The sequence below is a fragment of the Protopterus annectens genome, chromosome 3.part0, assembly GCF_019279795.1.
Source record: "Protopterus annectens isolate FY-2018-M chromosome 3.part0, PAN1.0, whole genome shotgun sequence".
Classification (NCBI taxonomy): domain Eukaryota; kingdom Metazoa; phylum Chordata; order Ceratodontiformes; family Protopteridae; genus Protopterus; species Protopterus annectens.
In genome coordinates, this window is record NC_056731.1 from 261476460 (window position 1) to 261620638 (window position 144179).

The window sequence follows — 144179 nt, forward strand, 5'->3', positions numbered from 1 at the left end:
ACTGAGGAAATTCCCAGAAAGAGACTGTGCAAGTGGAGGCACTTGGACTCCCAACAGGAGTCCTTGACATCTGACACCGACTTGGATGAGCTAGAAGGGTCTCCTTGATCCCCCATTGAGGACATCTCCTTTGCGGAGATACTTGAGATCCTTAGGCAGAGGGGTGATTGGCAGTCCAAAAGCCCTACTGAGGGTGAGTCGGTTCTTCTGAAGGCTTTTGGGTCTCAACCTTCCACCTCCTGGGTGTCTCCACCCTATGATGAGCTTATGCAATTGGTCTCTCGTAGGGGATGGGAGTCGCCGGAGTCCATGGAGCCTGTCTCTCAGAGGCCTAGTAAATTTATTTCTGCCCCATGGATAAACCCTTTCTGTCTAAAGGAGTTCCTGTTGATGCCATGGTGGTGGCGGCAGCCACCAAGAAGGAATTGTCTGAAACTTCCGCGTCTATCCATCCTCTTAACAGAGAGGATCATGGATAAATATGGGAAATGCATGTTCAGTTCAGCGACTTTAACTCTTCGATCACTGAACTATCTGACCCATTTCACCAGACTGCAAAGAGATCTTAAGGAGCTGGGAGATTCTCTTCAGGGTACTGTAGCTGCAGGTGTCTCTGACAAAGTTTCTTCCCAGCTTGCTACCCTTAATTCCATTGTGAACTTGTCCATGCATCTCATATCACATGCAGCTGATGGTTCGAGTAGGGCTGCAGGTAGGGATTGCTCTTCGCAAGCATGCCTGGATGTGCCTTCGTTCCTTTGTGGAGCCTTTCAAGTCTTCAGTCATAAACAACCTGGTTTGATGGCTTATCCTTGTTTGGGCCAAAGGTAAAGGAAACATTGACCAGGTGTGAACAGGAGGGAAAGACTCTGTCTGCCGTCGGAGTCCATTTTTCCACCCCTACTCAGCCTTATCCCATAGGTGGGGGGGGGTTCCAGAAAGCCCAAAGAGCCTTTCAGGACACATGTGGAGAACCCCCCTCCAGGGGCAGAGGAGGGGGTAATAATGGAAGACGCTGCCCTTGCAGCAGAGGGGGTCCGCAACACCAGGGTAACAGAGATCACTTCTCTGGCCAACCCTATCAGTGCTCCTGAGAGGAGGCCCAACTGTCCTGCTCTGGAGGCGGTCGGGGGTCGCTTATCTTTGTACCCAGAAGCCTGGCTAGATATTACAAATGACAGATGGGTACAAAGCATCATTTCCAGAGGGTATTTCATTACCGTTCACTGTTCCACCCCTTCCCATCAAGAAAATCCTGGACATTCCACCCAGTTACAGGGAACAAGCAACCACAGAGGTCCGCAAGCTGCTAGAAAAAAAAGTCATCCAGCCAGTCCCAGCAGACCAAACAGGATTTGGAACTTACTCAAGATTCTTTTTGGTTCCAAAGAAAACAGTGGACTGGAGACCCATTTTGGACCTCAGCAGACTAATCCAATTTGTGAAAAAAGAGAAGTTTCAGATGGTCACGCTTCAGTCCATACTGCCCTTTTTAGGGAAGGATAATTGGATGTGCTCGATCAAACTCAAGGATGCGTACTACCACATAAAAATGGCCAGACCATCCAGAGATGATCTGCGTCGGCTGGGATCCAGTCACTACCAGTTTTGAGCCCTGCCCTTTGGTCTCACTACAGCCCCCAGAGTGTTTACCAAATGTATGGCAGTGGTCACAGCTCACCTGTGATGTCTAGGATTCCTGGTGTTTCCATACCTAGACAATTGGCTCTTTATCTCCACCACCAGGCATCAACTGATTCAGGCAACAGAATCCACTCTGACACTCTGTGACCACTTAGGCATTACGGTGAACTTCGGAAAGTCTGCCTTGTCGCCATCGCGGCATATAATCTTTATAGGGGCAGAGTTAGACACTTCAACCACCACTCTACGTCTTCCAGTCGAAAGGGTATCAATTCTTCACCAACACATCACTTCATTGGTGTCAAAGAACAGAGCTCCAGCTGCAGAGGTCTTGAAAGTACTAGGTTTGATGGCGGCAGCAATTTTAGCCATTCCATTGGCAATGATGCATATGCGGATTCTTCAATGGCTGCTGTTCACTCAATGGACTTACCAGGAATTGCCAATGAACCATATGATTCTGATTACAAACTCTTGCAAGAGGGATCTTCAGTGGTGGTTGATGTCTCTACATATCACAATAGGATGCCCCTTTGTACTCCCCCCTCCAGTAGCCACTGTGACCACTGATGCTTCCCTGATTGGGTGGGGGGGCATTTTCAGGGAAAAGACTGCCCAAGGCACATGCACTGATCAAGAGTCACATTTGCATATCAATGTTCTAGAGATGAGAGCGGTACTTCTGGTGTTGCATTGCTTTCAGGATTCTCTTCCTCTAGGGACAATTGCCATACAGACAGACAACATGTCAGTGGTCTGGTATTTGAACAAACAGGGTGGGACCAAGTCTTACCCCCTTTGCTGAGAAGCCCTCAGAGTTTGGCAGTGGGCTGTGTCATCCCAGCACTTTCTGTTGGCAATGTACATCCCGGGGAGATCCAACATGATAGCGGACAAGCTGAGCAGGGCAATTTTGTTGCCACATGAGTGGTCCCTCAAACAAGAGATTATGGACAGGATTTTCCACAAATAGGGCCAGCCTTGCGGGGATCTTTTTGCCAGCCACATCAGCACCAAATGCAGATGCTACTTTGCTCTGATACCACCTCTGGGCGAACCCCCGAGGAATGCACTCGTACATGATTGGCCCCCGGGTCTCCTCTATGTATTTTCCCCAATTCCGCTGATACCCAGATTTTTACAGAAAGCAAAGTTGCTGGGAAGGACTGTCATTCTTATAGCCCCTCACTGGCCTAGGCAGATTTGGTTTCCATTTCTTTACCATCATCTCTTGGAGGATCCATGGATCCTGGACCCAGTTCCAGACTTTCTGACACACTCATCAAGGGACCTCCACCCTTCCTTGCAGTCACTGAAGCTAACCGCTTGGCTGCTCCAGTTCCCCTTATAGCCAGGCTTCATAATCTTTCATATGGCACAAGTCAAATTTTGTTGGCCTCCCATAAACCTTCCACCAGAAAATTGTATCATAGTAAGTGGAAGAGATTTTCCATTTGGGCTTCTAACAGGAACCTTGATCCTTACCAAGCTCCATTGTCATCCATACTAGAATTCTTGACTAAAATTTTTCAGGAAGGAGAGGCAGCTGCTACCATTAGGGTCCAGTTAGCAGCTATATCTAATTTTCATCTAGGTATTGATGAACTAAATATTATGCAACACCAGTTATTCAAGGCCTTCCTCAAATGTACCTTTCACATGAGACCTCCAGTGAAGACTCCTTATTCTCCCTGGAGCTTGAATTTCATGTTATCCCATATTATTCTTCCTCCCTTTGAACCAGCATCATCTAGTGAGCTCAAGTTTCTATCATGGAAAACTATTTTTCTAGTGGCCATTACTTCTGCCCACAGAGTGTCAGAGCTTCAGGCATTATCTATCAAGCCCCCCTATATGATTTTTCATCTGGACAGAGTATCCCTTAGGACTAACCCTTCATTTTTGCCTAAAGTATGCTCTGAGACAAACAGCAATCAAGTTATTGAGTTGCCCGTTTTTTTCCCCAACCATACCAACAAATTAGAATACATGCTGCACAAACTTGATGTTCACAGACAGGTTAGATATTATCTGAACAGAACAAAAGACATCAGAAAGTCAGACCAGCTTTTTGTTTCATTCTCTGAAGCCAGAAAATGTAGACCAGTGGCTAAAACAACCCATTCTAAGTGGCTTTCAGATTGTATCACTTACACTTACTCATCTGCTAATAGGTCTTTGTTGCATAAAGTGAAGGCGCATTCAACCAGAGCAGTCTCTACTTCTTCGGCCTTTCAAGCCACGTTACCCCTTGAGAATATCTGTGCTGCAGCCACTTGGTCTAAGCTTCACACTTTTACCACTCATTACAAAGGACAGGGCTTCCTTTGGTTCTACGGTCCTGAAAAATGTACTCCCATGAGCCACCCAGGATTTAGGGTGCTAGGGACACTACCCATCAGTGAAGAATGAACGGCGAGATTGAACAACTTCACATAAAGAAGTTATGTACTCACCATAACATTCCATGTGATTTGTTCTATCTCACCTTCATTCTCATGTCCTTCCCTCCTTCCCCCACCTGGCTGACAGTTGACCGGGAGACTGACTTCATCCTGGTTAGTCAATGTTTCTTCCTGCCTGGGGAGATTAGTCCTCTTACTAGGATATGGTACATGCAGCAAACAAGTTCTGAGGTAATTCCAGCAGTGCATCATGGGATAAGGGGCTTGGTCTTGAACTACTGGTAATCTTTGAGCTTTGCTAAACGGCCATGGTGGATCCAAGGATCAGCTCCGAACCCATCAGTGAAGAATGAAGGTGAGATAGAACAACTCACATGGAACGTTATGGTGAGTACATAACTTCTTTTTTTAAGCACTCAGGGTCCTCCCTTGACTCAGACAGTATGACAGTATGATGATTTTCCTCCTATCCTGCATAGATAGCAAATGCATACACAAATTAACATTCCCTTTCAATTGCTTCTGACCTGTACAAAATACTTCATTATTTCCCCTTAAATCTACTGTATTGACTGTTTCATAAAGGACTGACACACCATCAACATAAAGGGTATAGTTGCAGCTCTCTAATTGATCAACTCATTTCTTAAAATGTTCCCTTTTAGTAAAAGAATGTGGGCCTTTTGATTTACAAAACCTTTTGAAATGATTCCACTTACTGCACTTCTAGCATTGCTGTCCAAAAGCTAAACATTTTTCCTTTTTAGATTCATGACTTCCAGTACAATTACGAAATAATGAAACTAGGTTGGGGCCCATACTTTGAGTTTGCTGACTCACTTTTATGAATCACTGAGACTGTGCAAACTCTGGAATTTGCTGGAAGGTTCTGGGGTTTACCAATTAGTGCTGCTGACTACAGTTGGTGCCATGTGTTTGGGACTGCTTCTTTTAACCAAGTGCTGCATACTATCACCATGAGCTTTATCACTGTGCCTTCTAGAGCTATTTTCATTTGTAAGCATGTTTCTATGCTTTTCTGTGAGCTCGTATATCTGACAAATCTCAATGGCCTTATTCAAAGTTAAATCACTGTCATGAAGCAAAATCTTTCTCACAGCATCATCTTTAATATCACAACAAGTCTGTCCTTTATCAATTCATCCCTTAAATCACCAAATCTGCATGTTTTAGCCTTATTTCTCAGGTCAATTATATATGCTGCAATAGTTTCGCCAGGCTTTTGATCCCTTGTATAAAATAAGTGTCTTTCCATTGTAACATTTGTCTGGAGGTTACACATTTCTCTAAATTTATGTTTTAAGCACTCACGGTCCTCCCTTGACTCAGACAGTACATCAATATGATGGTTTTCCTCCTATCCTGCATAGATAGCAGATGCATACACAAATTAATGTTACCTTTCAATGGCTTCTGACCCAGCTAAATTAAAAAGAATAAATGCCTTTGTACAGTCATCTTTATCAGAAAATGTAGCCTGTATGAAAATGTACTCTTGCTCAAACACTCTCCAGTTCTCAGCAATATTACTGTCAAACACAAGTGCACTGGGTTTTCGAAATCAGTCTACCATGTGCACAAAGTATGTACGAACACACTGAAAATGTGACGCTTGTAATTATGTATGAACAAACTGTTCTGTGAGCTTGTAACAACATTTAAATGCACAGTAAACTCTTTGAAATACTGTACTTTGCAAAATATGCTCTATAATGGCAGTATCTTGTGAAATATTTATTTATTTATTTATTTATTTATTTATTTGTTTATTTATTTTAAATTTGTTGTGGAGTGAGTGCCCGACTAGAGCGTGTCCATTTTTTCGCGGAGAGGGGGGAGAAAAAACTCCAAATAAAAAAACAGTAGACGGTAGTTATACATAGTACATAGTGATTAACAATTTAACATAGAAATTACTATATACATATATACAAAGAGAGAACATCAGTACAGAACTAATCTTTTTATCTGTGAAGTATAACAGGCATTACAAATGTAACAACAATGAAGTTCCTGCTGTTCCTATAATATAATAAATGAGCATCTTACGGAGCTATCTCTCATCAAGTATCAAGTAGGTAGTTAGTGGAGGTGAAAGAAAGGTAGGGGTTGGATGGGGTGATGGATATTACAAGGGAGGGCATAGCATGTTTTAAGCATTGCTTTTAATAAAGTTTGAAGTTGGTGCATGATGGGTACGAAGTGCAGTACGGTGGTGAGGTGGGTCATAATTTGGCTATGGTGCCATAGAATAGTGCTAGAGAATAGTGCTTCTATAGCAGAGTGTTAGTGATCTTTTGTTTTTGTTTGTTGCTGGTCTGGGTGAAGTAGTCTGGTGGTGAGGCGCGATAGGGGGATGGGATGGAGGGGATGGTTTATTAGTTTGTGGTTTACTAGTGAGTGTTTTGATGTGAGAGAGTGGACCAGGGAAGGAGCCAGAGGTTCAGCAAGCCAGCAGAGTGAGACAAGTGAGACAGGTGGGTGTAATGCCTTAGCGAACATTTTGGCCATTTTGTTGCAATTTTGTTCTGTTAGCTTGTCTTAGTGCTTTACTTAGAGGCATAAACTTGAGTGATATAATAGAGGAGAGAATAAGGTGGTGAGGTTGCTTTAAGGTGGGAATGCTTGATTGAGAAATTGTTTATTTTTGTTTAATTTATTTCTTTTTTTATGGACTTTTTTTTTTTTTGGATTTTTAGAATGTCAAATTTTTGTGAATTTCAAATTTTAGTTTAATTTGGTGTGTTCATGTGTTTATTTGTGGTGTTTTTGTGGTGATGTTTGTAGTGAGTTGCTTGTTTGAGTATGTTGTTTGGTGTGTTTTTGAGATTGTTTTTTTGGTTTTGGGTGGGTTGGTAGTGGGTTTGGTGGGTTGAGTATTAATTGGGGCAAAGGATAAAGTGTCAGTAGGAGAGGTTTTGGCTTTTGTCATGGACTGGGCTGGGGAGGGATGAGCATGTGAGATGGATGAGCGTGTTCTGGTATTGGTGTAAGGATGCCATGTTTGGGGGCAGAGGATGAATTATTGGAAACTCCTGGGGAGACAGGAGGTGGGGAGATAGTGGTGGGGATCCCTATGGACCCTGATGGAGAGAGAGTTGTTGGATAGAGCATTTAAATTGTGCAGAGTTGGTGACTGAGGGTATGTGAGGAGACAGAGATGAGTTGTTTGAAGATTGAGAGACTGTGTGGGACCCGGTGTGTGGGACCAGTTGTTTGTGTTTGACCATGTCAAAAGGATAGTGTTTGAGGAGAGATAGCCATTGTTTTTATGTGATAGGTTTTGTGGATAGAAGTTGTAGTAGTGGAAAAGGCAGTGGTGGTGCTATGGTTTGGTGGTGCAGATGCTGAGTACTGGTACTGGAAAGGAAGTAGTGTGTAGTGTGAGACACAGTGGTATGCATCTCTCTAGTAGAGGGTCCTGGTGTGGGAGAGAGGGGGTGGGGTTGGTTAGTTCTGCAATTATATAAGAGACTTCTTCTTTGTGGATCATCAGACTGTGAGGGTAGAGGCCAGCTCTGACAGAGATCGGTAGCAGAGATGAATCACTGCTGATTAGGCCTGCTGCTAATTTGGTGAGTTTTTAGGTTATGTAGGTTTTTGTGGGAGAGGGTTGTCTGCTGCTAATTTGGTGGGTTTAGTTTTTTTACAAGTTTTTTTGGTACAGGAGAGGTAGGTGAGGTGTTGGGAGTGTGGGGTGGATGAGGTGAAGTGTGTGTTGAAGAGTTGTGTGTTTTGTGTGTGGTTAGTAATGATTTAGTGGGTGTGTGTTGAATGAGGAGAATGAGGTTTCTGAGGAAAGAGAGGTAGGAGGGGGTACTGGAGGGGTGGAGGATGGTGATGGAGGGAGGAGGGGACTGGAGGTTGTTTGTTTGTGAGGAGTTTTTAGTGAGTTGGAAGGATTGTGTAGTGGACTGGTAGTATTGGATATTGTCCCATTTTGGTATTTTTTAGGACTTTTTTCTAGCTTTCTGGATTCTATTTTTGGCTGCCAGGTTTTGCAGGGTTTTTCCCTTTTCTGTTCTTTTTCTCCTATTTTTCTGTTTTTTTGGTTTCTGAGGTGTATTACTCTGTGTCTTATGGAAAAGTTGGGGAGAGGGTGTTAGAAAATCTTGTGGGGGCATGGAGTAAGATGATTTCGTGGAAGGTAGTGATTTAAGATAGAGCTGTTCAGTTAGATGCCAGTTACCATGAGTGATGCCAGAGGCATGTTTTGAATGATTTTTGAATGGTTTACGATAGATTTATTTTTTTTGGCTATTTCGGTTGGTTTTGGTTTGATTTGACTGGAGGTTCTCCTGATAAGCAGCCTGTTATATATGACTGGGGCTGACTGGAAGGATAGATCTGACTAGTGACCTGGGGGGTGCTTGGGTGTGCTTTTATTAGTGTTTATCTTGTCCTTTGTTGGTTTGGTGTCTGAGTTGTTATGACTTGGACTTGTGTGGTGAAGGGGGTTGCCAGGTGAGATTGTGGATAGTGCAGATGATATTTTTGATGGGGATTTGGGATGTTTTATGGGATCATATGTGGTGGGGGAGTTTTTCTATGAGAGGTGGTGGTGGAGCAGGTGGGTAGGTATATTTTTTGTGTTTGATGGTTTTGTTTTATTAGGTTTGAATTGTATGTTTATGGTATTGGTTATTTCTGGTTTGTATTTTATTTATTGTGAGTTTTCTGATTGATGTCAGCCGTAAGATGTAGTATGGCTTGATATGTAGGGGTTTTTTGTTCACTTTTTTTGTATTGTTTAGTAAGGTGTAGATTTGTTGCTCATTGTATGGGGTCACAGCTCTAAGGTTTATGTGAGGACAATTTAGATTTTGTGGAACTTTGGCTATATGAGAGTTCAGGGTTTGTGGGTGTTGGACTTTCTTTGGCTATGATATACTTTATTGGGGAAGCTTAGTAGAAGGAAAGGATTGGCTTTTTCTATTGGCTGTAATATGGGAGAAGTTGTGATTTCTAGTGTGATTTCTAGAGGATTGTAACATTACTGTAATTCTACACAAACATGCGAACACTTAATACTCTTCTGAAAACTCAGATATCTTTGATTATTGTGAAAAATATGGGTTCACTAAGCACGTATTGAAAAAATGCAGTCATTCCCTTTTATTATATTCATTAATACAAGTTGGACTTTATTTCAAACATTTTCCGTAGTAATTTGAATATCTTTATCAATATCAGGCATATCGGTTTATGAGAATATCATTTAGAGCATTCTATATGCCTCATTTCTTATTTTGCAAATAAGAAATAGTGCTGAGCAAGTTTTAACATCTGATTAATTTCTGACCTGTTTTGTGAACTATGCGTACAGTAGGGACGATTCACTGCTCTATATTCCACCAGTTTCAACCAAGTGCCTCTTGAACTCAAACTGAAGAATTTGGATTCCATCCTGGCTTCAAGTCATTTTAGACATGCCACTTCTGACATCATGTCGCTGTTCTTCTGTAACATAGATGACAAGCAGGCGGGGTATATCAACTAGACTCTTTAATATATAGAAACACATCAGGATGGATAGCAGCATCAAAATACAAACAAATTAGCTAACAGACAGACCTTACATATATACATGCTTACATCTCAACAGCTTACTACAACATGGCAGTCAGGCTCGCACATGCTCAGTATTTATACATGTGTGCAAGCCCTCAGATAGCTTCTTAAGGATACAAACACACACACAGAACTACACAAAACTCTCCAATTCTTCACATACCTCCCCTCTAATCACTTCTCTTTTCTCCGCACTAACCCTAATTATCACTCTCCTGCTATTCCCAACACCCTCCACTCTAACCATGTTCTGCAATTTACATATTCTCAATAAATTAACCTACCTCTCCACCCTACATCTTACACCATATATTCTGTTTTCCATAACTTTGCACAACTCTGATTTCTCCCATTACTATACCAACTGCTCTTCTCTGCAGAAATCCACTTCTTCTCTTTCTTCAGTCTATCTATATTATAATTTCATAAACTGGCTATAAAATAGCCACATTATTCAATATCCAGACTCTGATATTTCACAGTTTCATGTTACAACATAATCTTATTTGCTTTTCATTTTTACTTTCTTATCTACCTAATTACTACTCTCCATATAAATAAAGCCCCTCCTCTCTCTCTCTCTCTCTCTCTCTCTCTCTCTCTCTCCCATATTACCCACTAATTCATGGATTAATATCAATACTACTTATTATTCTGATAGACTTTATACATATTTTTAAGTCATAATAAATAAAAAAAACTAAAAACAACATCCTGGAATATTGAGTGATGATTTTATTAATAAGAAACTAAATAAATAAACAAACAAACACATTAAGTGCTTTCACCTACATTGATTAACATATTTCTTCAAACTCTAAGTTACACATTACTTGTGCTTCATTAAATAGTAAAAGTAAATATGACATCATCAAAGGCCAACAAATTAAAAGAACAAATTTCAGTGTAAGCTGGGCTGTACTGAAAAGCTTGCTCCTTAATTTTTGTTTATTCAGTACACATTTGTTCATTTAAACCAGATATTTTTGTAGGATTTTATCTCACCCGCCTCTCATATTCTTTATTGTCTGGCAGGTTCTTAGCATCACCACCCTGATGTCAGATTCCACAGCATCTAACACATAATAAGATGTTTAAAACTAGTACATTGTTATTCTTTTTCTTCTTGTAGATTTGTGAACTGAGTCCTACCTACATAAATGCTTGGCAGGTTAGAACACACACCACAAACGCATTACAGTACTGTCACTGTAATACAACTTTTGTGGTGCATGTTACTGAGTTTTAGTTTTTATGTGTTAAATGTTCCTGAATTTGACCCAATTATAATATGGACTACTAATAATTTAAACTATCTTTAAAATTAATTTCTCAGCTCTTCGTATACTCTTTAATTAAATTTGCTGATTCATAAATTCATAACCTCTTTCCCAAATGGGAACACCATTGTCCAACCTTAGTAAAAGTAAAATGGTTCCCCAAAAAGGCTACTACTCAGCACATTTCTTGCCAGGTTATTTAACCGAGATTGCCTCCCAGCCTGTTTTGACTGGATTACTACTAGAAGCTCAGTGTACAATCTCTAGTCATTCAGCCCTGAAAATCACCATTCTTTTTCTCATAACAGGCTTTGTTGTAGATTTCATGCTTTCTCAAAGTTTGGGAAGCGTTATCCTCCATGCTAAAAGATACTCAGTCCATTCAGAATTTCCAGTTAAAAGAGTATCTTTTTAACTCTGATGTTTGTACCTGCTTCTTTTACTCTGCAGTGTCCTAACCCTTCACTTAGACCCCTCAATCTACTCTTTCTTTGGACTTTTATTCCAATGATTAATCACCCTTATTTCTTACTCCCTTTCTTTTATTATCTTATTTGCACCATTTAACTCCCTCTTTTTTCTTGTCTCCTTCACCTGCTCCCCCCACTACTTTTCTTATTGTATATTGTATACTATTTAAAGTTTCACTGCAATGTGGCAGTGTGGGTATTGTTTGTTGCCTACCTGTTATTTACAATGTGCAGTATTGTATTTGTATAACTGCGTTATTGGTTTGTACCCCAATCTGGCCTGCAAATGGTCCAGGTGGATCAGTGCTCTATCCCAGGTAACCATTTAAATAATTATTAAATAAGTAAATAATATTAAGATCCAACAAATTCCAGTGAATCAGTTTGATTGTCACACTGAATAAAACTCAGGTTTGACAGTTGCTTAATAATGAGCTTCACAAAATGTCACTCATCTCTACTACAGTTCTATTCTCTACCAGCAATCAAGTAAAGACAACAAGAACATGGACAGGAAGGTCCCTCTGAGGCCTAGTGCTTCTTCCTCTAGGTAACTGTACACATCATCTAATTTGGAAGATATATTTTCCAGGAAGGATAGTTGAAATACGCACTGGGTTCTTGCTGCTCTCCTTATTCCTCCCTGCTATCATGTGACAGACTGGAAACATTTGTGGGTTAAGGTATGGCACCAGGAAAAAAAAAGATACAGAAAACTTAGTAAAAAAGAAAGCTATGCTCCAGGTGTCTATGTTAGCAGAGCAGCCACGTGTTGCCATATACTCAACAAAATTATAAGATGGTCCATTTCACTTAGATTACCCTGCTCTCAGTTTAAATGCATCTCACCTACAAAGACGTATGTGACTATGACAGCTACAATCATTATGATTTTTCTAAATGGAACTATTACTTAAAATGAGTGCTAGGAATACCTACTAGGGTGAAGGAGCAAATGAAAGCACTGCACACTTTCAATGAGTTACAGTTTCCACAGAACTTACTTCTGCAGCTAAGAGACTACATGGAATCCATGCCCCTGTACATTAGTGTATACCTCATCCTAGTACTAAAACATATCATTAGAGAGATTATCACAGTGAACAGAACAAGCAAGGGATGATATTAAGGGGGGGTGTTCTTATAACTGTTCAGAGAGTCCAGATGGGACACCATACTTCTCAAGACCAGTAGTAACAATTTCTTTTATCAACTCCTGACGAATGGCTGGGCAGCCCGTTGATGGTTAAAAGCTTTCTCTCCAGATGAGACATGATAATCAAATAATCTAACTTACCTCAGTGCTGAAAGTCATTATCATCAGAAGTATGTTTAGTAAAATAACAAATTTCCTAGGCATACATACCAAACTCCATGTAAAAATAAAGTAAAATAGACACTTCCTGGTACACTTTTCGGCAACATTTTGTAGAACGGCAGGGAATGAATTGTCTTCCTAACAATAATTTGATTATTTATATATTTTGAAGATGGTTACTGCATTACCGTTTGGAACTGCTTCCAGACTTTGTTTCAATATACAAGCAGAAAGGACATCAGATCATTTTTTTCTAACATGTACCTTTTTTTCCTTATGACACTAATGAGCACATGGTGGTAAGCTTCTTTTTACACTGTACTGTTATTCATACACCTTTCATAATCATTCAAAAGGATATGTATACAACAATACAAATGCGTATACAGTCACTGACTTTATATATATATATATATATATATATATATATATATATATATATATATATATATATGTATATAGGTCTACTTCACGTAACCGAACACTCAAATGTTCGAAATTCATATGGCCGAGACCATATGATAGAACATTTGAATGTTCAAAAATGTGAACTAGACCCATAAAAATAAAAAAACACACATTAAACTGTGTATAGCAGGGGAGCTTCGCCCCCTGCACCCCCCACACACCCCCTACTTAAATATACCAATTCCAAGATTGCACTACAATGAGAATAATGCACTGTATGCGATTTCTAGTTCAGAATGTCAGTATTTCAAAACTTTGAACATATGGTCTGCGATCATATGGGTTTTAAAGTTTTAAATTTCGGCATTCTGAAGGGGACCCATATATATATATATATATATATATATATATATATATATATATATATATGTGTGTGTGTGTGTGTGTGTATATATAGACACACACACACACACACACACACACACACACACACACACACACACACACACACACACACACACACACACACACACACACACAGCCATACCTGTTTATATGAATGGGGAAAGGCACTTTACTCAGATGTCCATCTGATAAAAGTATATATCTGGAGCTTCTTAGTTGCTATCCTTTCTGACTGAGCTGAAAGACATAAAGACAGTACTATTATTGCCTTGAGTAATTTTCCAAGGTTTACATTTCTGCCTTTTCTTTTGGAATTCTTAGGCTTATAAAGGGCACTTTTTGTACAATAAAAAGTAGAAATGAAAAAAGCACTTCATTATGTATGTGTTTTTTCTGCCAAGGTTCAAGCATTGCCCTTCTTTATAAGTGAAGATGGGAACCTAAGGGCAATAGTATCATATAATGCAATACAGTACCAATCTAACCAAAGTACAAAAAACATGGCTGTGCAAGTTGACAGATTTATACAATACAGCTGTTAAAATAAGAAAGTAAAAAACAAGGTCTTGTATTTGGTACCTACCTGAATGAGCCTTTAGGAGGTGATGTGTGAGAGAACACCTGCGATGGCTGCCGTAGTTGCAAAGGTGACACTTGTAGGCCTTTTCATCACTATGTGTCTTCATATGACGTTTTAGGTTGTACTTCTGGGTGAAACATCTACCACACTGATAACACTGGAAGAGCCATTCTAAAAGAAACAAAAAATATATAGACATATATATGAAGATAAATTAAAGTGTGCACCGTGGAGTGAGCTGCATTTAAACTTGTTTCTTAGTAACTTCCACTAGCTACAGATCTGCTATAGCATGTGTCTTTCATGCTGAACCTGCCTGCTCCTGCATGTTTCATCTAAATAAAAACAAATCCTCCAATCTCATTTAAAAATAATCCCCAGGATTTAATAAAATTCATGTAGGCACAGTGTAGAGCCTACAACGAAAGTATCTGTGTACACAGCCATGGTTACCCCTTGGCAGCATGCTATGCACATTAATGATGGTGCGCTGCCAAGGGGGAGCTGAGGAACATGGATATTGAATCAGTATAGGGAGAGGTATAGCCATTACCCATGGCTGAAGATGAGTGTGAGGCTCCCTGTATGCTCCCGCCACTCCTGTAATGTTGTGAAGTGTGCCTACTGTATAATAAGTCTTTTGCATGATGTGTTATTTTTTTTTTTAAATATTTGTATTTATTTTTTTTTTTTTTTTACTGCATGTTTGAGCAGTGCTCACATGAAGATGGCTGACACCTGGTAGACATCTAAAAATAGAAAGATGAAATTAATTATCATAATTAAATATATAAACTTTTTTTATTGATGTTTGCATGGCACAGGTCACAGCAGAGCTGAGAGGAGCTCATACGTACATGGCAAACACCTGCTAGGCATCTAAAAATGGAAACCGTATGTAATTTATTATTTATTTATAGGTATGTTTATGCATGTTTGTGCGGTGCAGAGTGGTGCTCAGCAAAGTAAACAGGTAGCCTAGTAGTATTTATGAAGGTATACTAGTTTATATAACATCCAACTAGCTATATGGGTAGAGTTACACTCTTATATGTAGTAGATCCTGAGTTTGAGTCCTAACAGGCAGAATATGTCTGTAAATTAATGTACTATTTTTCATTAATTTTATTACAGTATTGTGAATTTTGACTTTGCTGCACTCAGCTAAGCACTGCTCAAGCATGTTAAGCAGTGCATAAACATGCTAATGGCTACCAATGTTTGTGCGGTGCTAAGCCTCTCTAAAACCATGGTTCTATGAGTTTTCGCACTGCTTGGTTTTGCTTAGCTGGATTGTGCACTGCTAAGTGATGTGGTGCTTTCTTGAATGTTGCTCAATGACGTGCAAGGGGGGAGTAGCCAATATTAAACCCAATAGGTGGGAATTCTGCAACAGTCATTGTAGTTCATTCAACTGTTGGTATGGCTGGCGGTGTTGGTGAAAGTGTGCACTTTCGGGCACAGCGGTGGGGCATTTAGGAGTCCAGGGTCATGGTTGGGCTCCTTATTAAAAACAATGACCCCAGCTGATGCAGGGCAGATTCCAAGGCTCAGAGTGCAAGGTGGAAGCCTGGGACCATTTGGCAGGGAACTTACCAGTGTTACTGGTATCTCTGCACAGGTGAGCAGTGTTGACACCATTTTGATGACCTGAAAATGAGGAAGATGGAAACCATGGACACCTGGGTCCAGGAAGCTTGAGCTGGGAATGCTCCACAAGTATGTAAGTATGTCTTCTTCTGTATAACCAATATGCAAGGTGAAGGTCTGCAAAACAGCTATGCATAATGGTGTGCTTCTCTCCAAACAACTGCAGCTGAGAGGGATTGTAATATCAAGTCCCATGCCGGGCACCTGGCCAAGTTGCATCGCGAGTGTAGTAAGTATGGATTTAGTATGCCAACTGTAGTGAAATCAGCAAGAAAGAGTAAAGCATTTACTGCAATAAAGTATACACAAGAAACCCTGCACTGCAATAAATAAGCATGTAAAACTGTAGTGCAATAAATGGGTAATTAGAGCAGTAGAGCTGTAGTGCAATAAATGAACAATAAGAACTGTATTTCCATAACTCATTAGCAATACCAATAACAGTAAGCAAAATGTTGTTCAGCAGGTTGTGTTTTATCAAAACCATTGCAGTAGAGCAGTATGAATTGATTGCCTAAGGTAAGGTTGCTGTAGTCAAGTGTGACACTGTAATAGCTGTAGCCAGGGAATCTAATGGTCATCAAACTGTATTATGCAATCCATAGCAGTGTCCAAGGCTGTATCCAGGCAAATATCATCACATAATGCTCTCTCTTCCTCAGACAGTAGGTAATAAAGGTATATGGGTAAGGTAGCCCAGTCCATGGGCAGATACTGTATGTGGATTTCATAGATATTGCAAATCAGTAACAATAAAATATGTTCACTAGCATTGTTTATTTTTAAATGCAGCTTTTTTCATATATGCAGTATGGTTGTATTCCATGCATGTGTGTTCTACTGTCACTGCAGTCTACTGTAACACTGTAATAGTACTAGAATGCCAGAGAAAATGTCCTATAACTTGTATTGCTCAATTCATAGTATAGTTCCAGGTGATCTCAGAAAAGTATCAGTCATTCAACAGTTAGCAGTGACTCAGTAGCTCAGTCTGTTAAATGCTTTATATGCAGTACATTTTGCCACGCACAGTTCTGGGTTCGAATCCAGTGGTATATAGCACTAAATTTATAGCATTAGTCATGTAATGCTCACATTTTCTCTCTCACCAGGAACACAACAAATATATGGGTGAGGTGGCCCATATTATGATCAGGGGTCTATATTACAATGTCAAATTTGTAGAAGTTTGAATGTTGTAATATCGAGCCCTAAAGTCCGAAATCCAAAAATAGCGAAGCCACGGCACATCAATTTTTTTTCCCAGAGAAAAAAATTGGCTGCCTGTTTTTGGGCCTTTGCTATTTCCTCCACTGTGGTGCGATCTCAGAGTTTGTATATTTAAGTAGGGGAGTGGGGGGGCACAGCCCCTCCATGTTGGGGAGTGTGGGGGCGAAACCCCCACTTTAGCTTAAGTTTAAGGTTTATTTTATTTTATTTTTTTTTGTCATGGAACAGCGATTTTTTTTTCCCTGGGAAAAAAAAATTGCTGTTCTGTGTTTTCATTATTATTGGGTTTCGGAGTTTAGGGTTCAATATTATAATGTTCGAACTTATGTTAGTTCGACATTGTGATATACACCCTATGAGCAGCTAATGTGTTTAGATGTCACAGAATGTTAACATCAATACCATGAATGTGTTCATCAGCATTGTTGAGTCATAAATATAGATGTGTATCCCTCCTATATCTGTACTAGGTTGCTGCAGTCAATTATTACATTATTTACAGATGACCCTGCAGTCACATCTATTGGGTTCTACTCCCATGCCTGCCAACTAAGGCATGACAGCTGTCTAGTTTATGTACAGTACACAAACATGCTTCTCAAGTGTCCCGATTTCTCTTAATGTAATTAAAACTGCCTAAGCTGTATGTCACATGATTACCAGATAAATTAATATCTGGAATGCAATGTATTGCCAAATCCATTTACAGAACACCTGGGTAGTTATGTAAGTCCACATTATGTGAAACTGTTCTGTATAGTGGTCTACCTGCATTTCTTACTGCTTGGCCCATACTGATCCATGCTAACAGCTTGAGAGGGATGTATGTGCTACATCAGTTATAGGAGAATTGTAGTCACTGTACTCAGACTTGACACTACACACCTGCAGAGTATATATTTCAGTGTATTGAGGAATATAGGCTGCAATGTCAGTAATGGAATTGTTCTGTCTCTCCCTATCCCTTATCTTCATTTATTTATTACTGTTATTTATTATTATGATTTAATATTAACATAATTTGTTACACTAACTATATTTTGGAAAAATCTGTTTCATTATTGATATGTTTTATTATGATTTAATAATAACATATTTTGGTTTAACTATATATCGGAAAATGTGGTTGATTATTGTTGTTTTATTATGATGCAATATTAACATATTTGTTAAACTAAGTGTTTTGTTGGCCCTATGATTTACTTTTTACAGGCATGGTGTTACCATTCTGTTATGTTACTTAATATTGGTTGCACATGTTATACATTAATATGTATCTGGACGAATACATATGATATTCGTTAATACTAACATTGGTTTGGTTATTACTAACCGCAACATATTGCTATACCTCATATCCCACAGCACATCAAGGTAGGACAGTTCCGGCTGATCCCCCTACCTTGCCTCAACCAGCTTTGGCACTGGGTCCCAGCACATCTGAGACCCAAACAGGTGGTGCCCCATCTGCTGCCCCTGCACTACTTGTGGCGTCAAGTAGTACAGGCCCAGGGGATGGGGCCTGGCCCCCCTCTGGGAGCAGTGTTGGAGGGGGTGTTGTCACCCATGCAGAGCTGCTGGTCCTTGTGTGCAGGATAGTCACAGTGGCTATGACCGCCACCTACTCTGGATTAAGGGCATGTTGGCCATCCTGGTGGGGCAGCCTCACCCTGGTGCCCAGCCTTCAGCACAGCCACTCTCTGGGCAGTGATGGAGAAGTGCAAACAGTCCCATGGGTGGGGATGTGAGTCACACTGCTGCTGTCTGGAGGCATCTGGGACTCGGATTCCACAACACCCTCCCTATCCAAGGTGTTCACTCCCCACATGTGTCACACACTGCCCCTGTCTGCTGTCTTGTCTGTTTGTAAATGCATCCTTACCTACCCAACGTACCTCCCCCACACGTACTTATGTCCTTTCCCAACATTCGATTCTCAGCCATACATAGCTTTCCATTTCACACATGTGTCCACTGTACACACATAATTAGGACCAATGGGCTTGACAATGCAGTTATGTTGTCCTCACCCCTCTCTCTGGGGTTTGAGAATTCAAATTCATCTACAAATTCTGTCAAAGTGCACAGTTGTTGCTGTACATGAAATGGATAGCTGTAGTTCTTTCCTACATCCTCCCTGCACTTCCCTCCTTGCCTTTCACTATGTTTTTCCCTTTGCTTGCCCCCATTTCACCATTTTCCTATCTCTCCTTTTCTCTTTTCTTTATATTTTTTTAGCATGGAGCTGCATGACGTGCCACATTGCGCAGCTTTGCTAAGCTCAACTAAATAGAGCTATAATGACTGTTTGTGTTTCTAACATTGTAAGACATATGTACAAAATAAGCACCTCTGCCATGTTTCATACTCAAGCCCATCACACCTGCAGCACACTGCATTAATTGGCCATCCCACGCAACTCTTAATTAAAACAGGTGGTTTTAAACAAAACATAATAATTGCCAAACAGAGTCATTAGGCATGTTTCAGTGGAGCTGTGTGCCACCCCACACCGTGCTGCACCATGCAAACTGGAATAAAACATAATGGAAAGATGGGAGTGTACCTTGGACTCTGGTGCAATAATGCACCACTAGACAGCCAAAGACATGATAATGAATGTAACTGAGGCCTGCGATAGCAGGTACATGTGCCATTTTATCATCAATCTGTAGAAACTCACCTGCCTAGGCATTCATGACAAAATGCATATTCAACTGGGATTCTGGGGCAGAAATACATCCATATAAAGCAATGCACACACTGATGGATGTAGTAAATGTATGTCACAGCCTGTATGTGTGCACATATATCTCACAAATACACCCACTGTAGCAATGACTCAGTAACTCAGTCTGTTAAATGCCTTGCATACAGTATATTTTGCCATACACAGTCCTGGGTTCAAATCCAGTGTTGTGTTGCATTTCAATTACATTATTGTGAAAACAGCAATTAATGAATGACTCATGCACTCATTATCCACACAAAGCATTGCTAAGTAAATAACTGCTTGTCACTGCTGGACATCACAGGCCTGCAGATAGGGACACACATCACATATCCGTATAGCATTACTATATGTCACCTAGTACTCTGTTATTGACACTGTTGCCTAACATACGTACCTTAAACACATGCCATAATTAGAATGTAAAGGGTACTCTCACCCTGGCTCTGCCTCTACAACAGCTGATACAGATACACCTACAGCTTGTTGTCCTCCATAGTGGTCACACTCACTGCCTATGTCTATTAACTGCAGCAGCAGCTGCAACCTATGGTGCACACAGCTCTATGTAAAGGTTTCTGCTACAGACCTACCCTCTGTGGTGATGCAGTCTCCTCACCCCAGTAATGTCCATCTCATCAGCTAGGAAAGGGGCCCTGCTCTACATGAAGGCCTTATATATTGCACAGTGGTTGCATGTCATTGGCTAATGATACTGCAACTCAGCTGTTTTGGCTGCAATTAGCATATCATAGGCACAGATTAATTTTGAGGCAATAACATGCTAATGAGCAGCATGTTGAAATGCAAGCAGTTGGCTATGGGCAAACATTCTGTATGACACTTCCCTCAGACAGAGCACACTTTTGTGACACAGTAGTAGTAGCAGTAGTAATAGTAGTAGTAGTAGTAGTAGTAGTAGTAGTAATAGTAGCACATTTCACAGAGAAGTACTGCACTCCACAAGGTATGTAACTGATTTTTTGTGTATAACAGGATGCAGATGGGAGGATTGAAGTATGGGAATAGGGAGTATAGCAGTAAGCCTGTCTTTGACCTGTGGTAATGACATGTCATTGATACCCTGCTCTCTTACATATACAGGGGACGTACAATATATCAGGTTTGCATTCTATTTTATCATTGTGGCACACTGGTGTTGTTGGACATCCCAATATAGTGGTTTTAATAGCACACTGCTATTTGTCTGGCACTAGTCTTATGACAAATTATTGGGTGGATGGCCTTAAGGAACACACCACAGTGGACTTAAGTGTGGTGTTTATGATCATACAGCAGAATTTCTCATGGCACACAGGGAATTACCTCAATAATGATATTATCTTGGTTGTATCCACACACATAGTATGTTGTCACACTGTGGGTTATGACATGTGTAAGCAGGCAGTGGACAGTGCTGGCCATTTTGTTCTTGCTGTATCTGTAATACAGTGTGCATTCATGTATTTGATCCTGTAATGTGTTTCCCTTTTGGTGTGTTTCAGGACTAATGTATCACAGAAGGCACACCCCCTTCTCAGATGCAGAGAATAGACTTATACTTCAAGGACTATGGCAGCATCATCACATCTTCTCATCCAGAGTGAAGCATAACAGGGAACAGTGGATTGCATTATTGACAAACCTTGTCCAGGATGTGAATGAGACTGGCCACCAGGACAGGACATATGAGCAGGTTCGACACCACGCTAAGGATATGGTGAATGCTGCATGACGAAGGGCAGCTGCTGTAGCCAGGGATTGTGCCATTACTGGTAGAGGGCCTGCAATGGAACAACCACTCATGGCCACAGAGGAATTCCTGGAGAACCTAGGGACATACAACAGCTCCCAGGCATCCATCACACCAAAAATCATGGAGTTGGATGCCACAGTGTCCACAGCAGGAGGAGCGTGCAGGTAAGCTCACTGTGATCACCATTGTAATACTGTAGCAGTCATTCTGTCAGGCTGTACATACCTTTATGTGGGTGTCAGGTCTATGTGCTGTGGGGGTGTTTTGCTCAGTTGTACACATACCCAGAATGTCAGCAATACATCAAGTAACACAGTAGCTACTGTACATGTGAGATATATGCAGGTATTACCTTGTTCTGCTGCAACATGCGGTGGCACTGAAATTACCTCACCCTCACCTTTTTACACGTCCGTCAGGAGTTGTCCAAGGCCAAGGTTCTGCTTCTGGTAAGCTTGATACTGTTTTGTTATGGAACATACATATGCTATTAAGAGTGAGGGGTAGGATAATACCCTATGTACAGGTAATGCTGTGTATAACCAGAGTAAAATGTGTGTATGTTCCAGTCTGGAACAGTTACCTAGGTGTCCTAGAGTGGATAATCATAGGAGTGTATATGAATGAGCAGAAACACATTTGCAGTTACATTTCAGAGTAAATATGCCTCCTGGTGTACATGAGGCAGTTAATCTGACATGCCTTGTACATACTAAAAGGTCGATGTTACATACCTTTGGCAATGAAACTTGTATTTGTATCTATTTCTTAAGATAGGTGTACTGGGCTTTATCTGCTGTGTTATCAGGTATAGTGTCATTCTGCATACCTAAAAAGTACATTATACTGGCCAAGTGTCACGTGATTTACCTGATGTGCTTGTTATAAAGGCCTTGAGTGAAATGTGTATGTTGTTGTGAGGAAGTCTGTTGTGCATGAAAGTGGAGATGAGATGATGTGAGAGTGGTAATGCAGTTGTGGATCCTCATTATTATTATGACTCTTTGTGGATTTTCCATACATAATAGTGCAGGTACTGATGTACTGCTTTTATCTTGGTTTCCACAGGTGACCAGGGGGGGGGTTGGGGTCTCTCCCCCACACCACCTGATGTCAGTATCTCTTCAGACTCTGATGATGATGGTGGTCAGAGTGAGGGGTTGCTGGGGGCTGAATCTGTCCTAGAGGTTGACATCCCTCTTCTGCCCCCATTGTCACTGCACATAGTCAGTATGCCCACACATACCCAGTCCCCACAGGCCTCATATATGGGACAGTCAGAGGGTGAAGACATTGAACAGGCCAGTGTGGCAACCATGCCATCAGTGAGTGTAGATACTGGCCATAGCCAAAGAGCTGATGAGGTCCCACACAGGCAGATTGACAGAGCTGCTCATAGGAGGACTACTGTCCATCCACCACCTGTTGCTGGTGTCACATCATGGGCCACTCAGCGCATGTTTCAGGCTGTCATGTAGACACAGGCATGTTCTGAATGAAACACCAGATGTATGCTTAGGGTTATGGATGCAGCACAGTCTGAAATCCGTGACTGCCTCCACCACACAGGGGACACCCTGGAGTGGTTCACTATTGCAGCGGACAGATAATAGGCTGAGACAGTGTCTGTCTTGAGCCACACATTGTACTGGAATGGGTGGTTGGACTTTAGTGTCGGACCCGTGGATGTAGGTCAGCAACACCATCTGCTGAGAGTCCACATGGCCATGCACAGTTACTCTCCCGTAATGGCAATACATCCAGCGCTACTGAGGGGAGTGTGCTGTTCATACCATGATCTGGCAGGCCATGTGCACGTGATTCTGAGTGGTCCCATGGGGGACATGGTCCCAGCAGACAGCAGTCACCGTCAGGTACTAGCACCACATCTGACCTTGAGCTTGGTGGTGCCAGTGCAACTCATGGCTGAGCCAGTTCCCATGTTCAGGGCCGGAGACAGTGAACTGTCAACTCTACCATGTAAGGTACATAGCTATCCAACAAAAACACATGTAGGGCTAGCACTGGCTTGACTGTGTACACGTACACACTCACACACCACTGTTACATGCAGGTCACCTACAAACACACACAGCACCTCACCATACCCCATCTAACCTACTCCCCTTTCTGACTCACACACATGCTATCAACCTTTTGGGCCAGCCCAGGCCTCCAGCACCCCCACACATCACCCTGTGCAAATGATGATACCTGTGACACATCCCTGTCATCCTTCCCATCAATGCAGGGGAATAAAGCGATGTGTCTGATGCACAGAGTGACTATATTACTTGACATGTACTTGTGTAATGCGGTTTTGATTTGCATACCATTTGTAGTGGTCACCAACATATACTGTATGCTGGCATGTGTCATGCGTGCTCAACATACTTTTGTGGACCTTATGTTATATGATGTTGTACTAATGGTATGGTTACATAATGACAGAAATGTCACATACCTGTGTATGTTTCTGTTGAAGGAGTCTGAGGGGATAACCTGTGGACACATGGTGGCAGTGAAGTGGCACTACATGGCAAGGCAGAACAGCAGAAATATTAGTTCAGCAAGGTACAGCAGTATATGTGTATGGCTTCATAGGTTCACATCTGTATGACAGTCTACCAAGGACAATGGTGCTGGTCAGCGTACTCATGCATTCATAATTTGTGATAAGGCCTGCTACAGGGCAAGGTGTGACCTTGCTGGTGTGCATATGCTGCCTGTCTGTAGAGAGCATAGTAGATGGATAACTCACTGTAAGGACATTCACCTACTATGGGATATTAGTACTACATGCTTGTTTGAGCTATTTGTCTAGCAAACATAAACACACCCTTGAAACAGATCCTGCCCAATGGTACACAGAGCACCTCAGTGCACCTCAGCAAATGCTATCTGTTTGATTGGCTGGGTGGCCATCATCTCAACACATACCATTTGCCTGATTCCCTTTTGGACTGGGCAATATGTGCAGGTCCTGTTCCGAAGGGTATATAGATGTCTCTGATTGTAAGGGCTGTATTGCCATTATGCTACTTAAGTTCACATGTCCTATGGCTCCATAACATGATGTATACTGCTGTAACAGCCTCACATACAAACATGGCCACATTCAGGTTAGCACCACTTCTACTCACTGCAGACAAGACACACCAAGGCACACACATACTGCAAGTTGGCTGTATGTAGATTATAACACTTACCTATGTACTGGTACACAGTATAGATCACAGTACCTGATGTACACAGCACAACTCATGTCTGCTAGTACTATCAGTTAAGAACATATAATGCTTGCTGATATAAGCCAGCCTTGTTGTGGTTTGTCATTTGGGAGGGAAACATCACCCGCTACAAAAAAAATGATGCAAAAGCCTACCTATGTCGAATTTATGTAGGTTACTATATATATGGGATACATACCAATCAACTGTACAGATTTTCACAGAATGCCCAGATTTTTGCCTCATATTTTTGGTGTGTTCCTCCAAAAATCTGTACTTTTCTGGCAAATAGCTGAGGATTGAAGTCATTAAATAATGACAAACATTTGAGTTTAAGACTCCACATCTTTCAGAAAATTCGTGCTAATGCAAAACCTATTATTCTATCAACTTTCTAAGTTTGTAAGAGCAATATTTAAAATCTGTCCCCCCATCATTTTAGGCTTTGTCCAGATTTTTTGCTCTAAGATGTTGACAGGTATGATGCCGTATGGATATACATATGCACCATGTTGGGTAAAGTGGAATTAGAACCCCTACACATCTAGGTATTACACACTATGAATCATAGCATTTATCGCATGCACCACAGCTTAAGTCATGCTGCTACACTGTCAGCTGGCAGTCTTAAGGTGACTGACATCAGCAGGCCTCGCAGAATAGGGTAGTGTGAAAGCCAGCAGCAAAGTACAGGCCCAAAAAGTGCATAAGCATTGCAGGTGGATAGCCCATGAGGGCATGTCCATTGTTTTGCAGGGGTATACACACATGCACGCATGCACACACACACACACACACACACACACACACACACACACACACACACACACACACACACACACACACACACCAAGTGGGCTGCAGTGAGATTAGACCCTGTACCTTTCTAGGCTTATACATCACAGTACTTATTGCATGCACCACAGGTTAAGTCTGCTGTATAGGTGATTGCAGGCGCAGTACTTGTGCATTACACAAACTAGGCTTATGTTGAACAGCATCTGTGGCCTGCAGAGTGATATTGCTTTGTACTATTATCTGCATCTAGTATCCTAGCAGTGAGATAACTGATGTTATCCTAGCTATGCATGTACAGTTACCACTATGGCCATAAAGGCTACTTGCAGTTAGATAGGCAACACTGTGGGCATGGACACTGTGCTCTGTCCATACATGCATTGACACCATTATATATTACACCACTTGTTCACCTGTGTCTGTGTACGTGATGACATCCAGCAGGCATAGGGGTCTGTAGGTAAGTGGATTATGTGCTGTTGTACTCTTAGTTAGGGTCCTTTCAGCAACATTATGGCTGTGTGATAGTGCAGTTTATTCATCATTATTAGGGTATGTCAGACAATGCAGACAGGCGGAAATTGGGCTACTGTTGGCCGAAGGAGAAGAGGTGGGCGAAGGCGTGCCCGAAGGCAGGAAGATAGGAGGAAGGTTAGGAGTGTAGCAGTGAGGGTAGGAACTTTGAATGTTGGCAGTATGACTGGTATAGGAAGAGAGCTAGCTGATATGATGGAGAGAAGGAAGGTTGATATATTGTGTGTGCAAGAGACCAGATGGAAGGGAAGTAAGGCCAGGTGTTTAGGAAACGGGTTCAAATTGTTTTATCATGGTGTGGATGGCAGGAGAAATGGGGTAGGGGTTATACTAAAGGAACAATATGCCAAGAGTGTTTTAGACGTGAAGAGAGTGTCTGACCGAGTGATGTTTATGAAGCTCGAAATTGATGGTGTAATGATGAATGTTGTTAGTGCATATGCTCCTCAAGTTGGGTGTGCGATGGAAGAAGAGAAATTTTGGAGTGAGTTGGATGAAGTTGTGGTGAGTGTACACAAGGGTGAGAGACTAGTGATTGGAGCGGACTTTAATGGGCATGTTGGTGAAGTGAACAGAGGGTATGAGGAAGTGATGGGTAGGTATGGTGTTAAGGAGAGGAATGCAGAAGGTCAGATGATTGTGGATTTTGCGAAAAGGATGGACATGGCTGTGGTGAATACGTATTTTAAGAAGAGGGTGGAGCATAGGGTGACGTACAAGAGTGGAGGAAGATGCTCACAAGTTGATTATATACTATGTAGGAGGGCCAGTCTTAAGGAGATTGGAGACTGTAAAGTGGTGGCAGGGGAAAGTGTAGTTAAGCAGCATAGATTGGTGGTATGTAGCATGACGTTGGTGATCAAGAAGAGGAGGAGGAATGTGAAAGCTGTGCCAAGGATTAAATGGTGGAAGTTAAAAAAGGGTGATTGTGAAGTGGAGTTTAGGGAAGAGTTAAGACAGGCACTGGGAGGCAGTGGAGAGTTACCGAATAGCTGGGTAACTACAGCAGAACTAGTAAGGGTGACTGCTAGAAAGGTGCTTGGTGTGACATCTGGACAGAGGAAGGAGGACAAGGAGACCTGGTGGTGGAATGCGGAAGTACAGGAGAGTATACAGAGGAAGAGGCTGGCAGAAGAAGTGGGATTGTCAAAGAGATGAAGAAAGTAGACATGAGTATAAGGAGATAGGCGCATGGCAAAGAGAGAGGTGGCGAAAGCTAAGGATAGGGCATATGGAGAGTTGTACGCGAGATTGGACACTAAAGAGGGAGAAAAGGACCTGTACCGATTAGCTAGACAGAGGGACAGAGCTGGGAAAGATGTGCAGCATGTAAGGGTGATAAAGGATAGTGAGGGAAAGGTACTCACAAGAGAGGAGAGTGTGTTGAGTAGATGGAAAGAGTATTTTAAGAGGCTGATGAATGAAGAGAATGAGAGAGAGAAGGTTGGATGATGTGGGGATAGTGAATCAGGAAGTGAAACAGATTAGCAAGGAGGAAGTAAGGGCAGCTATGAAGAGGATGAAGAATGGAAAGGCTGTTGGCCCAGATGACATACCAATGGAAGCATGGAGGTGCTTAGGAGAAATGGCAGTGGAATTTCTAACTAGATTGTTTAATGAAATTTTGGAAAGTCAGAGGATGCCTGAGGAGTGGAGAAAAAGTGTTTTGGTACCTATCTTTAAGAATAAGGGTGATGTGCAGAGCTGCAGTAACTACAGAGGGATAAAACTGATTAGTCACAGCTTGAAGTTATGGGAAAGAGTAGTGGAAGCAAGGTTAAGAAGGGAGGTGATGATTAGTGATCAGCAGTATGGTTTCATGCCAGGAAAGAGCACTACAGATGCAATGTTTGCTCTGAGACTGTTGATGGAGAAATACAGAGAAGGTCAGAAGGAGTTGCATTGTGTCTTTGTAGACTTGGAGAAAGCATATGACAGGGTGCCTAGAGAAGAGTTGTGGTATTGTATGAGGAAGTCGGAGTGGCAGAGAAGTGCGTAAGAGTGGTACAGGATATGTACGAGGGTAGTGTGACAGTGGTGAGGACTGCAGTGGGAGTGACAGATCCGTTTAAGGTGGAGGTGGGATTACATCAAGGATCAGCTCTGAGTCCTTTCTTATTTGCAGTGGTGATGGACAGGTTGACAGATGAGATCAGACAGGAGGCCCGTGGACTATGATGTTTGCAGATGACATTGTGATCTGTAGTGAGAGTAGGAATCAGGTTGAGGAGACTCTGGAGAGGTGGAGATATGCTCTAGAGAGCAGAGGAATGAGGGTCAGCAGGGCTAAGACAGAATATATGTGTGTAAATGAGAGGGAGGGTAGAGGAATGGTGAGGATGCAGGGAGTAGAGTTGGTAAAGGTGGACGAGTTTAAGTACTTGGGATCAACAGTTCAGAGTAATGGTGAATGTGGAAGAGAGGTGAAGAAGAGTATAGGCAGGGTGGAATGGGTGGAGAAGAGCGTCAGGAGTGATTTGTGACAGACGGGTATCCGTAAGAGTGAAAGGGAAGGTCTACAAGAGTGTAGTGAGACCAGCTATGTTATATGGGTTGGAGACAGTGGCATTGACAAAAGGCAGGAGTCAGAGCTGGATGTGGCAGAGTTAAAGATGTTAAGATTTGCAATCGGTGTGACTAGGATGGATAGGATTAGGAATCGGTATATTAGAGGGTCAGCTCATGTTGGACAGTTTGGAGACAAAGCAAGAGAGACAGATTGTTGGTTGGGACATGTGCTGAGGAGGGATAATGGGTATATTGGGAAAAAGATGCTAAGGATGGAGCTGCCAGGTAAGAGGAATAGAGGAAGGCCTAAGATAAGGTTTATGGACGTGGTGAGAGAGGACATGCAGGCGGTTGGTGTGACAGAGCAAGATGCAGAGGATAGGAAGAAATGGAAAGAGATGATCCGCTGTGGCGACCCCTAACGGGAAAAGCCGAAAGAGAATGATGATGAGACAATGCAGACATCCACACAATATTTCTGTATATAACAAGGATGTTTATATAAATGTAGCTGTGTGTGTGTATGATATGTATATGCATTCTGTACATATATGGGGGGAGTCTATGTATCATTTTCATATATATAGCTATATATATCTATTTGACACTACATAGTGATAGATATAACTATGCATGCGAGAGAGAGATACTGACAGAAGAATATGTATACGTATATGTCTGTATGTACAGACATTTATATATAATAGGTCATGTCAATGAAGGACCAACAAAGTTGCGCTCAATTTTATTAAGTGTACTTGCATATCCAGTGGGACTGTCAGTACTTATAATGTGACCCCAGGCCACACCTACCTGTATTCCAGTCCGGAATTTTGTATGTTACAGACATTCACAAGTGCCCCTGTTTCTGCAGTACTGCATTTCACTCAAAATGTCCACAGCATTCCCCAGCTGTACTAAATGTGTGACTGGGGTTGGTAGTGTTACAACACCAACTGACTGACCATCTGCATACCTCTCAACTATCCTGATTTTCACAGAATGTCCAGAGTTTTGCCCCATATGTTTGGTCTGTTCCTCACACATTTGTGGTGTTCTGGTGCTTTATTGAATGTTGACATCAATACATTCTACTCACTACAGACAAACAATTGTGTGTCAGACTTTATATCCATCAGAATATATGTACTATGCAACACCTTTACTTCCAGCAAGGTTTATGTGACCAATATTTAAACTCTATCCCTATGTTTGGGCCTTTGTCCCCGCAGTCTTTCTGGCTTTGTGCAGATTTCTTGCACTGAGAGGTTGGGAAGTATGACATTCTGTGAAAACAACAACATACTATGACCTCACATGCAAAAGGTGTGAGTAATTCCAGCTTAGAACCATCAATACCATCACTCATGCCAGCTTCCCTAGTCCACTGAGCCACACAGTTCGCTAGATAGAGAAGGGTCATCCATCACACAATCAATAGCATACATATGTACATTTGTTATCCTGCATGAAGGGAGACATACAATGTGTGAGCCCTATCTATGTTACAGCAATGAGATTGCCTGGTCCAATGTTATACCATAGCTGATTTTCTGTTAAAGTAGTTATATGGGTACACCACTGTATTGGGGGTGGAGGAACAACAGCATATAATCATATTGGGTATGCAGTAGTCTAAATATATTGTGTGCCCACCGTTTAACATCTTCCTTGCTTGATGTCATGAATTTTACATCCATGAGGCCTAGTGAATATTAAGGAACACATACTATTGGACTGGGTATCAGTTGCCTCATGTGGATTTTAACTCTGGCCAAATAGCCCACTATATTTTTTTGCATAACAGCAGCAGATCCATACATACAATACCTTATTATACTAATCCTTACAATTAGTATGTAGGTTAGAGACTTACCTTGCGAATGCAGCAGTTGACAAACCTGTACTTCGGGGCTGACTCTGTGTGATGCAAGCAGTCCACAGCCAATACATGGATAGGTACAGGCTGTGTGGGTTGCCTTGCATCAGTTATTTTATTATATGTATGTGAGTGGGAGTAAGGTGTCAGTTCCTGGGGCCCCTAGGTTATCAGTGTATGTGCTATGCATTGTCTCTTAGCCAATGCCAGGGCATACTGGGCATGCCTACATCTGCCTACAGGGACATTATCAGGGGTTTCCTCCTTTCAATCCTACTGTGAGTGTGGCTGTGGTGACCTAGGCACTGATGGGGGGGTTGTGTATCCCTTCCCTATACTGATCCTGGTGCAGCTGCTTCCGCAGGGTCATATTGCATAGCATGGCACACACTGTGAACATATGCACACATGTGGCTGGAGAGAATTGCAGGACTCCACCAGATATATCAAGGAACTGGAACTGTGACTTCAGCAACCCATACACACCCTCTATGATGTTCCTAGTTTGTGCATTTGCCTTATTATGGTATTCTTCCGTGGGTGTATGTGCATTTCTGATGGGTGTCATCATCCAGGGTTCCAGTGCATAGCCAGCATCCCCCACTAAATACCCATGTGGGATGTCCCACAGCAAACATCTGGTACAGCTGTGATGTATGTCAGATATGGGAGTCATGACAGCTGCCAGGGCTTCCAGCACACACATTCATGATAATGCCCTGGGCATTGCACACAACCTGGCAGTTGATGGAGTGGCACCCCTTGCAGTTGACCTAGATTCTACCCTCTTCACAGGGTGGTGCCTTGATGTATACATGAGTGCAATCTATGGCACCCAGTACCTCAGGGTAGTGTGCTACATGGTAGAAGAGTTGCATATTGTTGGCCCTCACCTCAGGGGTGAAGGGAAAATAAATGTGCTCACTGGCATGCGGTAGTATGGCATCCAGGAACTGGTGGAGTACCCTGGATGTTGATGCCTGTGAGACAGCCATCATGTCTCCAGTTGGTCTTTGGAAGGTACCTGTGGCTATTATCCTAAGGGCTACACATACCTTTGTTTCCACTGGGATGTATTCCTCTCTGTTGGCTCTGCGTCCGAGAGGAGGGCAGCAGAGCTCAGTGAGTTCTTGTAGTATGTCCCTGTCCACCCTGTAGTGGTCTACAATCTCCAGCTCATGTAGCTCCTGGAAGGTTACCCTGGGCCTGAACACTCTTCTCCTTCTCTGTCTAGGCCTATTGTCAGTAGCAGCAGCAGTATTGACTTCAGCATCTAACACATACAAGTGTAGCAGACTTGCAGCAGCCCCTAGCATTCTTTCAGTTAAAATTCCCAAGTCTGTACTCCAATGGTGCAGAGTATGCGGAAGATTTGTAGGGTGTATGCATACTTTATAATGCTCTAGTGTAGGTGCTGCCTGCATGATTGGCTACCTATAATGCATTGCACCTGCCTAATATATCACTGACATCATTTAATGGCCCTAGTTTAAGTTAAGTAAGGATCATAGGTTCATAGGTAGGTACTAGACTATCGGCACAAGGGCCTATGTAAGCCAACATTAATTAATACATCATTGGCCTTTTGGATGCTCTGAACACTGCGATCCACCATGCAAAAGTGAGCCCCATAGGTAAATACTGTTTAGCAGTCAGTGCACTCCCCCCAAACTGCCATACTCAGCACAGTAGTAAGCCACACAAACACATTAAAATACATGCCCCGTAGGTGCACAAAGCTTAGGTGTCAGTGCACACACTCCTTCAGGCTTGCACACTCAGCATGGTGGTGTGCCCTGCAAACAGGCACAGTAAAGCCCCAATCAGCTTAGAAGTTATTGGACACACACTCTCTTGATGTCCGCTATCTCTTCTGTGGACACCAACAGGGTTGTCTGCCTACAGGGAGGGGATATGCAGACATGGTTACCCCATTGTGCTATTCAGTATCTCCACCTCATTTGTAAAGGGATCCATGCTCACAACCTGGATAGTACATGCTTCCAAGGCCTTCCATGTTAGCAACAGCACCAGTGCACTATTGTAGATACTACTCGCAGGGTCTTGTAACACATTCCTGTCTCATGTTATTAATATTTGATTTTTCCAGGTTTTTTTTTAATAAGGCATGTTTGCGTATTGAGGCACACCACGCAAACATGCTAAGATTATTAAAAAATATTTTAATATTTTACTGTAACTTTTGTAACATGAAGTGGATAGTTTTGCTCATATGTGTGTCTACTATGCCATTTCTGTGTATCTACCTACAGTTTTACAGCCCCTTTTATCTGTCTACAGTCCTGTACACAGAATTTTTCCATGTACACTATGGGCACTGACATGGGGTCTGCAGAGCTGCCTATCTGCTTGCTGGATCACTCTTCCTGCCTCATTTACATGAGATTCACCTACTTATAAGGTGAGTTGCATGCCATGGAAGTTTCCATCTTGGCACGCTCGTGCGCACCACTCAACAGCGCTTAATGAATCTAAAATTGTTTGTGCTGATGTTAGCAGAGCGATGCCTACATGGTAAAAAAAAATTCCTCCCAGTGACTGTAATATTTTGTACTAAACAGTCCTTCTTATTTATTGTCTTCCTTGTCAACAGTTTTAGAATCAGTCTTCCATTCTGCATATTTTACCATATAGTGAGAATTTTACAGAGGCTTTCTCAAAGGGTCATTTAAAATAAGATGTGTCACTGAGGAATTAAAATATAAAAAACATTAAAATGCATTTTAAAATCACAGACTCATTTCAGAGTTAAATGCTTAACATTTAAATGAAACTCACCTTACATTAACTGTTGCAATAATAATAATAATAAGCATCTAAATTTCTTTGCATAGTACTTTCCAGTTTCTCTTTTGTTTTCTGCCTGTGAAGAAGCAGCCAGGGCAGGAAAGAAATAGATACACAGATACACACAGACAAAGACACACACACACACACACACACACACACACACACACACACACACACACACACACACACACACACAGAAACAGAGGAACAGGGTAATAAAGAGAGGACAATAGACACAGTAGAAACTCCACAGCAGAGTTGTTAACACCAAAAATACCAAACTTTATCTATCTTATTTATTTATTGCAGGGAATACCCAGAGTGCAATACGAGTAATATTTCACTCCAAACTAACCAAATTTAAGTTAAAAACAAGTCCAGAAAATGTACTAAACAGAGTCAAAACAGATAAAGAGACATACATGCAGAAATCTACATTTTAACATAAACCATTTTACTGAGGATACCCTTTATAAGTGGAGCAAATACAGGATGCAAGTGAGTACTTGGGCCATGAGGCCTAACTGGTTATCTTCCCAACCAAAGGGGAAAGCCTTGGCTTGTGCTGGAAATCACTTGTGTTGTAAGGGATCAAACTACCTGAAACCACATCCTTACTGACACCATGTGACAAGGAAGAACAAATTTGTCTGCTAATTTTGCAGTTAAGTGCAGAATCAAAAGGAAAAAAATTGAAGGGTGTACATCAAATCTTCCTTGCCACAGGAAACATAATGCGTCAAACTTAAGTTTGTGTTTATTATAGTTCTTAGTTAACTAAACACTTCACAAAATTCCAAATGCAAATAATAGTATATGATAAATATGAGCCAAAAGTAATATCACAACAACAATAAATAATTTACATTTGCAAACAGACAATTCTCGATGAGACAGAACTAAACAAAAAGAACTCCTATTAAAGCAGGTAATGGACAGACCCCCAACAAAGATATACCATGGATGGTTAAACATAGGGGAAGTCAGAAGTCTTAAAAATGAAGCAAACAGACTCAAGACTAGCAAATAATATCTGAAAGCACTAAGCACAGCTCTAAAACTGTTCACATTACTGCTAAAAGTACAGTTTAGAGATCCACTTCCAACAAAAAAATGAAAATCTATGTAGTCCCAAAATCCAGACTTTCAATTAACTCAGTTTTACAACAATGGCATAAATCACTTCCCCAAAACAGCAAAACACTCTTGTTTGCCTAGTTAGTAGCATCCTTTAATAAATCTATCCCAGCAGAACACTGGCCACTGGAATTCAATGGCCACAAAGAGAAAATGACAGCTCCATTCTAGCATCCATGAAACACTCAATGACCGACCATTCAACATCCAAATACCAGCTCCCACATGGACTGAAAGATATTATTTATTTATTTTATTTAACATTTGTTTACCAGGAAGGTCAACTGAGACAGATCCAGTTTTCAGTGGAGGTCCAGGGAGAAACACTCTTGGGACACAGACCGTCTCTCCTCTGATTATCACATCGCCACAGAAGTCAGGAAATCCTTCTACGTGGCACACCTCATCACAAAAGGTTTCTCATCCAGGAAAAAAGAGGTCATTGTTCCCCTCTACTCATCGCACATTAGACCCATTATAGAATACAATGCCCCTTTTGGTATGTACCACACAAGACATCTACAACAACTGAAAAAGTCACAGAAATACCTCACAAAGAGGATTACTGGCCTCAAACAGATGCCCTACACAGACCGTCTCAAAAAACACCAGCTTTACTCTATTGAATATCGTCTACTCAGAGGCGATCTCTGCCTAACATACAAAGCTATGTCAAACCCAAAGCTGTTGGACATGCTCCTCTTAAAGAAATCCCAATTCCTCCAAGCTACATGCTCTAGGAACCTAAACCTTGTCACCACAATAAACAGAAAATGCTGGAGGGATAGATTCCTGTCCCGGAGACTTCCCATACTCTGGAACAAACTACCTATCTACATCAAACAAAGCTCCTCATTCGCACTCTTCAAGAAAAATCTTGATAATTGGATGGGAGATATGAAATTCACCCCGGGGATCACTTCTGTGGCTTTGCTTGACAGGGGCACAGGAAAAAAAATTTCTTGGGTAGCAAAAGCCAGGGTACCATTTGGCTAGGCTTATATAGGCCCTAGAGCCAATAGCCTAGTACATACCTATGAACTTATGAACCTATGCATGTCTTTGGAATGTGGAAGAAAACCCACACAAATGCAGGGAGGACATGCAGACTCTGCACAGAAGACACCCCAGTTGAGAATCAAACTGGAGAACTTCTTGCTGTGAGGCAACAATGCTAACCACTGCACCACCAGTCCAGCCACTCAAAAGACAGCACTTCAGGAAAATCTCCATCAGAAATCCAAAGGTCTAGTAATACTGTACAATCTGGCAGTCACACTTTGCTAACTTCAGTATTCATCATCAAGGCCCCCTTGTCCAGATGAAAATAGCTGAACAGACTACCGTCTCATCTTACTGTGTGGTGAACTGGTCAATCTTTAGGCTGTCATCTACTGAAAGACCCTGACTGGACAGGATTCCTTTATATTCATTTCCAGGAGGGGACCACATCTGCTACTGAGAGTGGTTTCCAATACACTAATTTCCCATTGGATATGAACTGCAATCATACAGATGCCACTGTCTGTGACTTGACCAGACCCAAATCATCTGTCCGTACTGGGGTATGAATAAATGTCACCTTGTTTGCTCACACATTACTCCATGGCCTGGTTGACCACAAAAGGAGGGGTTCTGGTATCACCTCTCCTTCCAAAGCCTTTGGGGTGTGAAATTCAGCCTTTGGCAACATTATTCATTGTTACGACATCAAGAGGATCTGGTCAAGAAATGTAAGGTGCACACATCGAGTCCAGTGGAAGTCAACTGCCAACCACATGTCAATAATAATTGTCAATACTGAAAGCAGGTCTGTAATGGCATGATGTCTTTAAAGCTACTGAAACCTCAAAATCCAGTGCAACATCAATATCTTCAGATGTTTAAGTGAACCAGGCAGATTGTGATTGCCATAATGTTCAAAGCATGTAGGAGTGTCCAGGTTTGTATTATCCCAAACCTGCACCATCCTATTAGTCTTCACCCTTAATGCCACTGATATGACATTCTAGACCATGTCCTCAAGCAGGAACAGATGGCATTAAAGAATGACTGTCTAGCCCTATGAAGGCATGCTCTGAGGTGATACCATCAAGGTCACCATCCATGACAGTATTCAAGACAGAAATGCTGCCAGGAAGCCCCTCATTGTGGCTACCAGAAGCCCGTCACCCAAATAGGGGAATACAGGAATTTTCTTCTTTCCAAGGCTTCTGCCACCATTGCTAGCACTTTAAATGGGCAACTGGAAATACCCTGACATGAAAGTGAAGCCATCTCAGAGTAAAATCAAAGAAATCTCCTGTGTTGAACCAAGCCAATAACATACTGGACAGCAACTATTATGTCCATTGATGCCATCAGGAGACCTGCTGCACAAGGCATGATCCTATGTAGAATCACCTTTCAGAATGGACTTAATAGATGTGATTGTTCTTCTTCTTCTTTCAGCTTTTCCCAGTGAGGGGTCATGACAGCAAATCACATATCCGCTCATGATTGGCAGTGGAGTTTTACGGTGTCGAGTTGCCAGCCCGGTGCCCAACCTTCCACAGAAGGCACACACATGCACTCACACCTAGGGCCAATTTAGAGTGTTCAATCCACCTATAGCATGTCTTTGGGATGTGGGAGGAAACCGGAGCAACCAGAGGAAACCCACGCAACCACAGGGAGAACATGCAGACTCCACACAGAAGGCACCCCAGCCGAGGATCAAACCAGGGAATCTCTTGCTGTGATGCGACAATGCTAACCGCTGCACCACCGTGGCCGCCCATCTAGATGTGATTGTTAAAGTAGCTTAAGTCCAGGATAGAATCAAAATCTGCCAGTCCTTAGGGATCAAGGAAAAGAACAAAGTACAATTCTTCATCTCTCTCTGAAGAAGGAAGAGATGCTAGGGTCCCTTTGTAAAGCACATCCATCCTGGGCCTTTTCTAGGAGCTCTGCAGAGATCAGCTGGTTCCCAAAGCTGACCATTTTCTTGGGGTATTTAATATGTCTAAGTCATGGTCGTATTTGATAACATCTAGAACCCCCAAGTCCAAGGTTATAGCTCTTGAAGTTGGTAATTCAGAAGGAAAGGAAACCTGGGGTCATCACAGAGACCTGGCATATAGTTTGTTGCCCATTTACTCTTTTAAAGATTGATATCTAAATCTTAAGAAGCCGTTCCAAAGAGGGTATGACTTTTATGGAGGGGGCATCTTTGGATCATCCTTAAGCAATTTGCCTGAGCCATGCCATCGGGTGGGAGGCACATCCCTGAACTATTGCTTTCAATGTAGCACCAGTATAGACACATTTCCAGTGAATTATATGTAAACCAATATAAGAGGCCACTGTAAGGATCATCATTAGAATGTCCTTAATCACAGACTTTGAAAGGCTTCTCAGCTTTTTCAGAGTCTTGTCTACCAAGCTGGACTGCAACTGGGGAAGGTGCAACAGATAACTAAGGGACTCGAGTCTCAAAGTGTCAGAAGAGAAAGCCCTCTTTGCCTATCATATCCAAAGCTTCACACTCTTTATTAAGCAGTAAGGTAAAATGATGCCATAGTCTCAGTGACCTATGCTGGGCTGAAGAGGTCACAGAAAGTAGGGAGAATTCACTTTCCTGGAAGCAGGGGAAAATTAATCTGGATACATCCAGGCTGCTAAAATGACATCCTTCAGGATATGTTCCATGAGAATACTCCAAGGTTCCTCTGCTATATTGGTTTAGTTTTCACATATATAGATTTAGTTATATCTGAAAAGGTGGCAGAGAAGCCAAATGTCAGTTCACAGTGGGCTCCATGAGCCTATGATTATCTCCAAAGGAAAGGAGCTACAGCAGTCTTATTACATTTGTCTATTTCAGACACAAGGATTGCTGCACCCTCAGACTCTCCTTTCCTCGATTTTCAGAGGTAGGAAGAAACCTTCCTCTACTCCTAGCTCCACGTCAGGATGACCTACAACCACAACCGTATGGATGACAGCTGAGTAACAAACAAGTGTAAAAAGAAAAGGTGAAAATATGCTGATCAGCCCATAGCAGAAGTGGTGCTAGCTAGAGAGAGGCCACTGTTGACATCAAGCCATGGCCTTGTTGAAAAGTGCATGTATACCCAATGAGCAGGGGCTTTGTGGAGCCAAGTGGTGTAGGAAGATCTGAATAAGTCTCCTCAGCCTCAGACTCTTTGCTGAGTTTGAGAATTATAGGGTCAAGAGAGGAAGAGCTCCCAAGTATAAAACACTGAACCTTCACTGGAATACTCATGTCATCATTCCATCTGAGCTATTTGGGCACAGTCATGATCTGGGTATCTAAAAATGGGAGAATCACTGCAAACAGCCCAATATGTACCCTCAGGTGGTTCCTGACATGTACATTTAGGACTCTTGCTGATCCCTATTCTGAGTATCCCCTACAGGTGCTAGAATTTTCCTTGCGATGATGATGATGATGATGATAATGATCTAGAGATTCTGATTACATCTTGTCTTGGTGATCACTTTAAAGCACAAGCAGCATAGGACAATTCTTCACATCATGATACTCTCAAAGCCAGTATACGTATGACCAGTGGGACTCTGGCTAGTGAGCTGATAGCTACAGAAATGGTTAATAAACTTTATCATTTTAGGACTCAGATGAGGAGACTTTTAGGACTCAGACAGGGAGACATTAATGACTGCTAGGACAAAACTCCAAACTGTGCAAGCAGAAGGAAATAAGTGGAAAGTGCAGGGGCTGACGTTCCTTGTGTGAGTTAGCATGCAACATTAGAGAATGTGCCGACAGGAAGCATTTGTACCCTGAAGCATAAAAACTAGAGAACATATGAACTGTGGCCTGCTGGGGATAACTGAAGAGGAAGTCCCAACAGTTACTCACAACATATCACCCAAACCACATTTTCTCTTTTACATCTACAATTTGGGATCACTAGTATTTGTTTTCCTTCTTGTTCTGTATTATATATGTTAGTGACATACCACCACATGACATGTCAAATTAAATTTTGTTATAGCATAGCAGATACCTACAGAAAATATCTCCATATGTGCACAGATCAGTTACTTGAGGTTACCATATGTGTGATTGGTATGTAAAATATTCGTTATACTTCATCTATTCTTCCTTCTACTTTTATCTACATATACATGCTTATATCTACATATGCATGCTATATTAGAATTATTATACTGTGTTACATTAAAAGTATGGTTACATATATAACACACAACATATACATACAACATAATCATAACATTCTTTAATGCTATAGGATTGGACTTTACATAACACAAACTACCCATTTTTTGCTTAGCCTTAGTACTTAATATACTGTGGTCATAATCCAACATGGTATTCACTACATGCAACTCGGATCCACTTCAGGTAAATGAACTCCACCTTGCAGAATATCTGCATCATCAAACCCAACCCAACCCAATGAACACTTACAAAATTATAATAAGAATCACACTGAGTTCCAAACACAATGACCTTTTAAAAAAATAGTTCTATACAGCTTTCTTTTCAGAAAAATAAGTCCCACCCCCTTGAATACCTGAGGGTTGCTGCATTGCAACCTGCCACTCTCTCTTCTAACCATACTAGCTCTGAGGATGCACATTCGGATCTACTTTGCAAGCTAGGTTTCAAAACTTCCAACTGCAAATGGTCAAGACCATAAGATCAAAGTTTTGAAACTTTGAAAATGTAATAATAATTTTTTTTTTTTTACATTTTTGCAGGGAGGCAAGCCCCACTGCACCCCCACACTCCCTGTAAATAAATACACCATCTCCGAGATCGCACTACAGTAAGGAAAATGGTAAATTTCACATTCCGCATTGTACGGTGATCTCCATTCACAATGTTCGAAGTTTCAAAACTTCTTTGATCATATAGTCTTGACCATTTGCAGTTCAAAGTTTTAAAGCTTCGAGCTTGTGAAGGGAATCCACACATCCACGGAGAAAGGAGAATAATTGGTACTTTAAGAAACAGACCAATCCTCCTCCTCTTTAGATACACATCTTTATAAAACAAATAGCAGTAAACCAAAACAATAAACTGCACATCATACTTTAAAAGCAATTTGTTAACATGATGTAGTACACCACTTAACAAGGCTGCAATTTCATTTTATTCTTTGTTGGTCTGATTAGACCCCTTACTCTAGTGGCTTCTTTTCAAGGGAGACCTGAGCGGGTATTTCTATTGGGTTCCTATCACGTCATCGAACTTTTACAAGTTCGAACCACATATGGTCGAGACCATATGTTTGAATTTGTAAATGTTCGAGTGTGTGAATGGAAATCTCCATAGGCGGAGGTTTCCATTCACTTCAATGTGGTGCGATCACGGAGTTGATATATTTAAGTAGCAGGGGGTGGGGGATGCAGAGGGGCTTGCCCCCCTGCTTACAACAGTTTATTTTGTTGTCCGTTGTGGGTTTTTTTTAGGAAGTTGAAGTTATGTAACTTCAAACATAATGGTTCAACCATTAGGTGTTCAAAGTTACGTAACTTCGACTATGTGATATAGACTCTTTCTATTACTAGGAGACATTTGACCAGGACATTGGGGAACTTCTCTGATTCTTTTCAGTATGCACCATGGGATCTTTTACATCCACCTGAGGTACCCCCAATTCAAGTAATTGGGACCTTGGTTTAATGTCTCATCCAAAGGATGACACATTCAGGAATATAATACCTCCCAGTGCTGTAGCAGTGTCAGCAATCCATTCAAATGGAGTTTGGAAAGGACCCACAGCCTTCTGCTCTTCTACCACCAAATGCAAGTGTGCTACCTGCTGTGCAATGGACACTGCAGTTGATGCATTTGATGACACAGTTAATGCATGTCAAACAAACAAATCTTAATGAAACGAGCTACTATAAGCTGGTGCAATCCCTACAACACTACAAACTGACACTGCAAATATATTATAAGTTGCAACCACACATCATGTTATTTTACAGTTTATGCATTCATTGCCCAGTTTACGGTACATAATCGTGTCATTTAAAATGCTACTGTTTATTATTTATGGCACTGTGTGTTAGAATTTAAGAGTACAATGAATTATGCAATGCTCATTTGATAACCATAATCACAGCATGAAGTGTCTCTATTGCTGTCTCATAAACTGAAACCCAGTCTACCTACTTACTATCTGCTCTTAAGTATAAAATTTATGACTAAGCTACGTTCACCAATGAGCTTCCAGTTATTTTTTGAATCCCTCCCTCAGCTGCTGCAGCAAGACAAAATCATTGTCCCTTCACTGAAGAAAGGCTTCTCAATCATTACGTTTAAGTAACTGTTAACTTTTCTTGTCAAGACATCATACTCAGCTTACATAAGTAAATGCATCAGGGAAAAAAAGACAATTGTGGTTAACAGATTTTACTAAAGTGACTCTTAACCAAAAATAAAAAGGCCTCCAAAAAAACAAAAAATAAAAAGGCCTTCCCATCCTCTGTCTACTCATTTGGAGCATATTCTTCTAGCTGTTCTGATAGGTAAACACTCAGATCTGAGACGCTAATGTCTGACTGAGCAGAAATCTACTTCTAATAAGTCAATGGTTAGAACATTTTGACAGTGTTAGAGTAATATTTGGATCCCTTTACTGTGCAGTAAATATTCTGTAGTAAACATATGCAATACTCCGAATGTGCAGACAAACAAAATGTCTGGAGAAAGCAATGTTACCACACAGACAGAAAATTGATAAAACTACTTACTGTTACATACAGAACCCCATAATTAAGTTACATAAGAAGAAATTGATGTACTAGGATTTCGCTCAGGACCAAAAGGAAGGGGCAGGCTGAGGTTTACTTGAAGACTTGAAAATGTGTTGGAGAGAAAAAGAAGAGGAAATTAACTATGTAGTAAGTAAAGAATGAAAGAAAATGTTGGAATAACAAGAAAACTGAGGTCTTCCCTTGGTAATAATTTGAGCCTGATGTTAATTAAAATTGAGTGGAAAGAAAAACAGAACACTATAGAATAACTTTAGGTATACAGGCTTGACACCAAGGGAAAAAGTAATGAGCACCATGTATGAGGATTCCACAGAATGTATATAATGATAAAATAATAGAGCAGCTGTCTGTTTTTAAAAAAAAATACAAAAACATGGGCATAAGTGCATGTGACTGAATGAAGTATATGCTTTTCAATTACATCCAGGTGTTTTAATAAGTTAACACCACCTCAGTAAGATAAACTTGCTATTGTAAGTTCTAAATAAACCACCCTCACCCCCACTGTCCCCCTAAAAAGTACCTGTACTCTTTGAAATTCTAAGTAATCTACGAGTTCCATTATATTTTCTCTGTTATACAAACAGCAGTATAGGGACTAGTTCCTCTTCTCTGACATACATCCAGCCATACATCCAACCATCCAGTATTTATGCCTATTCTTATATAATTCAAGTTCTTTTGAGTTATATTGTAGCCCAGTAATCAATAGGTGCAAGGTAGGAACTAGTGGCAGAAAGGTTATCAGTCTAAAAGGTGTGCTAAAAGCATCTTTTGTTGCCGCATGCATCAAGAAGGATGAGCAGACCCATCTGGTCTGGGGGAGAGACTGCATGCATCCAGGGTACACTCACAAGGTCTGATTTCCCAGACCAGGGAGACAACCATGCTGGCTAAGGGGTGGCATGGCAATCTGTTGGCATTAGCACCTTGTGAAAAATAGGGGCTGTTCACAGCTTACACTCATAGCATGTTCCACCCTTAGCATGGCAGGAAATAAGGAGAAAACACTTTCCAGCAGCAGGTGGCTAAGGTGGGTCTGGTAGACCTGGCCATCATGTACATAACCTGGGAGTAGTTTGTCAGCTACGAGGAGCCAAAAAGAGAAGAAAAATAACAGCCAAGCTTGCAGTACAGTAAAACAGAAGGTTTGGCCACATCAGTGATTCAAAGAATGCTGGCTGTAACCTTCTTTTTTATATGCTACTAACAAATACTGCTTGCTACTCTACCCATAATCATTACTACTATTAAATATTACTGCTCAGAGAAGTCCTGCTTGTGTACAGATAGTCAGTCTCCCCTTCATTTATTGACATGCAGAGCTGTGTCCTGTGGACCCCATCTGATTAAGTATTCTTATTTATGGTCACAGAAACACAGACATGTCTGTAATACTAACTTGCAGATGCAAACAGGTGCTGCACTTACCTCCAAGTTTGTGTTACCATGGAAAGAGAATAACTAAGCAGGGTAGAATTGGAGCCATGGGCCCAAGTCGGGCGCGGGGATGCAAAGTAGGAGCTTGTTTCCTCTGTAAAAGAATTTAGTCATTGAGTATGCGTGGATTTTATCTTGATTTCAATTCCCTAATCATTTTGAATACCAGTGTTTTCAAACCAGCATTCTCAGCTCAGAAAGCTGTAATTTGTGTGTGCTGTCTTGTGTGTCTATATTGAATCCTATAATACAATTCAATATAATCACAATTCAACTATATTGTCATATCTACTGGAGACAATATCACACAGTGCAATGAAATTCTTATTCTGCAAATCCTCCAACAACATAACACATTAACACAAAACAGAAATAAAAATAGAATTTCACCCCTTCAAACATAAGCAAGTTGGAGGGAGACGCAATGGATGGTTTTTTTTTTATAAGCCTAATGGAATAAGGAAGAAAACTGCCTTTCAGCCTTGTTTTTGTAGCTGCCATATTCTTGTAATGTTTCTCTGATGATAACAACATAAACAATTTGTGTTCTGGATGAATAATATCCTTAATAATATTATAGGTCCTCCTGAGAACTCTGTTATTATAGATGTTCTCCACTGCAAGGAGTATTGTTCCAATCACATTTTGCACTGATTCTATCACCAGCTCTAAAGCCTTACAGTCCTGTGCTGTACTATTCCCAAACCAAACTGTAATGGAATGGGAGAGGATACTCTCAAGTGTACATTTGTAGAAATTACTGAGGATAGTGCTTGACATACCAAACTTCCTCAGCCTTCTCAGAAAGTACAGACACTGCTGGGCTATCCCCACTAAGTCTGTGATGTTATAAGTCCAGGTGACATCCTCAGAGATGTTGGTACCAAGAAATTTAAATGTAGCCACTCTCTCCACCTCAGACTCACCAATATACAGAGGTAAGTGCTGTCCTCTCTTCCTCCATATATCAATAATGACTATGATATCTGCATTGTATGATATCTGCATTGCTGTACTGTCTTGTCTATATCATTCAGATAATAAAATGATAAACAAGAGTCTGGAGAAGACAAAATACCACAAGCAGCATACAAGAATCAGAATATTCAATGAAAGCGTATTCCAGTCTAAGCAGCAATCATGGCCACATTTGAATTTATTTTAATTCATTTTATAGTAGCTGGTGTAATGGTGCAACACTTAGCATTGCTTCATCACAAAGCTTAATTCTCCAGTTCACTTTTTGACTGGAGTGCCTTCTTTGTAGGTCTGAAGGCCCAACCTGTATCCTTATGGGTTTTTGTTGAGTGCTCTGTTATCCTTTTACCTACCAATGATTTGCAATAAATTACTTAGTGATGCTGTAAACTATCCATAGGCATGTATACCATATATCAATGAGTGTATGTGCGTCTATCCACTGTCCTGGTGCTACGCCTTGGATAAGTTTTTATGTCTTATAACTACGAATTGCAGAATAAACATTGGTCCCCTGCTCATGAACCTGTAGTGGATTAAGCAGTTTATCTGAAAATGAATGAATGAAGGAGTGAATGAGTGAATGAATACTTTATAGTGTACAATAATAGCATATACTACAGAAAGATAATTATTGATAATCACTTAGTTATAGATGACTCTATATGTTTCCAGGAGTCCACTTCTAAATTTCAAAATTTAACATGTTGACTTTCTTATGGTTAAGACCATAAGATCAAAGTTTTGAAACTTTGAACCGTTTAAATGGAGATTGCCATACAGAGCAGAATGGTATATTTACAGTTTTCCTCACTGTAGTGTGATCCCAGAGTCGGTATATTTAATTAGCAGGGGGTGTGCAGGGTGCAGGGGGGTCTTGCTCCCCTGCAAAAACATAAAAAAAAAAATTGTTTTTATTTATCTTTTTTATTTAAATTTCAAAGTTTCAAAACTTCTATCTTATGGTCTTGACCATAAGAAAGTCGATATTTTGAAAGTTTGAAATTAGGAAGTAGACCCATTTCCAGGTAACCTGAACTTGAAAAACATGCCTCAAAAGGTCAGGTTACATAGGAACGTCAGCAATAATCTGCTTACCTAAGAGATCTTGCTGAGCTTCAAGTGGTTTGTCACTTCCATCAGTCACTCTGCGTGTTAAGATATAATATGGTGTAATTAAATCACACAAGGTGATAAACTGAGGTAAGTCTAATGGAACCAGTAAAAATGCCATAAACACCATTATGCCTGTCAATTATCTAAAAATTTAGAAGTGAGTACAAGAAGAAGAAATGGAAAATGAGATCAATAGTGTGATTATGGCTTAAACTAGAACTCAAAAAGAAAAGAAAATATCAGCTATGAGGCTTTTTTAAAATATGTTGTGAAGTCTCTAGAAGACATTTTTCAAGCCTGTCAGTACAATAAACCAGATGATTAGAATCTTATGAAGCTGGTGATTGCAATTTACTCATGGAGGAATAAGAAACCATATTGCTGTTAAAATAAAAAAAAAGTGGTAAAGTTGAAGAAAAGACTTGTGGACAACTGGCGTAAAATGGATTATACCGAACAACAATCTGTTATTAAAAGATAAGACACAAAGGAGAAATTTGAGGCTGAATGGTATTTTAGAAGGTAAGGAATGCACTGTCTTTTTAGACGTTTTAAAAACAAAGGTGATGCTCTGGACAGGGTTTACTAAAATATCGCTGGGAGTAGAAAAGGTATATATGTTGCATTTATTAGAAGCCAAGTAAAAGTATTACAAACCTGGACAAATTCAGGTTTAGTTAATATCTTGCTATGAAAGGCAGTAGGTAATGTAGCAATTGTGGAAAGCAGGGAAGATATGTACAGTGGAAGGTTGGCCTGCTTTTATAAAACACAATTTTTCTGAAACCATACTTCAACAGTGATTACAATTTACAGAAGTGATTAAGGAGTCTACACGGTGAAAAATTAAATACAAAGTAATTTTCCTGGCTATTTTAAAGGTATTTGTCTGACCAGTTGTTTACTATGGATGAACTGCAAGAAGTGATGCAAGTATTAGATCATGATATGGAAGAAAAGAAAGGATTTACATTCTCATTAAAATTGTTCGCAGCATTAGATCATGCAGTGGCATTGCTAGGGTTTGGTAAAGGGGGCAGCTATTCTAGCTGCAAAGTGTTAGGAGGTACAATCGGTCTTAAGTGTAATACTGGTATTTTTTGCCAATATTGCATTTGCTGTCAGACCTGAAGTACTTTAGTGCTCGTTGCTCATTGTGTGGCATAAAATACAGCAGCCATTTGTTACAAATGTAGCAAGCAGTCTGGTACTGTATAAAATACACAGGAGAGCTTTCAGCCATTTGTTAGAAATGTAGCAAGCAGTCTGGTATGGTATAAAATACACAGGAGAGCTTTCAGCCATTTGTTACAAATGTAGCAAGCAGTCTGGTACTGTACAAAATACACAGGAGAGCTTTCAGCCATTTGTTACAAATGTAGCAAACAGTCTGGTACTGTATAAAATACACAGGAGAGCTTTCAGCCATTTGCTACAAATGTAGCAAGCAGTCTGGTATGGTATAAAATACACAGGAGAGCTTTCAGCCATTTGTTACAAATGTAGCAAGCAGTCTGGTACTGCATAAAATACACAGGAGAGCTTTCAGCCATTTGTTAGAAATGTAGCAAGCAGTCTGGTACTGCATAAAATACACAGGAGAGCTTTCAGCCATTTGTTACAAATGTAGCAAGCAGTCTGGTACTGTATAAAATACACAGGAGAGCTTTCAGCCATTTGCTACAAATGTAGCAAGCAGTCTGGTATGGTATAAAATACACAGGAGAGCTTTCAGCCATTTGTTACAAATGTAGCAAGCAGTCTGGTACTGTACAAAATACACAGGAGAGCTTTCAGCCAGGTTCCGGCATGTAGCTCGCAAGACATTTCCCTGTGAGCTACATCACCAAAACCAAATGGCTGCAGCAGCACTTTGCCTTAGAGCAGTAAGGCTGAAAAGCATAGCTGCTGCAGCTGTACACTATGAACAGAAATGTTTTAAATTGTGGTGTGCCTTACAGACAGCTGCCCGGCTGTATTCTAGCAGAGACAGCCGCGCTAGATGTATAGCACATTCATTATTCTCTTTCAAGGAATGCATTTATTTTATTATTTATTTATTTTATTGTCAGACGTAAATAAATAATAAAATAAATGCATTCCTTGAATGAGAATAAGGAACGTGTTACACATTTAGTGCGGCTGTCTCTGCTAGAATACAGTTGGCCGGCTGTCTGTAAGGATCACCACAATTTAAAACATTTCTGTTCATAGTGTATACCTGCAGTGGCTATGCTTTTCAGCTGTACAGCTCTATGGCAAAGTGCTGCTGCAGCCATTTGGTTTCGGCAATGTAGCTCACAGGGAAATGTCTTGTGAGCTACACGCCGGAACCCCTTTTAGCCATTTGTTACAAATGTAGCAAGCAGTCTGGTACTGTATAAAATATACAGGAGAGCTTTCAGCCATTTGTTACAAATGTAGCAAGCAGTCTGGTACTGTATAAAATATACAGGAGAGCTTTCAGCCATTTGCTACAAATGTAGCAAGCAGTCTGGTACTGTATAAAATACACAGGAGAGCTTTCAGCCATTTGTTACAAATGTAGCAAGCAGTCTGGTACTCTATAAAATACACAGGAGAGCTTTCAGCCATTTGCTACAAATGTAGCAAGCAATCTGCTTTTGTATAAAATATACAGGAGAGCTTTTTCTTTTCTTTTTTCTTTTCTTCAAGTTTGAAAAGTGTAGATGAGGATGAAGGGCATGGCTTGCTCCTTAGTTAATGAATGGCAGATTGGGAATGGACCTTTTTTTCTCTCCTCATGTTAAATTTGAAGGGAAGCCAGACAGCTGGATGCAATAGGGCATCAGAATAGCTATCTACACCTCTGAGATCAAGATATGGATGCATTAGAACTTAAAATTCCCATTAAAACTGTTGATACTCTGAGCTCAGTGGAAATGGAAGAGAGTGGAATGAACAAACCAATAAGAAAGAAAAACGAAGAAAATGTATGTGTTGCTGTGTTGATGTGCAATGGTCAAAGAGGCTTTCCATATCTACATAATGACTGCATTAAGAAACAGGTATGCTGCAAGTTCTAAATGCTGAGCTTTTGAGTCCTTGGTAATTCATTACCAACTATGCCACATGGGACATTTTGTTAATAATTAGTAAATGCTTTTGCATTTAAACTATATTTTCATATTAACAAGGGAAATGTAGATTTAAACTATTAGAAAAGTGGTATGGTATGCAGCTTAATATATTCTCTAAGTGGCTATTAGCCTAAAATATAAACTGTGTTTAACTCATTGACAAATATATATAGCACTTATTTTGAAACACTATTATCAAAATGGTACAATGATTGTTAATCTAAATGCACCACAGTGGAGGCATTAACCACTTTTGTCAGTTGCTATTTATATTTTCACACTTGCATTCATATTTTTACAGTTGGATAAGGTCTCTATCATGCTCAATATATTTTGTCAATTCACCTTTTCCCATTTTTAAATAGGATCATGGTGTCACATTAACATTATTCAATGTGACCTAATCACCCAGAGTCAATGTTTCCATCACCCAGTGGCTAGTCCTGGTGCTGATATATATCCCTTTACCTGGAAATTCAAACTGAGCAAAATCCCATTTCAGCAAAGTCTCAGGGAGAAAAGCTCCACATTACAAACATTTGAGTGAGCGAACACTAGCAATATACTGTAAATTCAGGATTATATAACTTAACAGGTGATCACCATGTTGCATACACTATAAAGTCTTTACATCATGTTTAGCTTGGACACATCTATAGAGCATAGTGTATACAGCATGTAAGCCTCATACATATCAATACAGCATTCAGCATTATTTTACTGTGCATGCATTATCAGAACACAGACAGAAGACAAGGCATATGCATATTTTACAAAAACAGTTAAATTCACTTGGGACCTATAAATTTAAGATTACTATACTAAAACAGTATGACGTTTGTGACATTTTTTTTTTTTACTGCATGACGTGATGAATAGGTAACAGGATTACTATCAGAGCAGTACTGTTAGACTAGATTTCTTTGAGACTGTAGGTATGATTTCATTGGGATACTAGAAAGTGTTGGTAATGATGTTACAAATGCAGGAGCATTTCTTTGAGAGGTATGTCTTCAAAGATATTTTAAACTGCAGATAAGATGAAATATTGTAGATATTTGCTGGGATCAAGGTCCAGACTTTAGCAACATATACAAAGAGTATTGACAGTCACCTTTTTCATGTTTTGATTTTTGAGTCTGTACTAGGTATTAGTTTAGTGAGCTGGGGGACGGGGTTACCGGCTTATTGCCTAGGTTACAGAGAATGCTGTACGCAGTCCTAATATCAGAAAATGCTAGTAGAGTAAATAGCTCCAGCCATTTAAGGGAGTGAAGTACTACTTAATGATGTGGTTTGTTAATATGGTTACAAAACTTTGCAATTGTATTATAATATTGGATTAGGGGACTGTAGGTTTGTGAAAATTGATGAGATATATAGGAAATTAAGGAGTATATTGGTTAGAGGTATAGTCTTATGCACATATGCTGTAAGGAATTATTTCACTTTATACAAACAAAAAAAATCTAGTTTATGGTTAAACTTGTAACTGCATGCTTGATGTGCTTTAATATAGGGTATATTATTATTATTCCCAGTAGATGTGTATTTTGTATTAATACCATTATAGTATTACTGAATGATAATATTGTTAAGTCACAACAGTTTGATTGTTGGATTAGAGGTGAAATACCATACCATTAGGTTAATATAAAAAGTAAATTCCTACTATTAAACCTTGAGGCATACCTAATGTTATTCATTATAGAGCTGACAGCTTATCAGCCCAGAGTACATAGGTTCATAAGTTCATAAGACCTTAATAGGAATTGCTCAAGAGCCCTTACAAGCCTGGCCAGTTTTACATAGCTTTTAGACAATTTTCTATCCCTAAGGGAAAGACAATAAGAGTCAGAAAACTGTTTTTCAGATTGCCACTGTCCATAAGAGACATGGGCACCACCCCAGGAGTGAATTTGCAATTTCATTCCATTAGCTCAGATTGTTCTTGAAGATAGTCAGGGAAGGGCTCTGCTTCACATGATTAGGAAGCCAATTCCAGAGGAAGGACAATCTCTGGGAGACACAGTCTCTCCAGTGTGATCTCTTCATGGCAGAGATCAGGTTTAGATCTTTGCAGCAGGTAACCCTCATGCAGTTAGTTTTGTGAATATGCAACATTTCCATCAGGGCTGGGACAAAGACTGCCTTGTACATCAGGCACAGATCACCCATCAGTAATTGGTAGGAAATTGAATACAGTGAAAGGGCTTTTAATAAGTCTGCATATGATGTGTTGGCTATGCCCTGTATTTTTTTGGTGAGAAACTTCGGAGGGTGCTCCAACTGCTGCAGGTGCCTGGGGGCATACCTCTCAACTGTACAGATTTGCACAGAATGTCCAGATTTTTGCCTCATATTTTTGATCTGTTTCTTATAAAATTGTGTTTTTACTGGCAAATCAAGGAAGGCTGAAGTCAGAAAATAAAGAGTTTCAGACTTCATGCCCTTCAGAAATTTCATGCTAATGCAAAACCTGTTATTTTTATCAACTTTCTAAGTTTGTAAGAGCAATATTTAAAAAGTGTCCCTATTTTTGGGCTTTTGCACCCCCCCCCCCACACACACACACATTTTTATGTCTTTATCCAGATTTCTTGCTCTAAGAGGTTAAGAGGGAGGCTGGGAAGCTGCATTCAAAAGGGTGCATTGTACTCGATTATTGGTCTGATGAGGGTTGAGTACAGTGGTACTATGACATCCTTACACCTGGACTGCATGCACTTACTTATAAGTTTGCCACATAGAAGATTTCCTCACTACCATGGATACATGATGGTCAAAGTTCAGACTACTATCTATCTGAGTACCCAGATCTCTCACCACTGGGTCCACTCTTAGGGGGTGCTATTAATGTTGTAATTTTCTGGGGTATTTGATTTCCCAAAGGGTATTATTATACACGTCTTCATATTTAGTTTGAGGACATGGCTCTGACATAAGTCAATAGTCAGCATCAGCCCTTTCTATAGGATATCGACATCATTTGGGGAGTAAATGATTGACCCCCAACTTAAAGTAATTAACAAATTTGGTCAACCAAAGGTCATATATATTTGTATTAACATCTAAAAAGTATATCCCAAACAGTAGGGGGCCCAGCACTGAACCCTGTGGTACTCCACTTGTGGCAGGCCTCTTGCTGGATGAGGATTCCCCACTCTAACAACATGTGCCCTGTCAGTTAGCCATTTGGCTATCCATCTGGTGATGTAGAGGTTTATGCCCATTTTTGTGAGTTTATCTATAATACTCAGATGGGGTACTGTGCCAAATGCCTTGGCCAGGTCAAGGTAGGTGGTATGTGCTGTCATACCCTCATCCACAGCCTTGGTGACCTTGTCAAAGAAGTCCACTAGATTGAGCTGGCAGGACCTACCCTTGATGAAGCAGATCTGGGTTGAGTCTAGAGCCTGGAGATTTCCTATGTCATTGTTAATCAGGTCCATGATTATCCTTTCCATAGCCTTGCATATGAGTCTAGTCAGACTTATGGGTTGGTTGATTTCTGGGTCATTTGTTGCCCCCCCCCCCTCCCCATGCATAGAGGGGATGACTGTTGCTGTCCTTCACTACTGGGACAAAGTCTGTATGGAGACTGTTGTTAAATAGAAATCCCAGTAGGGCTACAAGGTCATGTTTCAAGCTATTTAATAGGCCCCTGAGATTCTGCCAGGGCCCATTGATACTGTGTTTCTAGCTTTAGAGGGCACCTGTTGTTTTGTGATAACAGGCAAAGGAATGGTAGGGGTATTTCATAGAGAGTGACCAGATGTGATGAGAGGGTGAAATATGAGCTGAACTTATCGGCCAGTAGGTTGCTATGTCTTCTGGATGAGTATAGGTAGTGCCATCTACAGCCAACTCAGCACATTGTTGAGTGTTTCCCTTAAAATAACTATAAAATGCGTTGTGGTTATCCTTTGCTTGGGAAGCTATTTTAGTCTTATATTTAGCTTTTGAAGACTTGACTAGTTCCCTGATTTGCCTGTTGAAACTAATGAGGGATTTTTTTTTCCCTGTTGTACACCCTTCCACTTATTTCTAGACAGGAACTTCGTCCTTCTGTTGTATAGTCTATTTATACCAGGGATCCACAAAGCTTGTTTTTCCAGATAGTCCTATGTTTAGTTCAGTCAGGTACTGCCATTTCTATGCAGTTGTTTAAGTAGTTGTACAGGGCATTGGTGTATACTTCTGCATAGGCCTCTGTGTTTCTGGGGTTAGGGGGAGATTAAAAATTACCAATGCTATCTCTTAATAGAGGGTAGTTTGCCTTGGAAAAATTCTTTAGAGTTTTAGGGTTTGATGGGGGTTCTACCGTTAACATTTATTTCAAAGGAGACAGATTTATGATCCAATCTTTCCAATGAGAATATTAGACTGGGGGAGTGCAATGTTATCCCATGTTTGTGAGCACTATGTCAAGGATATTGGAGGCCCTAGTGGGAGTGCAGGCCAGTTGTTCCAGAGCATTTGCACTGACAAAGTCCATGAATTTCTGAGCCTGCATATTAGTGGTTGTGTGTGTTTCCTAGCTTATGGTGGGCTAGTTAAGATCACCCAGGAGTAGTGTGTTGGGTTGAATGGTAAGTGAGTCTATTAACTTCAGGTATGTGGAGTGGTTTTCATGGTTCATGGTTAGGGACCTGTAGCTAGCAATGACATGGTGGAGGATTTTGCATATGGTTAGCTGGACATGGAATAGCTCAAGCAAGTCACCTTGCTTGACTAAGCTAAAGGTGTGATTGTTTTTTTATGTAAATGGAAACACCTCTTCCTTTTGTTTTTTTTTCTTTTCAGACTGTGGTCTGAATGTGTGATAGGCATTGCAGCCTTGCACTGCAGTGGTGCTTTTCATAGCTTTGAACCATGTCTCTTTAACTGCAAAGACATCAGCATTTGCCAGGGCAAGGAAGGACTCCAGGGAGTGCAGTTTCTTGTTAAGACTCCTAGCATTGACAGTACTATATTCAGCTTGGCATTAGATGAACATTATGTTGGTAGGTCTGTTGATTTGGCACTGCCTACAAAAGGCACTATGGGAGTGCTATTGCCTTGGCCAGTATTTAAAAGCCTAGCAGTGACAGGTGCAGACCACCTCTGGCAAAGCTGCATGGTCTGTCAATCATGTCGTCCCAGGCTGACAAATACTGGATCTCCTTGGAATGACACCAGTAACTAAGCTAATTACTGAAGTCAATCATTTTCTGTTTGTATTGTGGTATCATTCTTGGTGAGGGCAGAATGCTGCTCATTGTGAGGCTCATACCAGCCTTTGACACATATTCAGAGAAGTCCATCATGTCTCTCTTCATATCGTCCAGGGAGGCATGCCTCAGGTCATTCACACCAACATGGGTTATGATTGAGTCATACCGGTACTTGTGGTTGAACGACATGAATGCCTGCATGATCTGGTGAATTTTGGTCCCCTGACAGGCAACTGACTGTAACCCTCTCTTTATCCAACCTGGTGAGGGCGGCAACAGTGTGTCTCATGATGGAGTCTCCTATGACAAGATGTTTGAATGTGTGGTGTTTCACCTTAGGGGCTTGCTTGTGGAGACTTTGTGATGTGTATTTTTATGTGTGGTGGTTGGTGTTGACTTGGCTTTGTTTGCAAGTGTTTTTTTGAGTGCAGCACATGTGGGGGGCTCTGAGAGTTTAGTAAGTTGTTTGTGAATACCTCTGCATATGTGGATTTATGCATCTTAACTTTATTTAGTGAGGGAAATGATGTGCATGTGCTGACAACTGCTTGTCATTTGATTTGTCAGTATGTGAGACTCATGTCTCAATTTTCATAGTGTAACTACATCTTTCACATATTGTGTTTGTTTGTTTCAGGATTAAGTAGTTGTCAATATACATGAGACAACTGCTACATTGCCTCAAGATACTTATGTCCATGAGGCTGGCCACAGTGATATCTGGAAAGTGCCTATACATTGTTTTGAGGGTTTTTTTTACTATGGGTTCAACCAGAGAGAAGAGCAGGGAGATTTAACTGGACTGGGATGATAACACATGGGCAAAGAATGGGTGCTATACTCAGTGTGAACTGCAGCTATCCAACAATATGATAATGCACTGTGCACAGCTCAGATGCTCCTAGAGCAGCAGAGGGACTGGGCAAGGTTGTAGAGATAATTATTCTAAGGGACATTTTATCTTGAAAGTGTTTACATCTATACAGGACACTGTTAACCACTGTCGCACTGAGAGAAGCCTAGTACAAACACTGGGCTTATATAGAATCAGAAAAACACGTTTTGCAACAGCAAGGCTTACAGACCAATCGGAAAAACACACAATAAGCTTTCAGACAGCAGCCCCCAACTCAGATAGGTTTGTTGCAGTAAATGTCTGCCACAAGAGTGCAGTTAGAAAATCCTCTTAATGTAAAAATGCTGGTTTTAGAGCTCAAATGCAGGAAAACCATGCAATCTAGATACTACTGTCCTGTAAAACTAGCAGACACTATGTAATTAAGTACCACAGCAGAAATAGAAACAGTTCAGCTTACTAAAGTGCGAGAAATATAACATTTAATACAGGGTTTCATGAAATGAAAATAAAATAATCATTAGCAGTGCAAAATGATACTTATATTTGTTCTTTTAGTAGTCAATGGCTTTAGATGCAGTAGATTATCTGTAACTCTCAGGTAAAGTAGTCACAATGCAGTTAAGTACTACAGCAGCAGCAGTGGAAACAGACTGTGTTTGATGGCTGTGTTAACTTTAATTGTTTGTTAGGCCTAGTCTCTTGAGTCTAAATAATGTATGATATATGAAACTATATCAAATCTTTTGGACAGGTCTAAAAAATAAGAAAGCAACAATGTCATTTTGATTTTGTCTATAATTAATATAGTTTAATGAAGTTAGTAATGCTGTTTTTTTGTATTCTGACCTGACCTAATTCTGCACTGCATTGTGGAAAATAACTTGTTCTCTGTTTGGTAGTTGATTAATTGTAAGTGAACACATTTTCAAGCATTTTACATAGACAGGACAAGATGGCTATAGGTTTGAGTTTTGCTAGCTCAAGTGATTTGTGACTAGGGTAGCCACCTTTCGCTGCTGCTAAAACTGCACCAAGGACACATCCCTCACTATTCCCATAGCCCTGCCTGTTTTATCCCTCTCCCACCCACTTTCCAACCATTTTGTGACATCACTGTCATCATCAGCTGAGGAAGAACACCCTCTTTTTGCATTCCTGATGTCTTCATTCTGCAGATTTACTAATCTTTTCCATAAAAAAAAGTATAGCAAATCTGCCAGTTTAACAAACTCCGATAGTCTGTTTCTTTTTTGTAAACAGAATACCAGAGTTTGCACAGTATTTTCTGGAGTACTGGACAATCGGTTTGATTTCCAGATAGTCTGGAAAAAATGGATAGGTGGCAATACTATTTGTCACCTTTAGCTAGTTCGAGTGATTTGTCACCTTTAGCTAAGAGAAGGATTATTTTAAGAGTCTGGGAATATACCTTCTTGAAAAAACAAATAAATAAGTATAAATACTTGGTACGCAATGGCTTCTGGAGCTATATCTGTGATGTTCTGCTGGTATGTTAGCAACTGAAACTGCGGTGGGTTTAAGTTTTTTAAATAATTTGTTTTTTTATTAGATGGTGGGAGTTGTGGTAAGTGAGAAGGTATTATCAGCATTCACATCCCTTAAAGATGTGTTGAGTATACGGAATTTATTAAGTGAGTTAAAATTTATGTAATATGAGTTATATATGCATGCTGTGTATAGTTTGCTTCATCTGTGAAAGGTCAGGGTTGTAATATTTGACCAAGTTGCATAAGTTTATTTACTGTTGACCAAAACTGTTTTGGGGTTTTACAATCGTTTTCCTATAGACTAGTAAAGCAGTTCTGCTGAGCCTTTAGGATGATATTTTTATGTTGTTGTAAGTGTCAATAATGTTGCACATTATTTACTGTTTATTCTCTACGCTAACTTTTGTGTGTGTATTATTTAAGCAATAACCCACACCTGGGTGTGGGTAATGCTGGATTTACAAACGGTTGGTGTGGTTTGGTCACGAGGGCAAAGCCCAAGTGGGCAAACAAAGACAATCGTGGGTAAATCTAGCATTACCCACACCCAGAAGTGGGTTATTGCTATTATACAATGACATTATTTAAGAAATAAAAATACTTACTTTTCTTAAATAATGGCATTGTATAATGTCTTCGCTGCCCTTCCGTAGCTGTCAGGTATTATGCGGCAGTTCTGATGTACTGCGCATGTGTATGCTTACGCAGTACATCAGAGCTGTGTGTGGAAGCAACCGAGAAAGGAAGATCTCTGTTGCTTTTTAAAATGTGTCTCACTATGTTAAAAGAGTTTAACATAGTGAGATAGCTCTAAAAAAAGCAACGGAGATCTTCCTTTCTCCGTTGCTTTTTTTAAAGCTGTCTCACTATGTTAAACAAGTTTAACATAGCGAGACAGCTTTACAAAAAGCAATGGAGAAAGGAAGATCTCCGTTGCTTTTTTTAAGATATCTTGCTATGTTAAACCCATTTAACATAGCGAGATTACAGCAACAGAGCCTTCCGTTCTCCGTTGCTGTCTAACACACAAAAAAAACTTATACTAATGGAAAAAGTCCGAGCGACTGGACCTTTTTCCATTACTTCTTCTGATTTATTTAATGGGCACGCTGACCAATCAGCATGCACATTTTAGAATATTAATGGGGGGGTCATTGTATAATAGTTTTTCATGTCTGGAATAAGCCATGATTCAGGATTTGATTTGATTCCTTTCCTGCATTGCGGTGGTATGGAGTTTAATATGAAGAAAATGTTATATGATGTGAGTTACGCTATCATCTTAATATGGGGTTTTCAATGGTCTCCAGTTGCTTTTGGATAGAAAAAAAATTTTTTCTTTTTATTTTTGTTGTTTTTTTTTCAATTGCATATATTATTATTTTTTTTGTATTTTTTGGTATTTTTTTTTTGGCAAAAATGGGTTATGATCACTGATGGCGGTGTAAGGTATAATAGCTACATGGGAAATTTTGTAGGTGTCTGTTGCTATTATTCAGTCCAAAATGTTTTATTTCCTACTATCTGCCCATGCCATTGTAATTATAGTTATTTATTTTATACAGATTGATACTAAGGTGAATAGTATTTTGAGTATAAATAGTCCAGTCATGTTTTTTTGAAGCATGGAATAAAATACTCCATCCTCAATGATCAAACTGTATACTGTATACATTGTATTAATTGTTAATAATGTTGTGTATTTGTGTTTATGCATTATTTCATGCATTGAGACTGTATATACATATTATATTGTGCTTTTCTGTACTGTTATGTATATGTGGAGCTTTTCTCTTTTATCCCTACTAAAAACTAAAATCACCTAGGCCCAGAAGACTTTCCTAGTTAACAAATAACATAAATAATAAATAAATAAATAACTGGAATACAAAATATATCCAATATATCTAATCATATTACTGGAGATATTTGAGGATTGTTAAGTGTTAAAAAAAATTTAAGAAAATGTGTGGTGTTTGTATAAATTTTAAATGAAACTTAATGAGGTGACTTGCAAACTAGTGGATAACATCATGTAAAACCTAAGATGATGTTGAGTAAAACTGTCACTGATACTTATTCTGCCACATATTGACACACCAAATTATTTACTAAAACTATACAACAAATTATACAAATAGGCATTTCTTCAAAAGAACACAGAAAGAAAGTCAGTTTCTACTAGATTGTGAGAGCACAAATATGATTGCTCTAACATGCTACTGACAATGTATGGCTAGGTCATGCAGTTTACAAGACATGAAAACTTGATTGTGAAAAGTTAAAGAAAAAATATAATTCTGTACCACTTTGCTTTATAGTACAGCAGTAATGCAAAGACTGTGAATACATTCACTATTAACATGCTAATGAAGACCTTTTGCTGAAAACTTTGCTGTTTGCAACTTTGTACTAGCTTTACTCTTTTTAAGAACTTTGCTATTTTTAACTTGATTTTTTTTTTCAAAAAATTGTCATGAATGCAAAGATTTGTAGAAGCTATAAGAAGTTGCTAGGTGAAAATTATTTACATTGTATTAATTTTTATTGAACTATACTCTTGACCATCGGTTTAGATTTTTCAATTCAAAGACACCCACTGTTAACATATTAAGAGAATGCTTATAACATCAATTATTAAACAAGTCCAGAGTGCATATTTTTATTAAAAACTATAACTTAACTGCTATTTAAATATGTGTATTTTTATAAAACGATATTCTTGGACCATTGGTTTCAATTCTCCAATTTACTGGCACCCATTGTTAACATGTTAACATACCATGACGATGTTTCATGAAATCCATTATTAAGATGTTCTTTTTCTATATTTTTTTATAAAATTGTATTTTAAGACATTGGTTAAAATATCTCAGTTTAGACGTACCCAGATTTAATAAACTATGACAATGTTTTATGTATTCCACTATTAAAAGTTCTATGTGTGCTTTGAGTAAAGCTATTTCTTATACAATTCAAATAAATTCAATAATATTTGTAGTCAGTGTTGCAAGTATTAAAATTTCAAGGAGGTTCTCATTAAAATGACAGAAATGTATTTTCCTGGGTCTACTTTTGTAATACTGGTTTAAAACTTATTTAAATGTTTTCATCTAAAGTATATTATGTAAGATAAGTCTACTGGCTAATAGACCATGAAAATATATTTACATAACCCATTGTTAAAATGTTATATGTGTGCTTTTCTATAAATAGTAATGTGAAATTATATGAGTCAGTGCAGGATCTCTGGTCATTAAAAGATGCCTTTGAGACTTGTTGTTGTTGTTTGTCTTTCGGCTTTTTCCCGGTAAGGGGTCGCCACAGCGGAACTCCGGTCATCTAATGATTGGCAGTAGATTTTTTTATGAAATGCCGAGGTGCCAGCTCGACGACCAACCTTCAATGAAGGCACGCCCATTTACGCACACATGTCTTTCAAATGTTACCCAACCACGGGGAGGACATGCAGACTCCACATGCCTCCCAAGCCAAGCCGAGAATCAAACGGGAGAACCTCTTGTTGTGAGGTAACAACACTACCGCTGTACCACCGCGGAACATGGAAATAATTCTACTTAAACAATAAAAGGTAAAGCCTTCTTGGACTGGTTATGTATATTGAACAAATGTTTGTAAGGCATTGTGTAATTGCCTGTGTAACCAATGTCAGTTTCAATGCTGTGAAAATCAGTAATTATGAAGTCCTAAATTAAGATGCTATATTCACTTGTATTTCATATGCTATCCTTATATCACAGAAAAAAGTTATTTTTGATAACCCCAGCTAGATATTTTCAACTTGTGGACTGAAGTGTTGTGATTTAGATGGATCATGTGAGACCTCTTGCATTCCCTGTATAGTCATAACCCTTTGTTCAATAATCTGTATTTGTACTTCAGACAGACTGTTTCAGGTACACACATGCACATTGTTGTTATATGTGGCCTGGGGTAACATATAGGATTATGATCAAACTGTTATATGTTTGAGAAATGGATGTCAATAAATCCTTCCAGAGAGTAAAGTGAAGCTCAACAGATAAAGATTGACATCCATTTTATGAATATATAATATATAATTACTACCCTAAGATTGGTAAGACCTGAACATAATTATTTGTATCTGTACTACCAATTGTCTCCTTCCCAATTTTGTAGCATAAACACTGCATTCCATGAATTTATAAGATAGGATAAATCTCTTAATGTCTGGGTATGGAATGTTCAGTCCCTTTATTTAGTGAATTTTATTTTATTTCTGGTGCTTGTTCAGCAAAGTGTATCATTTAGGAAGGGTTGGGTACGGGTTGAGTAAGGTATTGCATTGAAATGCATATGTCAAAAAAGGGTTGCTTATTTCTGAAGGGTTTGTTGGAAAAGACAAAAGAATGGGGTTGTACCACTGACGTAAGTAGATACTATTAAAGTTAAGATTTACGGTAGTTTACATGCAGTTGGTTAGAAAAGGTTGTTTCTAATTTTAGTTATATCGTGAATATTATTTAATTTGGCAGGAAAATGTTTATGTCTGGTGCTTTGTAGTAGTTTTGGAATATCTGCAATAATAGTATAAACATAGTTGCATTTTGTCTATGGGCTCTTAATATTTATATTGGTGAGAAAAACAAACTATTTTTGAAAAAAAAAAAAGTGAGCTACATTCAGGCTTGAATAAGGTTTTCACACTCCAGATGTATTATATGAATGGCTCGTTGGTTGACCTTGGGTTGAGGAGGAGTACAGCTTATGAATAAGAGTACTTCTCTTGATCAAGGGCATTTAAAAGAGTATTGATGAGATTAATGAGCAACTTTTTTCTGGACACCAGTCATGTTTACACTGTTTTATATTTTCAAGAAAGAATTTATGAAGACTGTGTGTTGTTAAAATATATGTGGCTGCTGCAATTAGTCTTCCAATAGGAATTCAGAACTATATATATATATATATATATATATATATTTTTTTTTTTATGAAAAGTTCAATTTACCTGCTGGATGTACTGATGGGCTATTGTTGTTGCTGTTACATGCCATCAAGTCAATTTCAAATCATGGTGACTCATTGGATGGATGTCCTGAAATGTGTTCTGTCTTCATTCAGATGACTAATCACTGACAGAGAGGGCATCCAGTGCGGAAATTATTGTATCATTCCAATGCACTGTGGGTCCTCTCCTTTTACATTGACCTTCGAATTTGTCAAGCACAGTGTCTTCTTCTAGTAACCTTTCACTTCACATAACATGCCCAAGGTAAAAAAGATGAATTGTTGTCATATGAGCTTCCAGGAGATACATACTTAGACTTTATTTCATCAAGTACCAATTTATTTCTTTTTGGACAAACCATGGTATGGTCAACCTCAAAATTCAAAGACATCAGTTTTCTTCTGTCATGTTCCTTCACTGTCTAACTTTCTCATCTGTATGACATTATCGAAAAAATGCAGTCTGAACAAGTTGCATCTTGGTATGCAAATACTCTGCATTTGAAGATCTTATCTGGACCCTGCATGGACATTCTGAAAAAATCAATTTAGTGTCAGATTTCTTAACTGCTTATCATACTCTGTTATTGATCCAAGCAGGATGCAGCTGTCTACTCTTTCTATTTCTTCTCAATATAGAAGAAATGTATTGATTTACCACTTGCCAGGATGTTAATCTTAAAATTAATGTGCAAATACGTTTGAGAGTATGCTGTTTAATCTTGATAAGCAGATATTTTCAGAATATCTTCACTCTCATTCAGTAAAGTGTCATCATCGGTGAAGCAATAGTTGCTGAACACAAGTTCTGCAATGTTTTATGCCTCATTTTTTTTTTCATACACTCCTTCTCTGATGACTTGCTCTGAATATAAAGTAGCTGTTGTACACCTTTACTAATTCTAAATCATTTGTTTTTTCTTAGTGTTATTTGAGCTGTTGCTTCTTGATCCATGTAAAGACTGTGCATGAGAACAACCAGGCATAGCTCATGCTTCCTAGTGTGGCCCCAAGTTTTACATGAGTTATACAGTTAAAACTCTCATTGCAAGTATAGTTATAATCTCCAATGAATAATCTTCAGAAGAATTTTGCTATCACATGGGATAAGAGCGACTGTGCGATCATTTTACCAGTTAGGTCACCTTTCTTCAAGACTAGTACAAGCATGGATCTTTAGCCATGATACTGTCTTACAACCTTTCTGGCAGAGGCTTGTAAGTATTGTAGTAGTTGTATCTGAGAGCTGTAATGCTTTCAGTGCAGTGTACTTTGTTCTTTCATAAAGCTTTCAGTGCTGATTCTACTTCCTCTTTCATCATCGTTGTTCCTGATCACAAAATTATTGTTGAAACGTTTCAGCATAATGACTCGATGCAGTCTTCCCACCTTTTTTAATCTTTTCAGCATCATTCAGTATAGATCCTTGAGCATCTTTCAACATCCCATTTAAAAAATGGAATATTCTCTTTAGGTCTCATAGTTTCAGAAGTGCCAGTCTTGTTCTTCCTCAAGTATTTTGTGATTCTATTTCCTTGCTCATATAATTGTAGCACTTATCTTTCTCTCATCTAGCAGCACTTTGAAAACTTCATTCAAGTTCTGCAATTGCCTGTCTTTCTCCTCTGGCTTTAGTTTTTCAAGTTTTAAACAATATTCAAAGTCTCATTGGCAGAAATTGTAACCATTGTTTGCTTAGTCATTTTCTGCAGGCACTTGTCACTGATGCTGATGGCTAGGTGTTGCTAATTCACGAATGACACCCTGGCATTTAATAGACTAGCTGATAAAAACTGTTATGTGATTGGAAAATGGTGTTTTAAAACTGACTATAAGTGGATAATTATCACTGAATAAAAAAATGATGCACCCTTCCTCGGGGGGGTGGGGCAAGACTTGAGAAATGGATAAAGAGACTATTGGTTAGATGTGCATTCTGCAAAATACATTAACATGCAAAAAAAAAACAGAAAAATTAAGTTCCATAGTAAATAACTTTCTAGGATTAAAGTCACCTCAAGTGTAAGTCACCCCAAAAGATGTAAGTTAAAAGGCTTCATGTTTTAGAGTACCCATTACACAATATTAGATGACAGCAAGATTTGCAAGACATGTCTAACATGATAAAATGAAAAAAGCATGGGAATTATACTAAGATGGTAAGGATTTCTTTTTTTTTTTCCTTAAACACCTTTATTGAATTATCAATTGTGACACGGGCAAATTTACATTTACATAAAAGCAATCAAACTCTATTAACAAGTTCACATTTACAAACATTAGACTTTACCTATATTGATGTATACAACCTAAACAACATTACATAAATTATTCAATTATTGCCTTTCTTTTTAAACAAGAAACATCTTTATTAAGCCACCACTTAGGGGATCATCTTGGAAGGTTAGTGTATAGAATCCAAGGTAGCTATCACAAGATAATGGACCAGACATTGGATTGTCCAAATTCACTTATATGGCATTTCGATATTCTGAAGTAGATATATATATATATATATATATATATATATATATATATATATATATATATATATATATATATATATATTACATATAGATTGATATATGTATCATTATTATTATTACTATAATTATGTACTTATTTATCCATTTTAGGTCAATAAAAGTACTGCTACCGAATATGGGCAAGATGGTACTTGAGCTGACTTGTATAACGTGAAAAGGGAATGGAAATATATGTGTGTATATATATATATATATATATATATATATATATATATATATATATACACACACACACACACACACACACACACACACACACACACACACACACACACACACACACACACACACACACATATATATACTCAGATGTCAACATTCTCAAGGCTATATTTTCAGTAGATGTTTTAAAAAGAATATTTTGTGCCTTTAAGTGTTTAAATTATATGAAAGGAGATGTTTCTCATGAGTTTAATTTCTCATTTATATATCTTACTGAAAATTAAAAAGAAAAACTTAAAAACTGAAAAAAACTGTACTATAAGGATAGAGGTATGTTTGATTATTAGCACTGCTTTAAATAAATATACAGCAACTGTAAGATCATAGTTCTTGATTGATTATTAGGAAGAATGTACCCAGTCCAGTTTTATTACTTCTGATTTTAATGTATCACAGATAACTGTCTGGATTCAATATGGATGATATTATATATGGTCATATGTTAATCGACTGATAAATAAACATAATTAAAAAACAATAACCTACTGACCAAGCTAGTATATTTAATTTGCTATAGTTTATGTCATATAATTTATATACCTCTACAGTTTTGATACAAAACAGCATAAAATGACAACTAAATGATACACTGTTGAACAGCCAGCATAGAATCTAAACTGTTCTTTGAAAAATGGGAGACTCAGCTATCAAGTAAAGTCACTGTTCCAGCACACCCACACAGGTGTTGCCATGGAAGTTAAAAATTGTGATTCCCTCCACAAAGGGAACACAAAGTCCTGCTGTGCTCTTTTTAGAAAAGGACAGCAACACCTTAATTTGACAATCCAGATGGTTTTGCCCTGTCGTTCATCATATAATATAGCAATAACCCATGCCTGGGTGTGGGTAATGCTGGATTTACCCACGGTTGGTGTGGTTTGGTCACAAGGGCGAAGCCCGAGTGGCCAAACAAAGACAACTGTGGGTAAATCCAGCATTACCCACACCCAGGCATGGGTTACTGCTATTATACAATGACATTATTTAAGAAAAAAAATTACTTTTCTTAAATAATGGCATTGTATAATGCCTCCTTGCTGCCCTTCCACAGCTGTCTGGTATTCTGCAGCAGTTCTGATGTACTGCGCATGCATATGCTTACGCAGTACATCAGAGCTGTGGGTGGAAGCAACGGAGAAAGCAAGATCTCCGTTGCTTCTTACAAACTGTCTCGCTATGTTAAAGGAGTTTAACATAGCGAGACAGCTTTAAAAAAAGCAAAGGAGAAAGAAAAATCTCCGTTGCTTTTTAGAAAGTGTCTCAATATGTTAAAGGAGTTTAACATAATGAGACAGCTTTAAAAAAAGCAATGGAGAACCTCCGTTGCTTTTTTTAAAGCTGTCTCACTATGTTAAACCCATTTAACATAGTGAGACAACTTTAAAAAAAGCAAAAGAGAAAGCAAGATTTCTGTTACTTTTTTTAAAGCTGTCTCACTATGTTAAACTCCTTTAACATAGCGAGACAATGTGTAAAAAGCAACGGAGATCTTGTGTTCTCCATTGCTGTAAAAAAAGACTTATACTAATGGAAAAAGTCCAGGCGACCGGACCTTTTTCCATTAGTATAAGTCTGATTTACAATGTGCATGCTGACCAATCCGCATGCACGTTTTGGAATATTAATGGGGGGGGGTCGTTGTATAATAGGCTTGTTAGTCATGAGATCTCAACATTATCAAGCACCTTCAGGATTGTAGCTGGAGCTTGTCTAGTTCCATAACAGTATCAGTTTGGAAGTGTTTAATTGCTACAGTAGTCTAATCTAGAGAAGAATACCCAATCTCAACAATTACACCCAGAAATGCCTTATCTCAGGATGGCATATTCACTGTTTCAAGAGGTCTTCAAATTGCTTGTTACTGTTGCCTCAACTAATGAAGTCTTGAAAAAGAGTCCTTTTAAATGGCACTTTCCTAATCTCCCCTGGTACATAAAATAAGCTCTTCCAAAAGTAAGATGGTCTTGCCCCACATAAAACTATCTGATAGATATTTGGACAACTACATACACATTTGGGTTTCCTGCATCTGTCCAGTTGCAGCACTCTCCATGTGCTACAACTCACTACCAATGATGACCAGTTTACAGCTTAATATTTCTGCTGGCCCCAAGTGTTCAGAACATAAAATCACAGGTCTGAAGACACAACTACAAAGTCAATCATTGACCTATGGCATTGAGTTCAACAGCAGGTTCCTTATAAACAACACACGCGTAGCACAGACATCCATAAGTACTTCACCAAATGGTTCAGATTGGGTAATTAGTTCCTCACAGTCATGTTCCACTGGGTGTCATTATCATCCCCAACCTGAGTGCTGAAGTCTCAGGCAGAGCCACAGAGTCAGTAGGTAAAACCCAATCAAGCACCACTCAACTACAGACTCAGTAGGTAGAACCTATCAAGCACCACACTCATGGTCATGGTCATGAAGAAGGCCAAAAACTCTAAATAAACAGCTGGTATATGCTTATGCACAAATAACACACAGAGGCTTCCTGTCTGCAGCTCACAGTCACATACTCTTACTTACTGGCACAAACCCCAGCTGTACAGTTCTAAGCCAGGGAATTATGAGTATTATACACATGTGCTAAGGGTTTCTCTGAGAGGTCAGCTCCAGAGTAGGACAGAGATCACTCTAGATCAATAAGTGTTGTTCTAGAACCAATGCTGTGTGCATGGGTAAGACTACCTATATCATGGTACTTTTCACCTTCTCACATAAGCTCTTGCTCCTTCCTAACCAGCAAGGTTATATTGCATATCCCGAAAGCCAGTTTTCAATGGTAGGATCTATTTCACTTTATACCATTCTGCTCCTGCCTGCCACTTAACTAGCATCACACTTGATGCCTACCCTTTGCCTGGGGGAAGTGAGATCACAAAGTAGCTCAATGCAACATTTTTTGGGCTGAGACCAGCGAGGCTACATAGATTATCTGATAACCTAAAGCTCACTAATAAACACCAGGCTTGGCCAGGCTGCACAGACAGAGCCTTGTATTTCAGTCCTAGGTAAAATGTTCTTATTTTTTGACAGGATCAGGATGAAGGACAGATTTTGTATACAATTCCTCAACTGGCCCTGCTTTCAAGTCATTTGCCAAGTGTGACCCTATGAGAAGAAGATGATTCAGAAAACATAGCTTTCTCTAGAAAGGACACACAAAGTGGTGGAAAAGAGACTTCTTTGGACAGCTATGTGGGATCAACAATCTAGATTCTGTTTTAGCCATGAAAAAGTGGATCAACTCTTTTTTTTTTAAAAAACACCTTTATTGAGTTATCACTTGTGTGACATAGGCAAATTTACAACTCTTTGTCTATGTATGAATACCGGAACAGTTACTGGAGTTCCCCGGCATGATCTACATGTGTTTTGTGGATCAGGAGAGCATATGGCAGTTCATGTTAAAATGTTTTATTAGAGGTGCTGCAGAATACAGGATCCTATGATGTTTTTTTAGCCATTTGGTCAGTGTACTATAGTAGACTTGTGTCGGCATTCTTATGATCAAGGTGCCATTGTTCAATGTTGCTGTACAGCTGTAGCAGGGGTGTTTCTAGTCTGTTCTCTGTTTGTGATTTTCAAGTAGAAGATATCAAGACACAGCTAAAGTTTGAATGCCATCCATTTGAGGATGTAAAGAGCTGTATCTTTGTTATCTTCATGGCCTCAACTAAGTGTGAATCCCTGAGAGCACTAAAGAAGTCATACCTACTCTCAAACAGAAGGATGCAAGTACTATGATGTTTTGCTCACAAGAGAGGATTTATGGGATTTATCTGTGGACTGGCACAGTAATGGAAGAACTGCAGGCATTGTACCACCATGTAGCGTACAGTTAGTGTTGAATACTAGGAAGATGCCCCAAGTTTCCAGTCTATGTCCCCATCCACTCTTACGGACATGAGCCTTTAGATCACGATCATGACAAAAAGATGAGATTTAAGGTATAAGCAGAGAAAATTGTACTCCTTCATAGAACAGCCTGCCTCCTTCTCCGTGTCAGAGAAAAGACTTTAGTAATCTAGTAGGATCATGGTTGCTAGACATCCCAATTTGAGCAGGACTGTCCTGATTTCAACAGACAAATCCTGAGTCCTGCATTGCCTCTGAAAATCCTGATTTTGGTTGCTCGTCCTGAATTTTTTTTTTTTTGGTCGCTCGTCCCAACGAAGAACAGGAAATAAGGCCAGTGTGTGCTGAAATAGGACTGATGACAAATACTGAAAATTTGTAAAAAAAAAAACAAAATGACAACCAGGTACAGAGGGGTAGTTTAAGCACTTTTGTTCATTTAATTCACAGAACTTCTTCAGAAACTACAATCACTTTTACTGAAACGTGTTACAGTTGCACACTATTTTTAATATGTTCATTGTTTAATGTAGTTGGGATGATTGAAATCTGCATTCTGATGTGAATAGTTTTGTGTATATGGTGGAAAACTGTGAGGTGATACTGAATATACACTTATTTTTCTTTAGGGCTGCCACTTTTTCAAATGGCCAAAGTGGGACATTTTCGGGACAAACATCAGATTTTACAGGCTGACATATACCCACGGTCAGTACAAAGGACAGAACTTAACTTTTTTGCCTAAATAATAGCTGATTCTTATTCTGTTTCTTATAACATTTAGATATTTTAGATACAGAATAACTGTTTTATGCAACTATTACATAAAATATAGGACATAATTATGTCCTACAATCTCAGGACATTTGCCATTTTTAATATTTTTTTTCAGGACACAACTGGGGACAGGTGGTAACCCTATTTTTCTTCCTCCAACTGGTGCCTAAATCTCACATAAGTACTGCTTTCTCCTAGATGCTTTTCCTCCAGAAATTAAGACTTGTACACAAATGTGTTGTAACTGTGCAAATGTCAGTCAAAACAATCAATTGTATGGCAGTTTTAGAAATTATCTTCCTTTCTTGATGACTTATGGTGGACCGATACATTTGGTGGCTCGGGTTAGCTGGTTCTTTACTCAGTAGTACATTAAATTTATTAATTTATTTTCAGTTTTTAGTAATTTAGAAATAAAAGAAAAAAAGGCATGTTTATGACAAATAATATGCTGAGATGTGGGTAAATATGAATAATCAAAGGGACTAGTAAACACCCCCTCAATATTTATTCTACAGGCAAGGCAAAACATAGGACAGCCACAGTGGTGCAGCGGTTAGCATTGCTGCCTCACAGCAAGAGGTTCTCTGGTTTGATCCTCGGCTAGGGTGCCTTCTGTGCGGAGTCTGCATGTCCTCCCTGTGGTTGTGTGGGTTTCTGGCAACTTGACACTGTAAAACTCCACTGCCAATCATGAGCGGACAGGTAATCCGCTGTGGTGACCCCTAACCGGGAAAAGCTGAAAGAAGAAGGCAAGGCAAAATATAATGCAGGTGTGTCTGTGCTGTTGTGATCATGGTGAAAAGTTCTCTTGCAGCAGTCTATTCATTGCATTCTTCTCTGTTTTCTACTTTCTTGCATTCAATCCAAGGTGCAACAGAATTTATCATTAATTCTAGTTTTGTTCTTCTGTTCCATGTTAGTAATCTATTGTTTTTGTAGTCAAACTTTTGCAGCTGATGCTGTTGTTTAATTTTGATGTGGAAGATGGTGGTGTGCAAGTCGAGATAGTCTATCACTTCAGTGGCTGGCACTGATCTGGTAAGGCAGTCTATGATATGTAGGTGATAGTGGAGTATGCTAAGGAAGAAGGCATGTTGAGCTGTATTTAGAACAGTCAACATAAAGATTTATCTCTCTATCCATTCCTTTATCTATGTGTACATGCATATACACAATACCTATGTAGCTATATATATATAGGTTCATAGGTTCATACTAGGCTATCTGCCCTAGGGCATTTATAAGCCTAGCCAGAATGTGTTTGGCTTTCGCCACCCATTTTAAATTTATTTTGCTATGCCCTTTTTCGAGGTTAGTATACTGTGCCTCTGTCTAACAGTGACACAGAAGTGATAATCTCCCATCCACTCATCAAGATTCCTCCTGAAGAGAGTCAATGAGGGACTCTGCCTAAATTGGACTGGGATTTTATTCCAAAGTGAAGGGAGCCTCTGGGTTATGATTCTGTCCCTCCAGCATGTCCTATTTATTTCAGTGCTGAGGTTCAAGTCTCTCCAGCATGCTCTGATGGGATTTGATTTTTTTCTGGTGCAGCATGCATGTCCATTAATTGGTTGGATGGCTTTATTTATCAGGGCACAGATCGCTTCTGAACAGGTGGTATGCCACTGAGTAGAGCTGGAGTTTCTTTAAGGGTATTTCCAGTTGCTGCAGGTGTCTGGTAAGGTACATCCCAAAAGAGGCATTGTACTCAATTATGGGCCTGATGAGGATGAGTAAAGAGGCACGCATGACTCCCCTGATCTAGATGTGAATCCTTCATGATTAGGTGGGCTATATAAAATGTTTTTCTAACCACTTTGGCCACGTGGTTGTCAAATGAGAGATTGCTATCAACTTGGGTCCCCAGGTCCCTAATTACTTTTTTGCCAAAGGGATGACTATACACTTTTGGCATTTAGCTTAAGGCCATGGCTCTGGCACCAGTTGTCTGTTTCTATGAGGCCCTTTTGGAGGATGCCCAGTTTGCAGTCATCTGCAAACTTGGACAGCCATAGTCCTTCCGTGTTGGTCTGTACCTCCGAGAAATATATACTGAACAAGAGAGGTCCCAGGACTGAGCCATGTGGGACACCACTTGTAACTGGTTTGGAGTCTGACATGGCTCCAGCAATTCTAACCATGTGGGTTCTGTCCTTGAGCCAGTTTGCAATCCATCTAGTGACATAGGGGTTTATATTTAAGCTGGTGAGCCTATCTATAATGCCATAGCCTTGGTGACTGTTTCAAAGAAATCAACCAGGTTTAAGAGGCAGGATCTGCCCTTAACAAAGCCAAACTGATCCAGTGTCTGTAGGTCCCCAATATTTTATTTATGAGGTCCATGATGATCCTTTCCATAGCTTTGCAGACCAAGCTAGTCAGGCTTATGGGGTGATAGTTTCCAGGATCCGCACCACCTTTATGGAGAGGGACCACTGTTGCTCATATCCTGTAGTAAGGCTGAGATTGAACAGTAGTTTTATGTTTGGGTTTAGCTCTTCTTGGGTTCATGCCATTGATGCTGTGTTTTTTTTTTGGAGGGCGGCTCTTTACCTGAGCATCTGAGATGTCAGGGGCAGCACTCTGCTGGATGTTGGCAATGTCTGTGGGTTCAGTGTATTTTTGTCATTTTGGACTAATTCTGAGCATATCTGGGAATTACCACCCAGGTTTGGCCTTAGACAATTTTATGAGTGCCCGTAGTTTTTGCTAATACTGATCAGTGATGCCTCCAGTGAGATTAGTTTATGGTCTGATCTTACTAGTGAGGATACACTTCTGGTCTGAGAGCAGAGAGTCCCCATGTTGATGATCAGAGGTCCAGTGTTTTTTTTCCTCTGTGGGTGGGTAAGTTTTTGTTCCATAGCACACCAACCTGGAGTGTGGGTATCTTTGATGAATATTGATACGTCCAAGTTTTGGGGCAAAAAGCATGGTGGAGGTATAAAACCAGGTTTCTGTTTCTGCCAGATATCAATGTTCTCCATGCTAAGGAGAGTTTTGTTGTGTATGATACCTATGGAGATGGGTTTGTCTTTGAGCCTGTTGAAATTGATCATCTAGTCTTCATATTTGCATCATTCTCTTGGTGAGGGTAAGATGCTACCAAGGTCAGGACACTGGCTTTGTGAGATATGTGTTGCACGGTTTTTTTTTTTGGTAGGGCAGCTTGGGTGTTTGGTTTGATTTGCTGTCGTGGTAGGTCTATGTGACTGGAATTGTTTGCATCTCTCACATGTGTTGGAATTTGTTGGCATGAGGCAGTTGTAACATTGCCTCAAGATTCCCAGATTCACCAGCTGGACCGAGAGGAGAGATTGACAACCGACCTTTGGACATGCAGCTTATAATTGAAACCAAGGGCAGTGGGGGGTGAGGGTGTTGTGCTTTTTTTTTTTTGCTTGACTTATATTATTTTTTTGTTGAAGTGTGCCCCAGTAATTAAGTGCAATGTGTTACAGGGTAACTAAATGCCAGTAAGCAATGCAGATATCACTAATGATCCACAGAAGCACTGAAAAGCCGCGTATTAGGTGGAATTAGCATTCCAGGGAAATAACAAGCAAACAAACAACAAGAATATAAACAAAGCTAGATTCAGCAGGCCTGGATCTAGTCTATGCTACAGCAAAAAAGGTGTACCAATTTCAGTAAGATATAGTTCAAATATTCAGGCACTATAAACCTTTAACCAGAAATTCCCAGCTCAGAAGGGCAGAGTCCAGCCTCTTCTCCCACAAGAGTGAAGACCATGAACCTTCTTAATGTAAAGTAACTGGCCTGAAGCCCAAGTGCTTAAACCAGAATTAATACACTTTAAGAATAACAGACACTGGGCTCTCAATCAGCAGTTCCCAACTTAGAATGATGAAAGCTACCTGTCCTGCCACCACAGTGCAAAATAACTGGCCTGAAAGCCCAAGTGCTTAAACCAGAATTAATACACTTTTAGAATAACAGACACTGAGCCCTCAATCAGCAGTTCCCAACCTAGAAGGATGTAAGCTACCTGTTCTGCCACTACAGTGCAGACCACAAACCCTCTCAGTGCAAAACAACTGGTCCGAAACCCAAGTGTTTAAACCAAAAGGCTTAGAATGAGTTACACCAAGCAGTAATAAATACAAGTGAGTACTTTTAAGATGATGCAAAAGTAAAATAAAGTAGGTAGAAACACAAGTACAGTAAAAGCAGATGAATTTTTTTTTTTTTTCTGAACAAGTGCTGAGATCAAAGAAACAGATTTGAGTGCTGAAACTAGAAAAAAAACTAAGCTAGAAGGCTTCCCTCCAACACAGAAGGGCTTTCTATACCACTTAACAGGAAAGGCAGGAAACAAGCTTAATTTTTTTTTTCTGTTTCCCAGATGCTCTCTTTGTACACAGTAGGAGTGCCTGAAATCAGAATATGATCTCACTGCACTCAGTTGAGTGAGCAAATGAGTTGGGCCCAGAAGGAGTATCCAAATACAAATTTACAAGATATATATATATATATATATATATATATATCTGACCAGTGATTTTCAGCCTTTTAAGAATCACACCTAGCTATTCCATACTTTAAGTTCTTGCTCCTTTTCTGTCAGAGCTATGGGTATACTGCCCAGAGTATACATTAGTAGCACAGACTCTGGTGATATTTAAAAAAAATAGTTTGTTTTCAAGCAACTTAAACCTGAAAAAAAAACAGAATATGTTGTCATAAAATCAGTCTTATTTTCAGTCTCCTTATCAAGTGTACTTCTGCACCTGCAGAAATGCTGATAAAGCAGGCACGTTTTTCTTCTGTGCATTTTTTGTCTGAATAAACTTTACAGTTCTGCACTGTATTCTACTCAGAAGCTTTTCTAATTTCAATTGTTTCTGTACAGCTTCTGACATGCACTGCAATCACACCCTGGATGACTGCTGGAGTCTTCTGCCTGCCTCATTGACTATACAAAATACTAGTTGTATCCAGAAATCTGAGACTCATGCTCTCCCTTAATATCACTGAGCTGCTCTCTTGTTTCATTTTCCATTCTAATCACTGGATTCTGTTCACAAGGGCTGTAGCTTGCGTTTTTGACCATTTTCTCTTTGTATAGTTGACATTCTCTTAATCCTTCCAAAAGACACATATGAATCCTTAGCAAGTATATTGGTCCATTTTTAATAAGAGCTATTACTTGCTTATAGCTGTCTATATACCTTACGTTTATAACCACAGTTTTGACAGACTTGACCCTTAGCTTTAGTTATGACCTGAAAAAGACAACAGTAGACTTGCAGAATCACTTAGCTTGCATTTTAAATCCAAACCTATAAAAAGAGATTCATACATTATGTCTGGGATTCATAAACATGCACTTGAAAAGGGATTGCAAATATATAGGCTGGCACAGACTACTAACAATTCATAGCCCATGTTGCACTACAGTGCAGGAAGCACAAATGCAGATGATATATGCAAATGACCACATGATGACATGTAAATGAAACTGTGTAGGGAAATTGGGACCTAATGACATGCAGAAGTATAGGAGGTGAACAGAGCTGTGATTCAGTCATATGGAGGGATTGTGCACCAATATATCTGAATACAAAAAGGCAAAACATGTCAAAAAGATCAGACTTGCAGAAAGGGAGAATGCTAGGGGTAGCTGCATCAGTAATGCAGCAGTATACATTAGCAATTAATGCCACTGCTTCCCACCAGTGTGAGTAAGGTGGTATCCAGTGACAAAAAAAGTGGTACCATCAGTGGATGAGATATCACAACTGCACCGATCAGGAGATTACTGATTACTTCAGAGTAGACTGGGACATTGTACAGGCCTTGGCCGATATGCATTTTCCCATCTGACACACAGAGTATACAAAAGTGCCACTTTACTGTACTTGTGGAATCCCAGGAATGTGTAACGCTTTCCACTATAACTGCAGGGACCTTTCAGAGACAAACAGGGGTATATTAAGTATTTCTTTGGCCTCTACCTCCACCTCTAGAATACTGAATAAGAACCTTAAAATAATGGTTCTACGTGCTGGAGAGGATATATCCTTCCTAGTACATCACAGTATAATTCTAACACCATGTGTGCCTTCTCTGACAAGTTGAAGTAAATGTTCTGCCTCAACCACAGTCACAGTAGTTAATGAACAGGAAGTGCTACCATTCAGTGATCCATTATATAGTGTGTGATACATGTTGGATCATAACCAAGGTGTCCACACAGCACTCAGCCATTTCCCATAATTCATATATATGGCCAATGGCAGCTATGTTGTCACTTTCTGCAAACTGGTATTCCACAGGGCCATGTAGCTGGTAAATGTAGGCTCTGTGGTTTATGTTAATGTCTTGCCTCATTTGTAGTGTGTCTATGGTTTAACCCCTCACATGTTGATACTCTGTTACAGGTTGGGGGTTGGCATAATGGTTAAGGTATTTACCTCACAAACACAAGATACAGCGTTTGATTCTAACCTCTATGATAGGAAATTTGACTAGGCTTGAAATGTCTCAAGTGAGCAGATAATTTAATACTAACCTATGAACAGGTGAAGCTGAATACCTCTTAGAACCCTGACTTATGAAATCTTTACATAACCCACACAGCTTGGTTGAACTATTCTATAACATTGCACACAGAAATTCACAATATCATGGCATGTGTTCTTTGACATGCTGAAAGTCCACTTCCTTAGGGGGAAATCCAGTATGAACCTGCCACAACCTGCAGGATGCTACCAGGATTGGCATCCCAGGATTCAGGTATTTTCAGACCATGCACACACATTATCAACAGTGTGGCTGCATCTAGATCATCAGCTGATGGGAGAGAGAGTGAAACAGCAGTGACCGGCAACCACACCCCACCCCCTCCAGACAGTAGTAGGCAGAGTACATGGCAGTGACAGAAAAAGCATCTGATCTAGGGCTATGGACAATGATGACCATACAGTAACAGTGTAATGTCACACAGAACAAGCATGATGTGTGCAGTGTTAATATCAGGATCTGATGGTCAGTGCATGGTTGAGCCTTACTGTGCATCAGACATTTTTGCATACGTCATGCACGAGAGACATACCTCTCAACTGTACAGATTTTCACAGAATGTCCAGATTTTTGCTTTACATTTTTGGTCTGTTTCTCATAAAATTGTGGTTTTCCTACAAACCACTGGCAAAACATTGAGTGATGAAGTAACAAAAAAATCATGACAGAAATTCAAGTTTTAGATCTCATACCCATCAGAAATTTCATGCTAATGCAAAACCTGTTATTTTATCAATTTTCTAAGTTTATAAGAGCAATATTTAAAAAAGTGACCCTATTTTGGGGCATTTGTTCCCCCGTTATTTATGGCCTTGTCCAGATTTCTTCGTGTTAGAAGATGAAAGGTGTGACGACAGATGGTGAGGTGGGTCACAGTCATCATCATTTGCACAAATGGCTAGGTTCACAATGTCACTTGGCTGTCTACACACACTCTGGAAAGGGTAGCATTTCAAATGAGGGAAAGATAAGGATCTTGAAGTGACAGATACTCTGTATCAGAGATGATTTCCTCCTCTGATAGGGTTGGAATGCCATTATGTGAATCTAACTTGGGGCCATTGTGCTGGCTTGTTGCACTAAACCTTGGAGTCACTCTTGCAGCAATGTTGTACCACTATGGGCCCATGACCAGGAAAGATTCTGCTGGTGCAATCTTCTGCCAGTGGAGGTTGGGTGTCATCTCTGCCCTCAACAAAGGGTGTCAGAATGTTGTGCAAATGCAGATAAGAAATTAGTACTTTGTTATGGCCATCTACATGGCCACCTTGAGATATGTGTCCTACCCTGACCTCATGCAACATTGTCAGTGAGAACACTGATGTGACACCTGCAATCTTCCACATGGAGGTGGAAAGGGAAAGTGTGTGTGTGTGTGTGTGTGTGTGTGTGTGTGTGTGTGTGTGTGTGTGTGTGTGCGTGCGTGTGTGTGTGTGTGTGTGTGTGTGTGTGTGTGTGTGTGTGTGTGTTACCATAGACATCAGAAGACCAGTCAGTAGTGTACCCTAAATTCCTTGTCCTCACAGAGCTGATGGCAGAGCTGGGTGATATCCTCTTGAATGCTACACAGCAGTCAGCTCCATGCTGAATGAGGACTGTAGCAGAGTGTGTCTGAATGAAAGTTCAGCGCATTTTCTGATTAATTCCATGTGCCACCTGCATATAGGGGGTCAGTTCTGACAAGGGATGATATTTGGTACCACACAAGGCTGCACAGTGATGTGTATACCCACATTTGCTGGAGTGAGGTCATCTGCTTCCACAGCTGCAGGGAGAGAATCGGTGGTGCTCAGAGCCATAGACCACCCCTGTTCACTAAGGGCAGTGAGCACTCAGACTTTACAGCCTCAAGTTCATCTGAAGATGAGAACATACCTTCACCATGTACCATGAGTAGATGTCCACTCAAGACAAAGACAGTGTCACTGGGTCATTTGACTTTGAATCAAGTATCTGTGTCTCATCATTATCATCAGCCCCTGCATGGATCCCCACAATCAGCCTGTTGTCCTGCCCCAGCCTCTTTAGGTGCAGCCACAGTAGTGCTCTGCCCTGTGAATACACAAAAAAAGAGAAACTAGAGTGAGCATGAATACCTGTACTCCATCTGTGTCCCTGTGGCATGTATGCTAATGGTGTCCATGCAAGATGTGCCATACAATTCTGAACTACCTCTACTGCCATTCTGATGGTGATGGATATAGTACACTTGTGTAAGTAAACTTATCATAACAGTAGCCTTAGCTATATAGGTTATATCCTGCCAGTGATATAACAGCTGGCCAGCTTCAAATGTTTTAGGACAACTTCGACACACCAAAACTGCCAGGCAGCTTGACCTGGCAAATTTTGGTGCCAAGCCCTTCAGAACTTTTCTGCCAACAGAGATAGTGAGGCTGAGCCCTGAAAGGACAATACTAGAAAGAACAATAAATAAATAAATAAATAAATAAATAAATAAATAAATAACCACACCCTGGATAAAAAATGTATAGAAATAAAGGGAGATGGATGGAGGGTGCAGCTATTGCAGCAGTGATCATTCAAACGTACTGCTATGGTAAGTTTACTTATATTACTGTACTGTGTTCATCATATTGATTAATGCTGCAGCAGCCTTAGCTGTATGGTTAGATTACCTTAGTTTACTAGATTTGGGAGGTGGTAAAAGAAGAGTTCAGGAGTTCCTGGAGAATAGTCCCCTTACAAAGCCTTATAGTACTTTGTAAAAGTCTGTACAGATGACCAAGTTGTTGCTTCTAGAATACTCCTAGAATACAACCTTTCCAAAAAGCCATAGATGAAGCCAAGGTCCTGGTAGAGTGAGCCTTGACCCTGCCTAGAAGATTTTTGCTGTAGTGAGTATAACAAAAGGTAATGGTCTTGGCAACCATTTGGAAATAGTCTGTTTTGACACATATTGTCCCTTCTTCCTACCTTCACAAGAGATGAACAATTAATTTGAAAATCTGAAAGATTTGTTTTTCTCAAGATAGTACCTGAGCTGTTTGTGGACAATCAAGGTATGAAGTATTCTTTCTACCTCATTTGTATGTTCAAACAAGAAAACAGGGAGATGGATAGTTTGGATTAAAGTTAATTTGGATACCACGTTAGGCATGAAAGAAGTATTATTTCCTCAAAGAAACCCTATCCCTGTGGAAATGAGATAGGGTTTATTCCCCTTAAAAGCTTGCAAGTTAGTCTGTTCTTGCAGAGGTTAGAGCAATCAGTAAAACTGTCTTCCATGTTAAGAACTTCAAGTCATCTAGGTTAGCTGGCTTAAATGGAGCAAATTTTAGCTTCTCTAACACAAAATTAATTGAAGGCAGTAACCGAGGTACCAGAAGCATTGCATCTATTTCTTTGCAGCCTCACCGCTGGAGCTCTGTGTGTTTTTTTTCAATTATTCAGCTTTTTTAAGCTGGTTTTGTGGTAGTATTTGTTGTCTCAAAATTAAGATCCCAAGGAGGGGCCACTAGTTTTTGTGGAGGTTTCTTATGTAAACCTCCTTTCAAAAACATTTTGGCATGAGACTGCATTGAAAAAGGAGGGTCCATTGGGCAGACATGCTGAAATGACTGATAAATGAGCCTTGATAGAGGAATAAAAAAGGCCATAGGATAGTAGCTCATACAAATACTGTAAAACTAGACAACAACCAGCCCTAAATGGGTACTGGCTATGTGTTGGTACCAACTAGAAAACCTTCTCAATGTGCTAATACATGATTTTCTAGTAGCCTCCATAAGTAACAGCTGCACATCCTCAGAAAACAGGTGCCTAAAAGGAATTAAGACCCTATCATCCAGCCAGTCAACTGAAGTTGATAGGTGTTAGGGTGTGTCAAACACCCCTGTTTTTGTATGAGTAGATCCAGGATGTGAGGAAGCTTGTGGTAACTGTTCTTGGCCATTTCCAAAAGCAGGAAGAACCACATTTGCCAGGGCTAGAAGGGAGTCACAACAAACATCTTGGGGAGATTCTTTCTGAATCTTCAGAAGTACCCTGGATATTAGTAGAAAGGGTGAAAAGCATACAAAAATGTTCCTATCCCAGGAAAAGAAAAGGCATCTGTCTTCCAGGCCTTCTTGCATGTAGTCCTGAGGCAGAAATTTGCCAGCTAATTGTTCAGAGAGGTGGCAAAGAGATCTAATTGAGGAACTCCCCACAGATGGATCAAATCATGGAAGACCCCCCTGATCTAGTTTCCATTTGTGCCGGTCTGCCCTTGTCATGTTCAGCTTGTCTGTCACTCAGTTTTGCTCAGACAGAATGTAGGATGCCTGTAGAGTGAGATTGTGCTGTGAAGCTATATCCCAAGCTAACATGGCTAGTCTGCAAAGGGGGTATGACCTGGTTCCCTCTTGCTTGTCAATGTGTTACATGACTGTAGTATTGTCTGTAACAACATGAAGAGGTCCTGGGGACCAAAGATGATTTAGAGAGTTGAATGCCTTAATCAAGGCAAGCATCTCTTTTATATTTATGTGCTTCTATCTGTCCTTGGTGTTCCACATAACTTGCACTTTTATCCCTGCTGAAACTGCTCCCCAAGCAAAGTCCAAGGCATCTGTGGTGACAGGCTGCTTTGGAACAGGGAAGGAGAAGGGAAGACATGGATTTAGAGGTATCTGTTGTCTCCATCAAGTGATTTCTCTTCTAACCAACACCAGCAATGGGATTTGCAAAGGCAACAGATGTTGTCCCTGAGACCAATCAGACTTCAGATACCTGTGTCATTCTCATGTGGAGTCTTGCCATTCTCTATCATGAGAATCACTAAAGCTGTGTGACTCAAAATCCTGAGGTATTCCCACACAGTGATTAAAGTCTGAGTAGAAAGCCCCAGAAATAGATCTAGATGTAAAGCTATTTTTTCTGTAGAAGTAAAGCTCTCTGAAATGTGGTGTCTAGTTGACATACCAGAAACACAATCCTGTGAGGAGTCAAGAAAGACTTTTGAATGTTCTCTTGGAATCCCAGCTTGTTCAAGAGATCTCTCAGCCAAGAGAGACAGAGAGATTTCTGACACCTTGAAAAAGACTCTGCAAAGACAAGCAAATCATCTAAATATGGAAACACATGGATACTCTGTAGCCTACAGTGAGTTATAGCTGGAACTTGACACTTTGAGAACATTCTTGGAGTAGTGGATAGCCCAAAGGGTAAGGCAGAGAACTGATAATGTGATCCAGACACACAAGCCATTAAGAAAAGTCTGAAATCTGGATGAACAGGGTTGTGATGAGAAGCATCTTTTGAATCTAGTTTTACCATGAAACTTGAATGAGGAAGAAGATGTAACAGGTTGTGAAGTGACTTCATTTTGAATTTGGGCCTATCACAAACAGGTTTAGGAAAGAAAGATTCAGAACTGGTCTCCAAGCATTTTCTTTCTTTAGTACTAAAAACACCCTTGAATAAAACCCCCTTCCCATCTGGGAAGGAAGAACTGGTCCCATCATTTCCTGAGATGGCATGTGATGAAGGACAGGTGGAAACAAAAGTGTGTGGTTTGGAAGTTGAGGAATTATTCACTGGAAAGGAAGAATTTCCTCCCATTGCCATCTGTAACCTCGATGAATGATCTTCAGAAGCCATTTGTCTGAAACAAACTGTTTCCAAAGAGAAAAGTGGAAGATTCAGACTTTCTGGAAGACAAAAGGTGGTGCTGGGGGAAGGGGGGCATAGTGTCTTAAACAGGCATTCTAGCTTACTGGACTGTCCTTGGTTTGGGGAGTTTCCAGAAGTTTTCTTGGAACCCCCTTGCAATTTCTTCTAATACATCTGTTTACCTGCATTTTTGAGACTGCTTATTTTGTTTCTTAAAAACTGGAAGAAGATATGGAGAATCATTTGGAAAATCTGGAAAAGGAGGGCTGAAAAATCCTAGAGACTCCCTATATCAGCTTATTCCTTTCATCACACATTTTGATCACCTTTGCTGCACAGGGGCCAAAATCTAAACCTCTATCCAAAGGAGAATTTAAAATCTCATTTTTACAATAGTTCAGCAAGAAAAGAACACTGTCAGAATGTATCCATGCAAACCTCCTCAAAAAAAGCAGTGGTCAAATCCCTGAAAATTAGAAGAGGATGATACACACACACACACACAGACACACACACACACACACACACACACAAACACAGATGAATGATAAGACAAGTCCTTTATTCGAATAAGTAAGTGCTTTCATGTTGCTTGGAACGCTTCATCAGACTTCAACAAACCATAAAATTTAAATCAACTTATATATAAGTAAAACACCAATGAAAAACACATTAGCAAGTCACATGTAAGTTACAAAAAATACATCATTTCCTTTCCATAAAAATTATATAAATATATCATGAAGATCTCATGTTAATAAATGAATAGTAGAATAAAATATTAAAACATACTAAAACACATATTGCATAGTGAGACTTATTACTACTGTTTAATGTTTCAAAGGTTTATCTAAGTCAGACAAAGCTGGAGGAATGGTCTCAAGTTTGAAAATTTATCATTGAGACCATGACCTTTATTCTGAGATAGCTGTGGAATAATCCATTTTGCCTCAGCTTTTTCTGTCTTATTGCCAATATTACCAAGTCTTTCAGTCTCTGTTAACTGTCCTATTACTCAAAATCTACTTCCTCAGACATATGTGGTGTCATTTTCAACTGTTAGCATTTATACCAATGCTATTTTAAAGGCATTCCTTTCCATTCTTCTATGTATAGCATACAAATATTTGCTTACTCAGTTCTAAATATTCTCTTAAGGTTCTGATTAGTCTTTCCTATATAGAAACAATAACATTTTATGCAGGATGCTAAATAAATCACATTTCTTATGGACTTACAAACCTCAGTATTCATTAAACTCATATTTAACACCAGTATGTGGATGTATAAAAACATTAGATTTCATTATATATATATACACTGGTTGCAACCATGTATCGGTCCCATCAACAACCCCCCCCCCGTCAAGAATCATAATCTTGAACTTCTTCAGGAAAGGAAATATCATTCTTTTTTTTTTACCAGAAACTACCTTACAAGAAGGATCAATAGCCTGAATTATACCCTGAGCCAGATCCAGTAAACTATTCCTGTCTAAGGAAATTTCAGGAGTAGATACATGCTTAGTTTTCCATTTCTTTTTGACAAGAAAAATGGGGCCTACAGTATTATTATTGGCAGCAGCAGCTTCCCTAGGGATGGGTACAACATTCTGTCAAAACTGGGAAGTCTTTCCTGTTCCTTCTCCCAGAGCTGACAAGAATGACTTTCCATTGTCCATTGAGGAGACTCCAACAGCCACAGAGGATGTGGGTAACCTCCAGTCCACAGTAGCTGTAGATGCCACACAAGAGGGGTTCAGGGTAAAAGATGAGTGGTCTGAGGCACAATAAATTGCCAAAGCAGTCACTTACCTGTGGCTGAGGCAAATTGCTAGCCTGCAGTGATGGCAAACGCTGCATGCTTAACTTTTTCTTTTTGTGGCTGGAAGGACCAACCATGGGACTAACAGTTTGTTCCATGACCAAGCTGAAAATGGTGCCTTTTCCCAGGGAAAACAAGCAGCAAATGCCAGCAAAAATAATAAGTCTTTAAAGTCACTTTTTTTCCCAGGCAAACATAGTAAAAAGCACATTAAGCACTATTCGAGGCCCTCAAAGTAAAACAAACACAATTTCGCCACAGAATAAAATGGTTTGCTGTTACTTTAAACAAGTTTTAAACTGACAGGAAAAAAAAGAGTGCTTTTAAGTTATGTTTAAAAGTACAGTACAGTCTCAAGAAAGCCCATTAAAACACAAACTCTTAGTTTTAATATAGCCTTCTTAAAGAGGAAAGTATAAATAATATAAAAAATTATTAAATGGAAGTTTTTTTCCGCAAAGGGAACTTATCTGCCCAAGGAACAACACAGGCTAACTGTTGATCATTTAAATCCTCAGAGGAGTGTACTCTTTGCCATCAGTAAGGCTGAGAAGGCTTGGTGTCCATACTTGTCTGTTAGCCAGCTCAGCTTGAGCTGACTGACAGTTTGGGCATGTGGAAGGTGCCCTGAAGTTTTGGAAGCTAACTGGCTCATGTAGCTAAGGCTACTGCAACAGTGAACAATATGATGAATATCTGATATTCCTATAATAAAACATAAGCAACATAGGCTGTGTTCAGCCTACAGTTTCTATGTGGGGTGCTGCTGTACAGAAATCTACAGTAACTCCTACTAACCTGGTACATCATCCAACGAGAAGCAAGAGAGTGGGTCCATCCTGTTGCCACTGTCCACACCTCCATAGGTAGTTCCAGTACTGCTGTCCCCTTGCATGGATACCAGAAACTCCTGTGAATCTCTTAGCCTCATGCATTGAGGAGGCTGTCCCCATGGTCATCCTCTCAGTTGGTATAGAATGTGCCTTTGCTGTGGCACTACCTATCATGTTGATGACATGCTTGCAACACTGTGATAATGTGCAGTGACAGCCCTTCTACAGCATTTATGTCATTGATCACTGTCTGACAAACACAGCCCCACAAAGGCTGGTCAGCACCCCTTCTTCTGCAAGAGGTGTCACCTATGTGTCCTGACTGCCTGTAGCAGGACATCATTTTCAGAAATATGGTAACTGGCCAGCCTACACCATCCATCTCATGATCTAGATACACAGACACCTGTGAAGCATGGAACTAAACTACAGAATGCATACTGTTGCAACGTTTAGGATGATAGTCATACAGAAAGAGGTAACCTAGTTATATTATACTATAGTTAAAGGATATCTATGGAATACTTTATTTTATTTTCATCTGATAACATGGGTGGGACTCTGTTCCAAATAGATCATTTTCAGGCTCAGTTTGAGGGTGCCATACTATAGATGAAGGGCCACATCATCAGCATCATCATCAGCCTCGTTTTTCCCATTTTTTCTACAAGGGGTCAGGGTATCATGTTAACTGTCACCAACTCTCTTGATTCAGTGCCACACTCCTACCTTCTTCAACACTCATGCCTGACTGTTGTAGATCTTCTTTCACATAATCCATCCACCTCATTGCTGGACATCCTCGTTTCCTCTTACCTTCTTCCTGTCTGCCCCAAATCTTCTTCACCAGATTGTCTTCTGCTTTTCTACACATGTGCCAAAACCACCGTAATCTGTTCTCTTTGATCTTGCCTACAATTGGAGCTACTTTGGCTTCTGCTCTTATGTCCTCATTTCTTCATCTGTCCCACAGTGTGCATCCTACCACCTTTCTCAGGCACTTCATTTCCATCACCTCTAGCTTCTTCAACTGTTCTGCCTTTACTGCCCAGGTTTCTGTACCATACAGTAGTACTGGTCATACTACTCTCTTGTACACCTTTTGTTTCAGCTTCTTTGGCATTCTTCTGTCATAGACTACACCTGATACTCTATGCCAGTTGGCTGCAGCCCCTCTGATTCTAGCTTTGACCTCTTCATTCAGACTACCTTTCTCCTCAACTACCCCTCCCAGATACTTGAAGCTGTTTACCTGTTCTATCTTCCCTTCTATCTCTATTCTCAGCTTCTTCTGATTTCCCCAAATTGCTGCCATTATCACCATCTTATCTGTGCTTTGTTTCATCCCCTGTGCCTTCAGATTTGCATTCCATTCTCCTATCCTTTGCTGAAGTTCTAACTCAGAGTCTACCTGTACTGCCACATTGTCTGCATACAGCAGCTTTGTTGGTCCGTCCCCTCCAACCTGTTTGCTAATGTAGTCCATCACCAGTATGAACAGCAGTGGGCTCAGAGCTGAACCCTGATGTACACCCACTCATGCTAAAAACCCCTCTGTGAGGCCGAACACTGTTCATACTTGAGTCATTGGGTCCTTGTACATAGCCTGCACTAATTCTACCAATGTTTCTAGGACTTCAAACCACCACAGTTCTACACAGATTAGCTTTCTTGGGAGGGCTACATATGGTATTGTATACAGGAAGTGTACTTGTAACACATTGACACATATGCAGTCTGTGCACAGCCCATTTATTTTGTTGGGACTTAGAGGTAAGTAAATGCCCACAAAGCTTACAACTTCTCCTACAGAATATTGTGAAACAGTGAACAATGTACACAATATATCTTCTTTTGAACTATCTCCTATACATAATAAAGTATTGAACAAAGGATTTAATTTTGTCCCGACCTCATTTGTTCCTGAACATAGTTTGGTCAAGGATATTCATGACTTTTGTAGATTGGTTAATCTCAAAAAATTTTTTTCAGATAATGATTTTTCTCAAAGATCTTCTGGTTTTAAATTCGGTAAGTCGGATTTTCAACCACCGATGTACAAACATGTTGCTATTTTTAAGGAATGTGTCATTAAAGATTTACATCTTTCAACCAGATACCAACCTACTAACACATACAATCTTACTCAAGCAGAAAAACTAGCGTTACAAGACCTTCAACAGAATCATGACATTGTTATCACCCCAGCCAATAAGGGAGGTGGTATTGTGGTTATGGATCTCCAAATGTATCAAGCTGAAGCTTTGAAACAACTATCTGATACTCGATTTTATATCAAGATGAGTGTCGATCCGGCACCTAACTTTAAAATAAATATAGATTCAGTTTTGGATATAGCTATGGATGAAGGTATTATTAGTAAACATGTTTGTAAACAACTTAAAGTGGTTGAGCCTATTGCTCAATATTTATATCTTCTTCCAAAAATTCACAAACATCCTACCAACCCCCCTGGGAGGCCTATTGTCTTTGGGAGAGGCTCTTTAACCCAACCATTATCTGCTTTCCTAACTTACTATCTTAAACCTTTATTGCCTAATGTTAGATCTAGGCTACAAGACACAACTGAATTTTTAAACATCATTCAGGATTCACAGTTGGAAGTAGATTGGTGGTTATGTACACTAGATGTCTCATCCCTTTACATGAGTATTCCTCATGACGCTGGTATTTCTGATATTTCGTATCGGTTGGATAGGTCGTACTTATACACTAATGGTTTCAATAATTTCCTTTTGACACTTACTGATTATGTATTAAGAAAAAACATTTTTTATTTTGAGGGACAAGCTTATTGGCAGATCAGAGGCATGGCTATGGGGGCATCCTTTGCCCCCATATATGTTGATTTATTTATGGGATTTTTCGAACAATCATTTATATATGATTCTGATCATAACTTGTATATTAACAACTTGGATATCTGGAGAAGATATTTAGATGATTGTTGGATGGTGTGGCGGGGTGACAAGACAAAAGTATTTGATTTTGTTAAATACCTAAATAACAGTCCATGGGAGATCCAATTCACTTTAAATATACAATATCAAGAAATTGTGTTTCTGGATGTAATAGTTTGTAGACAGGAAGATCACACACTTGCTAATAGGGTACATAGGAAGTTCCCGCCATACAATACATTATTACATGCATCCAGTTTTCATCCCCGCCACATCATCCGAAACATCCCAAAATCTCAATTTTTACGCGTCAAACGCATTTGTTCATCTGATGAGGATTATAGAGTATGTGCACAAGATCTGACTAATAGGCTTGTGAGTCGTGGATATTCCAAACATCATATTTCCAATACTTTGGACTTGACCAAGGAGACATCTCGCTCCACTTTATTACAATACAAACAACATAGGAATGAGGACAAAGCTAATACTGTTCAACCAATCAGGCTTGTTACTACCTTTGGGAACAATACAATCAGATTTAGGGAGATTATTAATAAACACTGGGATATTATGAAGGCTGATGAATATCTTAATGAGATTTTACCAGAGAAATGTACTTTCTCATATCACAGGGGTTGCACTATTTATTCTCAATTGACTCATTACAAAAGATATAAACCTGCTACAACAGTTCAAACGACAATTTTTGGTGACCCTTTGGTTGGATGCTTCCCATGCGGACACTGCAGTGCCTATGAACATATTTTGAAAACTAAGGAATTTTCTAGTAAAAATACCTCTAAGGTATATCAGATTAATATTTTTGGCAACTGCAGTTCAGATTGGGTTATCTATCTAGCGACATGCACCTGTTCCTCATTTTATGTTGGTCAGACATCTAGACCTTTGAAATTTAGAATTAGTGAACATCTTAGTGCCATCAGAAATCACAGGTTGTCTAATGCTTTATATAAACATACTATCAGTCACCCTACTTCACAATTTAAATTTGTTATTATTGACAAGATTTCTATGCATAGAAGCTTTAAAGCAGGCTGGCACAATAGACTTAATAATATGGAATCAATTTGGATTACCAGGTTAGGGGCTCTTTTCAAACCTGGATTAAATGAATTGGAATAAGTGTCAGCCTACTTTTCTATGCATTATAGTTTGCATATTTCCTATGTATTATGGAATGTATTATTAGATGAATATTATCACATTTTTAATATTGCATATATCATTCTATATGAATATAATATTGTTTTCAGCACTAATTGTGTATTATAACTTTAGTCATGTTTTTGATATATGCATATTGAATGTGGGTTAATTTAGGGATATGCCTTTAAGACATCTTGTTATATCAACACATCTTTCTATATAAAGGTTGTACCAGGATGTAGTAGTTTTTCATTAATGTAATTATTTACACTGAAGAAGGCTTAATATAGTCGAAACCAGTATGTTTTTGGATTAATAAATGATGACAATATAGCCATATTCTACCTTGTGCTGGTTCGTTTTTGGATCGTTTTTTCAAGTAAATGCTAAGGCCGTCATCCCTGTTGTCAACATTAGAGGACACCATGGGAAAAACTACTGACAAAGATTCCCCCTAGAAACATGGGAAGGATGCATTTGTAAGCACAGGACTATACCGAACACTGTAGGTAACCATATAGATTAGACAGGGTGTGAAGGCTGCCAGCGTAGCTAGATAGGATTTTGTAGATAATTCTGTCATTTGTAAATATTAATGTAAGCCACAGGCTTGTTCTCTTAAATAAGAAAATTGTATTGGATGTTGAACTTCAAAAATGTAACCACATTGCACTCTGCTGGAGGCAAGCTGATAAGTCAAGCATTGTATAATTGTTTGATCTCAAAACTCAGAGCCGAGATGTCTGGATGAAGAAATTCTTCCTATTGTTTTGAGACCAGAATTAATTGCTAGAATTTACATGTATAATGTTGTTTATTGCCATGTTCCCTGACCAGGTGCAAGCTTACTAAGAAATGTAAATGTAGAGTTTCTGTTAGTCTGGGAACCAGAGAATTGTTGAGAATGATGTAATCTAAAATGAGTCACCAGGGTGTATTATCAATTTAAAGGACTTTCTCAGAGACAGAGAGAGCATTTTGCATTTGTCTTGAGAACATCAAACTTATCAGTACTTTGCCTGTGCTCTATATGTAAGTAAGATCTTAGACTTTAGTGTCTCTCTTAGAAATAGCTAGGGAATAGGAAGATTCGACTAGTTGTTTTCTATATTTATGTCAGAACTATTCTACTGTATTATTTTAAGCATTTTCCTGTAATGTCTGAACTCTTGACTAGCACTGTGTAGTAAAAAGTATTGTCTTGTGTTTTTATTATTTATTATTAAATATTTTTAAACCTTTCAACTGTGGCTGTTTTATATAGAGATAATTTAAGCTCTAGAGTACATTGCATGTATATAGTGATACTGGCCAAGCCACTCCAATAAGCCTTAAAAAGTTCTGATCACACTTACTAATTGGATAATAATATTGCACAGTAATAATTGGACACCCTTTAATAAGGGCCTTTTTAGTAGCTGATAAGTAAGGGTCCTGGTGGCAGTAATTGTTAGAGATTATGAATATAAGCCTGAAATTAATTCTGTTGTAAATATGCTGAAAGATAAAGCATAGAATAAATCGTTTGCTTGAATATATGTATAGAGTTTAGCAATGTAAAATGGGCATTCATACTATATGTATAACAGACAGGCTTCTCTTCACAGCATCAAACAAATAAAAGCCTAACAAAGCAATATCGGAAAGCAAGTATTATATGATTTTCTCATGTTTGCAGAACAGTTTACAAATATCCATTAACAGACAGGAACAGCAGCAGAACAGCTTGTACAGATGTTTCCTTTCAGATTTCTGTTAATGGCATCCTCACATCAGCAAAAGTGCTTACAAGTAAATCACAAAAGGACAATAGAAAAGTCTACCAAGAGGAAAAAACTAAATCTATGTGCATGACTAGCACTCTATATAGCAATAGTAGTAGTTCATTTATGTGAGAGAGGGACAATGAGAGGTATTTTGTAGAATTCATCATTCATATTTGTAATGAAGAAAAACTTTGTAAATATATGCTACAATCTGACAGAAAGAGTACGTGTTGTTTGTTATAAAAATAAGTTATCTGTAACTGTGTTTATAGCTGCAAAATATATATTTTTTATCAGTGTGCAATTTGGAAGGTGTGGTGCTTTAAACAGACTACAGATGGAGTCATGCAAGCCCTGTGTCTCTGATTCAGCAGTAAACAAGCACAGCAAGACTGTGTGTCTTAAGAAGACTTTGGATCCAGCACAGCATAGAAGCACAAATTAAAATAAATTTTCCAGTAATTACTACCTTATAACCTGGACAGAAAGGGCACAGCTAGTGAACCTGTGCCTGCTTTCCTCATGAGTGTCTGTGTGGTTGTATATAAATCATATCTCAAAGTGTGTGTGTGTGTGTGTGTGTGTGTGTGTGTGTGTGTGTGTGTGTGTGTGTGTGTGTGTGTGTGTGTGTGTGTGTGTGTGTGTCAGATACTTGGGCAGGGGCATGAAGCACTGGTTGGACAGAGAGAGAGTGCTAGGAGGACTTGGCTAGGGACCCTGGCTAAGGACCCCACTCTATAGCTGTGCCAGTGGGGAGTCTTATTGGGGATCTGGAGAGAAAGGGAGAAACCAGCCACAGACTGACTGTGATCTCTGTGTGCTCTAAAGGGAAATTATACTCTACTGTGTGTGTATTTGTTATCCTTCCCAATGTGGATGCCCCTCACTGATGCTAGTGGTGAGGATTGAGGTTCCTTGACTGCTGGGCCAGTGCACGGGCATCACATATTAATTGTTTGGCAGTGGTGGGATATCCACACCACATATTAATTGGTTGGCAATTGGCTTGTAGTGGTGTGGATAGTGAATTTCTGTAGCTTGTAGTCAGGGAGAGCAGGCAAGCATGTCAGCAGAAGAGTATGGCAAGCTGTTAAGGAGCCAGTTGGCTGAGATGTGCCAAGCTAAGGGACTGGTGCATTGAAACCTGACTAAGGCAGACATGTTTGCAGCTTTGGTCACAGCTGCATCAGAAAACAGCAATCAGGAGGGTGATCAGACTGGCAGTGGAGATGTACAATACTCAGAGAATGGACAGCTCAACCTTTCTGCAGAGGACTTAAAAATCCATCTGGAAATAAAGAGACTTGAGTTGAAGGCCAGGCATTTGGAAACAAAAGCAGCAGAGAGACTGAGATGTCTACAGGCTGGGGAAAATGAGAAACTGCTATGCCTGGAAGCTGAGGAGAAGGAAAGGCAGAGGCAGCACGAAAAGGAGATGCTGACTCTTCACCAGAGTCATGGAAGTAATGAGGAAGGGAATAACTGGACCCCAGAAGCACAAAAGTCAGTACATTTCTTCTGCAGTTTAAAGAGGGGGATAATTTTGATAGTTTCATTCATATGTTTGAGAGGGTATGTAAACAGTATGATGTTGACCAATGGCTCTGGGTACGGTTCCTGACCCCCTTACTCCATGGTAAAGCTGTAACAATTTTGTCCAAAATGTCTGACTGTTTTGATTATACTGCTGTTAAGAAATGTTTGTTAGAAGTTTTTAAGCTAACACCTGAAACTTATAGGAAAAAGTTTTGTGAGCATAGATGCAAGGTAGATTAAAGTGTGTGTGAATATGTTGCTGAACTAAGCACTTATTTTCATAGGTGGGTGAGTGGATGTCAGGTCACCACTTCTGAAGGGCTGGCAGACCTTTTGGTGAGGGAACAAGCCCTTAGCACTTTGCCTGTGGACATGAGGATCTGGTTAGCTGATAGACAATGTGCTACTTCAGAGGAGTTGGGGAAGAAGGAGACCTATACCTAGCAAGCAGGGCATCCCTGCACAGGAAAGGGACCCCCCAGTATTGCTCATGGTTCTAAAGGAACCCATGGTGGGCAGCCCAGACTGCCCCAACAGAATCTGCCAGTAGCAGGGGGAGCCACTAGTCCATGTACACATCCAGGACCTAGGGTTAAATGTTTTGAATGCAACCAGTGGGGCCATGTGGCATACAGATGTCCACAGAGGCAAGATGGGGAACACAAGGTGAGGGCTCCAGTAAATGGGAAAGACAAAATGCCAATAGTAGGTTGTCTCGAGACAACAAGGGTACTGAACTACCATCCTGCAGATGTCCTGATAGGGAAAAATTTGGATGAGGCAGTACCATGTGTTAATGCAGTTACATGCAGTCAGACTTTGAGACAAACATGTGGGTCTGGTAGCCTGGGGGAGACCCAGTCAGACCGCATACTTGCAGCCAGAACTGGTGGGGTGGTTACTTCAGGGAGAGAGCTACTCTGTAGTACTGAGACTGAAGGTGAGCCACAGCTGCTTGTGAGTACTGATGTTCCCTTGGACAAAGTGACTGCAAAGGAAGAGATGAGTAGTAGTACCTGGGCTGACAGTGAGGCACCACTGTCAGAGGATGCCAGACTTCCTGTGAAAAGGGAGCTGGGAAGGGTTACAAAGAGAGAGTTGAGACAGGCTCAGCTCTCAGACCCTACATTACAAGGCCTGAGGCAGGTAGCTAGGGAGAATCTGTATACTGGGACAAAGGGTTACTGTATAGAGAGTGGACCGCTGAGAGAGAGCTAGCAGGTGAGAGAATACAGCAGTTGGTAGTGCCTAGAGCCTACTGTCTGGTGCTTCTAGCCATAGCCCATGATATTCCCTTTGCAGGTCATACGGGCATAAAACGTATAAAGAGACATATTATGCAGAACTTCTATTGGCCTGGAATTTCCAGAGATTTAACAAGGTACTGCAGGACCTTTGAGCAGTGCCAAAAGGTAGGCAAGGCAGGAGACAAGGTGAGAGCTCCTTTGATGCCTTTCCTGTGATTGAAGAGCCATTTCAGGGGATAGCTATGGATATTGAGGGGCCTCTGAGTACACAAAGTTCCACAGGGAAAAAGTATATCCTAGTGGTAGCAGATTATGTTACAAGATACCCTGAGGCAGTGGCTTTGTCCTCCATTGAGGCAGAAAAGGTGGCAACTGCTTTGTTAGAGGTTTTCAGCAGGGTAGGTTTCCCCAAAACAATACTGACTGACAGAGGTGCCAATTTCATGTCAGACCTGATGGCTTGTCTGTGGAAGTACTGTGGAGTGAAGCACCTGAAGACCACCCCCTACCATCCCCAAACTAATCGTCTTGTTAAGAGGTTAAACTCTACAATCAAGTCCATGCTATGGGCATTTGCAGACCACTTTTAGAGGGAGTGGGACAAATATTTGCCCCATCTGTTGTTTGCTTCCAGAGAGGTTCCCCAGGAATCCAGAGGTTTTTCACCCTTTGAGTTGCTGTATGGGCATAGGGTGAGGGGACCTCTAGATTTAATTCAAAATGAGTGGGAAGGTGAGTGTGAATCTCAAAAAGAGTCTGTTGTGGCATATATCCTAAACCTCAGGACATAGCTCAGGGAACTCATGGGCTTTGCCCAGGAATACCTGGCAGAAGCCCAACAACAGAAAATGGTATGGTATGACAGGAATGCTCGAGCTAGAGAGTATGCTGTAGGGCAGCAGGTAATGGCTCTCATTCCTGTCAGACACAATAAGCTGCAAGCAGCTTTGGAGGGACCTTACAAGATGGTAAGAAAGTTAAGTGATGTTAACTATATGATGGAATTGCTAGGCAGGGCAGGAGCACAAATTGTACCATGTTAACATGATGAAATCTTAATGTGATAGGGAGACCCTTGTGCTGAGTATTTGCAGTGGATTGCAGGAGGAGTCTGAGAGAGATCTGGTGACTAATCTCCTCAGTGAGACTCAGACTGACACCTCAGTGGAAGGGGTAGCAATGTCACAGCAGCTATCTCCTACCCAGGATCAAGAAATCCGAGCAGTGTTACAGGAGTTTGGGGACGTGTTCACTGGGAAACCAGGGTGCACCCGCATGGTGCAGCACCAGGTGGATACAGGACCCCAAAGGCCTATTAGGCCCTTATAGGGTGCCTGAGAGATTCAAACAGACTCTGAGGGAGGAGATACAGGAGATCTTGGAACTAGGGGTAATTCAAGAGTCCAACAGTCCCTTGGCCTCCCCAGTGGAGCTGGTGCTAAAGAAGGACGGCAGCACCAGATTCTGTGTGGACTATAGGAAATTAAACAGTCACACACAGAGTCAGATGCTTACCCCATCCCTAGGACAAATGAGGCCCTAGAGCAGCTGGGTGGGGCTAAGTATATTATAACCATTGATCTTGCCAAGGATTACTGGCAGGTGCCCTTGACTCCCAGTGCTAGAGAGAAGTCCAGCTTTGTGACTCATTTTGGCTTGTATGAGTTCACAAAGATGCCCTTTGGGATGAAAAATGCCCCAGCAACTTTCCAGAGGCTGGTAGATCATATCCTCACAGGAGGGTTTGCCCTTGCTTACCTAGATGATATTGCCATTTACAGCCATTCCTGGCAAGAGCACCTTCAACATGTCAGGGAGGTGCTGAGCAGACTACAGAGGGCAGGGTTGACCATTAAGCCCAGCAAATGTCAGGTGGGTATGGCAGAGGTCTCCTACCTGGGACATAGAGTGGGGAGTGATAAGATCAGGCCAGAACTAGCCAAAGTGGAAGCCATTCGGGCATGGCCTGCACCTATTACCAAAAAGCAGATGAAGGCATTCTTAGGGACAGCAGTGTACTACAGAAAGTTCATCCCCAGTTATAGTACCATAACTGCTCCCCTCTCAAACCTAACAAGGAAAAACGAGCCAGATAAGGTAGTGTGGACCCCAACATGTGAGCAGGCATTCCAGAAGCTTAAAGAAACTTTGGGAGGACCCCCTGTGTTAGCCAGTCCAGATTACATTAAAGAATTTGTTGTGCAGGTGGATGCTTCGAACAATGGGGTGGGGGGTGCACTTAGCCAGATTTCTTCAGAGGGAGAAGAGCACCCAATGTTTTATCTCAGTCATAGCTCCAACCAAGGGAGAAATGCTATGCAGCTGTAGAAAAGAAATGTCTAGCCATAGTGTGGACACTGCAGAAACATCAGTCTTATCTGTATGGAAGAAAATTCACTGGAGTGACAGATCACAATCCCCTAACATGGTTAAACAGAGCCAGCCAGCAAAAATGCCAAGTTGCTAAGATGGAGCCTAGGGTTGAAAGCATATGATATATCAGTGCAGCACCACACTGTGATTAGCAATGCCAACACAGATGGGCTCTCAAGACAGGGAATGAGGTAAGGTATACTCAGACATAACCCTCTCAAGCAACTTTTCTCAAGGGTCACTTGGAAAACTATCTTGAGCTCTCGAGGGGGAAGATATGTGAAGGCTGCCAGCCTAGCTAGATAGGATTTTGTAGATAATTTTGTCATTTGTAAATCAACTGTGGCTGCTTTATGTAAAGATAATTTAAGCTCTAGAGTACATTGCATGCATATAGTGATACTGGCCAAACCACTCCAATAAGCCTTAAAAGTTCTGGTCACACTTACAATTGGATAATAATATTGCACAGTAATAATTGGACAGATACCTCTCAACCTGGTAACATCAAAAATCTGGGCAAAGGCCCATGAAAAATAGGTACAAATCTGTACACTGATTAACATAAAATTTGCATACATAATTATGTTACCCCACCCACTCCAGTGGGATACCAACTTTCAAATGCAAACTGAAGAACAGACAACCAAAATATGGCCCAGCCCAGACCATGTAGGAAATGGTAACCAGTTTTTTTAAATGTGTTCACTGGGAAGAGAGAAAAACAACCCCGGGAAATTCGGAATTTAAAGTTGCCACTCGGGAATTCATGGCACCACAATATGTTGCCCTCAAAACTGGTATTTTCCAAAGAATTTGGTATGGTTTAGAGGTATAGCTCATAGTTTTACCATTTTTTTCATAAAATAAATTCTACTTGTGGAAAAATGTTTATTTTTATTATGAGTCTACCAGGACCTTCAAGTTAGGTATGTGATTCTGGTTGGTTAGAGTCCAAAGTGAGATGTAGAGACTTGAATATCCATATAAGTGCACATCACTTATTTTCAGCTGTAGACATTTTATATTTCTTCAGTAAGTTGCATAGGGAAGGTTTCATTTTTCAGTTATATCACTGTCATCTGGGGAAGACCTGTCTCTTGGTCGTGCTTTGCGAATGAGGAATTCCATCCAGGATTGTAGCTGACATGTCATGAATGAATGAATAAAAAATGTCTTGCCTATGACTTACTCAAAGTTCTCAGACTCAGTATGGCAGCAAAACAGAAGAGATTCCATCTGAAGAAGACAGGAGAAGCAAAATAGCTGAAGTATAAAATAAGAAAGCATGTAATGGCCAACACAACAACTTGTCTGTATTCAGCCATCTTGCAATGACATTCCACCCTTTCTAGTCCAGTAAGAACAATTTTAAAAATATGGCTTATTCGGGTTGAGACCATGATAAACTAAGGCCTAGAACTGTACTGCCCACTGTATGAAACAAGAACCAGTTATGATGGTCTTATATGAAAATTTTAACTTACCCAAATGTACTACACTTTCAGAATAGGTTATATTTGTGTGTGATTAGGGAGGGGTTTCCCTACATGGGCTGCTCATGGGGTTCCTCCATCCCAGTCTGGAATTTTTTCCAGGGAACAGAGTTGGCAAATTCTATTTTCCAAATTATGGTTCATTAGCCTAGAAGGATTGTTCTTGTTTTTGTTTTCTTTCACAGTGCAGATAAAATTTAGCATGCAGGATTAAGACTCTCAATTGAGAATAAGCTCCATCCTCAAGTCAAGGGACTAATTCCCTTAGAATCCATTCATCTACTAAGTAACTGACCAAATCACTAATCCAGACAATGCACATTGGTCACCCCTGAAAAGAGGCTTTTGCCTTGGGACTTGGGAGTTTATTGGTTACAAATGAATTACAAAATGAAAATAATCTGAAAGAAGCAATTAGAAGTTTATCAGTTATACAGGAATAAAAAAATGAAAACATTTCCCAAAGATTAATTAGATGAGATATTTTAAGGCAGCAGTGGTATCTGTTATACCCTAATATAATTACAATTAGTCAGTCATTAAGATTATCAGATGTCCTCTGTGCCTGATAATTTGCAGTCAGGTGGTGGTAGGTTTATGGCTTCACAAATTACAGTGGAATATCTGTTCCACAGACAGGGAATTTAGATATGGACCTAGTCAACATTTATTTATTTTTTGTTTATTTATTTTTAGCTTTTGTTTGCTAAGAAAGTCCAACTGAGCTAAAAGCCCCTTTTCAGTAGAGACCCATGAAGAAAAGCTCCAGAAAAGCAAATTTATATCTATATCTATATACATTACACACGCACACACACACACACACACACACACACACACACACACACACACACACACACACACACACACACACACACACACACACGTAATCACATTCTCCTGTACTTAAGTAAAAGTATGTAAGTGCACACACGTACATTCATTTCCCCTGCCTTCACATTCTCTACAGCTAAGTAAAATAAAAGAAGCGGCTGCTGTGTTCTGCTGATCACATAAATGTTAAGTACACACAGGAAATAAATAAATAAAAAAAGTTGCTGTAAGCACACACACATCCATTTCTCTAGTCCCGCCATTAAGTAAAAGTAATCACATTCTAAATAAAAGAAGCTGCTGTAATCACACATGTGTGTTTTCCAAGTCCCCCATTAAGTAAAAGTAATCACATTCTAAATAAAAGAAGCTGCTGTAAGCACACACATCTGTTTCTCCCTTAAGTAAGTAAATAAAATAAGCACATATATACGTTTGTAGCTGCCGTTAAGTAAAATTAGAAGCTTAGCTGCTAATCACATAAAAGCTAAACCTGCAGTGCAGCCATTAAGTAAATAAATAAAATAAGCTGCTGTTTGTCTTGTAGTTTATTTTTTTACCTGAAGGAGGAGCTGAACACTAGTAAAAGTAATCACATTCTCCTGCAGTTAAGTAAAAGTATGTAGTACCAGTACCACTGCCAGCTGTATAGTTATTGCAGGTTATGGTTACATAGCTTAAGTTAAGTTTAAATCCTTTAAGTGCTGTCAGCCTGTGCTGCAAACAGTTATTAATTACTGCACGGTGCACCTGCCAAGTTAATAACAATAGCATTAAAATATGCAGAGACTGGAGAGAGAGAGAGAGAGAAAGAAATGCTTCCTTCATGTTTCATTTACCCTATACGTTTTCTTTTTTGCTTACTTGAGGAGTCGGAGAAAGTAATTGTTTCATTCTGATTCCGCCCAATGCCTTTGAGTGCCTGTAGAGACTTGGAGTGCTGCTGCTGTACGGAGTGGATGCGATTGAGAACTCTGCATTAACTTAAATGAAAACAATGGGAGTTGTCCTCTGGTGACCGGTCCCCTCCATTTGCAGGTTGCTGTGTACTGCCTTTGGGCGCCTCCTGCTAGTTTAAATTCAGTATCATATTGTTCATGTTCAACCACGTATACATGGTAAACTGGTAATAACTTACTAGATCAGTAAATAGACACACCCCTCAACCCTCGACCCTCACTCAGTTGAATTCCGACAGGCTGGCAGTCTGCTGATGTCATCACACACGCCTTGCTCATGATGATGTCAGCAGCATCTTTGACCCAAAAAAAAGAAAAAGAAAAAAATTTGAAAAAGAAGGGAAGTTCAGGAATTATAGGGGGCCACTCGGGAATCGTGGCACCCCATTATTTTCTCCTCAAAACCGGTAAATACTGAGGAATTTAGTACAGTTGAGAGGCATGATTGTACACCCTTTGGTAAGGGCCTTTTTAGTAGCTGATAAGTAAGAGTCCTGGTGGCAGTGATTACTACCTTATAGCCTGGACAGAAGGGGCACAGCTAGTGAACCTGTGCCAGCCTTCCTCAGGAGTGTCTGTGTGGCTGTATATAAATCATATCTCAAAGTGTGTGTGTGTGTGTGTGTGTGTGTGTGTGTGTGTGTGTGTGTGTGTGTGTGTGTGTGTGTGTGTGTGTGTGTGTGTGTGTGCATGTGTGTGTGTGTGTGTCAGCTACTTGGGCAGGGACACGAAGCACTGGTTGGACAGAGAGAGTGCTAGGAGGACTTGGCTTGAGACCCTGGCTAAGGACCCCACTCTATAGCTGTGCCAGTGGGGGAGTTTTAGTGGGGATCTGGAGGGAAAGTGCGAAACCAGCCCCAGACCGACTGTTCTCTCTGTGTGCTCTTAAGGGAAATTGTATTTTACTGTGTGTGTATTTGTTATTCTTCCCAATGTGGACGTCCCTCACTGGTGCTAGTGGTGAGGATTGAGAATCTTTGATTGCTGGGCCAGTGCACGGGCGTCACACAGGGTATTTACTCCTCATATGGAGTGGTAGGCATGTATAAGGGCAGGTAGTCCTGAGATCATGGACTACCTTGTTGCTAGTATATTCTGTATAGAATTAACACATGCAAATACACAACTGCTAACCTTATGTGGCATGAAGTCATATTCAGGAGCACATATCCTTAGCAAGGCAGACAAAATAACTTTAGTATATACTTATAGAGAAATGTGTACCAACTCAGATCTGCCTACCCTGTCTTGCTCTGGATATGTAATCACTGCCTATATTGCAGTCAACTGCCAGCAAGAAGTGCAGGCCTTATGCAGAAGATAAGTGCATTTCCATGAATTCTGGCTTTTGTTGCATTCTTCCCCAGTATTAAACTTAAATAAAACATATTTGCCATTACCATTTCTTTGAACAAAGTTTTTTTTTTTTCTGCAAAGCCAAAGGAAGCCCTTCCTCTAGACACAAAATCCAGTTTATAATGAGTAATAAAGGTGTGAGAGGACACCCAGGTAGCTGCTGAACAAATGTCATCCAGGGAAACTCTAGACCAGAATGCAGTAGACGTTGCCATAGAAAACGTAGAATGAGCATTAACTCCTACTGGTTCTGGTAAACCAAGCTCTCTATATGCTTGTAGGATACAAAGGGAAATCCACTTAGCGAGAGTCACCTTTGAAACTGATTTTCCTAGAAAAGGCTTAGCAAAGGAAACAAAAAGTTGATCAGATTTACAAAAGACTGCCGTCCTGTGCAAATAAAAATGTAACTGCCTGTGAACATCCAGCAAATGAAGTTTGTATTCCTCTTTGTTCTGAAAATTAGGGAAAAAAACAGGCAAATTAATAGACTGATTAATGTTTGTCTCAGAAGCAACTTTAGGGAGAAAAGATGGATTAGTCCTGAGAGACACCCTATCCTTATGAAACACTAGATATGGGGGTTTCATACAAAGAGCCTGAAGCTCCAACACTCTCCTGGCTGAGGTGATAGCTACCAGAAAAGCTGTCTTCCATGACAAGAATTTTAAGTCAACTGATGCTGAGGGCTTGAATGGATGCGCAACTAAGGCCTGAAGAACCGAAGTCAAATCCCATGGCGGGGATGGATTCTTAATAGGAGGTCTCAGAAGAAAAGTGCCTTTCAAAAAGGTCTTACAAATTCTGGCAGCAGCGAGAGAGCCTAAATTGTCCCCTACATGGAAATGGGAAATAGCCACCAGCTGGACCTTCACTGTGGAAGAACTGGCTCCTTGCTGGTAGATATGAGACAAAAAGTCTAATAACGCTGGGATCGGAGCAGTAAAAGGATTCAGATTTCTCTGTGAAGCCCAAATGGAGAAACATCTCTACTTGCTACAGTAAATTTTCCTGGTAGAGGATTTATGTGCCGCAACCAAGATGGATTTAACAGAAGAAGAGATACTGGGAATCCTAGCAACTAGGGGAACTGGAGCAGCCAAGTCAGGCTGTCCAGATTCGGAGGAAGCATTCCCAAGGGATGACGAATCAGATCTTGAATGGGATCCCAGATTCAAGGTGGAGCTATGAGATGAGACAGCAGGCAGGAAAACCAGACTTGACAAGGCCAGAATGGAGCTATGAGGATAATTCTGCTCCCCAACCAACGAGCTTTCTGTAAGAATTTTGTCATGAGCGGGAGTGGGGGATACGCATAAAGAAGACCGGGTGGGCAAGCATGAACAAGAGCATCTCTGGGGGATTCCCCCATTGGGGGAATTAGAGTGAAAAACTCGCTACACTTCGCATTGGATGGTGATGCAAAGAGATCGCAGCAAGGCTGACCACACTTGAGGAAGATCTGTTCTTCTACACAAGGGTTCAGAGACCACTCGTAGGGAGAAAAGATAGTTCTGCTCAATTTGTCTGCCAAGATGTTGGACCGACCCAGAATGTGCGTTGCTATCAGAAAGTGGTTGGTGGAGATTGCCTATTCCCAAACGCTCATGGTTTCTCGACAAAGGAGATAAGACTTGGCTCCCCCCTGTTTGTTGATATACCAGACCATTGACGTATTGTCTGACTGGATTGCAATAGTTCCCAGAGGAAGATAAGCATGAAGGGCCTGCAATGCTAAAAGGACCGCTCTCATCTCTAGATCATTTATATGCAGAACAGTCTCGCTCTGAGTCCACAAGCCTTGGACAGTCCTGCCCGAACAGTGCCCCCCCACCCTAGGTGGGAGGCATCCGTGGTCACTGTGGCTTGGGGTTGGGGTGTCACAAGGGGCGTCCCTCCTGCAAATTCCAGGATCAGAACCACCACATGAGAGAATTTCTGCACACTCTGCTCAGAGGGATCGGAAAATCTAGAGGTTGATGTAGTATAGACCACTGAACTTGCAACGTCCACTGTAATACTCTCATATGCAGACAAGCACAAGGGATCAGGTTGATAGCTGTTGCCATGAACCCTAAGACTCTCAGGACTAATTCTGCTGGGGGGCAGGGGACTGCAGAAGCACTAACACATGAAGTGCCAGGCTGTGTAGTCTGTCTGGAGTCAAAAATGCCCTGGCCTGAAGAGAATCTATTCTTGCCCTTATGAAGTCTAACACTTGAACAGGTTATTGGGAAGACTTCCTGAGATTTATGGTGATCCCCAGCCATGGTGATATCTGGAGAAAGAAATCTCTGGCTAGTACGAGTAGATGCCTGGTGGGAGTGGTGATGAGCCAGTCATCCAGGTACGGGAAGACCTGGATGCCCTGAAGTCTCAGGTGGGCTGCTACAACTGCCATGACCTTGATGAACACCCTGGGGGCTGTGGTGAGACTGAAGGGAAGGACCCTGAATTGATAATGACTGTCCCCTGGCCGCAAATGGAGGAACCTCCTGGATCGCCTGTCCATCAGGATAGTACCCATCCTTGAGGTCTATCAAGCACAAGCAGTCTTCCTCCTGCAAGAAGGGCAGGATGGATTGAAACATGACCATCCAGGACTTTTCCTTGGCAATGAACAGGTTAATTGCTGATAGGTCGAGAATCGGCCTTAGGTCCCCCGTCTTTCTTGGCACCTAAAAGAACCTGGAGTAGATGCCTGATCCGGACCGGTCTGGGGGCAACAGCTGGATGGCTCTTTTTTCTAGCAGCTTTTGTATTTCCAAAGCCGCGACCTCCATCTGAGTGGGTGGGATGTCTGGGAGGTGCCCTGTGTAAGGGGGCTGTTTGTGAATGGAATAGAATAGCCTCTGGATATTATTTGAAGTACCCAGCGATCTGTCATGATGGACTCCCATTGGGCTAGGTGCATCGAAAAATGCCCCCGACTTCTTCCAGAGATGAGCAGTCAGGCAACCCCTCAGGGTTGCTGCGTGAGTTGATCTGAAATTGGTTCCCATGACCCGAAGTTCTTCGGCCCCCCTCTGCCTCTGGGCCGGCGTCCACTTTGTCCCTCTCTGCCTCTGGGGGAGAAGGAGCCCTGAACATTCCGGGACTGCTGAGATTTCCAGAACCACAGCTTCTTTTGCCCTCGCCGGTTCCTGGAAAAGGACCTTTGAGGATTAGAGAAGCAGATCCCAATGGCTGACAGCATTTTCCCATCTTTCTCGCTCTGGATAAGCGTATCGCGGACAGTCTTCCTGAACACGGTCGAACCATCAAAGGGTGCATTAACGAAGGGTGCCTTGAAGGGTTCTGAGAAATCGCAAAGATGGAGCCAGGTGTGATGCCTTAAGGTGATACAGGACCCGCTAGCCCTAGCAGATCCCTCAGTGGTGTGAGAGAGTAGATGCATAGACATATTGGACACAGACTTGAGAGTGGCCATACGAGCCAAGAAGGTCCGTTTATCCTTGGCCAGCATGGACTCCTTTGGAGACTCGGCGTACTCTTTCACAAGGTCCTGCTGCAGTCGAATTACATGGGCCAAGTAATTCAGTGCCCTTATAGTGAAGGTAGCTGAAGCAAAAGTCCGTTTTCCAAGATGGTCCATCGCCCTGGACTCCTTGTCTGGGGGGTGGACCGAGGAACTTTCCTGGGTGAGTTCCTTTTTTGTGGCTGCCACCACCAACATGGCATCAACTGGGGAACCTTTACTCCAAAAAGCTCTATCTGCCAGGGGGCTCAATATTTTGTCGGGCTTTTTGGGTATTGGCTCCACAGTGTCCAGTTCCTTCCAAGCTCTGGTGGTGATAAGGTCCACCAGAGGGTTGGCTGGGGGGTACACCCAAAAGGTAGATGGACCTGTGTTGAACACCTCCAGGAATACCGACTCATCAGAGGAAGGTTTTTTGGGCTGACCCCCTCCTTTGGCGAAGGATTTCCATTATGTCTCTGAAGGAGATGTCTTCAGGGTAGATTTGGGGGAACCTTCCCCTTCCTCCAAGTCGGTATCCTCAGTGAGGGACTCGGGGAGTCCAAGTGCCTCCTTTTATACTGGCATTTGTGAGGAACCTCCTCAAGTGGGCTCTCCAGGGAGGGCTCACAAATGGTTTTGTGTTCCTCCAGGGGAACTGGCTGGGGCACTGGGGGGACTGGATGACAGAAGACAAACCCAGCTGCGAGGGGGCATGGATGGACCCCTAGGAAAGAGTGAGGGGGTCTCGATCCTTCAGAGAGAACCCTCTCCACAACATCGAATGCTGAAGGAGAACCGGCATCCCTGAAACTGGTGGTGTGAGTAGCCGCAACCCTCAGATCAGATGAAGGGATCGGGGCCGAAGTTGGAATGGCTGCACCCAAAGGGATGGTATGCCCCGACCACAACAGAGCCGATGACACACTCATCTCCTCAGATCTGACGGCCAAGTCTCGGCTCCGAGATCTCAGATCCAAAAGTGGATCCGCTAGACTTGAGGGCATGGCCAGCGTCGAGGTAGAAGGTACCATCGGCGCCGACCCCCTGACTTTGGGGCTCCTTGGATCCATAAACTCCAAAATCCAATGGTGGATTGGAGAAGGAGCTATTGGGGCAAAAAACAGAGCCAAACTCCCACACCAGTGGGGGGGAGGGTGAGCAACACTCCCATCTACAGTTGAGTTTGTAGAAACTTTCGCATCATCTGATCCATGTCTGCTTCAGAGATGCTCCGAGTAGATCTCGAGGATGCCACTGACGCCAGCTGGGAGGGCCAATGCGAAGACGACCTCGAGGCTGGTCGAGCCTCCTCCTCCGGCTCAGGAGAAAAACGTGGTGAACGGAGCCAAGGGGAAGATGGCCTAGTAACTTTGCCAGGAGACAAAATCACCTTAGCAGGAGGGGCCGTTGGATCCAACTCGGCCTGCCACTTGTGGCCCTTCTCTCTATCTCTATCTTTTTCCTTTTCTGTTTGTCTCTCTGTCTCCTGTGTTTTTCTTTCATTCTCTCTTTCTTTGCCTCTCTCTCTTCCTGTGGCAAGGTGGGAGAGTGAGTCCCGGACAGGGGAGGAGGGCCAGAAGGCTGGACAGCCACAGCCATGGCTGGCGAAGAAGCTGTGGAAGCAGAAGAAGCAGAAGTTGATTTCGCGGGTAGAAGACCTGCCAGAATCAACTTGTTCCAGGCTCGGGGGTTAAAAGCTGCACAGATTTTGTAGCCAGATGACAAATGAGGCACTCCCAAGCAAACTACACACAGAGTGTGACTGTCGGCTGGTGACAGCTTGTGGCCACACTCTGTGCACTTAGAAAAAGTCACTTTCTGACTTTCCGACATAGCACACGCACACACACAAATACACAGACACACACACACACACACACACACACACACACACACACACACACACACACACACACACACACACACACTCTATGGGTGGGAAGGGGAGCCTACACTGACAGAAAGTTAACAACTTTCTAACTCACAAAATGCAAAACTCTAGCGAGGAAAAGAACCCGGTAAGGAGATATAAACTAATATATATATATCAAAGGGATACACACAGACCAATATAATTAAAAAAACCATGACAAAACTTGCCTGGAGCTCAAAGATCCCATGCTGGCAAAGCCGCGGTAAACGAGATCTGGAGATTGGAAGGAGGTTGCAGTGTAGTATGGGTAGGGGGGAGGAGCTTGGAGCTCTGATTTTTTTGCTTGGTATGCTGCCAGCTTGGATCCATGTCGGATCCGAAACCCACAGGTTGCTGATCAAATGAAGTTAACTATTTCAGATCACAGGTTATCTTGGTAACAGTATGGTCTTCAACTCTCTGTGCCACTGGGGAGGGCTGTTTAATTAAAGCATTTGCTGACCATATCCCTTGTTCTTTTATAATTTTCTAATGTTGTGTTCTCATTATTCTTGCACAGGTTTTCTGCCCATTTTGCACACTTCCATGCCACCAGCTAGACATTTTAAGGGTACATTTGATGGTTCTCTCATGCAAGACATATCTAAGACTTTCTCAGGTGTTAGGCTTGAATCTCTCAACAGGCTGCATCTTATATAGTCATTATTTGCACAACACATGGTTCTGAAATCAGTGATTATGCAGATTTGCAAATTCACAGTCATTCTCCCTATGTCTCAGATCAGTCACACATGCATCAGCAAACGCTTGCAAACCTTGGTTTCTAGTGAAAAAAGCAAACAGCAAATGTGTAACATAGTGAAGGTCCCTCCTTGGCTCACAGTATGGCTGGAGTTTAACTTTCAATACTGCCCAACTACTTTCTTCTTCTCATATACAGTAAACATCTGTAATGGTTTTATGAATTCCTAGTCTGTAACATGAAGATATATGATACAGTTCACTTTCTCTGGTTTGTCAAGAAGGACTTTCAAAACAAAATACAGCTAAAATCTTTGTGTCCAGGATCCCACTTTTATTACAAGCCTTCCTGCAGTTTAAAAACAGTTGGAAGTTGAATGGTCAGCATCTTGGGCTAAAAGTGAAGAAAATATTTCCAAAAACTAATGCTGAAGCTATATGTGCATTGCATGCTGCTTGCTATTAGACTGCAACAAAGTTTGCAAGGACCACAAAATTGTAAAAAGCAGAGCTTATTTGGTGAGTTTCTGTTCTCAAGATAATTTATTTACAGGAAATGGAAATTCAGAGTGGAATGTCAACAGCAGGAGACAATGTAATTATGTGTCTGGCATCTGCACATGAAATAAAAAAAAAACCCACTAATTCTACAATGGATCCTTTCCTTCAAAAATCAAAACTTATGCTTGACACAGTGTTAGGTTTTCCATATCCAAATTTGGACATTCTGGATAAAGGCACTAATGGATAAGAGACAGTAGTGTAGACATGACATCTTAGAAGAGAAGAAATATGACAAACATGCGGCAATTTTAAGATTTACTCCCAAGTGTCAAGACACCTCAAGACCTCAGGTCACATAACATATCTAAAGTGATTTTACATTCTTACAGGTATACTATAAGACTTTGGATAGTGCAGCTATGAGGCAGTAGCATTGTCACCTCACAGCAAGAGGTTCTCCGGTTTGATTCTCGGCTGGGGTGCCTTCTGTGCGGAGTCTGCATGTCCTTTCTGTGTTCATGTGGGTTTTCTCTAGGTGCTCCGGTTTCCTTGCATGTTAGAAAGACATGCATCTGGAGTGTTTCTCCACAGGCCCCCACTGAAAATTGGCTTCGTTCCAAGTCAGACTTTCCCAGTTAACAAATAATAAATAAAATACTACAGTCAACGCTTAAGGAAAGGGTTTTTTCTTTCTTTTTTTAATTCTCACAGGTTGGAAAGAATGGCTGTAGTGTAGAATAGTTAAACTGTTTCCTGAAAGGTATGTCTGCTCTATTTTAATATGCCTATACATTTTTTTCACATTTATTTTTGTTGCCTTCTTACTGCTCATCTTTTGCTGTGCCATGGTGTCTCTCTTCAACTACAGAAGAAGGCAGTCAGTCACAGTGTCTCTAGTGTAGGGCTCTACTTGTGGTAATGAACACGTTCCCCCTTCTGACTGACCATTAATCCCAACTCTACTCTTTCCCCAGATGGTGTGCAGAGAAGTCTGTGTTTCATATGCACATGCTACCATATAGATAATGTAGATCCCACTACAGAAAGTATGTCCACAGCTCCTCCTCCAGCCTATACAGTGGGGCATGTAACCAGGCAGGGATCCATCCTCCTTTGCAGTGGATGATGGCAGCATTAAGCATCGCTTTCCTAACCACAGTGAAGATTTTATTACACCTTTATGCAATGATCCATGCATGACTGGTTGTGGATAGAGCAGAATTTACCCAGATTTCATGTGGTTTGAGCACAATGGCAAAGGGCAAAGCCCAAATGATTAAAAAAAAGTCAAATGTTGCTAAATCCTGCATTACCCACACATAGGAGTGGATTATTGCTATTATACAATGATATTATTTAAGAAAAAAAATGTTGTTGTTGTATCTTTCGGCTTTTCCTGGTTAGGGGTCGCCACAGCGGAACTCCGGTCCGCTAATGATTGGCAGTAGATTTTTACGTGCCGAGTTGCCGGCCCTGACACACAACCTTCAATGAAGGTACGCACATTCACGCATGTCTCCACACAGAAGAGGCTCTAGCTGAGAATCGAACAGGACAACGTCTTACTGTGAGGTGACAACACTATCGCAGCACCACCACCACAGTAAGAAAAAAAGTTTACAATTTCTAAATAATGTCATTGTATAAATTTCCTTTAGTGCTCTTCTGCTGACTCTTGGTAGCTTGAAACGGTTTACTGTCATTTTTGCAAATGACATGCTGTCGGCAGTTATGCTGCCGAAAATCAGAATGTCTTTCACAAAATGTAAAATGAGTTGGATAGTCAAACACACTTACGTGAAAGCAGTAGTGCATTCACATAAGTGTGTTCGGCTATATGTATAAGATTGCGGTACAGTGAGGACAGGAAATTCATCCATATCCCCACTGTAGTGCGATCTCAGAGCTGGAATAAATTAGTAGCAGGGGTGTAGGGGGCGTAGCCTCCCACAGGGTGTTGCAGGGGGGATTACCCCCTGCAATAACGTGATATGTCGTACAGGAGTTTGATTTACATCAGCTCCTATACGGCTATCACGTCACATTGTCAGCGACAATGTCGACTCAAATGTGTCAATCATTGGGGGCAACATTGTATACGCTCGAAATGCTTCATTTTGGTTTAATGTTTCGTTATTTTGAACGGCAAATGTTTTTCCGTTCCAAATAATGATAGTAAGCCACTTGAAACATCTCAAATGTGTAGTGTACATACGTTAAATATGTATATTGGTAGAGTACATTGAAGTCTGTATTTGTTTATCAAGTAACTGAGTCACTTGGAAACTGTATACAAGGACAAAAAAATTGATAAAAGCTTCCTTATTTTCATTCATCAGTGCAGATAAGTGGGCTAGGGTTATAACAACCAATGTTGTTGTCACAGCTTAGGTACAGAAATTGTAAAATGCAAACTAGCAACACTTGATAGCACATTCCAAATTCAAAGAGGATTGAAGTAAATTTTATTTTATTTTTTATTTTACATTTGTTTACCAGGAAAGTCCATCTCGACACAGGCCCTTTTTCAGTGGAGGCCCGGGAAGAAAAGCTCCATATAATACATAATAACATAATATTTACATAACATTATACATCCAGATGCAATAGTACATAGTATAGCACATAGAACATGAGGTAGAAACGCAATAGTACATGGAAAAAATGAACAATTATAGTACATGCTATCTGGTAGGTTATAAAGTAGAAGTGAAGAACAATTGGAATAGTTCAGAAGTATATAGAATAGGTAGCATAAGATAGTGGGACTAGGTTTTCTGTTAGTCTGTGGATGTTCTACATCCTCTAACTCTAGGGACATTGAGTTTTCCTATCTGGTTCTATGTAGTTGGTATCAAAAAGTTGGTCAGGATTTTTTGGTAAGGGGAGTAGTGTCTATGGGATTAGGAGAGGTTGTTGATTTAATATTTATCCTGGGGAGTTACAGGAGCATAGCCAGATATTCATAAGGTGAACCTTGAGGGATTTTTTAAATTGAATGGTGGAGGTAATGGAGGTAAGGTAGTAGAGTAGGTTCTTCCAAGCTTTTGAGATGGAATGGCCAAAAAGAGCGTCCCCAGCTTCATTATTATGTTTGATGACTTGTAGGTGGTTTTGGGTTGTTGATCTTAGAGTTCTTTTTGTAGAATATGGTATAACTAGTTTTTGGACTGTTGGGATTTTAGTTGGATGGTAGAATAGTTTATGCACTAGTATTAACTGATTGACTTTTAGTTGGTGAGGCAGTTCTAGCCAGTTTAGCTGTTTCAGTGCTTCACAGTGGTGGGTCATATAAGGGGTATCTGTAGAAAATCCAGTGATTTTATTCTAACAAGATTCTAGCTTGTTTACATCGGTCTTGTGGAGATTAGTCAGTATTGAGGCAGCATAGAGGAGGGTAGAGAGTATATGTGCCCTACCAATGGTAGCTTTAGTTTGTTGGTGAGATATGATTTGTTCCGATAGAGGAGTCCAAATTTTTTATGTACTTTTTTAATAGTCTGGGCTATAGGGATATCAAATCTGAGGTTGTCTATTTCTACCCCTAAGAGTTTGGTATGGGAGCTGGGGGTGCTCTTGGTATTATTCAAGGAGGTTATGGTAAAGTGATCAGATGGAGGGGATTTGCCTGGTCCAAATCTAAGAAGATTTGTTTTATTTGGATTTAAGATAAGCTGGGAGTTACTGAACCAAGTTTCTGCAAGGGAGACGCATTTTTGGGTTAGTGTATGAAGGTCATGATGTGTACGGGCTGCACATATAAGTGTGGAGTCGTCTTCATATTGAACGACTGAGGCATTGGGTGTGGCAGTGGAGAGTTGGTTAGCAAATATAGAGAAGAGTAATGGACCCAGTATAGAGCCCTGAGGTACTCCTAAGGATACTGGTAGCAGGGGGGATAGTTGATTATGCCATAAAACTGCTTGTTGTCACCCTGAGAGGTAGTTTTTAAACCATGAGATGGAGGGTGTGCTCATGTTTAGGCTGGATAGAGTTTTGAGAAGTGTATTGCGGTTGACCATATCAAAAGCTTTGGACAGGTCTAGAAAAATGGCTGACACTAGTTGGCCCATGATTCTGTGATTATTGATTATGTTAGTAAAGGTCATGAGAGCAGTGACAGTGCTATGGAAGGGTCTAAATCCATGTTGATATATGGATAACAGGTTATTTTGTAGAAGGTAGTTCATTAACTGTGTATGAATAACTCTTTTGAGTATTTTTGATAGGGTGGATAGGATAGCTATGGGTCGGTAGTTGTTTAGTTCTACAGAATTTCCTCCTTTATGCAGTGGGATGATATGGGATATTTTCCATAGCGTGGATATTTTATACTCTGATATTGATCTGTTTATAGGAATTGTAACTGGATAGGCTATAGCTGTTGCAGCTATTTTTAGGTATTCAGCTGGTAAGTTATCTGCTGCTAGGGCAGTTGGTTTTAGCTAGTAAAGGAGTTTTAAAATGGAACGGACTGTAACTGGGTTTAGGGAGAAGTGGGAGTTGTTATTGGTGTCTATGTTGAGTGGGGTGGGGGGGTCACTGTTGGTGCTATTGTTTAGGCTATCTGCAAGGGTTTTAACATTCTTGGTGAAGTATTTGTTAAACTGGGTGGGGATGTCTTCTGGGTTACTGGTTATAGCTGGAGTTGGGGTTGCAGGTTTCAGATTTTCCTGGTAGTAGTAGTAAAGAATTTACAGCTGACCAGAATTTTGGGGGGTTGTAATTATGTTTTTCTTGGAGGTTTTGATAGTGGCTAATTTTATCTAGTTTAACTTGCTTTTTGGCTTTGTTATGGAGTTCTAGGTAGAGTTGTTTTGTGGATCGGGTTCTATTTTTGTGATAATGTAGCAATGCTGCGCTTCTTTCTTTGAAGATGGATAAGGTACTACTAGTTAACCAGGGAGCGTATATAGCTTTAGCTCTAATGGTTCTGATGGATGCGTGATGATTTAGTATTTCTAAGAAGGATGAGTTAAAGTAGTCAACTGCTTCATCTAGGGGTAGTTATGTTAGTGGTTGCCAGTAGCATTGTCTGAGGGCAGAGATGAAGTTGTCAAGTTCAAAGTTCTTTTTGTTGCTGATTACTCTGAGAGATGGTTGGGTTATATAGTGAGTTCTTTTTCTGAATAGGAAAGTGGGCTGGTGGTCACTTAGGCTGTCTGGTAGGCAGCCTACCTGGGATGCAGGTGAAGGATCAGATGTTAGAATCCAGTCCAAGATGGACAGCACAGTGGTGCAGCGGTAGCATTGTCGCCTCACAGCAAGAGGTTCTCTGGTTTGATTCTCGGCTAGGATGCCTTCTGTGTGGAGTCTGCATGTCCTCCTTGCATTCATGTGGGTTTCCTCCTGGTGTTCTGGTTTCCTCCCACATTACAAGGACATGCATCTGGAGCCTTTATCCCCAGGCCTCTGCTGAAAATTGGCTTCGCTCCAAGTCAGACTTTCCCAGTTAGCAAATGTTAAATAAAAAGGATGGACTAGTGCTTAGATGTTTTGTCAGTTCTAGATGGATATGGGTAGATGGAGTCTGGCATACACATTTGCTAACAAGTGCAGTAACTTAGGGGCAATGCAGTGCACATTATTGGCATTTCTTCATTACTGACATTACATACCAGCATTTAAAATCAAGCAACATTATTGACATTTTTTTCCCATTTTAAATGCTGGTACATAATGTTGGTACTGCAGAAATGCCAGAACTTTTTTCTGTTGTCAGTGCTTGATTTACAACAAGCACAATGATTCATTTCTCCAATCAAAGTTTATATTTTGGAATACTAACGGCTCATCATTGTATAATTAAGCATACATTCAAGTGTGCTGAGAGTCAATTGGATAATAATCACTGCAAAACAGAATCCTGCTTTGTGCTGGTGAAACACCAAAACGGCATTGTGGTTCATAATACAAGAATTGGGATTTCTGAGATGCTGAAGAAATCCTAACACCACAGTAGACACCAGGAAAGAAACACCCAGAGTACACTGCTCAGTTCCAGAGCAATGTACAGGAATAGATATTAAGCTGGTAGAAAGCCCACAAAACCAAAACGATGAACAGAATGGAAGAGTAGTAATGTGAGAAAAGATTTAGAAAATTGGGCATGTTTAACAAGAACACAGAGAAGGGAAAGAGTAATATGAATTGGATCCACTGTACTGTTCTGTAAAGTGAGCAGGGTAGACTTAAATAGGATTGATGGTGGGAGACAATAACCCAAACACTCTACTTGAAGAGTTTGTGTAGTATTAGATGTTTGAAGGCATAGATAGTTGTGAGGGTTTTTAAAACCTAGTTGTATCTTATATTTCAAATGTTTATTTTAAATCTAGAGCTTTTTACTGTAGTTTGGTAAAACTGGGAGGTATCTCCTGGCAAAGCAGACAGGAATGCCAGGAAGCAGAAGCGTTATAAAGTAATGATTGGGAAGGAAGAGCAGAGACTCTTAAAATTAACTCTCTCCTCTCTCTCTCCTTTCAGCTTTTCCCGGTTAAGGGTCACCACAGCGGATCACCTGTCCACTCATGATTGGCAGTGGAGTTTTACATTGTTGATTTGCCAGCCCGGCACCCAACCTTTCACAGAAGGCACACATACGCATGCACACACTCACGCCTAGGGCCAATTTAGAGTGTCCAATCCACCTACAGTCTTTGGGATGTGGGAGGAAACTGAAGCACCCGGAGGAAACCCAAGCAACCACAGGGAGGACATGGAGACTCCACACAGAAGGTACCCCAGCCGAGAATCGAACCAGAGAACCTCACAATTTAGTTAATAAGTAAACAATTTCATATACAAACATCCAGTAACCAGAAGTGTAGGAAATCAAAGGACCACACTGCTGTATTTATGAACATTCTTCTGTTCATATGAGGCAAAACTGGGAAGCTTTTTACTGCTGGGCTTTCTGAGCATGCTGTATTGAGACAGTGTAATGCTTACAGTTTCAGTAAAGAAGCAACAAAAGTACAAAATGAGAAATATAAATGTATGCTTCACAGACACCAGTACATTTCCAGTGCTACCTCTGTTGATGCAGGCACTGTATTTCCAAACAGTTATACTACTATTGTTAACAAGGCAACATGGTCCACAAAACACTATAGTCGGTGTTCAGAGGATTTACACACTGGCCATGCTCATAAAATACAACTTGTTGGTCATTTATGGTATTAAAGCAGCTGTTATGACCTTTAGAAAAATCTTTGCTAGGTCTTACCAGTGTTGCCTCTTCTATGCCCCAAGAGTTTAGGTTTTAGTTTTACATTTGGAAGTTGAAATATCTGTACTCCAGTTAAAGATTTGCTGCATTTGACTGTGTGTGAGTCATTTGTTGTCACTCCAGATGTATCAAGCACTTGTAAATCTTCTGCAAGTGCTTCACCATATATTTCATAGGTACTCATATTCTCTTTTCCATATCACCTGAAAAAATACAGGACACTTCTAATTGTTGTGTGCAAGAGAACAAAATGGGATACAATTCTGATTAAAGACCACAAAATGAAATACAAAACAAAAAAAAAAGTTTTACCTTTCCCCTTTACAAACTAGTAAGAAAGGAAACTGAAGGGGGAACTCACAGTCTTTGAGAAGGCCTACTGACATGGTCAACTGTGTATCTGAACCATCCTACATAGCACTTTTAAATGTCAAGTCCGTGTGTGTGTGTGTGTGTGTGTGTGTGTGTGTGTGTGTGTGTGTGTGTGTGTGTGTGTGTGTGTGTGTGTGTGTGTGTGTGTGAACGTTCATGTGTAGAGGGCATATGGCCCACACCAGCATCCCTAAAGTTGACCTAGCGGATGACTTCACCCCACTATAAATTAAAGTTATGCACTCACAATAGCTATGTATCTGTGTTGTCCATTTTCATTCTTCCTCAATGTATGGCTCTCAGATCTGATCCTTGGATCAGACTCATCCAATCTCTTTAGATTCTTGGATACAACTCTACAGCTCCTCCCTTTACCCATAATTCCCCTTGCTTGCCAGATTCCCTCAGATCGAGTTTGCTGGTGCTAAATATGCCTGAAGGCATAAATACTTATAATAATAATTATAATTATTAAATAGATGCAAGACAGAGACAGAGTAGTGGCTCAAACTGGGAACAATGGTTCCCATATATCTCATCAGATCACTCCCAAAGGATAAGGATAGAGGGAAGGAGGGTGGGAGTTGAGGAAGAATGAAAATGGACAACATAAATGCATAGTTATGGTGAGTACATAACTTTAATATCTGATGTTGTCATTTTCATTCATTCCTCAACATATGGGACAGAGGCTCCAGCTATGATAATCTTGGGTGTCCCTCATGGAAGGATATTCCAGAGGATCATAGAGCCAAAAGCAGCCCTGTTCCAGGATATGATGCCCAACTTGTAATGAACAAAAAAGATATGGGAAATGGACCAAGTGGCTGCAGCATAAGTATCATCAATTGAAGCTCTGGCCCAAAAGGAAGATGATGTAGCCATGGATCTAGTCAAATGAGCCTTTGGAGATTTAGGTAAGGACAATCCTCACAGAAAATATACAAAGGAAATGCAATCTATCTATCTAGATAAAGTAACTTTAAATACTTGTTTTCCCAATTTGTTTTCAGCAAAGGAAACAAACAGCTGATCAGTTTTTTGAAATCCTTTTGTTCTGTGGTGGTAAAAACGACGTTGTTTATTTACATCCAAAAGATGTAGCCTGTATTCCCCCTTACTGTCATATTTTGGAAAGAAGACTAGTAAATTGATTACTTGATTCATGTTTGACTCAGAAACAACTTTTGGCAGGAAGGAAGGGTTTGTACATAAGGTCACTCTCTCTTTGTGAAAAACCAAATAAGGCTGTGTTGAGGAGAGTGCCTGGAGTTCAGAAACTCACCTTGCTGGCATAATGCAAACAAGAAAAAATGTTTTTAAAGAGAGAAAGTTTAGGTCTTGAAGGTTCAAACAGAGATTGGATTAAAGTTTGTAATAAAACAGTAAGATCCTAGAGTAGAGTAGGGTCTCTTACTGGAGGTCGAAGTAGAAATATATCCTTCTGAAAAGCATTACAAATTTTAGAAGACACTAGGGGGAGGGCATTATGTCCTATGTGGTAATTAAAGATGGCTGCAAGCTGTACTTTTACAGTGGAGAAACTGGCACCATCCTGAAAAACTGAAACCAGAAAATTTAATACAGCAGGAATTGGAACTGTAAAGGGATCCAGCTTGTTTTGTTCTGCCCAATAAGAAAATCTCTTCCATTTACTCTTGTAAACCTTTCTGGTAGATGTTTTTTTGATATGAAGATAAAATCTAATGAACTGAAAAGGAAAGCCTGGACTGTCTAGCCATCACTGGAAATGGAGAAACCATGCAGTTAACTTGCAGCCTAGAATGTGTGGATGAATCATTCCAGATGGGTGCAATATTAGATCTGGACTGGGGTCCAGTGTCCAAGGCAGACATAGATGATAAGACCATAGGAAGAGGAACCACACTTGCGGCCAGAAGGGGGCAGAAGGGGGCAATGAGGATTACCTTGCTCTTCAACCATTGTGCTTTCTGGAGAAATTTGGGTATTAAGGGAAGGGGCTGATAAGTGTACCCGAGATCAGGGGGACAAACCTGGACTATAGCATCTCTCATTGACTCCCCCCTGAGGGGAAATTAGGGCAAAGAACCTCCTGCACTTGTTGTTGAAGGGAGAGGCAAAGAGGTCACAGCAAGGTTGACCCCAGTGACAAAAAATAATTTCTGTCACCACAGGATTGAGAGACCACTTGTGCAGCATCAATATGGTTCTGCTGAGTTGTCAGCTAAGGCAATTAGATTTTCATGGAATGTGCATTGCTACAAGAAAGTGGTTGGAGGATATCACCCACTGCCAGACTCTCATTGAATCTCGGCAAAGGGGATAAAATATGGTCCCCCCTCTGTTTATTGATAAACCAAACCACAGATATATTGTCTGTCTGGACAGCAATTGTACCTAGAGGGAGAGATTTCTGAAAGGCCTGCAACAGTAATAGGACCGCTCTCATCTCTAAGCCACTGATATGCAAATTGCTGTCTTCTGGGGACCACGTACCTTCAAGAGTTTGTCACAAGAAATACCCCCACCCCAATTGGGAGGCATCCTTGGTTAGCATGGCCTTCAGGGGAGGAAAGATAAATGGAAATCCCAACAAAGCTCATTGGACTGGATCCACCAAAGCAGGGAATCCTTACTGGCTCACAAAATCATTATGGGATACTTCAAAGGATGGCAAAGCACTGACATTTGTACTCATATGGTCCATTGGAGAATTCTCATGCAAAGGCGAGCCATAGGTAATAGGGTGATTGTTGCAACCATCAAACCTAAGGCTTGAAGAACCAATCTAACTAGAGGAGATGGATGGTCCAGAATCTGTCTGACATGCAATATTAAGGAATGAATTCTGCTCTGGGGTAAGAATGCAAACTGTCTGACTTTGTCCAGGTGAGCTCCTATAAACTCCATGACTTGAACAGGTTGAACTTGGGACTTGAAAGGTATACAGTGATCCCTAGGAATGGACACAAATGGATGAAGTAATCTCTGGATTCTTGTAGAAGACGCTTGGTTGGTGTGGAAAAGATCCAATTGTCGAGATAAGAAAACACTCTGAATTCATGCAGTCTGAGATGAGCTGCCAATATTTCCATACATTTGGTAAACACCCTGAGGGCTGTAGTGAGATCAAAGGGCAGGACTCTGAACTGGTAATGACTGTCTCCTAGCCAAAAGTGCAGATATCTTTGAGAGTGCCTGTTTATTTTGATATGATAGCATGCATCTTGAAGATCTATAGAGCACAGCCAGTCGTCCATCTGTAGGAGAGGCAGAATGGACAGAACTGTGACCATCTGGAACTTGGAGTTCTTCATGAATTGATTTAAATAACTAAGATCTAGAATAGGTCTCAGGTTACTTGATTACTTTGGTACTAAAAAGAACCTTGAGTAAATTCTGGATCCTGCTTAGTTTGGAGGGAACTTTTGCATGACTGTCTTTTCTAGCAGCTTTTGAATTTCTAAGACTGTTAACTCCCTCTGATTGGGTGGAACATCAAGGAGATGTTTCTTTTGTGAGGGGTTTTGTGATAAGGGAATGAAGTATCCTCTGGATATGATCCTTTGCACCCAAGAATCTCTTGTGATGGCTGTCAAAGAGTTTGGGTGCAACGAAAAGCATCCCCAGACTGCCTCCAGAGAAAAACAGTCAGACAACATTTCAGGAGCGCTGAAAGGGCTTATCCGAGAAACAGTCTTGAGACCACTGGTTCTGCAGACCCCCCCTGCCATGAGGATGGTGTCTTCCATTATTTTTTCCCCTCTGCCTCTGGGAGAAAAATCCCCAAGTGAGTCCTGAAAAGGTCCTTGAGATTTTCGGAATCACATCTTCTTACCACCATGCTGGTTCCCAGAGAAAGATCTTTGTGGGGTAGAGAAACAGATTCAAATAGCAGACAAGGTCTTTCTATCTTGCTCACTGTGGGAAAGTATGTCTTTAACTGTGGGTCCAAACAAGGGAAATAGATCAAAAAGAGCATTGATGAAAGAGGATTTAAAGGGGTCCATGAAATCACACAGTCTCATTGAGTCATGTTTCCTGATGGCTATGCCTGATCCAGCAGCCTTTGAGAAACCTTCATTAGTGTGTGATATTAACCTTATGGATGTGTTGGATATAGATTGTAGGGTCGCCAGTTGGGAGAAATAATTTTTCTCTTCCTCTGCTGACATGGACTCTGTGGTAAATTTAGAGAGTTCCTTGATCAAGTCCCTTTGTAATCTAGTAAAATGTGCCAGGTAGTTAAGTGACCATAACGTAAAGGTCAGTGAAGTATAAACACTCTTTCTAAATCTTTCCAATGCCCTAAACTCTCTGTTAGGAGGGTAGACAGAGGAACTCTGTTCGGTTAGTTTCTTTTTGGTAGCTGCACCACAACTATAGCATCTACAGTGATTTCGTTACTACAAAAACTGCCTGTCTTTGGGGCTCCTAGAATCTTGTCTTGTCAGTGGCGTTAAACTCCCTGGTGCCCAGTTATTTCCACACCTGGTGGAAGACAAGGTCTATAAGGTCACCTGCCAGGGGGTAACCCAAGACCTAGACGGACCAGAACCAAAGGCTTCCAGGAACACCAATTCCTCTTGGGAAGGGCTTTGGGAGGCCCAACCACCTTTCTGGTGCAGGATCTTTAAAATGTATCTGAAGGAGACATCCTCTGGTGGCAACCTAGGGAACCCTTTCCCCTCATCAAAATCAGTGTCCTCAGTTAAAGATTCCTGAGGGGAACCTAAGTTCCTCCTCTTGCACGTTCTCTTCCGATAGACCTCTTCAGTGGGATGTTCTGGAGAAGTATCAGAAAATATGGAGATTTCCTGAACAGGAACTATCTGGAAGCTCTTATGGGCTGGCTGTCCCTGTGGAGAAGGGTAATGGGAGCTCAAATCCATTGAGGGAACGGGTAAAGGATCAAAGGGAGTGAGAGTAGAAGATTCCCTGGGATGGGAGAAAACCCTCTCCACTACCTCAAAGGCAGAGTGTCCAGGAGAAGTAGAAACCAACCTTGCTGGAATCAAAGCTCTTAGCTCAGCAAGTTCTCCACCCTTCCTGGATATCCCCTCTGAAGAGCGAGTCAGATCCAAGCTGTCCAGCACTGAGGCACCAAGAGGAAGTGACTGCTCCAAAAACCTCGGAGTTGAAGTCAACCTCCCCAAATCCGGTGCCGATGCTTTGGCTCAGAGACTCATCCTGCTTAGTTGGGATCAGTGCCAAATGGGTCAGGGGAGACTGTCAGAGTTGAAGAAGGTGGTATCCTCAGATCCAACACTTCAGCTTTCAATGCTCTTGGATCCAATGACTCTGCAACAGTGGGTCAGATCAGAGAAGGAGTTACTAGGGAGTGTGAAGGTGGCTGAAGGCTCATGGATCCAATGGGAGACAGAGCTGGCAACAATCCCACCTGGATTTGTGCTCTAAGGAATGTCCTCATCATCCTATCCACAACTGTGTTAGAAAGACTTTGGGAGGACCTGATTGAGGAAGACATGGAAGGAGGGTGGGATGACTTCCTGGGAGTTTCCCATAAAAATGGGGACCTTAGTCTAGAAGACACAGGCTCTGGAGAAAATCTAGGACTCCAGATCTGAGAAGACTTTACTGTAGAGGTTATCAGAGCTGAAGGAATCGGATTCAACCCTTTTTTGAATTTGGAGGACAGCTTCAAACTCAGAGCAGGTCTAGGAGACTGCAAAGGATAGTACTTCAAATGCTCCCTGGGCTCTGATGAACTTTGCTTTTCTTAAAGGGACAAAAATATACCTCAGGGTAGGGTATACTCTACCCCGAGATGGATTTTATTTTTTAAGTGTTATTAGTTATGATGTGGGTTCCACCTTTGTCTTCCAACTTGTTTATTTTGTTTTGCTTTTTTTAAGGGGTTTGAGCCCCAGAAGTAGAACCAATAGTGGAGGAAGAAACGGGAAAAAGGCCCTTCAGAACCTGGAATTGCTGTCATGTTAAAGCCGGCACACATCTTGCAAGGCACCTGTAAATGAGAAGGTCCTAAACAATACATGGACTCCCTGTGGGCACCCGAATTAGGTGTCTTATGCCCACAAGAAGTGTACTTCTTAAAACAGGTAGGCTTGTCAGCCATATCAACAACTAAACAACAGCCAAGTTATTGAACACAAAGGTTTTTATTTTTATAGCAAAGAAGAAGGAGAAAAGAAAATAAAGATTATCTACCTACAATGGTAGAAAGACTACCTCAAGTGGTACAGAAAGAAATTAGGGAGGAAGGTCTTGCACCAACAATGGTACAATAAAACTACCTAAATGGTACCCACAAAGGTAAAAGAAAAGTAAAGAGAGGAAGAACTAAATAGGTACAAATAGGAACAAGAAGAAAAAGAAAAATTAAGTTGTATTTTTACTCACTATACCTAACTAGGCACCCTAGAGCTCGAGAGAATGCAATCCCAACTGAATCATTAGAGCAGCAAATAAGATCTGAGGTAATCTGGCAAGCAAGGGGCATTATGGGTAAAGGGAGGAGCTCAATAATTAGATTCAAGAATCTAAAGAGATTGGCCGAGTTGGATCTGAGGATTGGATATGAGACCCATACGTTGAGGAATGAATGAAAATGACATCAGATCTCCAGTTATAACACCCACTAAAAATAGATTCTATCTTCAAGAAATATGCTTAACTACAAGGATGCAAATTACAAGCCTGTTTGTTTACCTATAGATGTATTCTGCTAAGGGTCACAAAATAAAAATGAAACACAGACAGGAGAATGGAAGGCAGGGGGTAGAAAAATATATTCATTGTAAAAGACCATCTCTCAAAGCTCTGACAAGTGTAACCATTTACATACTTATTAGAACTTACTATGAGAGGCTTTCTACAGTAGTTGGCATCTGGATAGCATCCCAAATAGTACATCATAATCATAAAGGGTGGTATGAGTCTGAGAGACTTAAGGAAGATATTCTAGACAAGCTGCCTGAACAGTGTCCTCCCAAAACATGATTTATTTCTGGAATGGAGATTCAAGCTGTAGTGCTGGGTGAAGGTATGCAGTGATGGCAAAGTCACTATCACATAAATATTCACTTCACACAGTCCTTTAGCAAGGACTGGAAATGGCTGCCCATCTAATGCAGTGCTGTCTAAATGGGCCATGGTACTGCACACTGAAAGCCAACTGCTCTGAAAGCAAGGACACAACATCTATTGCAAAAAAAACGAACTTGCCAAAACACTACACATAACATCAAAATGCATGTAATCAACAGTAAATTACTTTTATGCAAATTAGATCCCCCATGGGAGGCTTCAGTTCCCCTCCCCCATTACTTCACTTCTTCTTTCGGCTTTTTCCCGGTTAGGGGTCGCCACAGCGGATCACCTGTCTGCTCATGATTGGCAGTGGAGTTTTACAGTGTCGAGTTGCCAGCCTGGTGCCCAACCTTCCACAGAAGGCACACACACACACTCACACCTAGGGCCAATTTAGAGTGTCCAATCCACCTACAGCATGTCTTTGGGATGTGAGAGGAAACCGGAGCACCCGGAGGAAACCCATGCGACCACAGGGAGGACATGCAGACTCCACACAGAAGGCACCCCAGCTGAGGATCGAACCAGAGAACCTCTTGCTGTGAGGCAGCAATGCTAACCACTGCACCACCGTGGCCCCCAGATACTGTGATGTGAGAGTCATCGAAACAGTATGTAGTTGAGCCCATAGACAGCTCTACAATATGCAGCAATTAAATTAACATACAGAAACAATGTATCAAACAATATTATTGAGCAAATTAAAAATTAGGTACCAGGTTTAGGGCACCTGAGCAGAAGCCCTCCGACTAGTATGGTCAATGAGCAGTTGGCATTCTGGTGATATAAAATAATGCAGTGAGATAGCCACTTACTGTATGCTGCACCTTTTATTGCCACTTAGATAACTGCGATCTCTGGGTTAGAGAAGCTGGATCTGTTTTTATTCTAAAACTTAGGCCTTCTAGGGAAATAAGGAAGGCAAGTGATAAAGGTCATCCAAGATACAAAATATATACTTGCTGAAGCTATAAACCAAAGAGCAACTGATCAAGTTGTAAATGTCTACCACACACATGCATTCCCAATTAAAGCACTGGAAGTGGAAACTCCTCTGAGTGCAGTAGTCAAGGGCTAACTGGCATTCTGATTACTCAAAATAATGCAATGTGATAAACACTTAAGAGTTGTATCACCATGACAGCACCTGGTCTCCAGAATTAAAGGAGATGAGTACCTATTTGTTCCAAAACTCATGTGCTATGCAAAAATGTAAATGGTGATGAACATCCAAGGTAGACAGAGTATACCCCACAATATCTCTCAATCTGAACCTCAAGGAAATAGTGAGGTGCAGATTAATATTATGAGACACTTCAGATAAAAACTAACTGGAAAAAGTGAGTGTTTCCTAAGGGACACCTAGTCCCTATAAAACCCAAAGAAAAAGAAACAAAAAAAACAGACTCGGGTAATGCTTCAGGTTTGTGGTGATTAGTCCCTATAAAAGACCAAGGACATTTTTGCATAGAGCATCCTGCAGCTCTGAAATGCAGCAAGTAGTGATAACAGTTACCAGAAACAGTGTCTTCCATTACATGCACTTCATTGCTGATCAACTGGCAAAAAAAAAGTCAGCTAAGTCATTTATGGAGTTGAAATCCACAGAAAGATGCAAGGTTTTCACAGGTGTCTTGAAATGAAGAATGAGCATCACAGTGGCACAGCAGATAGCATTGTCACTTCACAGCAAGAGGTTCCCAGGTTTGATTCTCAGTTGGGGTGCCTTCTGTATGGAGTCTGCATGTCCTCCCTGTGTTCATGTGGGTTGGCCATAGGTGTGTATGTGTGCATGCATATGTTTGTGGTGTAGAAAACTACCATGGCAGGGCTAGACACCTTACAGTGTAAACCTTGGCTCTAGATGATTGTCACTGTTGAAGTGACACCCTCACCCCATGTGTAAAAATGGGAAAAAAATGGACTGTGGATGGACGGACGGATGGATGGATGGATGGATGGATGGACGGATGGATGGATGGATGGATGGATGGATGGATGGATGGATGGATGGATGGATGGATGGAAATGAAGAATGCCCTTCAAAAAGTGTGTTCTCAGACATTATGCCAAAGTTTTGCCTTCACAGGTCAAGACAGTCTGAAAGTGCTAAGATGTTAATCTTAATGGTGAAATAACATATACTGAAATTAGGACAGACAAATTTACTATCAGACTGTGTCTCATATGAAAACCATTTTCTGTAAACATATTTGCTCTGTGGATCTGAATACATTTTTCATTCACAACCATTTACAATCTTAGCATTACAAAAACAATAAATCGCACAACGTATGCTAGTTAAGATTTACATAGTGTAATACAAAGGGTATACATTGCGACAAGATGCATTAGTCAGATTAGATGAGAAAACTAAATGCTAATTAAAATTTGTTTACAGAAAATTCCAACACATTAACAACGGCATATGCAGCATTTTAACAGTGAATACTGTAACACAATTCAAAGAACTTTACTGAACATAGTCAATGTCATAAAGAAATTAAACCAGCATTAGAATGTGACCCTATATACTTTGATTCAAAAAGAGATGTATAGCATAAAAATGTGTTCATATCAGAACACTGTACCATACTATGTAAAGACACAAAATATCATAAATAAGAAATCAAAAATGTAAAATATTGCAAACATAAAGAAGTCACTTACAGATGATAACATCACACCATATTTCCTTAGCAATACAGGGTTAACCTTTTCTATTGTCAAGTTGAGACTTTTGACAAATAGCTTTGGGGGGAAAAAAAGTAAAAGCCCTTGTGAGTGGCAGTGTGACACCTGCTGTTAATAGTCATTAGTAGCTCAGTGGGAAAATTTTATAAAATGGTTACAGCGTACAGTTCCTTTGCGATAGACTTGTACTGTTCAAAGCTATTTGAGGTTTGAGTTCCTGGGTCTAGAATTATATGACTTTGCATTTGAGTTGAAAGTAGTTCATAATATCATGAATATGCAGCATAAACCCTATGGGTGAAACTGGGTGGACTGCAGGTCCTGTACAGAGGTATGGTGACCAGAATTAATCACCAACAGAGACTATCAATTTTTCAGGAAAATTCAATAATCTTAGGGTAATTTTCCAGAAAACAAACAAGAATAGTTGGTTTAATGATTTATGTCTTATTATGAAATTTTAGAAACTGAAAAGTAAATTACATATACATGGTTAGGTGTTTATTGAAATTACACGTCTAGAGTCCCTGGACAGTTAGGCACCTGGTCTTCCCCAAGAGCAAGTGTTTCTACTTTCAAATAGGAAACCACATTGATAGTGATTTTTTTTAACACAAAAGCATTCAGTGTATTACAAAACAATAACATGGTATTATATTAACAACAGAACAGGAAAGGAAAACATCAACCCTTGCCATGGGATTAAACCAAGGACCTCCCACATTCCATGCAGTTGTCACTGGATCAGCAGTGACTCTCTGGATGGTTAGGTACCTGTTTTCCCCTAAGAGCAGTTTTTTTTTTCTACTTTTACCTAAGAAACCACTGTGGCAGTGATTTAGTTTTCTAAACAAACCAGTAACTTAGCATTGTATTAACTTGTTCAGCTGTTAATTTAGTATTTACTAGCCATAACAAAGTAAATTGGTACCTCTGTAACAAAATGATTTATATGTGGCTTTTAACTGTTAGAAAGCTTGCCTGATTTACAGTGAGCTCCAAAAATGCACAGGTGAATGAAATGGCTACCTACCCATAAAGTGAGATGTAGGAAGGGTGTCTTTAACTCTTTAAGGTGGGTCTTCATGAAGATCAGCTGCCAAGAGTAAAAACATAGCTGTTGCACTTCTCATTAAGGACCCTCTTTGCTGAGTCCCATAATTTGTAAGAATCCCAAGAAGTAAACACAAGCGTAGAAAAAGTGAAACTCAAACCCAAAGACCTAGGTTCAGAAAAACGAGTCCTGCAGTACTGCCATACTAATAAAAAATGACTCATGGAGTCAAAGTTGAGACAGCAGAGCTTGTTGAAGGTATTCAGTAAAGACATACCTCTCAACCTGTAGACACAGAACATTGGTACAAAGGCTTTTAAAAAGTAACTATATCCAACCAAAAATCTACAACCTAAATAACACAAAATGTGAATACAGAGTAGGACATAACTTTCCCCATTTCTAGTAGGATTGTGGGGTACTACTCAGAAACACATGTTTAAAAACCTGAGAATGACATAAATTATGCAAAAATATGAGCATCTCACAAAAAACAATACAACACATTCTCTCTCTCTCTCTCTCTCTCTCTCTCTCTCTCTCAGAGAAACCAGTGGCTCTGTGTGCCTGCTTCAAGAAGCTGACACACTCTTTGACATTTGATTTACACACATACCACACCTGAGAAAGGCTGGCACAGATTTAGCAGTCATGCCCCCTCTGCCAGACTATAAGGTAGATACTGCCACCATAAAACTCCAAAGTCAGATACTCTAAGGCTCTTACCAGGGCACCCAATTATACTGAGTGAAATTAATGCTAATACAAATGGTAGTGTTTAACCAATGTAGCAAGACTTTCAGGCATGGCCACAGTGCCACCAAATAAATATAAGTTCTCTCAAAGGTTAAAATATTCTTTAAAATACCAGCTACAATGAAAAGTTTAAAAATATTTAATAATAAATAAAAGAACATGAAAATACTAAATGCCCAGGATTTAATAAAATCTGTGTAGGCACCATGTAGAGCCTACACAAAATGTATCCATGTACACAGCCATGGTTTCCCTTTGGCAGAGCACCATGCATATTAATCATAGTGCACTGCTGAGGAAGAGCATACGAACAGGGATATTGAATCCATGTGGGGAGAAGTGTAGAGGCTACCTGTGGTTGTGGATGGCTGGTCAGATATTATGTACAGGGTAAAGCTCCCTGTAATGCTCCCCACGACTGCTAAAATGCTGTGAATTGTTTTAAATGTGTAATATTTTATTTTTATGATTATTTTCTTCACTGTATGGTTGTGCAGTAATGCCAAACTGTGCTCACATATAGACAACTGACACCTGCTACAGACCTAAAAATAGAAACTATATATAATTTTGTTTGTTTTTTAATTTCTGTTTGTGTGGCACTGAGCACCGCAGAGCTGAGCAGTGCTCATACATACATAGCCAACAGCTGCAAGACACACATAAAAACAGAAACCAGATGTAATTAATTATTTATTTCTGGGTCTATTTAAGCATGTTTGCATGGAGTGGCACAGTGCTTAGCAACTCTAACAGGTAGCCCAGTAGTATATGTAAAGGTATACTAGTTTTCATAATATCCAAGTAGCTAACTGCCTTCTGTGTGGAGTTTGCATGTCCTCCCCACGGTCAAGTGGCATTCGAAAGACATGCGTGAATGGGCGTGCCTTCGCTGAAGGTTGGGTGTTGGGGTGGCACCTCAGCAACGTAAAAATCTACTGCCAATCATTAGCGGACCGGAGTTCTGCTGTGGCGACCCAACCGGGAAAAGCCAGAAGAAGAAGAAGAAGAATATCCAAGTAGCTAAATGGGTAGAGTTACAGCCTAATGCTTTGTAGCTCCTGGGTTCAAGTCCATAGCAGTGATAAGATGTCTATAATTTAATTTATTATATATGTTTAATTTTAAAAACAAATTTGTGAAATAGGGCACTGTTGTGTTGTGCTGAGCACTGATTAAACATACTAAGATCTACTACTGTTTGCGGGGTGCTAAGCTTAGTTAAAACCTCAGTTGTGCGGGCTTTCTTGCTACCTAGCTCTGCTTAGCTGGTTTGCACACTGTTAAGATATGCAGTGTTTTTCTGAATGTTGCTCAATGATGTGTAAGGGTGGGAAAACAACCTATATGAGGTGCAATAGGTGGGATTTCTGCACCATTCCTTGGAGTCTTATCATCTGCTGATAATGACAGGTGGTGCTGGTGAAGGTGTGCACTTTTGGGTGCAGAGATGGGGTGTGCAGGAGTCCAGGATCTTTGTTGGGCTCCTGGTAAAGAATCATGAACCCAGGCTGATGCAAGGTGGTTTCCAGAGCTCAGAATGTAAGATGAAGGCCTGGAACTGGTTAGCTAGGGAACTCTCCAGAGCTACTAGTATCCCCTGCACAAGTGAGCAGTGTCACCACCATTATGAAAACCTGAAGAAGAGAAATAGGGGAACCTTAGTCATCTGACTCCAAGATGCAAGAGCTGGACATGCCCCACAAATATATAAGTATGTTTTCCACTGCTTTACCAAAATGCAAGCTGAATGTCTGCAAAACTGGTCTGTATAATGGTATGCTTCTCTCCCAACAGCTGCAGCTGAGAGGGCTCGCAATGTTGAGTCCAATGCCAGGTGCCTGGCCAGGTTGTGCTATGAGTGTGGTAAGTATGGATTTATTATGCTAACTGTAGTGCAATAAGCACGAAAGAGTAAAGCATTTACTGCAATAAAGTATACACAATAAAAACTATAGTACAATAAATGGGCAAATTGAACTGTAGTGCAATAAGTGCGCAATTAGAGCTGTAGTGCAGTAAATGAACAATAACAATAACAGTAAGCAAAATGGTGTACAGCAGGATTGTGTTGTCATAACCATTGCAGTAGAGCTGTATGCATTGCTTATCTATGGTAAGGTTGCTGCAGTCAAGTGTAACACTGTAATAGCTGTAGAATGCAAAACTAATATCAATCACATAATGTTCTCTGTTCCTCCTACTCCAGGTAATAAAGGTATATGGGTAAGGTAGCCCACTCAATGGGCAGATATTGTGTGTGGACTTCACAGTAATTTACCAGCAATACCAATAAAGTGTTAAGTAGCATTGTTGATTCCTAAATAATTCTGTCTTAATATACCATATTTCCCTGAAAATAAGACCGAGTCTTGTACTTCCCCCCACCAAAATACATTATGCATTAGGGCTTATTATCAGGGGATGCCTTATTTACCCCCCCACCATACAACAATCTACATTTATTCATTTATTCATGTACAAAAATCGACATTTATTCATGTACACAAATTGACATTTATTCATGTACAAAAATCAACATTTATTCATGTACACAAATTGACATTTATTTGGTACTTTTCTGTTATTGGGCAACAGTTCTAGGTAACATGTTAACAGTTGTGTGAGCATTCTACATAAACAGTGCAACAAACACTTCAACTACAGAATATCTACACCTTGGCTTTCACAGTGCAATATTTCATGCTTAACAGAAAGTGCAGAACATCTCAATACATGTGTATTGGAGGGGGGAATAAAATAGGTGAATAACTGCCACTTTTTGAGGGGTGATACTTTCTTTATTCCTTACCCAAACTGTAAGAGAAGAATGATGGAAAGTCATAAAAATGAAGTCTGGGAACTAGTGGCTTTACTTTGTAATTACCCCTTGATAATGAGACGTCACCCTAATATAATAAAGTCAAAAAAACTGACAGCTTGCTGGCAGCTGAAAGCAGAAGCAATCCATTCTGTTGCCCCAATAACAGAAAAGTTATTCAAATACAGTCATGTCATCTTCTTCTGGAACATTGTCATAAGTCTCCAACCCCCGAATTCTGTCCTGAATTTCTTGCAACTCCATTTCCTGTAGAGCCATTGGCCCCAATCTGTCATGCCTAGCAATAGAGCTCTCCTTAAATGAGCACTGCTTGTCCAAGTAGCCTGCACATAGTGCATTGGCAACACAGCTGTTAGTGATTTTATCCCATGAATTTTTCACCCAAGTAACAGCCTCTTATAGGCAAGGCTTCACAAAGTTTCCATGCTGATTTCTCTCCATTCCATTTTCAATGTAGTCATTGAGTCCCATGTGCAAATGGTCCTTGAATGGCTTGTTTATTGCAATATCAAGAGTCTGGAGATAGGCAGTCATTCCTGTGGGAATCATTATTTGAGCTATTCTTCTCCGTGCAAGGAATTTCTTCATGTCTTTAGCGCAGTGAGTGCTGGCTGAATCCCAGACTAGCAGACCTCTTTCACCACCTCACAAAACAAGTGGCAGCATTACATCGACCCACTTCCTTATAACTGCTTGTGTGCAGCAGCCTTTTTCGGTTTCAAGAATGTAAATGCCTGAAACATGTTCAATCTTGTCTTTCTTGCCCTTACTAATGATTACAGGTGGGGTTTTCTTTCCATCTAGATGACTTGCCAAAATACAGGTAATACGTGCACTTTCGTAACCAGTGGAGGGAATGTAGATTGATGATGCACCCCTCTGATCAATTATTGTTTGAGATCCTTGGCCCAAAAACACTGCAGTTTCATCCATAGCAATCATGTTGGAGAGTTGGTATTTAGAAAAGTCAATGCCATCAACAAAGGACTTGAATGCAAGTGCACATTTAATAACTTCAGTATCTTCCAGATTGAACAGTGTTGTTGATCTTCTTAGAGACAGTTCATATCACTGAAGGAAGCCATCCAGCCAATGTCGTGATGCTTTGAATTCTGGAGATATTTCTAACTGTGGTGCCATTGCAAGGGCAAATGCTTGAATATCAGCCCTGCGCACAACCAAAGCCTTTACTCTCCTATTAGCAATTAATTCACAGATGATGTCTTCCATCTCAGGAAATAATGGTTGCTGACCTGATCCACACTTGCACTTCTTAGCATTTCCTTCATCGGCATGTTGACTGAGGTTATAGTACGCTGCGCACCATTTTCAGACCATTCAGAGATCCAACTTCTTCTCTTTGCAAAAAGCCATCATATTCTTTCCCCAGGATTCCTCCATGATTCCTTTCTTGTACTTGATGGAATAGCTCTTTCTTTTTGCACACATCTTGTCTGGGGGGGTTAATTGAAGACTTACAAGACAGGAGTGGCAGCACAAAATGGCGACGGTTAAGAAGACACCACAGCCGTTCATTATCAAGTGCGCACGTTTTACGTGTGTTGTCTGTACTTTGACCAAAGTACATTTGCCAGTGTTTATGGGCCAAGGATCTCAACCGTCAAGTGTCAGTGAGGATTAGGGTTACAGTAAGAATCATGGAGGATTCCCAGGGAAAGAATCTTATGACTTTCTGCAAAGCGAAGAAGTTGGGTGTCCGAATGGTCTGAAAATGGTATGATAACCTCAGTCAACAGGTGTCACTAATATTATTTTATAATTCAACACGTCCGTCATGTGTTGTTGACAATCTTAACTGGGGCTTATTTTTGGGGTAGTGCTTATATCATGACCACCCTGGAAAACCATGCTAGGCCTTATTCTCTGGTTAGGTCTTATTTATGGAGAAATATGGTATGTAGTATGGCTGTATTCCATGCATGTGTGTTCTACTGTCACTGCAGCCAAGCATAAAACTGTAATAGTTCTAGAATGCAAAACAAATGTACTGTAGCATGTACTGCTGAAATCATAGTATGGTCCAAGGTTGTCTCCGGGCCAATATCAGTACATAATGATCTCATTTTCTCCTACTCCAGGAACAAAAGGTATATGGTCGAGGTAGCCCATGTTATAAGCAGATATGATTGTGTTTAGATTTCATAGACACTTAGCAATACCAATAATGTGTTAAGCAGTATTGTTGATTCCTAAATAAATCTGTCTAAATATTACCAGTACAGCTGTATTCCTTCCATATCTGTACTAAGTTGCTACAGTCAATTGTTACATTATTTGCATATGTCTCCTGCAGTCACAGCTATTGGGTTCTATTCCCTTGCCTGCCAACTAAGGCAGGATGGCTGTTTAGTTTATGTACTGTACACAAACATATCTCTCAAGTGTCATTATTTCTCTTAATGTAATTAAAACTGCCTAATCTGTCTCTCACAGGATTAATAGAAAAATGATTACCTGCAATGCAATGTATTACCAAATCTGCTTACAGAACACCTTGGTAGTTATAAAAGTCCACATTATGTGAAAGTGTTCTGTGTAGCTGTGTACCTGCATTTGTCATTGCTTGGCCCATACTGACAGCTAACAGCTTGAGAGATATGTACTTGTTACATCAGCTATAGGAGAATTGTAGTCACTGTACTCAAAACTGACACTACACACCCGTAGAGTATTTATTATCAGTGTTTTCAGGGATATGGTCTGCACTGTCAGTAGTGGAATGTTTCTCACTCCCTCCCCACCCCTTATCTTAATTTATTTATTATTATGATTTAATATTAACATATTTTGGTAAACTAACTATATTTTGGTAAAATGTGATTTATTATTGCTATGTTTTATCATGATTCAATATTAACATATTTTGTTAAACTAACCATTTTGTTGACCTTATGGTTTATTTCTTACAAGTATGCTGTTAACATACTGACTGTTGTGTTACTTAATGTTGTGTTATACATAATATACATTAATATGTATTTGGATTAATAAATATGACATTTCATTCTCTTAATACTAACAATGGTTTGGTTATTACTAACCTTAACTTATTGCTATACCTCATTTACCAGAGCATGTCAAGGTAGGTCGGTTCCAGCTGATCCGCCTATCTTGCCTCCTCCGGCCATGGCACCAGGTACCATCACGTCTGAGACCCAGATCAATGGTGCCCACTCTGCTGCCCCTGCACAACCTGCAGTGTCGGGTAGTACTGCCCCATGGACGGGGACGGCCCCCCCTTTGGGACTGGTGGTGGAGGGGGAGTTGTCACCCAGGCTGAGCTGCTGGTTTTGATGAACAGGATAGTCTACTGTGATTTTGACCGCCACCTGCTCTGGATTGAGGACATGCTGGCCAACCTGGTAGGACAGCCTCACCCTGGTGCCCAGCCTCCACCACTTCCACCCCCAGGGCAGTGATAGAGCAGTGTTGACAGTCCCATTAGTGGGGATGTGAGTCATGCTGCTGCCTTGTGGAGGCACATGGGACTTAGATTCCACAACACCCTTTCTATCCAAGATGTTCACCTCCCTCATGTCACACACCTCCCCTGGCTGCTGTCTTGCTTGTCTTGTCTATCTGCAAATGCATCCTCACCTACCCAACCTACCTCCCCATATGCACCTATGTCCCTTCCCCAACATCCTCCTCTCACTTTAAAATGAAAAAAAATGGTTACCTGTCCCCCCCACAAAAATATCATCCCATACACAGCTCTCCATTTCTCCCATGTGTCCACTGGACACGTGTAATTTGGTCCAATTGGCTTGACAAAGCAGTTATGTTGTCCTCACCCCTCTCTCTGAGGGGGAGAGCTCAAAGTCATGTACAAATTCTGTCAAAGTGGACAGTTGTTGCTGTACAAGAAATGAATAGCTATGTCTCTTTCCTACACCCTTTCTACACATACCTACCTCCCTTTCACTATGTTTTTCCACCTGCTTGCACCCCGTTTCACCACTTTCCTATCTCCTCATTTTTCTTTTCTTTATATTTTTAGCTCGACGCTGAGCAATGTGATGCATCACCCAGCTTCACTAAGCTCAGCTAAACAGAGATATAGTGACTATATGTGCTTTTGAAATTGTAATACACAGTTGCAAAATAAACACCTGCCCCATATTTTGAACATAAGACCATCACAACTACAGATAACTGCATTAATCTGCCACACCACACAACTCAATTAAAACAGGTGGTTTAAACAAAACAAAATAATTGCAAGTTGCAGTCATTAAGTTTGTTTCAGTGGAGCTGCACACCATGTCATGTCTCGCAAACTTGATTAAAAAGTATTGGAAAAAATGGGAGTGTACTTTGGACTGTGGTGTAATAGTACACCACTAGAAAGCCAAAGACATAATAATGGATGTGAGGCCTGTGATAGTAGGTAAATGTGCCCTTTTATCAGCAACATGTAGAAAGACACCTGCTAAGGCATTAATGGCAAAATACATGTTCAGCTGGGACCCTTGTGCAGAAATACATCCATATAAAGTCATGCACATACTGATGGATGTAGAAAATGGTTGTCACAGCCTGTATGTATGCACATATATCTTGCAAATACACCTGCTGTAGCAGTGACTCAGTAGCTCAGTCTGTTAAATGTCTTGCAAACAGCATATTTTACCACACACACAGTCCTGGGTTCAAATCCAGTGGTGTGTAGCAGTGGAATTATAGATTTGTGAGGCCAGCAAATAATGAATGAGTCATGCACTCTTTATCAACACAATGCATATCAAATTAAATGTCTGCATTTCACTGATGAAAGTCACAGGTCTGCAGATAGAAACACACTTCACATATCCCTGTATCAAAAGTATAAGTGCATAAAGTGTCACATCATGCATTAATATGCATTCACAGAGAAATTCAATTCAGGTACTGCAAATGAGGGCCACTGATATCAGAGTGCACCACACAATCTTTTCAAGCTCACAGTGCCGATTAGCACAGCTGCATACCTAACATACACATTTGAAGTACCTGCTTGTAACATGGACTGCCCTCTTACATGCTCCAAATTACTACCAGACTGTAACACATGGCCTGACAGTCACACAAATGGTGGAAATATTGTTATATCAATCCCCATTGTTGCTTAAGGACACAACAAACATGTGACCTAGTATTCTGTTAGTGATACCATTGCCTAACATACTTACCTTAAACATATGCCTTAATTGGTCTGGAAAGGGTAGCCCCACTATATCTCTGCATCTACAACAAGGCTGACACAGCTCCCACAGTTATTTCTACAGCTTGTTGTCCCCTAAAGTGTTTGCACTCTTTGCCTATGGCTGTTACCTACAGCAGCAGCTGCAGCCTGTAGCACACCCATCTCTATATTAAAGTTGCTGCTACAGACCTCCCCTCTGGGATGAAGTAGTCTCCTCACACATCTACAGGAAGGCCTTATATATTGTACTGCGGTTGCATGTGATAGGCTTATGATAGTGAACATTAGCTGTGTTGGCTGCAATTAGCATTTCAGAACCACAGATTGGTTAAGAGGCAATCACCTGCTGATGAGAAACATGTTAAAAAAGCAAGCTGCTAGCTATGGGGAACCATTCTGTATGACACTTTCCTCACACAGACCACGTGTATGCAAAGTATTAACAATCAGCACGTATCAGCAGAGGAGTACTGCACTGCATCAGGTATGTAACCATCTTTTTTACATCAGGATGCAGATGTCTGACTATACTTATTGGGAATAGGGATTACAGCATTAAGCCTTTCTTAGAACTGTGATAATGACATGTCAATGATATCCAGATTTGTTACACATACAAAGGATGCGCAAGACATCAAGGGTGGAATGTATATTGTCAATGTGGCACACTGGGCTCATGGAACTCTCCCTTTACAGTGGTTGTAATAGCACACTGCTATTTGTCACAGTTGGTTTGACATATTATCAAGGGGGTTGCCCGTTGGGGACACACTACAATAGACTCCAGTGTCAAGTGTATGAACATACAGCAGTATCTGTCATGGCACACATGTGAATACCTGACTATTGCCAGTATCCAAGTTGTATCCGCATGCTTAGTATGTTTATACACTGTGGAATATGACATGTGAGATCAAACAGTGGATATTGCCAGCCATTCTCTCCTTGCTGTATCTCTACATACTGTACTTCCACATATGTGATCCTGACATATATTCCCATGTTGTTGTCTTTTAGGGAACATGTATGCAAGATGCTGTGCAGCTTTCATGGATGCAGAGAACAAGTTAATAGTGTAGGTACTCCGTCAACACCATGAAGTCCTACTGTCCAGGGGGAGACACAACAGTGAACAACGGAAGGCCTTGTGTGCCGAACTCGTCCATGATATCAATGCCACTGGTCATCAGGACAGGACATATGAGCAGGTTCAACACCGTGCAATGGACATGATCAATGCTGCATCCAGAAGAGCAGCAGATGTAGCCAGGGATCATGGCGCCACCAGTGGAGGGCCTGCAGTGTAACAAACACTCTCAGACACTGAGGAATTCCTGGCAAATCTAGGTACACATGACAGCTCCTAGGCATCCATCACTCCCTACATCATGGATGTGGGTGCCACAGTACCCACAGCAGAGGAGTGTGCAGGTAAGCTTAGTTTGAACAGCATTTCAATACATTAGCATTCAGTGAGCCAGTGTGTACATAGTCTTATGTGGGTGTCAGGTCTGTCTGCTTTTGGAGGGGTTTACTGCAGTTTGACTGTCATGCTCAGATTTTGACCAATATAACAATTAACACAGTAACTACTGTAAATGTGAGATATATGGATGTATTACCTTATGGTGGTGGAACATGTGGTGGTACTGACATTACCTCTCCCTCAATTTTTCACAGGTCCATCAGGTATTGGCCAAGCCCATAGTCCTGCTCCTGGTAAGCATGACACTGTTTTTATAGATGTAGGTTTACAGCATTGTAATCCCTAGGCTGTCATCCCAGACCTATTGCTTGCATTTCTGTACTGTCAGCATGACTGCCAACTGTACACATATATTCCGACTGTACACATGTTAGACTCATTCCTATGCCTTGTAGGTGTGACTACACTGATAGATGTGACAGTATTGTCAGGATACTACAGAGTGTCATATGTGTCAACTGTGCAGAGTCTACACAAAAATGTCAACAGTGTACCTCACTGCTGCCGATGAGAGTGCAATGTAATGAGATGTTATTTTCAAGTAATTACAGCTGTTAGTTTAAAGAGTATTGTCCTCATGTCCTACTATACAAGATTGGATTTTCAACAGGGCTGTCATAGTGATGGCAGTGTAAAGAGCCTTACATATATCACAACATAGTACTGCAGAGCATAATAGTGCAGGTATTAATGTACTGTTTTTTTCCTTTCTTATCACAGGTAACTGGGGGTTGGTCTCTGTCCCCTACACAACCTGATGGCAGTGTCTCATCAGACTCTGATGATGATAGTGGCCACAGTGTGGCACATGTGGGGGTTTTGGGGGCTGTATCTCCCAGAGGTTGACATCCATCTTCTGCCCTCATTGCCACTGAAAACAGGCAGTATGTCCACATATACCCAATCCCCAAAGGTCACAGATATTGGACAGTCAGAGGGTGGGGACATTGAACAGAAAAGTGTGACAACTATGGCTCCAGTGAGTGTAGACACTAGACATAGCCAAAGAGCTGGTGAGGTCCCACACAGGCAGACTGACAGGGGTGCTTGTAGGATGCCTACTGTCCATCCACCACCTGGTGCAGTGTCACATCACGGGTCACTCGGTGCATGTTTCGGGACATCATGGAGGTACATACATGTTCTGAATGGAACACCAGATGTATGCTTAGGGTTATGGATGCAGCACAGTCTGTCATCAGTGACTGCCTCCACTGCACTGGGGACACCCTGGGCACAGAATTTTCTGTGTACACTATGGACACTGACATGGGATCTAAAGAGCTGCCTATCTGATTGCTACACCCTCGTGACCAAACCACACCAACCGTGGGTAAATCCAGCATTACCCACACCCAAGCGTGGGATATTGCTTAAATATCATTTGCAAATAGAGCCAGCTTTTCTTGACTACCATACCAATTCTTGAATTTTTGAGTCCCTTATATTTTTTGCCAATGGCTCGAAAGTATAATGCAAATAACAAAGAGGAAAGAGGACATCCCTGCCTGGTTCCTCTGCTCAAACAGAAATTATCACACAGGAATCCACCTACTTTAATTTTTGCCTCCAATCCCTCATATATCCTCCTAATTAACCATATATATTTTTTCAGGGAATGCAAATGCTTCATTTTTATTATTAAGTATCTAGTTCCAGCTTTTGTGTTAAATGCACACACTAATGTTTGGCAGGTTGATCTTTTATACAGTTATAAACAAGGAGAAAGAGAAAAGAAGGAAAAGTACAGGGGCACTTGTTTACTTTAGCATCCCAATTACACTTGAAAATAACTGAGAAAACTTTACTTTATAGCATGCAAATTATATCATGCACTATAAAATACTATTGTTAAGAACAACATTTAGCTTTACTTACAGTTAACTCTCTCACTCCTCTTCCTCTCTCCTAAGTGTTCTTCCAAACATTAATGACATGAAGTAGAGCATATGCTTTAGAGTCCCTGCAACTTTAACCAAGTTACAAAACTGCAGTGTTTGCAGGTTTTCTTCTATTATGTTTCATATATATAATTAACATTTTGATATCCCACATTTATTTGCAGTTTTTAAGTTGTTGGTTTTATTCCTGTTTATCTCCATCTCCCAAATCCAGTCACTGCTTCATTTCCAATGTACTCTTGGTTCTTTTAGTTAACGCTTGTACTTTTTTCTGTCTGTCAAGCATTTTCCATTGAAGCATTGGAAAAGGTTCCACTGGCACAGTCTCTCTGTGGTCTTTATTACCAGAAGAACAAGAAGCAGAATCTCCTTCGGTTTCACAGCACACTTTTTGTTGGACAAGCATTTGTATTTCCTCCTTAGCAAGCTCCGCATCAAAATATTATTTTGTCCCTCCAGGAAAGAATATTCTGAAGATAACTGGGTACAGCAGTTTAGGTTCATAGGTTCATGGGTTGGTACTAGGCTATCGGCCATAGGGCCTATACAAGCCTAGCCATAACAATTCCCTGGATATTTCTTCCCACAATATTTACTTCCCTGGACCCCTGTCTAGCAGGTGACTGACATGATCCCTGGGGCGAATTTCCTATCTCCCATCCAATCTTCAAGGTTCCTTTTGAAGAGGGCCAAGGAGGCACTCTGCTTGACATGTATGGGCAGTCTATTTCAGAGTATGGGGAGTCTATGGGTCAGGAACCTATCCCACCAGCATGTTTTGTTCATTGTGATGACAAGGTTTAGATCCCTAGAGCGTGTGGCTCTGTGGGATTAGGATTTCTTTAAGTGGAGCATGTCCAACAGCTCGGGGTTTGACATGGCTTTGTATGTTAAGCAGAGATCGCCTCTGAGTAGATGATATGCCACAGAGTATAGCTGGAGTTTTTTTAGATGGTCAGCATATAGCATCTGCTTTAGGCCTGTGATTCTTTTAGTGAGGTATTTCTGTGGCCTTTCCAACTGTTGCAGATGTCTTGTGAGGTACATACCAAATGGGGCATTATACTCTATAATGGGTCTAATGAGTTTGAATCTCATGTCTGCTTCTCAACATTCCCTGATTAGTGGAATAAATGTATACTTCTTCTGCCTGCTGTATAGTGAGTGATCATTTTCCACAAACACTGTACTTTCTCCCACTTTTAGTACTTTGTCCTTCTGCCACGGTTTTGTCAGAATCAACATCTTCAGCTGGTAGGATTGCATGTTTACTATTAAAAGTATAGACTGCTTTCTCATGACCAGATTTGGAGCATATACATGATATACCCTTTCAATTAACAACTCCTGCTGTAGAATACCTGTCTGGTTACTTATTTGTGCTTCCATAAAATTAATACAGTCTGTTCTCCTAGCTTCACTGGTACAGCAGAAAATCTCAGGTTTTCCCCTCTGTGCTCTGTCCTCTAATTATATTATTTTTTCAGACTTGTTGGCTGTTGGTGAAGCACCCACCAAGAGGAGAAAACGCTGAGAGAAGAAAGGAGCCACTTTTGAAATTTTAAGTATTTTTCTTCAGATTATTTGTTAAGATTTCTGCATTGCCACCTACCTTTTGGCATGTTCCAGCTTGCTAAACTTGATATCTGTATTAGGAACTGTATTTAGAACACATCTAGAGCCTGTTTACTGCATTTCCTGTGTTGCACTTATTTTAAAATCGTTTTTTTCTTAAAACTTGCATTTTGCCTGTCTCTGGCCTAGCACTCAAGTGTGGGGTCATTTATTGCACTGTTCTAACTTGTTGCTACTTGTGTATCTCTGTTATCTTTAAAAAAAAAAAAAAAAAAAAAATCTTGCTTTTTTCCCACTTTCTGAAATTTAAAAAAAGTTCAGTTACAGATTTGCTGTTCTGAACTGTTTGTAAGTTTCTTGGAGGCCATTGCTTGCTTGGGCTAAAGGGAAGTCTTTGTGTTCATCAGTGGCAGTGGTAAACACTGAACAGCCTGCCTGCCCCTGTGGGAGTGGTTACTGCCTAGAAACTGTAGTTTTATTGGCCATTTTGGGTCACTTCCAAACTCCTTGATCCCCCTCTCTTAAAACCCAATTGCCTCGTGGTTTTGGTATCTTTTCAGACTTGTTGGCTGTTGGTGAAGCACCCACCAAGAGGAGAAAATGCTGAAAGAAGAAAGGAGCCACTTTTGAGATTTTAAGTATTTTTCTTCAGATTATTTGTTAAGATTTCTGCATTGCCGCCTACTTTTTGGCATTTTCCAGCTTGCTAAACTTGATATCTGTATTAGGAACTGTATTTAGAACACATCTAGAGCCTGTGTACTGCATTTCCTGTGTTGCACTTATTTTAAAATCATTTTTTTTCTTAAAATTTGCATTTTACCTGTCTCTGGCCTAGCACTCAAGTGTGGGGTCATTTATTGCACTGTTCTAACTTGTTACTACCTGTGTATCTCTGCTATCTTTAAAAAAAAAAAAAAAAAAAAAATTCTTGCTTTTTTCCCACTTTCTGAAATTTAAAAAAAGTACAGTTACAGATTTGCTGTTCTGAACTGTTTGTAAGTTTCTTGGAGGCCATTGCTTGCTTGGGATAAAGGGAAGTCTTTGTGTTCATCAGTGGCAGTGGTAAACACTGAACAGCCTGCCTGCCCCTGTGGGAGTGTTTTACTGCCTAGAAACTGTAGTTTTATTGGCCATTTTGGGTCATTTCCAAACTCCTTGATCCCCCTCTCTTAAAACCCTGTTTTGCGCGTTTTTGTGCATAGCTCAGCATCGGGCAGCGCTGCTTAGTCAGGTTTAAACTATTCCAGGCTCCACAAAGTCTGCTCTTCACTTTTTTCCCTTAGAACTGTTCCAAATCTCAAAGTAAGCACTCTATCTTCCTTCTAAAACCCATCAGTAGCTAGGATAAGTGTCTTATATGTAAGCACTAATAAACTAAAGCACTACACTCTCTTATACTCCCTTTTAGTACTTGGCTCCCTATTGGTCCTTTTTGATCAAGTCAAAAAGTAATTCCTTATACTATTCTGGCATGTCCAAAAGTCAGTTTCAGGTTTACTCTCCAGCCCAGCTGGTGAATATAGGAATCTTGAGGCAATGTTACAACTGCCTTATGTACAAAGACCACCCTCTCCTCTTCCCAACAAGCTCAAATATATATGAGAGATGCAACTATATAGCCAAACTGGAGGCTGAGCTCTCTCAACATAGTACTGGCATGGTCAGTCTGGAGGAGAAGGTAATCACACACACCACAAATCCAGTCTCACAGAGACCTATCGCAACAGCAAACCAAACACATAAACACACAAAAACATACTTGGAGGCTCTAAATAAAAATCTGCCCAAGCAACAGAGACCTCCAAAGCAGACATCCAAGCAACTGCTACCCCACAACAATACCCACGTATCACATAGTTCACAAAGTCAGTGTGCCACACAGTCACAGCCCTTAAGGCTAAACAACACACCTAATACACTTGTAATAGGTGACTCTATTGTCAGACACACTGACGTCCCTCTCACCAGGCTGAACAAGAAGAAGGTCACTGTAAGCTGCCTGTCGGGTGCCAGGATCCGCCACATAACACAAGCACTCAGGTCACTCCAAAGCAAGTACAAATATGACTCTGTCATTGTCCATGCTGGTGTGAATGACCTGAGACGTACCTCCCTGGATTACATGAAAAGAGACATAGAGGAGCTCTCTGATCATGTGGTCCAGGCTGGTATGACCCTGACCTTGAGTAGCATCTTACCCTCACCAAGAATGATACCACAGTATAAAGACAAAATGATCAATTTCAACAATTGGCTAAAGTATTGGTGTCACTCAAAGGGGATCCAGTGTCTGTCAGCCTGGGATGACATGCTTGACAAACCACGTTGCTTCACTAGGGATGGCTTGCACCTGTCACCCCTGGGTTTTTGAATACTGGCCAAGGCTCTTGCCACCCCCATAGTGCCTTTTTTAGGCAAGGCTCAAAAGACAAACCCACCTCCTTAGACAATACAAGGAAAAAGAAACTAAGGTTATGCTGCTCAATGCCAGAAGTCTAAACCTCAAGATGCACACACTCAAGGCTCTCCTCAGTATGGAAAATATCGATATCTGTGCAGTAACAGAAACCTGGTTCAAGGCTCCCGAGAGCACCCCAGCACTACCAGGCTATACCTCATACCATGATTTTTGGCCCCAAAACTCGGACCGAACCACAAGAGGAGGGGGAGTATCCATATTCATCAAAGATACCCATACCTCCAGGCTAGTGGCACTGCACAAAGCATCTGAGACCATCCATGTGCAACTAACAGTGGGCAAAACTGCCTTCCAGTTTGTAGCCTGCTACAGACCACCCTCCCAAACTCAGGAACCCCACTCGGCTTTCCTGAAGACACTGGAGAATATGAAGGTCTCTCCAAACACCATTATATTGGGTGACTTTAACTACCCAAACATTGACTGTGAGCACTGCTCAAGCCCCAACACCCTAGCCCAACGGTTCCTAGAATTTATAAACTCAAATGCTATGGAAAAACTGGTCACCACTCCCACAAGAGGGGAAAACATATTGGACCTGATCATCACCAACATGGGGACTCTAGGTTCCATACCAGAGGTATACCCCTCATTGGTAAGATCTGACCATAAATTAATCACTATGGACATCCATATCCCGTCCCCACCCCTAGCAAAGGAAACCACGGTCAAAAACTTCTCAAAAGCAAACTTCCCACTTCTCAAAACCGAGGTGGAATCCTTCAAAGCCCCAGGGCCAGTGGAAAATATGGCCCAAACCGCAGAATCCTTTACAAACACATTCTATGGATACCTACAGGAATGCGTGGATCATGCTATCCCAAATAAAACCAAGACACACTCCTCCAAAGGCAGGAGACCTGTCTGGTGGACCCCAGCCATAAATAAGCTGTACAACAGAAGGAGGAAGCTACTACATGATAGAACAAAATCCCTGAAAGGGAAGGCAACTCTGATCAGCAGTAGCAAGAAACTATGATTCCTCATAAAATCATCTAAGGCTAGCTTCGAAAGACAAATTGCACAAGACGCTAAAGATAATCACAAGGCTTTCTTTAGTTATGTCAGAAACCTGGGTGGAAACTCCCAGATATGCTCTGCGTTAGTGCAAAATGACAAAAAATACACTGAACCCACAGATATTGTCAACATCCTGGCAGACAGATTCAGTGCAAACTCCCCCCCACAAAATGAGCAAATGATTATACCAACAGAGTATAGCCTCCCTGACATCACAGATGCACAGGTGAGAGCTGCCCTCTCCAAAGCAAAAAACACAGCATCAATGGGACCAGACGGTCTCTTGGGCCGCATTTTACATGAACTCCAAGAAGAACTGAACCCTCACTTAAAATCACTGTTCAGTCTCAGCCTTACAACAGGATATGTACCCAGAGAATGGCGTACAGCAACAGTGGTCCCACTCCATAAAGGTGGTGCCACAACGGACCCCGGAAACCATCGCCCTATAAGCCTAATCAGCCTGGTCTGCAAAGCTATGGAGCGTATCATCATGGAACTCATAAACAAAGACATTGGGAACCTCCAAACACTGGATCCTACCCAATTCAGCTTTGTTAAGGGCAGATCTTGCCTCTTGATCCTAGTCAATTTCTTTGAAACAGTCACCAAGGCCATAGACGAAGGGAAGGTAGTCCACACAGCCTACCTTGACCTTGCAAAAGCCTTCAACACAATACCCCACTCGGGCATCATAAATAAGCTCACCAGCTTAAATATCAACCCCTATGTCACAAGATGGGTTGCAAACTTGCTTAGGGATAGAACCCACATGGTCAGAATTGCAGGTGCCATGTCAGACTCTAAACCAGTTACAAGTGGCATCCCACAAGGCTCAGTCCTGGGACCTCTCTTGTTCGGTATATATTTCTCTGAGGTAGAGGCTAACACAGGAGGACTATGGCTGACAAAGTTTGCAGATGACTGCAAACTGGGGGCCATAATCGACTCACCAGCTGACACAAGCATCCTCCAAAATGGTCTCACAGAGACGGATCACTGGTGCCAGAGCCATGGCCTAAAGCTAAATGCCAAAAAGTGCATAGTCATCCCCTTTGGGAAAAACAAAGTGCCCACAAATTACCACATAGATGGTAATCCATTAAGTATGGAAGAAGTAATTAAGGATTTGGGGACCCAAGTAGATAGCAATCTCTCCTTTGACAATCACATTGCCAAAGTGGTTAGAAAGACATTCTATATAGCCCACCTTATCACGAGGGGTTCACATCTAGATCAAGAGAGGTCATTGTGCCCCTCTACTCATCACTCATCAGGCCCATAATTGAATACAATGCCCCATTTAGGATGTACCTTACCCGACACCTGCTACAACTAGAAAGACCCCAAAAGTACCTCACCAAGAGGATCAAGGGACTCAAACAGATGCCCTACGCAGTTAGGCTAAAGAAACTCCAGCTCTACTCAGTTGCTTACCGCCTACTCAGAGGCGATCTGTGCCTGACGTATAAAGCCATGTCCAACCCAGAATTAATGGACATGCTCCACCTCAAGAAATCCAAATCCATCAGAACTACACGCTCCAGTGACTTAAACCTCAGCACAGAAATAAATAGAACATGCTGGAGGGACAGATTCATATCCCAGAGGCTCCCCTCACTCTGGAACAAAATCCCAATCCATGTCAGACAGAGCCCCTCAATGACCCTCTTCAAGAAGAATCTTGACGTTTGGATGGGAGATCGTAAATTTACCCCTGGGATCTCTTCTGTGTCACTGCTAGACAGAGACACGATAAACTAACCTTAAATGGGCTATCTTCTGTGACCTACTATACAGAGGCACAGTCAACTAATCAAAGAAGGGTGGTGAAAGCCAAACACACTCTGGCTAGGCTTGTAACTGCCCTAGGGCAGATAGCCTAGTATCAACCTATGAACCTATGAAACATCTCTTCTTGAACAGTTTCTTATTCAGCCAGCCTTTTTTTTCATTTTGACCTCTGATTTTTGCAGTTTTATTACCTCATCTGATTATCTGTTTAAAGTTTCTTCCATTATTTTCCATCATTTTGTTATTTGAGTTGGTATACTCCATCAGTGTTTTATTTATTTTAATCAGCTCTGAGTACATTTGACTTATTTTTCCTCTAGGTTACTGGAAGTCATGTCTTGCACCAAAGCTGCAGCTTGCACTGCTTTTTGCTGAACCCCTGCAAACGTCTTCCCAGTCAGTGTTTTTCCTCACATTTTGTGATTGATTTTCTTTCAGGTTCTCTGAATTTCTTTTTTGCTGGCATCCAGGTAGCACACTTACTAGCCGGCTACTGACATTTACCACAAAATATGAGTTTACTGGCTTTCTTTTCTGAGTTTCTCTTTTCACACTGGAAGAGTTGAAATTAAGCTCTTACTCAATATGTAGCCATCTTGAAAATCCTATCCTCTCTCTTCTTGACGCTAAATGACCAAAGGGCCATACATAGCAAAGCAAATCTGTCTGTTATTGCTCTATTCTGGCTTAGATAACTTTGTGTTTTTCTTCTAATTTGATAAATTGCTCCAGTGTGTCTCCATCAGTACTTTAATGCAGCAAAAGGTCAACATTTTATATCCTAATGTTAAGACACAGAACTGAGTAGATTGCAGGACAAAGTTCTAATTCGGAACAGTGACACCTTCTATGATCAAGTTATGAACATCCTAAAGGAAGCTAAA